Source organism: Manduca sexta, chromosome 12 (genome assembly GCF_014839805.1).
Source record: "Manduca sexta isolate Smith_Timp_Sample1 chromosome 12, JHU_Msex_v1.0, whole genome shotgun sequence".
In the NCBI taxonomy this organism is placed as follows: domain Eukaryota; kingdom Metazoa; phylum Arthropoda; class Insecta; order Lepidoptera; family Sphingidae; genus Manduca; species Manduca sexta.
In genome coordinates this window covers 7,930,710-8,038,938 of record NC_051126.1, presented here as the reverse complement: position 1 = coordinate 8,038,938, position 108,229 = coordinate 7,930,710, and the positions used below count along the sequence as shown (strand labels likewise).

At 34.2% G+C, this 108,229-nt stretch overlaps 4 protein-coding genes across 5 annotated transcripts; 2 read left to right on the top strand and 2 right to left on the bottom strand.

Annotated features, from left to right (window-relative positions):
* The first annotated feature begins 4,819 nt into the window (after positions 1–4,819).
* LOC115441519 lies at positions 4,820–8,886 on the top strand. The gene is made up of 4 exons (XM_037437922.1): positions 4,820–5,014; positions 7,559–8,196; positions 8,284–8,511; positions 8,750–8,886. The coding sequence occupies exons 1-4, from the start codon at positions 5,004–5,006 to the stop codon at positions 8,884–8,886; spliced, it is 1,014 nt and encodes a 337-aa protein (XP_037293819.1). The 5' UTR covers positions 4,820–5,003.
* A 25,923-nt stretch (positions 8,887–34,809) lies between these two features.
* On the top strand, positions 34,810–44,556 carry LOC115441527 (chorion peroxidase). Its single transcript, XM_030166347.2, has 11 exons — positions 34,810–35,086; positions 38,362–38,490; positions 38,790–39,129; positions 39,397–39,616; positions 39,825–40,002; positions 40,308–40,435; positions 40,571–40,753; positions 40,853–41,180; positions 41,303–41,434; positions 41,502–43,178; positions 43,373–44,556. The coding sequence occupies exons 2-11, from the start codon at positions 38,438–38,440 to the stop codon at positions 43,527–43,529; spliced, it is 3,396 nt and encodes a 1,131-aa protein (XP_030022207.2). The 5' UTR covers positions 34,810–35,086; positions 38,362–38,437; the 3' UTR covers positions 43,530–44,556.
* On the bottom strand, positions 43,917–45,881 carry LOC115441528 (inositol monophosphatase 1). The gene has a single exon (XM_030166348.2). The coding sequence runs from the start codon at positions 45,788–45,790 to the stop codon at positions 44,861–44,863; it is 930 nt and encodes a 309-aa protein (XP_030022208.2). The 5' UTR covers positions 45,791–45,881; the 3' UTR covers positions 43,917–44,860.
* Positions 45,882–50,062: 4,181 nt separating this feature from the next.
* Positions 50,063–71,523, bottom strand: LOC115441521 (myosin heavy chain, non-muscle). 2 transcript variants are annotated; one of them, XM_037437893.1, is made up of 27 exons: positions 71,268–71,523; positions 68,698–68,819; positions 67,382–67,405; positions 65,300–65,392; positions 64,781–65,210; positions 63,366–64,705; positions 62,917–63,087; positions 62,480–62,647; positions 61,871–62,017; positions 61,645–61,773; positions 61,092–61,446; positions 60,676–60,846; positions 59,891–60,053; positions 59,485–59,623; positions 59,127–59,258; positions 58,745–58,910; positions 58,400–58,503; positions 58,079–58,207; positions 57,595–57,843; positions 57,181–57,351; positions 56,654–56,908; positions 56,400–56,519; positions 56,053–56,202; positions 55,534–55,716; positions 55,048–55,211; positions 54,279–54,341; positions 50,063–53,034 (listed from the first exon to the last, which is right to left on the bottom strand). In XM_037437893.1, the coding sequence occupies exons 1-26, from the start codon at positions 71,506–71,508 to the stop codon at positions 54,302–54,304; spliced, it is 5,556 nt and encodes a 1,851-aa protein (XP_037293790.1). In that variant the 5' UTR covers positions 71,509–71,523; the 3' UTR covers positions 50,063–53,034; positions 54,279–54,301. The 2 variants fall into 2 exon arrangements, with proteins under 2 accessions (XP_037293790.1, XP_037293789.1); XM_037437892.1 differs by lacking the exon at positions 54,279–54,341.
* Positions 71,524–108,229: the final 36,706 nt, after the last annotated feature.

Sequence of the window (108,229 nt, the reverse complement as noted above, 5' to 3'; positions counted from 1 at the left end):
TAACCAGAGGGGGGCGGTCTGGAAATAAAATTTGTTCAATTAACAATTGATTGATTTTAGAATTTCTAAGACTAATAATGTTTTTTTTTTTCTATGACTGTCATTTAATACTAAAGTTAGCTGCGCACGTTATATGTATAAATAATATGTTTTAGAATTAAGTAGTAACAACCACAAAAACTTCAGTGTACCTCTTTCACGGACAGTGAAATATCTACAAACATAATATCTTATGTTTACGCAGATGTTAGACATTGAAATAAAACAATTTTTTCCAAGCAATAAAACTATTTTTCACTCTATTTACAAAACAACTTTTTCTTGACATCTAGAACAGACAAAGAAATTTAAAAATAAATTACAACGTAAATTGTACAACTGATAAACATCACAACACATGTAAAACGAAGTTTGTTTCGCGGCAGCACTTTCGCTAGAATCGTAATAGAAATACTAATGGGCAATTTGTATTATTTGCATTGCAATTTGTAAGTCTCTGGCAATAAATTTAAATTTAATGTGCTGAAGAGATATTTAAACATTTGATCTTGAAAATTGCCAAATTTTCAGTGCTTTATTCATTAAATTCATCTTGATTTTAAACATTATTAATGTAAATGCCATGCCATAATAAGAAATCAATCATTGAAAAATAACTATTTACGGATTGTATCGCGATTATTTATATTATTATTTTCTCCCGACATTATAGGTAGTTTAATATCAATGTCTGTTCGTGTAAACATGGAAATCAAGCACTCCAAAATCAGAACTTCAAATAACAATAAGAAATAATTTAAGCAAATATAATGCCTATTATGTACATTAACTAAAATGTCTTACGGAACACCACAGTAATGCTGACCCACTGCTATTTGCCGATGAAATAGACAAATCAGTGGCATAGGAGACTTTTCTATATTCCTAATTTAATAAAGATTTTTATAGGTTAATTCTGCTTAGTATGTAACGCTGGCCCCTCATAATAATAAAGGTCCAAGGCGTGTTGCATAAGTTGATGAGGATACGTGAGCCGAAGTCCGAGCGAATTGCAAACATGACCCTCACCATAGCACGTGATGACCTGACGGAATCAGGAGGTCAAATATATGGACATCAAAAAACAATCTGCATAATAAATAGGAGTCCTTGTTTTGTTACGTCCACCATCTAGTAATGATACCAAAAGGTGTAATTAAATGCCTCAAGAAAACCAAGATGTGTATATTTCTTTTAAATATACACGGAAAACATAACAGATTTAGATGATTTATTGCACACAGATAAATATTCTCCAACACGCTGGATTCATACCGCTTTAGACAGTCAGTCTGGATTACTTTAGGGAGGAATATGATCAGCAGTGGACTTCATATAATTTAATGATGATGTATTATTTTTATACTGTAATAGTAAGAAGTCGGACGTTTATTTTAAAAACAAAGATCTGTTATGAACCCAAGACAATGGGTATTTAGTAAATATTATGGTAAGCAGATATATGATATACAGTTAATTACTACTTGTAATTAATTAATAAAGATGATTAAAAGATGTTATACTGACACGAGTGTTAACTTCTAAATGAGTTAACTATTTAAACAAACAATGGAACACATAAATGCCCATTAAAGAATAAAACACATAAATAGCCACAAGAAAGGTTACGTTCTCCAACACTAGTTCCCGGCGCAAGATTATTACATCAATCCAACTTCCCGAAACTCACACTGCACCTAGCTTGAAACCACAACATTTATGAAAATGTGAAATGTGAAACATGCAATGAATATCAATAAATAAATAAAATAATAATTATGGAACATCGACTAGGTATCACATCAAAGATTCCTAATCGAAAACGATACATTTTTTTAACAAGCTATGAAAAAGTCGTCTGGTCATAACATACCCATTAATGATTAATTGCCCAGCTAGAGCGAAGACCCCAATTACAGGCACCTCCTGCAGATATCTAAAAAAACAAATCAAGTAGATATTACGTTGAATATTACAGCGGTAATTAAATTACTTCTGTCGCTCATTGGGTTTATAGGCTGAGTCATTTCACGTTCTACGAATAATGTATGCTAAGGTTTTTATATGTACTTAATTTAACGACTAAATTAGATGTAAATAATTCAATTAAAAGATGTTTTTAAAGAAGTTGTCGGTCATTGGATGAATCAGAAATATCTTCTTTTTGTTGATCAAAATAAAATGATAAGCTGGCCGTTTCTCGTCTCAAACATCAATGTCCACCAAAAATTGAATTTATATTAAAAATAAAAATAGTATAGCAAATTCACAATCAAATAAAAAGCGAGGCATTTTTTACACGCTAAAATCAGTATTTAAGTGATATTATTTCATTCAAAATGAAGCCTTACGAAATTCGCGTCACACCAAAAAATTACGCACATAACACAAGGATATAGACAGAGATGTCTGCAGACAGGGAAGGAGGTCGCAGATTTAAATCTATACTACTAGCACAAAATGGAATGACAATTCAAAGTTAATAAAATCTAACTTAAAGAGTAATAAATATAACGAAAACCATATCTATATTATTATATTTCTAGGTATCTATAAAGCATTACACAGTGATAATAAATCAATATAGATTAAACAAACACTACAAGCAGGCTTAAAAAAAACGGGAAATTTCGCCAAAATTGTAATATCCGAAATGTTATTCTTAAGATACTTTCTACCATCATTTCAAGTTTGATAACTCGGATTTATTCCATTGAAATGTTACATTTTTTAGGTCTTACCTTGCGTTTTTTAGAGGACGCAATTTTATTTTTTTGAAGTGTAGGGGTTGTGCTACATATTTCTGTACGTGGATGTATTTTATTCTGTTTTTAATTGTGAAGACGATTTCGAATGATTTTAGACACGATTTTAACTTGAGTGAAAACTACTTTTTTTTATTAGCATTTTGACTTTTAAAAGTCTTTAAAAAGCACAGCACAACTAAAAGATATAAGTTGAACGACAACTTCAACACAATATTATCAGCTATTCTTACAATAAGAGGTTAGAAATAATAATAATAATAGCAGGCAGATGTTTTTTTGTTTCCTAATGGTCCCTTGGGTATTTGGGTAACAATGAGAGTACAAAAAAAGTATTATGAACCTTATAAACACACGTTCTGATGACGTTGCAATGGACATTGCTTAACATTGAATTTCTTAACATTTTCGCTTATAACTTTTTTATTTATAGTTCTACGACAAAAGTTACTAGACCAAAGTTGTAGAGAATTTAATTTGCAACAAAAATGTTTATACATTTTTTGTCAGATAAATAGTTTAAGAGATACATCGTAAAAACCATTTCAACCCCTATTTTCAAGATGGCGGCCGTGGGACAAGGGTGGCGACCCCACAAACTTGGTTTTAGCTTTAGACTGACCCCCCTACACTTCAAAAAAATAAAATTGCGTCCTCTAAAAAACGCAACCCCAAATGTAACTTTTCAATGGACTAATTATGAATTATTGGAATTGCCCATATTAAGTTGACGACGGTAGCATTAATTCATTTATTTACGGGTCTGTTACCGGAAAAAGACAATGTTTATTCATCGAGTATCCATTTCCAAAATACGGATTTGTAATTAATAATTGATATGAATAACTAATAAATACCTTTCTTGAACGCATCACAACGTATATATATATGATCACAACTAATAAGTATAGTACACACTAATAAGTAAGTATACTTAAAAACACATTTTCAGATTGATTCCTTCGCACGAATAATATTGAAGGGATGCCCAACTTTCTAAAAAAATTGATAATTACACATAGGTTCCTCCGGCACTTTTATGAGCAATAATTGTATCTAACCTAAATCAGTCCATTCACGTTGGACATGATCAAAAGTACCGAACTACTTTTGGGTAGAGAGCAAATAAAAGACATCAAAACATATATGATACTTAATTGAGACAATGCAAATACATCTAAACTCTTAGTAAACGTACTTATTTCAGTGCATACATGTAAAGACAATTTCCCCAAGATGTCCGGCACGGTGATTACAGTTTTTTGTCGGTGATTTGGTAGCTGAGGTCTTTAACCGTGGGTGCCGCCGCACGACGTCCGGCAATTTAGGCTCGCGGCGCTTCTACATTCACACCGTAGCCAAATGTAATACACTGATGGTAAACTAGAACCAATTGTATTTAATTTTATAAAGAAATAGGCAAAGACAATTATGTAGCACATTTCCTGTAAGTAGTTAATTTAAACACACATAAGGGAAGTAATTACCCTTTAAACGCAACACGAAGTTATTTTTATAGATGTCAGTTATAAATGTAAGGCTTTTACATGAACTATTTTGTTTGTATAAAAATAAATTAATATATATTCACAATGCATATCTAAATATTGTCCAATTTATTTTGAGACATCCATTCTTACGACCCACATCTCGCGCTTACCAGGATGCTACTTTACAAATTCACAAGCACTGCAAGTAAAAAGTGATCGTAAATTATACAGACACTAAAAATAACTTCTCTTCAACAGAAACACAGGTCAATCCGATTACATACAAAAACAAACTATAAAAAACCGGACTTGATGTCCATAAAGCGGGAATAACGGGTCCGATAAATTCCGGATTAAATGCAAAAAAAGACCAAAAGCTTCGCAACGAGCACGGAGGACCAAAAAATCTTATTTCGCCACAAAACAAGCACGCAAACCAGAGATCATCGATCGAAGCGAGGTCTTATAACAGTACTTTAATCACGGCAGCCTCCCGGGTTATGTAACAGCTAGTCCTACCGCGCCTTCCATCATCACACCACGCGGATGGGTTACTTCCTGAACTAATACGCGACAAAAACCAATTGACATATTTTTTTAAATCCATAAACGCGTTTTATGATTTGAATTTCGAACGCTTTTTGCTGTGCCTGTTATTGGTTGGATTGACATTTGCCGTGAAATGTTTTGATTTACCGCCGTTTTTATAATGGAGATCAGGTTTGTGTGTTTTTTTTGCACCAAAATATGTTTTTTTTTGCATGTGGTTTTAAGTAGTTCCCATAAGCTTTTTTACTTGCATAGCAAAGGAGTACTATTCTAATTTGCATATAACTTTAATAAAAATATTCAATTAAGAAATAAAACTTGATTCAAGTTTCAAACTTAGCGTTCCGAACGCAGAAAACAATACCTTACATATAATTGTCCTTAAAAGTTATTTAGTACAAAGGAAAATAATGAATATAATGAAAAAAAAATTGTGATAATGGAAATCATACGGCAATGTAGCAAGTACTGAAGGGAATAACATAATTTAGTAATTAAGGGACGCAAAATAACTTTTAATTGGCCTTTATTTAAAGTTACCTACCGCATCAACTGCCATAACTAACTCAAAATAGAGAAATATAAATATTTTCCTTAAGCCAGGCAAAGTAAAATTATAATACTTTAAAATATTCAAAGAAGAAACTAACCTAACACTGTAGTTGTTCATTTGCACATTTTCAGGAGGAATACCATACATATTCCACGTAAACCTCATGTATCATCATTGTAATAAACCTTAACAAAAACGTTTTGACCATACCATGTACCTTAAAAGATGTGCACTCATCAAACAAGCCATGTGAATTCATTGTCAGTAGTCATTTGTACTTCCGGTGACACCGTGGTAGGATATGTTTTATATCTGACCGGATATCGACCACCGTACACAAAATGTTGAAAACCGCCATAGTGGCCCACGTAAGTGTGTCGCGTTCCGGGTTCGGTCTGTGTATATCCGGTTCGAACAGGCCGGCATAATTGTGTCGATTGTCGAGGGGTAATCATCTCTCGTCAGTCGATATTCTATTGGACCCCACTCCTCTTACCACCAGTGCAGTGGTCATTTTACTATGGCTGTATAAAAAAAAGTGCCAATCTTAACTGAATGGACGAACACCGGTTCCTCTTTTAGAAACATTATATCTTGTCTGCTGTATTTTTACTACGTAATGAATACAGAGTGGACAGGAAGCTGGATTTAAAGCTGTTATTCTTATTTTGAACTAGCTTTTGCTCGCGACTCCGCCAGCGTTAGAATGTTTTCCCGGGATAAAATTTCCGCTTTATATTTTTCGAGATTAAAAATAGCTTATAAGTTATAAGTAATAGTAGCATAGAAGAGTACTGTTGCTTCTTATACGTGAAAAGAAAACAAAATTTGTTTAATAGTTTCTGAGCTTCGCGCGTTCAAAGAACAAACAAACCTTGCAGCTTTATATATTAGTATTGATTAAGATAAATAAAAATAAACAAACCGGCTAATGATATCCGGTCGATGTTACCTGTACAGTATTTTATTAGAAATAAATTTTGCTTACGGCTTTGCAATCTTATAATTTCTGGTAATCACTTTAAGATTGATTTTAGTAAAATCATTTAACGAATACCTACACTCCATATAATATGCTGCTCCATATGCGGTTCATCGTTTATTGGTCCCTATAAGCTATTTTTACATCCTTTTCTCTTACGTAAGTGTTTAATCATAATGTGTCCGGAAATGTCATGTATTTATAGTTTTGACAGATGATAAAATTTAAAAAGATAGTAATGAGACGAAAGCTTCTTCTTATATAATTTTATATAAGTACTAACATGTCAGCTCATATAATATAAAAATTTTCGGTTTAATAAATCGGACACTAACATCACGATTACATAAAACATTTTGAGTATATTTCAGAAACTAAAAGCTGGAAACGACAAATGTTCTTGCTGATTCAGATTCTTAGAGTCCATGGCATTCTCCTATGGCGATATAAATTATAATAGTCTGGTTATGTAAAGGATTGTAAAAGAAGTGAAAAATATGTTTTAATAAGACGAAGTCCCCAACTTCTTAATTAAAGTCTTAGGTACTTGACTCATAAATTGCCCACAGCCTAATCTGGTAGTATCTAATTTTATGCAAAGATTCCATACATATTATTACCATCAGGTGCGTAAAATTTAATTTAACTGACAACTTCGCTGTTATATTTAAACCAAACTGTGACTAAAACCAAAGAAAAAGTTATATGTTTCTAAAAACATATTATTTTATGTAGGATATTGGCACTCCAGTGAGTAGCTGAAGATTGCCAAAACATCGCGCTAGTTGCGATAGAATACATCTTAAAATATCTTGGTAACGCAACAATTTATAGTATCACAAGGTTACGGGTTTTAGGTCAAAAAGATGTGTGAGAAATAAATTCTAGAAATTGTACAATATTATGTCGATGACACTATGCAAATGTGATAGTTACACAAACATTTATTAGTTAGATCTTAATGCTTTTTGCCAATCAACGCCCCAATTATATAAGTCTTATATTTGCAATATTTTTTAACATTCTAAATACAAATCTAGAACATGATTTATCATATATTAAAAACAACTGACTTTGTCAAGCAAAAAAATGTACTCAGCGCACGTTTTACAAGGAAATTATTTAAGAATTCCTTTTTATTTTAAGTTCGCAAAAAAGTAACGAGTCTTACTGTGCACAGGTACAAATACATTCTTGCCGTAACAACGCTGCTTTCAAGTTGCGTCAGTAACGAAAAAATAAATGCAGACACTGATCACTCTAAGGAAAAAGACAGATCTAATTGTCCATTCTCAAAAATAGTTGAAGACATCTTCAATATACACAACAAAAGTTCTGAGAATAAAGTTTATGCAGAAGATAAAGAAAGAGCAAAATTATTTCTCCATTCCATAGCCAATGTTACTAGTTTAAATGAAAGCAGAACTCAAGAAGAACTAGTAAATAGCATAATAGCTTCTATAAATCGAATAAAAAATGATATAAAAGAAGTAAGTAAAAATGAAACCAAACTAAATGAAGCCATTATAATTAATCCTCCAAATGATCAGAATCTGGGTAAAGATCTTTTGAATAATGGACCTAAAATTGTGAGCGGTGTCGAAGAAAGAGTAGACACGGTAAAAGAACATACTATAGCCAAGAAGACACATACAAAATTTGAACAAAAAACAACAACTGAAACAACGGTAACAGAAAAGATAAAATATATGGAAGTGCTTACAATAGAACCAAACAATACTCATGTAATGAATACGTCGTCAAACAATATAATAGAAGTTCTGAAACATCTTATGCCCATGTTCAACAATTCATTAAGTAAAAATTACACAACATAACAATCATAGAGAGAAATTATGAAAAAATCATTCATTCACGGCAACAAAAACGTGTCAACTATTGTAGTGACTTACTGTGATAAAGAAAACTTAACAAAACCAAACTTTGCTAATATAGAGAATGATGAGATACCACAGTATGATGAATACGAAGACGATGAAGATATCGGTGATGACAATGATTCAATGAATATGACTATTGGAGAAAAAAAAGATATTATGGAGGCAGCTGAATATGGCATGAGGAAAATGCACGAACTTTACAGCGTTCTGGAACCCAAGCTGTACTCTATGGGTGAGTGACATTTTATATTCAAGATTCGTTTGAATTCTCTTCAATAAACTATACCGTAACGCAAGAAATATCTTCTTAAAGATGAAGGAAAACTTCGTAAGGGGACCTTAAATACCTAAAAATTCTGAATAAAAAATGTCTGTGGTAGACCAACCCGCACTAGACTAGCGTAGTGAAAAATATATAATACAGAGCTGGGATTATTATATATTTTTAAAAATATTTTTTGATTTCACAGGCTTGTGGCTGGACGATACAAACCCAGCCCGGTACGTGGCAGCTTTCAACGCGCCTTCTGAGGACGCAGCCAAATTTTCCCGGTACGGCTACGCAACTCTACAAGCTGCTACCAGATTAAGACAACTTACAAGGTAAATACCATAACATTTAGTTATCTTCCTGTAAAAACATAAATAATATACCTAATATCATAAACATTTTCGTAAAATATACCTACACTTGTACCCCTGAAGGGGTAAAGTGAAAACCTATTATTCCGAATTACATCTATCTATTCTATCTATCTATATCTATACTTATAATAAATCTGTAGAGAGGTCAATTCTGTACATGAAATATATTTCCAACATAATAACTATCAGGGGGTGATTAGGGATCGATACTGATGCCAAAAATGCAATTAGTAAAATTTTTGTCTGTCTGTCTGTCTGTCTGTCTGTCTGTCTGTATAACCATTATAGAAACAAAAACTACTCGACGGATTTTAACGAAACTTGGTACAATTATTTGTCATACTCCTGTGCTGGTTATAGTATACTTTTCATCACGCTACAATTAATAGGAGCAGAGCAGTGAAGGGAAATGTTGGGAAAACGGGAGAAGTTACTCCATTTTTAGCTTCCGTCGCGTGTGCAACCTTAATGGTTAAAGCTACACAGAAATCATGTATGACGGAAATGTTCTCCTTAAAATTATGTAAAAAATATCCCACGACAGCATATTTCTATCTTTTATGGTTCACTCACAATAACACGTGTAACTCACGATAGCTTAGCAGTTCGAAGCTTTCTCATTATATTTGTCTACTCTTACGTTTATAACACTCTCAGTCATCCCTAATTAAAAAAGTTAACATTATTAAATATTCCATAAAAAGAATCATAGAAATCGGTATAGAAACACCAAAGTTATACATGAAATACGCTAATAATAAGCCATCATGCGTGAATACTGAATCATGCTATAAGGATTATTTTTGTATATATATAAGGTCGCGAACGCACAGGCAGGCGGCTTGCTTGGCACCTAGAGCCTAGCGAATCACCTAGCGAGTAGCTTCGTAAAACGAACATTCTCGAACGTTCGCGACCGGCTCCATTTTTGAAGTCCGAAATCCACGCGGGCGAAGCTGCGAGCGGAAGCTAGTTAGGAAATAAAAATGATACAACCATGCTGTAGACATAATATTATATACGGTAAACTTACAGAGACTTTCCCGCCCTCACACCCTCCACTACAAGTCTTGTAAGCCATAATCAGCAGTGGTACGCATTTTATGACACCGAGCGGTAAAGTTCAGTGAGTCTCAGGGAACTAATATGTCTTTATCCCGAAACGAAATTATTCAAATACAAAGATAAGAAGAAGATAGAAATATTAACAGCACACTTTCCTTTATGGCAAAGTGGAAGACTTACGGTAAACTTACAGCATGCATACTAGGTTGTCTTGACGTGAAACAACTTGCTTTCGTATGGTGAAAGAGATTTCCCAAACAAATTGCCAACGTTCTCTCTACGACCTTTCGTCCAAATCCCTATTCCTTTGCTTTCAGATGATTAATTAACCATCGACGCACCATAATTATTTAAGCATCATTTTAGAATGAACACTAAATGTATTAAATAAATAAACAGTAATAAACACCGTTTAAATAGAAGTATTTCCTTGTGTTAATATCGCGCGTGGTTCTAGAATGCATATTTTAATAACTCTTATAATATAACGTGGTATTGCTGTTACAGTGGCGAACGGTCGAAATTACGGATTCCTGCCCGTTTCTCTTTATGTAGAATTTAATTATCATTAGAATTATTTACAGACCGCATTCATGAACATTAGTACCTATATGTTGCGTCGGCTTGCTTTCGGAAAATTTCACCTTTCGCCACTGCTATGCTACTGGTTATAATTAGAGGAAGTTACATAGATTTAATAAACATTTCATTGGATGTAGTTATTTTTTTATGATTCCTAGAAAAGTTTTTACTTATAAACCCACATTATTATTAAGTTTAATTTAACCACGTCGTGCAAGAAACACACTTTCAATTTCAAAGTTCTGTTAGGAAAATGGCTTTACATATTGTGTAGGCAGCGCATAAAACTGATTTATTTACAACCGGTTTAGGTCTAAAAATAGATAGAGTCTACCTTCCACTTTCACTTGCGCTTTATGGTCATGTAATAGAGTTCTGGAGGTACTTATCTGGAGATTTCTGTATTTAAAGTCAAAGTTCATAGTTTCTACTTCTCAGTAATCTGTATATGATTGTCCATGATTATTAACATTATCTATTGAATTGTTTTTGGTGGCTTTTGTTATATTATAGAGATATTTATACTCATTCATGTCATAACAGTAGGCAGTAATTTTCTAAAAAGTTTGAGATATATGAAGCTGATTTATTCTGATAGTCGTCTAATATAGACAGAAGTATCGTGTAAGTTGTTATCTTTTGTACAAAATATGTATAATTTTTATAAGCAATTATTATCGATGTTAAACTAAAAATAGATATAACAAGCTCATCAAACCTGAGTTTTAAATGGAAAAAAAATTATTGAAACTATAATCTTTTTTAATACTCGCCGTCCAAATGTAGAGCGGTCTCTCATTTCAAAATATTCATCTGCGAAGTGCAAATTTATTTCCTATTGCATCACAGGTCATGGGAAGCTAACAGTCACTTGGTATATATTCGGCCTCGTTAAATCTATACCACTTTCAATATTTCATAATTTAATAGTCAAAACTTCACACGCATTTTTCCTTATATCTGATCATAAATCATATAGTAATAACTGCGTGTGTTGGTATTTATAGCATAGAGCCAAATTAAATGTCAGGGCATCTTCTTCAACTAATAAAATAATAAAATTAATGTATGAAAAGGACAGGGTCATAATTTCAATATAAAATGTTTATTCTTCTAGGTCCATGTAATTGCAGTGTGTAAGTCTGATATGACACCTGCTTAGTTCGATCGTCTCAAAAACTCAAAAGTCTGAATACTTTCATTGTAATGATTTCTTAAGTTTACGCGAATGTAAGACATTGAAATAAATGGACCCCTACGTGACCACGAAGGCTGCAAAGTTTTCAAATTATCGGGAGAAAATTATAAAATAAAAACCGCGATAGAATCCGAAAAAATAGTTTTATTCCAGTACTTTAATTGTACTCACTGATAACAATAACGACATACAATAATTGTTTTGTAATTTTATTAAAAGTAAACTTGCAAAAGGATCAATAGGTGCATACTTACCATTAAAATGCTTTTAAAATTACTTCATGCATAATGCAATGGATATTTCTTGCATCTTTATCCGGTTCGAGAGATTACGGCTGCACCATGATTAGAAAAATCACTAATTTCCTGCGAGCATAAGTAATGGGGCTTCATTAGATGTAATTTTTAAAACATGTTTCTAATATAATTATGCCCACATTTTCCAATAAAAACTTCACTTAAAATGTAATGTCGTTTATAATGAGCTAGCTGTTCATGATCTAAGCATTGTTGTTTAATAGGTATACTTTCATATGAGTGGGGTTTAGAAAAAAACTATTATTAATACATTATAAACTTTGACTTCGCGTCTTCATAACGAATTCGTATTGAATTCAGAGAGTTAGGAGCCTAAATTAAGTGCCTAAATGAGAGGTCTGTCAAGGTTCTTGGTTTTCAAAACGCTAATAAATAATATAGAATCACTTTATCTCGGACCTTGCTATTTTGAATATTCCTTTCTAGAGTTGAGCAAGTGTAACTACAAAATTGATGAGCTTGTAAAATAAATTGATATACTTAATATAACCACAGATAATATATTATATAAGTAGTAAGAAGTACAAGCTAGAAACAAATACTTTAAAGCCTACAATTCACAAATCACATAATAAACTAGTGAATGCAGGCATAAATTCCTTTTATATTAAATTATATGTAGGAGACGTGATGAAATGCCTCATCAAACATCACTACATAACCTTATTCTACTGAACAGTTATCCGGAGGTACAAGTGGAGGTAAGCGGTTCTTGTTATTACGTCTAATTGACAAACATCGTGATCAAAACAGGATCTTCTTGTGCCTACATAGTTATTAAGTTATCATTGAATCTGTCGGAAGGGGCACTAGGAATACTAAGCGAAGTTTATTTACAACAGTATTTTTTAGAACTCTTGCGTTTCCTTTAATGCAAATGATTTACAAATGTAGGTAATTTTTATAAAATAATTTAACCGAACGATATCACCGGTGTCTTCATTAATTTCGTTTTTACTTTTAAATTTTACTACTAACAATTACTTTAAAAAAAACAATATAATTTAAAACGATATACAAAAAACATTTATTAAAATTACGCCGACTAACCTAAAGCCTCTAGGAGGCCGTGGCCAGTAGCGGATCAGTATAAGATAGAGCTACATTTTTATAAATTGTACAAAACTGAACATGATTTCAAACGATAAGCAAAAATTATTCTGTTAAAATTATGCCGACTATGATCTAAAGCTTCTAGAAGACCGTGTCCAATAATGAAACAGTATAAGATAGAGCCACAGTTTTGTAAGTGCCAGCCCTGCACACCTGTGGTCACATTAACGCAGTCAACAGGTTAGGACGAGGATTCGCATCCTGCCACCAATCCCACGATTACTTCGCAATAATGTTTACCCATAATATTAATACATTCAAGTATATATTGAGACATCGTTGCAGGCGAAAGGGCTGTTATTAAAGTTATTTCTGATTTCGTTTTGTAAGCGTCAAAAATCTTATTGTTGGTCTTAAGCAATAACATGCCCTCGTTGAAGTATATTTATATTTTTTTAAAATAGATACATTTAATAAAATGTATGTAAAAAATACCTTATATCACAGTCACAAAAACTAATTAAAATGTAGCGGCATAAATTGACGAAATCATTCAAAGGAATCTAAACCGAATGACTCAAAGGTGACATAATATCCTGTAACACGGTACACACTTTCTTCATCACGACCACCGACATAACGAGAGAAGGATACGGATCTGAAAGTTTGCTGTTATCATTTCATTCTACATTTATGATAGTTACCTAAATGGAGAATAATTATAAGGTAATGTGACCGAAAAAAAATTCGGTTCCTTCCTCAAGGAACCTCAAATACACGGTTTTGGTCTTTTTGTGTAGTTATTAAAAAAAAAAACATACTACGATTTTTTATCAGTTATTATAATAATTTATAATATTTAGTGATATGGTGCAATGTAATCAAAAGTTTTTCATTATTATTCATGAAGAAATAAATTAGTTAGGCCTTCAAAGGGTCCGTTACAATTAAATATATTATTTCCATAAATGACACAAATCTTAAAAAACATTTTCAGCAGAAATTGACGACTTTTGCTTAACTATTATTGGTGAAAGGATATTCTCCAAGGACAGAGATGTAAATGCTTTCGAAGACCGAGCAAAGGCCTATAAAAACCGTAACATTAAAGCACCGCGCAGACTCATTAACAAGAACAAAATTAGCGGAGATGGTATTAATACATCCGCCATTCGCATGTCTATACACAATTGTAACGTTTTATGCTTTTAGTATATCAATATTCGTACCGTTAGGACAAATTGAAAACGGGTACATCGCATAACGGTTACAATTGATGGTTCATACTTAATAACCGTATGTAATATAGGTATCATTCTTTACGAATTAAACGTATAAGATAAAAACATGTTTGTATCCATGTAATTCTATTCGATATAAGAATACATTAGTACTTTACTCTTTGGTTTCGCATTTATTTTGAGCTTGACTTTATGTATTTGGTCGAGCTATATTATATTTGACGATTTACATTTACTAGGACATCATGAAATAAAGCAACAATCATTGAACTGAAATAATTTGTGAATTAAAAATAATACAAACTTGACTTAATTCATGGTGAACCGAAAAATAAAATGCATTTATGTGTGAGTTGTGAATATCTATGAATGGATGTTGGAAGATCTATAGAGAAGATACCTCATATTATATTAGACATAATACGTTGCAATAACACCAAGCATAATTTACGGTAACAGTTTACGAACTCGAAATGGTTCGAGAAATTGCAACCAACGCATCAACGGTTCAACAAACTTTTTCGTCCCATGATGTCACACAGAGGCTGTAAGTCTCAATACCGACCAGTTCCGACGTAGACTGTAGGTATATTTCGAATCGAAAAATTTAGAGCTTTTTTATGCATAATTTGAAATTCGAACTAAAAAGCCGTCTAATATAATTGTAACTGGTACAACCACTTCTAATCTAATACCTACAGCATTCTGCTGTTTATTATTGAACTTAAAACTCTATAACCTCGACACTTAGGTTTCCCATTGAAAACTAGCGCTGCAATTGTTTTGCAGCAACATAAAGCTGAATGAATAGCCAATTATGGCATTTAAATTACTTTAAGTAAAAAAAAAATATGTATGCGTAATGTGCCAAGAATAAAACTCTTTTCTTTCTTTCATTTTTATTTATATAAATCTCAACTTTCACTACCACTATTTCATTATTAACCCGATTAAAATCATTATAATGTCTCAACGCACGATACAAATTTGATCCAGAAGACGAAGGTTCCAAAAACTGAGCATTAACAGCCATGGAAATGTAACAACCACGACTCGACCGTGAAGTGGACCGAGTTACTGAGCCAATACGACCTACTTAACCATTCTGTAATACATTATTACCATGTTCTGTAACGTACCGCTTATTGCTTTTTTGTTAAATAGTTATGAAATTGAGAATAGGCCGGGGCCTATAATAATAATAATGTCAGCACTGTATTATATACCGTCACACTGCTGGACACGGAGCTCCTCTACTACTGAGATGGATTAGGTCTTAGTCCACAACGCTGGCCTAGTGAGGATTGGTAGACTTCACACACCCTCAAAATTCTTATAAAAAACTTCTCAAGTTCGCAGGTTTTCTCGCAATGTTTTCCTCCACTGTTAAAGCAAGCGATAAATCATAAATACACACATAATTTATAGAAAAGTCAGAGGTATGTGCTCTTGGGATTTGAACTCCAAACGTCTCGGCAGTCCGTTCCATACCCAACTAAGCTATCGCCGCTTATACGATGTGTCAGCGGCGAAATGTATGTATGTACATTGTAAACGACTAGGGAAAGTAGTGGGAAGCGTCTTCGTGGGTGAAATTGAACTGCTAATATATTCAAGTTTAATTTATACCAATAAGAGGGAACATAATAAAAAAAAAACAATAAATGAAACACGAAGTTTCTTGTTCTACCCCATTTTATTATCTCGAATTATAAGCTAAGAATTTTACTATATATTAAATACAATTAATTATATTGTTATACTAATTTGCTACTGTTGGTATGAGGATCTTATAAAATTATGCAAGTTATTAAACAAACACCAAGTGCCATCCATTTCTCACCTCTATTTGTATGGAGGGAAAAGCGTGTGAAAAATTACCGGCATCGCTTTCACATTGTTACGCAAAACGATTTTCACAATTATATTCCGTTCAAAAATATGACGAGACATTATATTTTTTCTTTTCTTTTTTATACAAATGGCGGGAGATATAAACATTGCGATGATATAATATATTTATAACCAGCGAAATTCATGCATATAAGAACTACAAATGTATAGTAAAGCTTTATTTCATAATGGCGGGTCGGTATCAAATTTATTTTAACTTCTATATAAATAATTATGACCTAATATCGTTTAATCATGCGTAATATGATGAGGACGGCGTAATCGATGCTTAAATAGATTTCTACTTACTTCACATGCTTCTAAATTGTGAACTATATTCATTTTCAATACAAAGGTGCCCTTTAATGCTACGCTATCTATTGAATTTCAATCCCAATGTGAATCCGTATTAAACGTGCAGTTGCGTATACGCAACTCAAAGGTTAAACAACATCGAGACCCTACAGCCATTAGGATGTGTGTCAGTTACTTTCATTTATAAGTACGACCTCGCACTCACGTCTCATCGTGAAGATCCTTGAGAATTGTATTGATTATAATTGATAAACTTCAACATTCTAAAGAAGCGTGTTAGGATCGCTCCGTTTTTCCGTCCCTTCCCTATATTTCTACTGCCATAGGAAATGAAGTGGAAATGTATTTTTCTAGAAACGTTTTATAGATTATAATTACATTTCCGCTTGCTCAAAATAATCCACAAAAACACTGCTTAACCTGTGGAATCGAAGATATATTTCGAATGTCTTTATGATATCTGAAGAATATATATGACAATATAAAAACTACCATACATAACCCATTGTAAAGGCCGTGATAGCGAACGCGAATCTACAAATTTTCATTGTCAATTACACAACACGACATTGAGCCATGAACGCGATACGTATTTTAACCAAAACAACAAACACGTGCTATATTACCATAGGAACAATGCGTTTGAACATAGCTGATACAAATATAGAGTCGACCCTGATGTAAAATGACCATATAAACTGATTCCTGACGGCTTCCTTTTCGTAATTTATGTAAAATTTAATTATCATTAGAACGATTTCCACACCCCATTTATGCATAATATTAGTAACTATAATATGTTGTGTAAAGACACAAGAAAGTCTTTAGGAAAATTTTACCCTTCGCCGCTGCGCCCTAGGCCCTAGGGCAAAGGTGAGCATGACAATATCGTGTCAATCAATCATCATCACAATTTTAATTTCATATGTTTGGAATTAAAACGAAATTTTAGAGCACCTTTAATTACATTTTAAAGTTAATAACTCTACATTCTAGTTGATGGCTTTTACAATTTTATTGCATTAAATAACATAAAACTTGTAGAAATCACAACCTTAAAAGCATAGAAAACGACATAAAAATATTTTAAAAAATAATGTGGATACGAAAGCTGTTCGACTCTCTAGAAAGCTCAATCGCCGCCATATCACGACCGGTTCGCAAAAACGTGTACAACCATATTATGAGAAATACTATGTGTTACTCGCGGTGCGGAACTAGCAATTAATGCTGCATTTGATACATTCATATACACTTTTTCTCATAAATTCCGATTTTATTGTCTTTATACATTTTTTTTCTGTAAGCCAAAAAATTAATTGTTTGAAAAATCTGCGCCCAAAGCGATTTAAATCCTATAACAATAGACATTAGTTTCAGAATGTCGAGTTATCTGCCTGAAATATCTCGTATTAACCAGAACACGTAGTTCTTAAATCACTTGACCACAGACATAGTCAAGACGATGGTACTCACTACGCATCTAGCTATATTAACCCGAACCTGATATACGTTAATTTATCGATATCATAACATTTAAAAAAAAAAACGGCGATAGCCCAGTTGATTGTGGAACGGACTGCCAAAACGAATGTCCGCAGGTTCGAACCCAAGGGCACACACCTCTGACTTTTCTAAATACTATGTATGTATTCTTTGTGAATTATCGCTTGCTTTTACGGTGAAGGAAAACATCGTGAGGAAACCTGCATACCTGAAAAATTCTCTATAGGAATTTCGAGGGTGTGTGAAGTCTACCAATCCGCACTAAGCTAGCGTGGTGGACTAAGGCCTAATCCCTCTCAGTAGTAGAGGAGGTCTGTGCCCACTAGTGGGACAGTATATAATACAGGGCTAATATTATTATTATGATTTATTTTTATAACATTCAATCTAATCATGATATTAATTTACCGTTGGGTAGAAGTATTTATAAAGTATCTATAATAAAAACTAAACAATTCAAAATAACAATGCGACTATGACTGGTTCAAAATCTATTTTAGCAATTGCGATTGATAATTTAAAAGGCTGACGTGACATAATCATCAGCGCAGATATTTATCATCTTTAAAAGGAGAAAAAAACTTAATAAAATAAAAATAATTCTTTTTGCAATACTTGACAAAAAATATATATAAAGAAATAATACAGTTAGTAAAAAAAATGTCTGAAATCTTTTTAATAATGTTAAATAGAGCATCTTAGAGAATTCCCCGATGAATTCAATACGAAGCAATCAACAAATCTTAACTGTTAACCGCAGTTAACAGTATCTTTGTAATTGAAGTATAATCTCTATTACGTAGAGTTTGGTCTTTATGTAATTGGAAGTGAAGTGAAGTTTAAATGTTGAAGTTTCAAAACATCAAACAATGACATTGTAAATTAGTAGTTACGCAACAAAGGATATTTTTTTGTTTGCTGAAAATAATGATTGACAAATAAATTTAATCGCACAACGTAGAATATACATAGTTACTTAGTTTAGATAGAGAAAACTATTTAATGCTTTCGTCAATTTGTGTAACACTGAATATTTGTACACAGGAATCGTAGAAATTAATCATCGTAGAAAATTCAACCACAATCTGAGACTAACTCACTTCCATGTACTAAAAGTATATTTTGTTAAACAATTATGTATCTGGTGCGAATAAAAAAAGATAATATGGTCGAATGCGCAGACATTAACGCAATCACACATTGGCGTGTAAAAAATGAATCAACTATTATATCGGTTGGAAACTCCACTAGTCTGCGACTAAGATGGCGTTGCTTGTTTTTGCGGAAAACGGAAGAGACATTGCGTGCACACTGCACAACTAGTTTGACTTCCACTATGAGTTATCACAACATAATTCGCAAATTATTTAAAGAGGAAATCATAACTACATAACACATTGAAGAGCTCGTAATGGTAATTATGTATTGAATGATTATAATATCAACACTACAAGTAATGAATTTTTGGTATTTATTTAGTATCTTAAAGCTATCTGCACTATCATAAACTGTAATGAGTGACATGTTAGAAAATAATATAATGGATACATAATAAAGATACGCACATTCCTATTCATACTGAAGGCCAATTACGTGTAAATCAGGTGTATTGAAACATAAATTAAAATATAGATGAGTCCGATCATTGAATCAAAACAGAATTGCACTTCCTAAACTTACTGAATTGAAAATCATTTTATGTCGTATTTTCAAATCATTATGCTCATAAATCTGACAATAGTCACTGCATTTAACAAAAATACAATGTCATCGTGAGAAACTAAAATAAAAAATGTCTGATAAAGATCTTTCCAGGTAACAACGGACATCGTCCGCTAAATCTCTCCACTTTACACATTTTCCCAGGACAAATGACTGTCATTACCAGGTGTGACCACGTCGTTTTATCCAACACGCACTATAGTATTGTCAGTAATTATTATAAGTGTTATACGGTAAATTTAGAATTGTCGGCCGCAAACTTCCATTATAAGTACATTGAAAGAAATAGGGTTCAGCCTTTGCAGAAAAAAATATTATTCTCACTCGTCTTTAAGTTAAAAACAACGATGTAAAAAAGTTCTTAGGAAACCAATTGTGTACTTGTCTAATACTAAATATGGCTTAGACCTTTATATTCTCAACAATAACAATCCAAATCCTTCCGAATATAATTCGTAGATCCTAGCTCAGAATCAGCAAAGTTCCATCTCATAACCAGCAACATGAGGGATAGTTATATTAACTTTATTTCATAGGAATAGAGCTCGATATTGTAACTATTATTTATCATTCTTTCATCGGTCATCAGTCATTTAACGCCAAATCTGAGTCTGTTGTGTATCGCCACGTATATGATAAGGAACACCATCCAAATTTTAATCAGGCCACCAAATTCATAGAACTACTGGTCAAGTGGTGCTACTTAGGGCCACCTCTACAAATACATTCTGTATTTTTCATGTCGCTTAACGCTAAAATATGCAAGATGGCTAAATTATTTATAAGCAAAGCTCTGCATATTTTCTGCTTTGCATGTACTGCACATTCTTCATTTCAATTCATTAGAAGTCGTATAATTCAGAGTAATTACACTCGCTATAATAGTTTTGGAACCTGAATATGTGCTTTTACGCTATACTGTTGCTAATAAAAATAAATAAATCTTATCACTTTTCAAGACCTACCGAGGTATCTACCAAATTCAAAACGTATTCACAGACAAACTACCTAAAATTTAGTTAATAACTAAATTCCTCGTTTTATTTAATATACCTGTATACTTAATATACTTGTATCATATACCTGGAATATTGTCTGTCAATTAAGTATAAATATATGTTATAATATCCATAACAGGTTGCATACATTGTCTATTACGAGGTGCAGCCGTGGCGGGCAAGTGCCTTTCGCTTTCAAGAGCAAGGTCCGACTTTCACCCGGCGCCGTCGATGCGTGCTCACTTTCGATTTTATATTAGTACTAGCTTTTGCTCGCGGCTCCGCCCGCGTTATAAAGTTTTTCAGGCTAAAGTTTTCCGTTATAAAAATAGTAGTTTCCCGGGAGCCTATGTTCTTCCCAGGGTCTCAAACTGTCTCCATACCAAATTTCATCTTAATACGTTAGGTAGTTTTTGAGTTTAACACGTTAAGGCAGACAGATGCAGCGGGGGACTTTTGTTATATTATTTAGAACTTTTAAGTGAAACAATCCCGTCATACATCATTGTTGCATAACTTTAACCGTTTACGCAGCGCAGGCAACGGAAGCTCTCAAAACTCATAATTTTCCCCGTTTTTGCAACATGTTTCATTACTGCTCCGCTCCTATTGGTTATAGCATGATGATATATAGCCTATAGCACTCCAGGAACAAAGGGCTATCCAACACAAAAAGATTTTTTCAGTTCAAACCGGTAGTTCCTGAGATTAGCCATTACTGCTCCGCTCCTATTGGTCATAGCGTGATGATATATAGCTTATAGCGGTCCACAAATAAAGGGCTATCCAACACAAAACGAATTTTTCAGTTGAAACCGGTAGTTCCTGAGATTAGCCATTACTGCTCCGCTCCTATTGGTCATAGCGTGATGATATATAACTTTGAGCACTCCACAAAGGACTATTCAACACAAAAATATTTTTTCAGTTCGAATCGGTAGTTCCTGAGATTAGCCATTACTGCTCCGCTCCTATTGAATATAGCGTGATGATATATAGCCTATAGCTCTCCACGAACAAAGAGCTATCCAACGCAAAAAGAATTTTTCAGTTTGAACCGGTAGTTCCTGAGATTAACCATTACTGCCCCGCTCCTATTGGGTATAGCGTGATGATATATAGCCTATAGCACTCCACGAATAAAGGGCTATCCAACGCAAAAGAATTTTTCAGTTTGGACCGGTAGTTCCTGAGATTAGCCATTACTGCCCCGCTCCTATTGGGTATAGCGTGATGATATATAGCCTATAGCACTCCACGAATAAAGGGCTATCCAACGCAAAAAGAATTTTTCAGTTTGGACCGGTAGTTCCTGAGATTAGCGCGTTCAAACAAACAAACAAACAAACAAACAAACTCTTCAGCTTTATATAATAGTATAGATTATCTCCCCACGTTCCGAAGACTGCAACCTTTATGATCACAGGGGCAATGTCCCCAAGGAAAAATAGTTTTATTTCAAAGTTTAACATTCGCGTAAACATAATAAAACAATATTAGATACTTATAATTTTACTAGCTTTTGCCCGCGGCTCCGCCCGCGTTATAAAGTTTTTCAGGCTAAAGTTTTCCGTTATAAAAGTAATAGTTTCCCGGGAGCCTAAGTTCTTCCCAGGGTCTCAAACTGTCTCCATACCAAATTTCATCTTAATATGTTGGGTAGATTTGAGTTTAACACGTTCAGGCAGACAGATGCAGCGGGGGACTTTGTTTTATAATATATTTTTTAGAACTTTTTAAGAGGAACGATCCCGTCATACATCATTGTTGCATAACTTTAACCGTTTACGCAGCGCAGGCAACGCAAGCTCTCAAAACTAATAATTTTCCCCGTATTTGCAACATGTTTCTTTACTGCTCCGCTCCTATTGGTCATAGCGTGATGATATATAGCCTATAGCACTCCACGAACAAAGGGCTATCCAACGCAAAAAGAATTTTTCAGTTTGGACCGGTAGTTCCTGAGATTAGCCATTACTGCTCCGCTCCTATTGGGTATAGCGTGATGATATATAGCCTATAGCACTCCACGAACAAAGGGCTATCCAATGCAAAAATAATTTTTCAGTTTGGACCGGTAGTTCTTGAGATTAGCCATTACTGCCCCGCTCCTATTGGGTATAGCGTGATGATATATAGCCTATAGCACTCCACGAACAAAGGGCTATCCAACGTAAAAAGAATTTTTCGGTTTGGACCGGTAGTTCCTGAGATTAGCGCGTTCAAACAAACAAACAAACAAACAAACAAACAAACAAACAAACTCTTCAGCTTTATATAATAGTATAGATATTCGTACGCAGTAGATTTCCTGATATATGCGGTCAATGAACTAAGAACTGACGGATTAGTATAAGGATGAAATTTGATTAGTTTGGGCAGTGAAAACAGTAGAGTAAGCTTGTGTTTCATTGTAAATGGAAATAGCTTTAATGTGTACGTGCAAATATTGTATAATAATTCACAAAGAACTTCTTCATAGTAATATACAACATCACTTCTGTTGACGCAAATTGGTAGGCAGAAGACAAACGAATATACTAGGTACTTTCACAAATATTTATTTTTATTCGAGTTAAACAAAAACACCCATACCTAAAACTTGTGATAGAACCTAAATACTCTCCGTTTTTAAATCTCACGTGTTCTACCACCAAAAAAGTTACAATATGAAATATAAGCCCGAAGATTTATTATATCTGCAAGAACTAAGATCATTATTATAGGTAAAGTGACCACACTACATACTAAAAACAATACAGTCCAGACGTAATATCGACCAAAAGTATTGTCTCCCTCGACGATTGCCAGAATTATGCCAACATTCGCCTACTTTCCTATAGCACATCACCATCTCATACAAGCGCTTGAGTAGCGTAACAAACAACATAAAAACAATGTTCACATAATGTTGTTTTATTAACGATGATTTACGGTACTCTCTCCATTGTGAACAAACTATTTCTATTGTTTGCATTTGAAAGCTGCCATTGAATTCTCGCCGACAAAAATTATATCTTTTTGTAGTATATGGGTATTCTTCAACGGAATCGATGGAATTGTCTTTCGAATATAAAGACGACTGCACGATGTTTAGTTTTATGTTTATTTTATATATACAAACTACATAAGGCAGTGAAGTGAGATTCTAAACTTCTGTTTGAACGTGTCATCTTAGAGTTTTTAATATAATCTTACTGCAGAACCCATTACAAAAGTTTACGACTTAGCCCATAATTTGTTTAATAAATTATTGAAGAAAGTAACAGGGTTGTCCCTATGTTTTAATAAGATCGAAATAAGGTTTATGAAAGGAAATCGACTATGTTCCAAGTGGACGGTTGTAAAGAAGTCGATTTCCTTTCACAGAAAATTTCTATCGTATTAATTTAGGTATAACAAAATACCAACCTGTTAAAACTGCTACTTCAATCATATTGCGTCCTTTTTATGAACCTTACCTAACCTATTCTGTTCCCCGCAGCAAAAAGTTAAATCGCTCTTTATTTCGCAATAACACAATACAATAACCTGAGAACGGAACCTGCCTCCAACAATAATCAATGCGGATACGAATTCGCCAACTTCATATATATCACGCAACTTACCGAATACCGATGTATTCTGAATTACCGTCCATTTACGACAAACTATTTCGTACAACTACTTTGATAGACATACTCATATTATCATGAAGACAGCCTTGAGCTCACCCTATTCCTTAAACATGGTATTAGTTAATGGATTTATTCTGTCATAGACCAACAATATTAAACCTTTTTTTTATCATATTCAAGTTATAATCTTTTGTCAAAATAAATTGACTTACTGTTACTATAGTTGCTATAAATCAGTTATATCAATTCCTTACTACTAAGAACAAAGGTTTCTTATAACTGCCTAATTTTCTCGGACATTTTAGCGAAATTAGTGACATTAAAAATATATCAACTGTTATTGGAGTTCCAGTATTTACTTATTAATTATAAATCCTTACAATTGTAAATTTCACACAGCCATCGAATCGCATTTGCCTACTTGACTGATCAAAACATATTTCAAAATATGGGAACCATATTACCATTCAATAAAATAGTTACCGATATCGTAAATATAAACGAATCTCTTGCAATTCAAAACTCGTTTTTGTTTTGTCATAGTTTTCTTCATCGCGGCAAATGTTCCGTACAAGTGTCAATTTTTGCGCGATTTAATTTTATGTAACGTGTGCTTTCGAAAACGCAGTCTAATGATGCATAGATGAGAACATTTTGCTGTTTTATAAAAAAAGAAATTGATATATGGAAGCGAACTCCGCATAAGGCTATGGTCATAGCAAGCACTGCAGTATACATTTTACCATAATAATTATTCTGTTGTTTAAAACTTTGACGGAAAATCAAAGTTAAAAGAATATATATTATTTATTAGGTTAACCGGAGAAATCTATACAATCTTGTTAATGATAAAATATTAATTCCACTTATCTTTGGTCTATTAACGAATTTTACACACCCTATGTGAGGTTCTGCATTTTTAACTGTAGGAACAGAATAATATCATTCAGTTATACAATCAGTATCAACAAAATTTAAAAGAACATTTCTCAATACTTTACTTCCAAAAATATCAACCCAAACTATCCAGGCGATATGACGTTACGAATAGAAATTTCACGAGCCGCAGTTACCTGACGTAATAATAACGTCAGTCATTAATCATAAACAATATCTGCGACTTGAGGCAATGACTGAGTCGCGGTTCCGTCACCTCTCTTACACAACTCTACGTGACGTTATTGTACGCATACGTTTGGGTTTTGTACGATTGTTTTTCACGGCTGTGGTATAGCGGGTGTTAAATATATATAATCTATATTATATTTGATGTAGCTGGTTTAATGGTGAAATTATTATAATGTCAAATAATCATAAAAAAAAAACTTATTGTAATACAAATATTACCTATTTACCCTATAGATTTTCTAATACTTCAATTAATAAAGGAAATTAAACTATTGCTATAGACATTGAAATTAAACTAATTTTCGGATTCTATCGCGGTATTGGTGTTTTATTTTTTCCCGACGTTTCGAAGACTTTACAGCCTTTAAGGTCACGCGTAAACATAAGAAATCATTATTGCTATAGATACACGTATTACTAGAAATTACTTTATAAATCCATCAATGTAATAACTGAATTCTAACAGGTGACATTAAATAATGGTGGATCCACCACAGCGAATGGTTTCATTAAAGACACACTACGTGTTGGTAGCACTGAAACTCTTATTATTTTAAACACGTGCTAAATTTCGGACTGGTTTATTAGCAAAACCACAATATTTTTCATAATTAAATACAATCATAAAGTAAATGTACAAGACACCGGTCTTGTTACTGGGGGCTAGGAATCTCTCCCGCTTTCTAATGTAACTCACCAGGACGGCTTTTCTTCGTGGTCGTTGTGAAAGCCAAACAAAGTTGTTTCCTCGTCCTAAGTGCGAGTAAACAAGACAGTTGAAAGTATACATTTTGTAACTTGGGAGATAGACAAAACAGCAGAATTTTAAGTCACCGCTTTTGCATAAAATAAAAATCATATAAATCCATTAGTATTATATTTAGAGAATCTCATCTATACTTATAATAATTATACAATAAATATCATGCCATTATGAATACAGTAAATTTGTGCCTTAAGAATAAATCCTAATAAGTAATATTTTTCACCCGTTGTGCCTCCGCAGCAATCCCGCAGGTCACAGTGAAAGCAATCATTACTGCTTACTAATTATAAGCGGTGACTTGCTGTTAGTTTAAGAAGAGGTTACGTGTGCAATCCGCTTTACACTTTCCAGTCGACACCTCAGGTCGTTAGCTTCTAATGTTACCTGTAGTAAACCCATATTAAAAGGTTACTTTTGTATATCAAACGGTTGAGAAAATGTTCAGTTTAATAGACGTGATATTTGGTGGTGCAATAGCTAAATATGCTTGATATACCTGCCACTAAGCAAATAATTAATAAATTTAAAAAAGGTAAGGAAAATAGACGTTTATAAAATAAAATAAAATAAAATAAAATAAAATAAAATAAAATAAATAAAATACTTTATTTATCACGTAGGCGAACAAAGTTGCACTTATGATACGTCGAAACAATGTATAAAAATAAAAATGATTATTTCTGAATAACAATTAAAATTACTTAAACAACCATGGACATTTTAAATTGGAGATAAAATTTATAATTTTTAAAAATTCTATACCCATTGCTCAAATAATTTGTAGACTATAATATTTTAGTAGTCCGTTACTTTATACCAATTATACTATGGAGCAACAGAAGACGCAATACACAGATGTGATCGTTCTAAATAATTGCACAGATTTTAAAATAAATACAATTGTATTGTGTAATTAAATGACATTTGATTAACAAATCTATTGTAATGATGTTTGAGAACATCTTTAAACTAACAGCACCTATTATGCAAAAATTTAGCTCCAGTAATTATAATGCCCAGCTATTACGTTGTGCAGTTGAATTATTTCGAAATTCAAACTCAGTAGCTGTTATTATATTGGTTCTCGCGAAGAAAGAATATAAAAATTGCAGTATTTGAAATTGTTCAAACAATCCTCGCTAAAGTCTTACAGTTTTAAAATTAAACAACTTTTTCCAATCCAAACAAAGCCGTTAACTTGAATTTGCAGCGGACAAAATTTCACAAATATTTTTCCATTCTTATTTTTCTTATAGTATTGTTTTGGTTTAGAAAGTAACAATTGCATATATAAGCAGATTGAGATGAGATGCCAGGCGCCGTTGAAGATCCAATTTAGAAAACTATATGCACGCTGTCTGCATTAAAAAGTAGTTTTAAAATAAGATGTAAAAGTACGAGAAAGTACTAATGTAAGAATTACGTACAAAAGTGCATACTCTCACTTGATTACTGTACTTAGCAAATTATGCGCGTCGATGCTAGACAGGGACGGACTTGATTTTCAACCGTGGGATAAGACCATCGGGTATTATAAATAATTTGTTTGTTGTAAGAACATTCCTCAAAGCTCTGAAACACAAATCAGCCTTTGCCTTATATAAAAAAAATGTAAATAAATCTAAAGTCGTCGTTACAATAGGTATAGCCTATATCTAGCTAGAATAAAAAATAATATATAGCGTGTATCAGACATACTAAATATTTCGGTTTATATTTTAAACAATGAATTGGACCTATTCCAATATACTGAGTACGTGTTCAAGCTTAGCTTTTCCCCTGACTTTCGCCAACTGAACCGATACTTATCTACTCTCTCATTCGAACAAACTCATTGACTAATATAGTCAGGCGTAGCGCTTAGCGACTATAATCTTGGAATAGTTACTACTATTAAGACGACGAAAGCTTTCCGCTCTGCAATATAAACCTAGTTCGTTTTCTTAGAAATTTATTTTTCTATCTAATATACTTCTGTTACGTATCTTATTATGGTAACAAACTGACTGACACTACTTTATCAAATTAAATTAGAACAATTGACATTTTAATGACAAGACGTTCGAAATATAAATTCATTATAGAAACAAAAATCAGTGTACTCTTTATTTTTTTTGTAAAGTAACGTCGATTGAATCTTTGTAAGTAATTAAATTGTATCTAAGATATTAATAAGTGAGAATGCTGTCTTATATAAAATCCATGAACAGTTTATGGTATGTGGCTTTCATACGAGGCTAGTTTCACCTCAGAAACCTGTTTACATGCCTCTCGAAATAAAATTACAAAAGAAAGTGTTAATTAAACTTTAATAAAATATAACTCTTCCAAACCGGAGTACCGATTATGCAAGAACATTAAAAGTTATGTATTAGTAATAAAAAAAACTCCTTTAGCCTGTTTGGGCTAAGTCGCCTTTCCAATATTGGAAGTGTGAAGTGACAGATATGAGAAAACATTAGACAGTTACTTGTGATGTCAACTAATCGCCATTTTCAATAAATTATCCCAATTGCTTTTTGATCTATATCAAAACTGGAACAATCAGAACAAAGTTTTTTACACCCTTCTAAAGAATAATTATTTTGATTGGTTCATTTTCGGGACCGGATTGAAAATTTATATTGGGATCATTCGGGAAAAACGGGTATAAATTATGGCATTAAGCTACTAAAGGATAGTAAATCATTATAATATATCGATGGCATTAAGAGCTTAAGCATCTCCTACCAATACTCTATACAAGTAAGGAAAGATCGTTTATGAGCTGCCGATAATTCTACTGCCCCATTCCCAAAATTGGATATCTTATAACAGTGCAAATGTCTCCAGAAGTGGTTAAGTAACTAAATACAATAAAGTAATATTTTGTCAATAAATTTACTAATGAAAAAATAATAATGGACAAAAATGTTAAAAACTATCGAAATAAACTTCTACAAATGTTACATAAGTCAAATAATGAACGTAACAGATTTTCCACGTCTCCGCTAAATAATATTGACTTTCACAAGCCGGCATTTTATCATATACTATCACTTTCTCTGTACGGAACTTTTTCGCAAAGCAGATTGCATGTAGATTTCGTCTACAATTATACTTTAGCTAACAATCATTACGACTTAAATAATAATCTATCACGAGCACCATTTTAAAGTTCTTACAAGTTCTTTTCCATTCCTACAGTACCTGAGTAATAATTAAATTTGAAATCAACCATTATACAGGTAAACACACTTATTTTTCATCTAATTACATGCCATCCTTATATAATATGTTAACAGACTGCTACGGTATAAATGTAAATTAAAAGTACGGTATGTAAATTAAAAGTTATTAAATATAACATTATCACGTATTGTTGTATAGGAACTTTGTACTATGTGTTACGGCTCAGTTTACCCATTTGCGAAAAAAGGCGTAAGTGTATGTGAAAATATCTTTCAAAAGACTAAATTACTACTATTACTTTAATAAACATCCGTGACATTACTGCCTTACTTGTCGCACATGATTCCAGAGAAGAACCAGGTCAAAATAATCAAAAGAACTGTGTAACTAACCGTTTATTTGTTGGCCAACAATCAATAACGTTTTACAGAAACCAACAGTTATATTATCTATGTAACGGCAAGAGTACGAACAAGGCCACGAGACATTTCAACTACTTCCGTGGTTGAGCAAACTAAATACCTCGCAGTCAACAATGACCGCTGATCTCGGTTATGACATCAAATCCCGTTGAGAACTAGGAGTGGAGTAGAGAATTAATCCGGGAGGTTCTGGAATCTGTAATTAAGGATTCGAGAGCTGATGTTAGGTAAGGTGTCCCAATACCCACAGAAAATTTTATGAGTTTGCCGGTGATGATGGAGGTAACCAAGCCGTAGTGTATTTAGGAATTAGTATTACTTATAACTTTGATCTAGTGGAACTAATTTGTAGTCTCACAACTCGTAGTAAGTTAAAATATTCTTACCTAGTGGTATTTTTCTCTTCGTTAATCACAACTTATATTATCATGTTACAATCATATTGCTTAGTTTTTTTTTAAGTATAATTTTTAAAACATTATGTGATTGCACTTGATTTATGTTTATTATTTATTTCCAAATAAATTTATAGATCAATTGATCGATTAGCCTCTCATTTTAATGAATATTATTGACAGACACAAAGAACCACGATTTGCCGTCTCTTTACGCACATTAGGAAACCGCCAAATTAGCACGATTTTTTTATAAACAACTAGCTTTTGCCCGCGGCTCCGCCCGCGTTATAAAGTTTTTCAGGCTAAAGTTTTCCGTTATAAAAGTAGTAGTTTCCCGGGAGCCTATGTTCTTCCCAGGGTCTCAAACTGTCTCCACATCAAATTTCATCTTAATACGTTGGGTAGTTTTTGAGTTTAACACGTTCGGCCAGACAGATGCAGCGGGGGACTTTGTTTTATGATATATTTTTTAGAACTTTTTAAGAGGAACAATCCCGTCATACATCATTGTTGCATAACTTTAACCGTTTACGCAGCGCAGGCAACGGAAGCTCTCAAAACTAATAATTTTTCTCTGTTTTTGCAACATGTTTCATTACTGCTCCGCTCCTATTAGTCATAGCGTGATGATATATAGCCTATAGCACTCCAGAAACAAAGGGCTATCCAACGCAAAAAGATTTTTTCAGTTTGGACCGGTAGTTCCTGAGATTAGCCATTACTGCTCCGCTCCTATTGGGTATAGCGTGATGATATATAGCCTATAGTACTCCAGGAATAAAGGGCTATCCAACGCAAAAAGAATTTTTCAGTTTGGACCGGTAGTTCCTGAGATGAGCCATTACTGCTCCGCTCCTATTGGGTATAGCGTGATGATATATAGCCTATAGCACTCCACGAACAAAGGGCTATCCAACACAAAAAGAATTTTTCAGTTTGGACCGGTATTTCCTGAGATGAGCCATTACTGCTCCGCTCCTATTGGGTATAGCGTGATGATATATAGCCTATAGCACTCCACGAACAAAGGGCTATCCAACGCAAAAAGAATTTTTCGATTTGGACCGGTAGTTCCTGAGATTAGCGCGTTCAAACAAACAAACAAACAAACAAACAAACAAACAAACAAACAAACAAACAAACTCTTCAGCTTTATATAATAGTATAGATATGTTACAGTAATTAGTAAAATTATTATTACATAGAAATAAAAAACTTGTAAAAATATTTCAAATATAATTTTATGCTTTAATACTACTAGTTTATTGTAATAGGCATGTGATGACTTTCGGGATGTAGCAACATGCGAAAAGTAGCTTCTGACTCGACCCGCATCCGAGGTCAAGAGACAAATTCAATTTAATCAAAGAATCGCTCTTTCCCAATTTTTATTATGTTAATGCAACTTCAATAATGTGGTAACAAAGATCTCTACGGACGAGTGAACTGTTGTAGGCTTGCGTCAACAAACAAGTACTTAGGTTGATGAAATAAAAAACTATGCAGTCCCATTAACTTCTCTTAATACATAAATACATACCATCACGCCTTTTCAGGGGTAGACAGAGATGTAACCCACGCATATCATGCTAGATACGTTAGGTTAGATGTAGGTAGGCAAGGTTTGCCAAATACAAGTCCAGACTTCGAGCTGATGTTGAGATCATCATTGGAGATCGACAACAGAGGCCTTAGCGTGGTAGCTATTCCAAAATACAACTTGCAACTATGCCAACGTTGCTTAAATAGATATTTAAAAAACTCACAAACTAGATATCTAAACACTCGTTGAGATGAGCTGATGCAACTAACCTCGGCCTAACGATCTTTGTAGACACAAATGTCACTTTAATCGCGTTTAAGTATAGCACAGCCTCATAGGTCAGTGATGAGCATTACCTTGCCAGTTGCACGGAGATTGTCGAATGCTGTCACACAGTTTCCCAATACACCTTGAACCTTAACTTCACGTTTAGTATGAGAATTGTATCCGGTTATTTAGCACTATTTATAAAACGTATAATCTTAACGTTACAAGTAATTGATATTAATAGATTTATTTATGTTAAACGACGTGACGATGAAGTACAAGTTTTAATCAATGTGAGCAAGGTATATACTCAAAGAACTGTTCTTTGAAAGCCTATATAAGAATAGAGATATTTAGCTTTAAGAAAAATTTAAAACAAAATTTTAAATTTTTACTTAATTGCGTGTTGTAAAAGACATCTTGTATCTATATATAATATATTTAATATTTATTATAATTTTTCAGTAACAATAAATAGTGATGTTTTCGACTAATAATCTAACAGTTTATTTGCTTGAACTTTAGTTAGAAGGTTAGTGAAAAATAAACGACTATAAATGTTCTAATTCATTGCTTACAAAGATTCGACGCGATGTTTTGTCATGCTATTCAGGTCAATTGTTTCGCTGATTTTAAAACTGCTTAATATTGAATTTATGTACAAAATATCGTAACAATATAACCTAGAAAACAAACACTAGTTTCACTCCTTCGGAATCTTCAGTCTAAAGGTTGCTGTCATTGTTCGAAATAGAAACAAAATTAATGATATAAGTACTAAGAAGGTACAGCTACTAGTGTTATTTTACCTGAGCTATGATTAATAATCCGAATAGCCTAATCAGATATTACCAAACATTTGGCGTTAATATTATTAAATGACACTAAATTATATTTACCTTTTTGCCATTTTCGTATTTAGAATATTGATTAGGTTAACGAGAATGTTTTTATAAGATTATTTACGTAAATATAAAAAAAACACGAATGTTCTTCATTAACACTAAATTACAATTCCATTATACAATAAACATGCCATATAAAATAATTAATTAAAATTAGGTATTCAAAATAATTACAGCGCCTTAAATGTGGACAATTTCAAAAACATAAATTTTCTGTGAACATCGAATCACTATATCTTCAAAATTCTCGATCCAAATCAAAATAATTATAGTATTAAAAAATATATCATTCATGTATGTGTCATAATTTCTTATTTATGACTGCACCGTCTGAAATGAGTCTTGGGTCATTAGACTATAAATACAGACGACACAAGTTGATTCAAATCACTACTGCTGCTGGAAAAATAATATTTGAGTTGAAACTTGTAAGCATTTCAGCAAAATGAGTAAATAAAAGATTATGTGTTAACATTAATTATCTTTTTGATGATCTCATATCAAGAACCGTAATGTAAGGAGTAAGGGAGAATAGCTTTAACACGCGAAAGTCATGAGAAATTCTGTTAATAAATCCCTCCAACTTTAAGAACACAGAGTAGGAAAATAAAACAAAATATACATTATTGTGAATTTATGCCTACAACAGATAAAGCAAATCCACTATAGATGCTTGTTTTCTTATTTATACGAAGTCCATTTGAGTAAGCTCTGCTTTTTTTGCCGCTTTCAATTCTTGTTCGATATGTCACTACTAAGCACCAATAATTTAATAGTTTTGTTCCGATTCAAAGGACAATAATGCATGTGCTATTATTGGGCATTGTCGAATGATGACCGAGCAGAGCCATGTAGTAGATAGCATTTATGTAAACGTCATCTCATCATTCAAATGCTGTTTTATATAATAGGTATATATAATAATATATAACCTAATTGGAAATGGAACGGACTGCCGAGACGAAGATTTGCAAGTTCAAAATGCTTAAATTCGCACACACCTCTGACTGTCATAAAAAGTGATGTGTGTATTATTTGTTCGTTACCGCTTGCTTTTACGATGAGGCAAATCGTGAGAATACCTGCATACCTCAGGAGTTCTCCATGAGAATTTCGAAGGCAGGTGAAGTCTGCCAAACTAAATTAGGCCAGTGTTATGGACTAAAGCCTAAAACCCTCTTTGTAGATGAGGCCTGTGACCAATAGTGGGACAAGTATATAATACAGGCCTGATATTATTATATTATATATTATAAATGTTTATATTAAAACATCTCAATTGATTACACATTCCGATTCCGTTTATTATTCTTAATTACAAACATTATTTACGATTAAACGTTAATAATTCGAAAATAATCATCATCAATCTTATTCCGATTATTATGGCCACTCAGTTTTGATTTGTGGTTTAATGTGAATGTCCCTTGTTGTTGCCGGTGATATGGAAGGTGCACTGCAAATTTCGATTGACAAAAGATGCTAGGCGATATTGTATATGAAGTCACTGGGATGTACTTCACTTTATGTTCCTTAGGTGTATCCCTTTTAGAATCATCGCATTCAAATAAAATAGGATAATGGCATGCATGATTAGGTCCGTCTTAAGTGTAGCAGACTCTACTACTCAAAGGAATATTTTTCTAATATTAAATTACTCGTTTCCAATACATATCATCAAAGACAGTTTCGCGTTCAGAAGCTTCGATGTTTGTCAACACATGCCATTTATGTTTTAATTACGAAACGATGCCGTCAAGTGGTGGTAGTATTTCAGCGCGCGCTTCTCTCCCACCGCAACAGTTCCGCGCGGACGCAATGGCGTTCCGACGCGCACTGCCACCAGTCAAATTCAAAGACGCGAACTAGTCATTCCACATTCAAAATATTTATTTTTCTTTTTTAAGACTGACACGAACACTGATATTTAACACTTTAACACTATAATGACAGACGTGTGACTATTATGACGGGTGACAAGTGAGTGACAAAATGACTGTGACTATGACTTAAGGATTGACTTGACTTTGACTGTTCGAGAGCCGGGACATGCAGGTTGGTAGTACTATTATACTATTCTATTTATTCAAAAATAAGATTGATAGTCAAATAACATGCAATTTTGTAGTCACGGGTTGCATCCTATATCGTTTAAATACACGTACTTGCCTAATTCTATCTATAACTGTATACCCCACTTAGAATATATATTGCATATATCACTTACGTATATTTGATGATAAAAAAAATATTTTTTTCTTGTTCAAAAAAAATATAAATTAATAATTACTCTACCTATTATATTATTTATTTTTATAAAAAAAATACAAAGTTAATACCTAATGTGCCATATCGAAGTGAATGGCTGAATAATATTTATATGAATGTAATTCTATTTAAATTGCATTAAGTAAATGATTACGAGAAAATGAAATGCATAAATGAAAGCGCAATTTCTCTTTTGAAAAAGATAGAGCACTCGCGTACTGCATCGGCAACAGATAGAATAATAATAGTACGCATAAATGCTAATATTACTCAATACGACACGAGTGTCTTAATATTTACGTATTTTATCTTCATTTGTCACCTCTAACATAGGCTACGCTAAGCTGTAAGCACTATCAAAATAGCATTAGCTAGTGGACTAGAAACGAATTTTTAATGATGTACATTGTAATCAATAGGAATAATACGTATATATTAATAACTAAGTATATATAATAATAATTCAATCAACAAACTCAACCATTAATTCATTTACATTAAGCCTGGTTAATTGTGTTACTTGAATGTTAAGCTACTTTATGCGTTTCGAATCCTTGTCACCGGTATGTATTTTATTAAGGATTTTCAGTCACACTCACCGAGCTACAGAATGTTTATTATCGTTGAAAACTCTTAACTTTACCATGAATAATGGAGTGGAACTTAAAACTGTTTACAAAACATCTCAATACAACTATTAACAAAATGTAAGACGAAGAAAAATTTTAGTATTTTTAAAGACAGTCCCTATTTTTTTTTCAAATCTAAGAAAGAATTTACTATAAAATAATAATAAATATAGTTGTTTTCTGATTGTGTAACTAACTTATACGGATTATTTTATATGTCTTATTTAAAGTATATTTTTATTATATTTTGTTGAAATATGAGATAGAAACGTTTGCATTATTAAGAAGCTACAGCCTCGTAACTCAGAAGTGATAATTTAAATTATCAGGATTAATTATACCATTGAACATAGGTTGTAACATAGATTAAATGTACTGTGTAGGTAGGTAGATAGGTATAGGTACGTAAATTGTAATTAAAATAAAACTGATTCTCCGCAAAGTCTTTGCGGATGACCAACACCTCAGTCCGCCACGTAACCACGAAGGCTGCGAAGTCTTTGAAACGTCGGGAGAAAATTATAATATAAAAAACGCGTTAAAATCCGAAAAATTCTTTTAAAGTTAAAGTTAAAGTTAGACATAGAAAATGTCTAACTTTCGCGTAAAGATAAGAAATCATTAGGTAAATTGTAACTTTCAAATTAGTCTCGGAATCCGAATAATCGCGTAATAATCATTAGTACTCAATACAACATGTACCTATTTGCTATTTATTGCGCATTAATGGCACTACGAAACAAATTATTTCAAACATTTCTGATAAACTTTTTATCATGTAAAATATAAGGTGATTTGTAAAAAATGCCAATCAACTTTGGAACTAATATAGAAAATTATTTTTTTACCTATAATTTATGTTTAACTGAATCCGTTAAATAATAGGTTCCAAGACTAAAGTTAAGAATCTTATTATGGATCTCTGATAATGTCGAAGGGGTGAGTTTGTTTTGCTTGCTCTATTTTCATAAATTATAATATCAGATAAAATTAAGATATTGTAGGATATTTTTTCTTATGTTATGCTCAGTCCTTCGAGTTAGTTTTGAATCTTGGGGCAAATATTTAATATTTCTATACACACCACGATATCTAAATATAAGTAAATCTCTCTTAATAGAAATATTTAATATGAATGTTGAGTGCATCCGATATTTATTTCTGTAACTTATCAGCTTAAATATATAAAGGCATAATACACCGCCAAATACTACCTACTTATTACCTATTATATTTTTCAATTGTTTTGATATTATCAATAGTAAGTTAAAACATGATTTTGTAAACTAAACTACATATTAACTTTTAACCGCAATTTCTATATAATATACATATTATGTACATAATATATTGGAAACCAATACATTATTTATGTAGGTATTCTCTTTTACTTTCACCAAACAAAGTTGTTTAAACAAAAATTATAAAACTCGTCGGGCTGGGCGATATGTCTTCATTCCAGTCTCGTATATTTATGTAACAGACACCACTTTCCCTTGAACTTTTATGTTTAAATATTTAAATGGATTCGTAAACCTTGAATATTTATTATATTTGCAGCAATAGTTTTAATATCATATATTACGCCGTGTGTTTTTTAAAATCTATAAAATTAATCATAATTTAAAGGCTTCAATTAACACAATTATTTATTTCATCCAATTTAGACCAGCCATTAATCATGCAAATACTCAAACAAGGCAATTTGCGAACTATAGCAATTATAAATAAATAATAATGTACGATGTACGTTCTAATCTAAGTCATTAAAATCCTTGACCCGATAATTTAAAATTTGATGCTACAAATTACTTAAAAATAGAATATTTTGAAAGGCTATATAAGTCCAATACAGAATTATGAACAGACTAATCAACAAGCATATTGAAATTGTTTGATTGTCAAAGTATAATCTTTATTTTCGATTACTTTTAATTAAATAATAAGGTAGAGTGATCGAAGAAACCTCGGTTTCTAACAAGGCCCATCATCCATAATTTTTTGTGTTGTAGTACTGAACGTATTGCGATTATTTGTTTATACTTTTATTATAATTATTTTTCTAGTTAGTGATAAGTTGTATTTTAATCAAATGTTTTCCTTTACATTTTACATGAAACGATTTAATGAAGATTTTAAAATTAAATGGTCCTTCAAAGGTTCCTTCACCTCACTGTATATATAACATTATCTATTTAAAATATATAAATAGATCAAGAGTCAAGAGAGAAGAAGAAGTTAGAAGTCAAGAGTATTAGACTATTGAATATACTGATATGAGTATATGAGTATTCCTATCGCGGCTTATTATTGTAATAATTATTAAAGTACATAGGAGCGCAAAAAGCACCATACTTTCTTTCTGAATAAATATTTGGTTTTAAACAGTCGCTTTTAACTTTAAGGAAAGTAACCGTTTTTACTTTTTTGCAGCGAAAATGGCGGCGTGGAAAGTCGAACAGAGGAGGCACAGTTTCCAGCGGCCAGTGCTCTAAGGCAGTCGCCTCTGATGCAGCACTGCCCCCTGCGCGGTGCTCCTAAATGTCCACCAGCGTCCAAAAGGTAAACATAGTATTAGTATAATATAATAGTGTTTTATAGTCATTACAATAATAAGTTTTTTTTGACTTCATTTTACGTGTTACATGCCTAAATATAATTAAATTTCTTAGACTATTTTCTCTATGAACTTTTTTCTCTACAATATGATCAGAACTAGTCAACTCTAAGACTAATTTAATTGGTAGAGACATGGAAAAAGCAATAGGTATTCCTAGCCGCTACTATCTACTGCTATACTATCGGATGACTTCATTATAATTTACTTTTATATAAAACAAAAACGACCTTATTATCTTCAGATACCGCACCCACGACGGCACTTGCAACAACCTTCACCGTCCACGATGGGGCTCAACTATGACCCCTGTTCAACGATTTATCCCTCCCTCATACTCAGACGACCTACAGGCTCCACGGCGATCAGTCACAGGCATGAGGCTCCCTTCAGCGCGGGAGATCAGCTCGCTAATCCACCAGAGCGAGAATGTTGAGAATCTAGGGATAACCCACTTGTTGATGCAGTGGGGCCAGTTCTTGGACCACGATGTTACATCATCTTCACAATCAAGGGGGTTCAATGGATCGGTGCCGCGATGTTGCAAAGATGGCGGACGTGATTTTATCCCAAGAGAATTTATGGTTAGTGTTTTCTTACTAGAACACTTGTTAACACAATTGTTCCGGCAATTCAATTCGTATCATTGATGCTTATAGCAATTAACTATAACATCGTTACGAAAAAGTAATAATAAATATTTAAAAATACCTACAATTATTGTAGTTACTAAATAAAAAGTTATTCTATAAAATTTAATTTCATTTCTATCGTTATCAAGATCAAGATAAAACTGTCATTAAATATTTTATTGACTGAAAGACATAATCAATTCTTTATTCCTTCCACAGCATCCAGAATGCTTTCCCATCCCAGTACCACCATCAGACCCGTTCTACGGACCTCGTGGTATCAGATGCCTGGACTTTATAAGATCTTCCCCGGCGCCTCGCGACGACTGCGCGCTCGGCTGGCGAGAGCAACTGAACCAAGTCTCTGCGTATATCGACGGTTCACCTTTGTATGGAAGTTCCGCGAGGCAATCCGACAATCTAAGACTTTTTAGAAATGGTTAGTAATTTCTGATTTCTGTCTTCCACCATATTGATTTCTGTTTATTTTTAAAGTTACTACGTCAAACGATCCCACTTTACATGACGACAATTTACATAGTCCAAAAGGAATAAAATCTTTAATTTTTAACTATCTCAGTAGTAACACCTACATAATATATTCCTTATAACATTTTCTATTATTCATTTGATGATTTGCTATGAAGGAATGCTCCAATACGGCCGGGTCCAGCAACGTCGTCCACTACTCCCGCCTGAGCGTAAAGACGAGCTGTGTCGCGGAGGGGCGGTCTCCACTGACTGCTTCAAGTCTGGAGACGCGAGGGTTAACGAACATCCTGGACTTGTTGCCGCACATATAGTTTGGTTACGACAACACAACAGGTGAATTTACAGTTATTATATTTAGGATCATTTAAAATAAAAAAGTAAGATTAAAGTATCTTATCAATGGTCTCTTTACAAGCTTACAGTAGATATTAATGTTTGAAGTATTTTTGTTTGTTTATCTCGACTTCTGACTAATGTTTGAAGCGCTTTTAAACCGATTTTGTCGTAACTTTTCTTGGAAGGTAGAGTCTTTTAAGAAACTAAATAAGGTACCTTAATTTATTTCTCCAAAAATAATTTTATTGCGGCCCGAATAGTGAGAAAAGAGTGTGATATCATTTGCAACGTATTATCAACAGAATGGCTCAAGAACTGGCTCATTTAAACCCACACTGGAGCGATGAAAAGATTTATCAAGAAACGCGAAAGATCGTCGGAGCTATGCTACAGCACATCACCTATAGAGAATTTTTACCAATCGTTTTAGGTAAGCCGTTACTTATGAAAAATATTTTTTCATGATTCTTCATAAAAAAACCTAAAATAAAAATCTCAACACAGCCTAGAATAAGCTAAATTTAATTATATTTTATAATAAATAACACTATCCCCTTTTTATCAGGTTCCGAAGTCATTCGTCTCTTCGACCTAGATCTTCTATCCAAAGGATACTTTAAAGAATACAATCCAAAAATCAACCCCAGTCCGGCTAGCTCATTTGGCTCTGCAGCTTTTCGATTCGGCCACAGCTTAGTTCAATCATCGATGGTTCGATTCGATAGCTTCCACAGGCCAATGACCAACAGTAAGTAATTTATAACACTACAACTTTTATATTTACTGATAAAAAAAATAACGGCTTTTTGGTAACTGACGTCCTTCTACTTTACTTTCTTAATTACAGATGTCTCCCTTCACGATGAGCTTACAAATCCATCAAATATCTGGAGCATAGGAGCAGTAGACAGACTTCTGTTAGGCATGGTGAACCAACCGATCCAACACCGCGATGAATTCATCACAGACGAACTCACGAACCACTTATTTCAAACTCCACAAATAGATTTTGGGATGGATTTGGCTGCAATTAACATTCAGAGAGGCAGAGATCATGGCGTACCGTCGTACACTACTTGGAGAGAGCCATGTGGATTGTCGGTTATTGAAGATTTTGAAGACCTTTTCAGAGTAATGCCTGAGCGAGCAGCTAAGAAATTGCAACTCATATATAGGTGATTGTACATAACTTAGCTCACTAAGCAATAGTAAAAATGAATTGCAATAGTAATAAATCTATCAAAATATCATTATAAAGAAACATAAACTAAAAGCAATGATGTAATTTATTTTACAGACATGTCGATGACATTGATTTATTCACGGGAGGGATGGCAGAAAGACCAGTAGTCGGTGGATTAGTGGGGCCAACATTTGCGTGCATCATAGCACAACAATTTTCCAATTTACGTAAAGGCGATCGGTTTTGGTTAGTATCATATGAAGAATATTGGACATAAAATTATAAAATAATAATTTAAATGCGTTTGTTTTAGGTATGAAAATGGCGGATTTGACTCGTCGTTCACTCCTGCACAATTACAGCAAATTCGAAGGATATCTTTCGCTCAAGTTCTTTGCCGCACTTTAGACACAATTGACACCATTCAACCTTTTGTTTTCTTGTCACCCGCAAATCCCGACAACAACAGAATATCTTGTCTGAACGGTTTACTTAACAATTTTGACCTATCTCCCTGGATAGAAATTGACTCTGACTCTAATAATATTAGAACTGCTGACGATGAGGATTCACCTACTACAAGCACTGAAAAACCAAAACGTACTAAACCAACCACGACGACAAAAAGACCGAACACCACCAAAAAACCTCACAAGGGTATTAATAAAGATGCTCAAATTATACGGGCACCTAGTAAAATTAACACGACTAAGACTTCTGACAAGACTTCAAAACAAAATACAACAAATGACGCTGACGATGACTTGACTAATGACAACACGACTTTATCTGAAAAACACGTGACAAATACTAACAAGACTGTACTAATTGATGATAAACTGGACTTTAAAAACAAAAGCCGACGTTACGATGACCCTGACATTATCAACCCGCGACAAAATAGACCGAATAAATATGACGACTATGAATATGACGACGATGACACACAAAGCGTTCAATCCGTAGTAATAAACAATGTACACCATAAAAGACCCTACAACAGACCAGTTATTACAGTTACTGAAAATACTAACAAATACACTTACTTGATCAATTATGTCCCAAGACCGACAGAATCATGGAGACAAACAACAAGAAAAACCCACGACAGAGATGTAGTTAAAGTGACTTATCAGACTTATGACGACACATATAGAAGACCTAACAAACCTTACTATTATAAAAAACGCGACAATAATGACAATGAGAATGACTACCAAAGTAGACCTACTACTGTCAAAGATATCCTCTATTATTCTGCGCGGTCTAATGACGCAACTGACAAAACTACAACAAATTCTAAAACTATTGACAAGTCTGACATTGCTTTTAGTTCTACAACAGACAGTAATTTGTACAAATTAGTGACATTTGGATACGTAGGAAGTTATAAAGGACAAAAAAATGACAAAACCAATGATAAAAAGACTACGAAAGAAGACACCCAACCTAAGATCACCGACTTAAATATTGACTCAACTGACCTTACACTAGACAAAACTGACATAAATAAAAAACGACATGAATCATTAAACAAAGACTTTACAACTGACGGTATCAAAACAGACAAATATGAAGACGGTAATAATATTAAACTATCGACTTTCTATCTATACGAAACGGCTACTAAACCGTACCCTTTACACAGACCAACAAGACGTAACGATGATGAAATTATACCTAATTACTCAAAAAACAACGTAAAATATTATTATGTTCGAAATGTTTTACATAAATATTCTGACAATAAAACTGTAGAAACCGCAAAATCCGACACTAACATGAAAACGGACATTAAAGTACCTGTACACAAACCAAAAGTTCCTAACATAAATATAGAAGAAAGGTCCTCAGTAAACAAATTAGCGGCTTTAGATGATGTTGAATCCAAATCGAAAAATACTAATAGGCAGCGCATCAAAACGAAAAAACCTGTTAGTTCAGCAAAAACACCTTCTGTGGCATTTCAAGTTATACCCAGCGAAAATAGGTAAGAAATTTTTCTTTTAATACGTAGTAAGGTCAGGGGGCCTTATTCTATCTTTGGGGGAATATCTGTCTCATTGCAACTACGGGCTTTCTAATCGATAGACAGCTTTGATGGCCGTATACGTAAATAGGGATTTTTTTGACTCTATATTATATTTGTCTTTTCCATCTTATCATATACACATCTTTTTTCAGTCCAACCCTTTGGGCGGTGTATGAAGAAAATGCAGATCTACCAGAGATATTACCACACAAGATGCCCATGGTTAAAACCGATCCACACGCATTAGAAGAAATACCTCGACCAATAAATTTGAATGGTTTTAGAAGACGCCGACCAGGGAAATCTTAAATTGTAAATCTTTCAAAATTGGATTCAAACTAACCTACATTTACAAACTAACAGTATTTTGTATATGCTCCATTTTGTGAATTGTTGGAAGCAAAAATCTCATTACAATGACAATATATTGATAACTGACAATTTTATTTTTTACTGATTTATAATGTTATATACATCAATTGATATTGATCATCATATTGATCATCATATTGATCTATCAATATGATGATCAATATCAATTGACGTATATAACATGTCTACATGGTATATAACTATGTCTACATAGTACAACAATAACATGCCACTAACCATGACATGACAGTTATTAGTAATATTAACCATTTGAAAAAAAATACATAATTTTCTGAGCTTATCAGTTGCAAATAAAAAATTATGTCATAATTTAAATAATCTTTAATAACATAAATGATCTCTGACACAACAATTTGCATAGTTAAAGTAATGTACCAAATTACATATGTGACTGATTTATAACAAATCTCCACAAAATTACATTTTAGTGGGTTAAAGACAATAACACTTAATAAGTATAATAATTAGTAAAGACAAATTACAAGTTTTATTTTTCTGACATAATGACTTGATTTTTGATAGACATAACTTATGACTGTTTTTTTAAGTATAATTAATTTAATATTTTAAATTACACATAATTTATTTATGTATGGTTACATAAGAAGTATTTACTAAAAGCTTAAATTTAGTTAACAATATCACTATAATAAATGTTGGATCATATTATTATGTATTAATTTATGATTTAATCAATATTAATATTATATCCCTCATAATGAAACAAACCACCGAAAATTAAAATATTGCACATTTCCTGTCAAAATTATAGTTTTAAGTACATAATAAAATAATAAATATGAGTACTTACATAAAAATCAAGATTTATTTTTAAAACCCAATAGGTATTTACAATATATATTGATTATAAGTATTGTTTATACTTTGTACTAGTTTTCTGTAATAATGTTTCAGATGATAATAAATATCTTTAAATTTTAAACAAGGACTTTTACTAAAATTTCATGCTATTTATTTTGAATATAAGGTACATATTTTTTATAGACTAACTCTTGCCACTTTAAAATATTAGAGATTGTCAGTGATAATGTAGATTTTTAATATAAAAAGTTTTCAGATTCATTTGTACCTATGGCAATAATTTATAACTATTCCACTGGCACATTAACTCAACACATTTTACAATAAATAATTACACAATAAAAATAAAATTTGCTAAAATATATAATGCAATGATATTTGACATTCACAAAACAAAAATATACTTAAATAAATTCAGCTAAGTTTTAATCCCTCTCAGGATAATACTGTGCTATAGTATTTGCAATCTCCTGTGCCAGTTCAGGTGTAGATGCGCAGAGAACTCTTCGTGCCAGTATGTCAAAGGGTCCACCAGCAGGATCAATAACAACTCCACCAGCTTCTCTAACAAGAATATCCCCAGCAGCAGTATCCCATGCATGGATTCCAAATTCAAAATTAGCATCTGCTCCTCCCTGTGCTACCATTGCCATATTCAATGCAGCAGAGCCCAATGATCTGACACCATGACCTTTGCTTATGATTCTTTTAAAATTCTCAAACACTACATGACTCTTCTCTTCATCACGGCTGGTGCCTGCTTCAAATGTTACTAAAGCATTATGGAGCTCTTTAACCTGAGACACACTGATTTGTCTGCCGTTTAAGAATGCCCCTTGACCTTTCTTTGCTGTAAACAATTGCTGTAGGATAGGATTATAGATGATTCCAAGAACGGACTCTTTGTTAATAGTAAGGCCAACAGAAATACAACTATGAGGAAAGCCATGAACAAAATTCATTGTGCCGTCAACTGGGTCTATAATCCATGTCGGGTCATCTGTTAGTTCGCACTTAGCGCCACTTGCTACGGATTCTTCTCCAATAAATTTGTGAGTTGGGAAATTCTTAGAGAGGCCTCCAATCAGTGTTTCTTCAACCTTCTTGTCTATTTCCGTCACAAAATCGATGTCACAAGACTTAACTTCAAAAACTTTGCAGCCATTTATATGCTCTATTATAAGGTTTCCACAGGTTTTAACTAATGAGACCGCAACCTCGAAGTATTCGTCAAGTTTATCGCTCATTGTAAATGAATAATAACGGAATAACGCAAGTGACGTCTTACTAGAGCAAATAATACTTTTTTGTCTAAATGATAGAATACGATAATACCGATGGCCGATATAAAACATACACCCTTTTCGCAGAAAAATGTCACCAAATCAGAAAATTACCAATAATGCAATTACTCAACTTGACATATGAATTTGACATTGACACTGACGAGTGGCGTCATTTTTTTTTAATTTGATTTAAGGCGAAGGCTCGAGTGACGTCATATCAATGTTTAATTTTTTAAGGGTCTTGGCTAGAGCTAAGAACCAATTGTTTGGAAAAGTGTTCCTCTAAAAGCGTCAAATTATAGTGACGCCACGATAGCATGTGGGTAAATTTTAAAAACGGTGCCAAAAGCTATTAGGGTAGGACATTGAAGGATACAAGAAAAATACTTCCGCTTTATTATAGTTGACATTAATATATTGCAATTACATCAACTGTACACCAGTCACCTATATTCAATTACATTCGCGTAAATATAAGAAATCATTATAGGTACTATATTAAATTTTTCAACTCAGCACACTTCTCTCCGTTTACAACTGCTAATTTCATGCCATACCCTCTCGGCACGCACGCGCTATTTATATTTCAAAATGTAAAAGTGTCAAAAACAAAAATACCGTTTCTAAATTTTTCGACTCCGAGTTTGATTATGTATTTGTTAAATTTTGTTGATACTTAATTTCGAAGAAAAAAATTAAAAACCGAAAAATGCTTGATGACGTCATATATACGGTTGAATGAAGTTGTTCCTTGGTCCACCCAATGACTAAATATAAAGAGGACAGGCCTCAAAAGTTAGCTATATGAATAAGTTATATTTATGTTAGGGAAATCGACGCAGAATTGACAATATATATGTCTATCTCTTTTACTCAAAGCTTATTTGGAACGCAACAAAAAAAGACAAAAATAAATAAATTGCTTTCTTCGAATATGGCACTATTTCGTTTACTTCAACACACTGGGACCGCCTTGCGGCAGAAACGCCATTTATTGCAGCCCAGTCAGCAAGTACATGTAGTGTCAGACGATGTAAACAAATCTTCATAAATATTGAATTTAAAGTAATATAATCATATTCTCAATTGTTCAGTGTGTTTATTAGTGTATTTGTTAAGTTTCGAAAATGACTCAGTGTTGTGTGAAAGGATGCAAATCGAATTCACGCAAGAAAGACCCCGAAATATCTTTTCATAGGTTAGTAACTGTTTTTTACCGAAAATTAGCAAATATCTTTGTATATTTACTTTTTGGATTTGTTTTATCAATTAAAAATAATATGTGGATCTGGTTTGTTAAGCTTTGGACCCTTTTAGGCGTGATTTATACACATTAAAATCATTATGTTTGTTTACACACGAGCTTAGGGATGGGTGGGTGGATTTGTTTAGAAATTATTGATATCGATATTTTAACAGACGCCCGTTTATCAGTTACGGTTTTTGTCTTTGAAAGAATGTTAGAGCACACATCAATATTGTATTATCCATTTAAAAACCAAGGCAAAATGAATTGAGAATATTGAGCGACGTGATTGGAATCCTACACCAAATACATATTTCTTTACATTTTGAGAAGATATGCATAAACCACACGTTTAATTAACGCGAGTAAAGATAACTGTTTTCCGACAATATTCCCGATAAGTAAAATAGTAATGATTATTATACTTCACCTAATAGTAATATTACTTTAATATATTGCTATGAATAAAATTAGAATTGTTACATAAAAGAATAGATAAACATAAAAGAAACAACATAAAGTTGGAAATGTAAGATATATTTTACAATTGGCGGTCTTATGTTTCGAGCAACCTTTGCATGCACGGAAATAGATACATAATCATATTGTTGTTATTGCAAATAATTATTATAATTGATTATCTTAACCACCATCTTTACGCTCATTGATTTTAGTTTGCTGAAACATGGTTATGTTTCTCGATCAAAGAGCATAATAATAAAATAAAATAAAACCAACCAAATAATTGCTGACTACGCTATCTTATTCCATTTATCATGTATTAAGTAAATATGTTAATCTGTAACTTAAATTTTTAGCAAGGAATAATGCAACATACAAATATAGATCAAACACAACTGGATGTTTGTCACAACGGGTACTGCTTTCTTTAACAATTGTTACTTATAAATCAGTTTCAGTTTGTTTGTTTATATTATGGTTTGTTATATTTATATTATGGTAGAACCTAACCCTTTTCGTATTTGATCTTTTTGGGCTTGTTTGTCTCTCTTTTAATTCTTCGATGTCGATACAAAATTTTCGGTACTAGCATATCACTATTGTAAGGGGCGGAGTCGGCGCCATTTTATGCATTAAATGTGCCGCATGTCACGTGACCATATTACCCATCCTCTATACTCTTTAATCATTGATTACAATAGGTCCGTCATAGCTGTCACTTTCAAAGAGAGAAACAAAAAAAAACTGTCACTTCACTTCTTTTTTACTGCAAAGCAAAGGTCATTACGTCTTGAGCTGTATATATGACGTCATTTGGTGCTTACGTCGTTTTAGAATAAAACAAAATTCAAAGTGAACATCATGAATGAAAATATCTGAGTTTTGAAAAAGAAAAAATATGGGTCTCATAATTTTAGGTCTACTTTCATAAAATATAAATATTTGAGTATATAGAAAAAATTTAATGTTGTCAATTGTGGTAGATTTTTGAATTGTAATTTACTGCTTACGTCTGAACAATTTTTCAACTTGTCCCCAAGTCCCCAATATAATGCTCTTTGCCTCTACCCTTTATAGATTTTTTTGTATTCTTTATTTTATAATCATTAGTAGGAACCGCACCTTGTCAAAAAAAATAATTTAGAAATATACCCTATGATAGCTTTCAAAGTAACATTTTTGAGGTTGGGTCATGTTAAAAATTGATGATTAATATCGATTATTATTACAATTATTATCGATGAATTATTCGCGTAGGCACAATCAGCCACAAAAGTAATTGAACAAATTCTACATCTCGAATTGCCGTTGAACATTTATTCTCTATCAATAATCGTGTTTTATTCACTAAAATAAACTTCGAAGGGTTTATTTTGTATAGATAAAGAAAAAATTATATTTCGATTGAAGTCAATGTGCACAAGTCAGTGGCGAAGCGTCCATACAAGCCGATTCCTACCGCGTTATCTTTTGTAAATTAATTAAAAACAATAAAAGAAAAACATAACAATATAACTAGAATAAAAATAGTATATTAAACAAGTCATCTTATAATTATTACATTAAATCAATACTTCAATGATATCCGTCGTTCATGTCAATTCGTTAAATCGTAACTCGCGCGCAGTGCTCGCGCCTTATAGTGTTCGAAGGGAACCCGGCCGCGCATAGCTTCCCTCGCGATATTGTTGTCTCTTTCACACGCAGCGCGGTGTCTTTGTCTAATTTTTTGGAAGTGACGTAAAACAACATGTGTGCGTGCGTGTCTGCGTACTTCAGGGTAACCCGAGAATTTGCGGCTTCATGTTGAGCCATTGGCGCGAATTATTTTTAATAATTTAGAATGTATAATTAGTGTATGTGCGTTATTAATTCTTGTTGGACTCTTTTAGGTACCTATGTTCAAAATTTGATTATTTTGTAAATTTAGAGACTAGACATAAGTAATTTTTATGTTAGAAGGAAATTAATAAGTATTATGATATTTTACTGATTTTAATTTATTGTGAACAGCGTATTATATTATGTTAACCGTGGAAAAAAATATTTTGTCGGATTCCCTTTTGAAAATTTTCACCGTTCGCCACTGGTATAAGTTGTATAATTTTGAATTAGTAGAGCTACTTGCGTGGTTGTCGGTATATTGTAAAAAATACACGTTTTTGTAAACATAATTTCAAAGCCAACTGTGACAGGGCTCATCCAAAATTTTACAAATAATAGGTAGGTAATTATAAAATTATCGGATGCTTTCCGACATTCTCAATCGATACCTTCGGACCAATACCGAAAACAAATTACCTAAATGTCAAAATAATATTACTTTATCTGTAAACATGCCAGATAAAGTTGAATTAGCTTTTGTTATTGGTCTATTCTCGCAACAGATTGGAATATAAAATTTGGACCGTTAAATACTTTTGATATAAAAATCGGCCTAAACAAGCAACCTAAATGTTGCAAAAATACGAAACCGCATATTTTATATTTCTTTTTCAAGAATTTAGGTACTTGTAGTACATTTGAATAGATGCAGTTCTATACTAAATATCCTTTACTAGGTGGATTTTCCATTGCCATGCGAACCTTAATAAAAAAATATTTAAAAGCAGAGACAAATAAAACAAAGTGCATAAAAATTATGAAAAATGTTTATTCTGCATTCGAACTGATAACTTGTTATAACCTATGGCCAATTTTACAATTATATCGATATTGTTAATAATTAAATAAAATATTCATGTAAAATATGTATGTGTACGGCTTAATGGTTTACTTATATTTAATTTTTATATTATTATTTAGAAAAGAAAACTATAATAATTAAAAAAGATGCGAGTCATGTAGACTTCGATAAATATCCATAAAAAATCTTGTAAACGTACAAAGATATCGTATTTTTTATCAATTCACGCGGTTATGCCTCCGTTTGCATGAGGTGAGCGTTCCGTTATACGTATAATCTGCAGTAAGAACAAACTAAGGCCACAATTTATTACTACGACTCTTAACGTCTAAAATAGCAGGCCATGTATGTATAGAGCGTACGGTCCACTTGGCTTCACGATCAATGCTATCCTGTTGTTTGTAAATAAATTTACATTGAATCACCGTCCGTGGTGTATTTACATACGCGCAGATGTTACATGTTTACAGAAATCGAAAGTAGAATATATTATAATTGAATTTTTTAAAACATGGTACAGATGTGACGTCCATGATGTTGGCACAGCGATCGTCGGCAAGAAAACATTTCTGACATCTAGTACATGCCGTAGGCAAGTAAATGCAGTGGAAGAAATAATTTAGTCATCTTTCAAATGTGTTTCTTTAAGGTAAAAACGTTAGTTTTGGAATGGATTTACTACATACAGTTTTCAATAAACAATCTCAATCTTTATGTTCACTCCGATCGCGAGAATAAACCAATCAATATAAGTCATTTGTAAGCATGTCAAAAAAAACTGTTCCGATTGGTCCATTTTTACGGTGGATTGATAAAGCGATTGGGATGGTTTATAGAAAACGCCGTTTAGTCGAACAGAATGTACAAGATTCAATTTAGCAACAACCACGCCGACACATCGCATCAACATAAGCTACAAGAAAGTGAAATTTTTACTTATCAACTATTATAAAAAATTTGTATGGCAACTAAGCATTCAGTGACATGCACTGATTGTATTTACATTATGTGTAAATCGCACACATGCAGCGCTGGCTCAGGGCATTAAGTACGATAGGAATTCAATATTGCAAGCCTACAAGGTAAAGGTTACCTCAGTTAGATTATAAATTACAGTTGTATTGCTCCTTTTCCCACACGACTCAAACGCACCTGAACGTGCCTAATCATGGTGCATCCATGAACATAACAGCGATTAGCAAAATTCAGAATGGGAGGGGGGGAAATACCGGGAATTTAAATATTGTCACAACAGTCTTTCTAACTCAGTCGCGTTATAAATGCAATAATTTCAACGGTTATGCGTATTTTTGACACATTTATTTTTAAATAATACTCTTTTAAAATTTCAATACAAATATCACCCAATGGAGTAAATAAACATTTCACGTCGACTATGTCTAGGTTGAACGTGAAATAAACTCGATTGTTAGGAATGTACCGTAATTAATACTGGATGATAAGGAAATGCTCCAATTCCATTAGCTTTGCAGAGATTCGACTGTTCGTTTAAATGCATTGTTCAAGAAAATTGAGCACCAGCGATTATTGTACCTTGTAAATGAAACATTATGACTTTGCGATGTTTAAAATTAAGTAATATTGTGCCACCTCATCCAAACTGCAGCAGTTGAACAAATTCATTCATTCGATTGGCACAATATATCAACTGTCGTGCAATCATAATATTTCAATTACGCACATGTAAAAGTTCTCCAAAAATTTAAAAACTAACATCAAATGATCGCTATGTAGATAATACAACAATTTAACGGGTGAAAAGGCGAAGCTGATGCATACTTAGCGTAAATTTTAACTCACAAATTGCTTAGTTTATATTACTGAATATATACGACTCGTTTTTACAAACATGGTACGAACGACGGCCAGTAAAATTGTGTACTACTGATCCTGTAAACAACAAACTGACGGACTGCGAATGACGACATCGGTGATGTCGCATGCAGTCACACACAGCTTTTTAATATTTCTCTTCTCTACAGCTCACAAACTGCATTTAGATCAAATTCGATACATTTTCTACATTACTAAAGGTGTCACATGTTGTAACTCGGTACTTGTCAATTAAGTACATAATATTAAAATATTAAATTACTTTCAAATTTTTAAAATCGATACAAAATCAGTACTACACAAACAAGCTATACATGTATAAGCGATGACTTAATCTTACTTAATTTTATAACATCATTTTTTTTGAAGAATATTTCAAGAATAACAAGTAATGTTTTATAAGAAAACGAAAAACATGCGAACGAGCGAGACGATAAAAAGTTCGAGAAGTAAATAGATGAAATACATTCTTAATGATGATAAAACAATAGGGCACTTCAGCTATAGATAAGCGACTACAGAGCGTACTCAGCGTTATTTCTACATTATAATATATACCGAGAATAAGGAATATTTTTGAGTGTTTTAATAATACGTATAAAAATATTTTTCTCGTTAGCGTAGAAACTATGGTTGCCAGGTAGCCGGGATTAGGTTAAATATTTATAAACGGTCTTCAAGGTTGTCCAAGATTTAACGCCCTACCTCGACAGAAGACTCATTGAACCAGTAAAGCGCGGGCGCAAGCGCAGCGAATTAAACTTACGCACGAATGAGCAATTACTACTCACACTCGTCACGAGTGTTTATAATTTGTTTGTACGCAACTCCCGGACCCGCGCTCTATCTGGTGAAGCTGTAAATCGTCTAACTGGCAACCGTAGCGACGCCGTGTCGTCGGCGTGAGGTCACGGTGGGGCGGTGGGGCGGCGCTATTCAACGCTGTTGGCGGTGTCGTTGACGTCGTCGAAGGACTCGTCGCCCGAGCCGCCGCCCTGCGCCAGCGACGTGCGCATCATGCGCGACGTTGACGACGCGCCAGACAGACCGATGCCGCCTTGTCGCCTGCACACAACACACCACATCAATACAATTAATTTATATTTCCTAAATAAACATATTACAAACATTAATGACAAATTGAGTAAGCCCGACATAAGTATTCCCGATACAATATTTACCCTGAAGAAGAAACAGAAAATAGATTTTATGAACTCTTTAAATCCCGAACATTTAACATAAAATCGTTTAGATTACAATTATTATAGTTGTTGTAGTAAATCGCATCTGATCTGGTAGTCAAAATCGACTTGTATTAAGTTCCTTACAATTTTAAGACAGGATCCAGGACTTATAGAAATATAAATAAACACATGTACAAAGTTCCCTTCATTCAACACACCCCAGCCCTCTTGACCATATTGTGATGAACCATTATTCATATTTTTTACTAGAGTGCAATCTTTTCAGTATATTTGCATCTTTTTCATCCTTACATTCATTAATTTTAAAGGAATAATGATTTCCTTTATCCATCAAGTAGTTAATATGATGAAGATACTATTAGATTGATTAAGAGCTTTGAATAACAACTATCAATATCACTTTATTAAAATAAGCCATGAATAAAAAATAAGAAAATATATAATGCATCATGAATTATAATAATTATGTGAAACTAAGTTATGATAGTAAATCTTCAAATAATATATTCACTATGGAAAAAAATGAAATGATTACAACATCACACTTGATGTTCACTATAAAATATGAAACCACAAATCGACAACACAGACGAAAACAATCCATCAAAAACTGCAATAACGTCACAATCAAAACAGTTTAGAATAATCGAATACTCTTTGTAAATTAATGAATGCAAAAGTAACTCGTACTATCCGTTATGTTTTCACGGTTAAATAATTAAACCGGTTTTGATAAAGTTCGATATAGAGAAAGCTTGAACAGAAATATGCTTTTGATTTCAATGTTACTTTATTATATATATATATATATATATATATATATATATATATATATATATTTATATATGAATCGGCAATGATGTTTATTATTAATAAAAAAGATCATAATGATGACATATTAAGCAGCGCGATGTTTCCAAATCCATTCGTACAAAAATACTTAGATGAAACATAATGCTAATGATAAAATTTAACTCTAGATTGTTTTCAGATCACAAGAACTCAATAATATTTTGTATTTGCATTTGTATTTATATCATTTCATCTAAGAATTTATCGACAGTTACCAGAACACGAAACACACTCGTCCTTAGTAAAATTTACCTCCTCGCCTGCACTTGCGTCTGTCACTCGCTCAATTCACTGATGTCGTCAGAGAACGACGGCCTAGTGGACATGCACCAATATTTATAAGCATTTTGTTGTTAGATCGCCCCTGTCTCCCAATATTGTGCGGATAAAAGTCGATAAAAAGTATCGATGATTACTGTGATTATGTGTGGTATTTTACATGACTAGTGCGCTTATGTCATATGAAACTGTGCGTATACGTAATATAATTTGTGCATAAGGACACTGAAAATTTTGTATAGTCATTATTTTACACTTCAAATACTATCAAAATGATTCGTAGAAACAATAAATAATCCACACAATCGACGGTAAAAGAAGCGTAAAAATTATACAAAAAGAAAATGAAATCTAAAAGAATTGGATATTTATAAATACTTGTAAACAAAATTATAGTTAAACCAAATATTTTCAACCCATACGATCGTGTGCTCAATGTAAACAGACTCTAATTCATGAATAGTGTCGAAATAAATTTGTACATTTAATATATCACTGCCATGATGTAGTTGTATTTCGTGGGCGGTACGACTTTCGCTTTAAAGTACCAGATTCGAATCTCGGATCGCGCAAACCGATAGTGAGTATTTCATCCTAATATTAGGGTAGAGTCTGGCCCAATATAGGGATAAGCTCGCCCTTTATCACATCATGGGACAAATAACACACGGCAAAAGTGTGTTTCCAATTTGCACCTCTGCCTGCCCCTTGGGGGATAAAGTCGTGATGTATTGTTACTGACCGCAGCTTGTTGCGCAGGTTGTTGCACTCGCGCGCGAGCGTCTCGTGCGTCTCGAGCAGGTCCTCGAGCTCGCGCTGCGCCTTGCGCTTGTTCACCTTCTCGCGCTGCACCTCCTCCTCAGCCTCGTCCAGCTGACGCTTCAGCGCCTTTACACGCACGTTCATCTGTACAATAATATTATAATCATTGTATTATGCCCATAAATCGATGTTATAATGGGTAAACATGCGTGCCATCTAACAAAGAATACAATATTTGTGATGGAGCGACGAAAGCAAATCTAAAGTTACGAAATTAGCTTGTCGATCTAGTTAAATCTAGAAACATTAATTCAAGCTGTGAGGCTGTTCAGTTGATTCCCCAGTTCACCAATTAGGGTGTTGCAAATTGCAATCCACATAAATACTTGTGTTTTACAATTATCCAATTTATCAAATGTTGATAGTCTCAACTTGTACACGGCAGTTTCTATAAATATCCACATACCTTTTCTATCTGCTCCTTGTACTGGTCGGCGTGGCGGCGCTCCTCGTCGAGCTGTAGCGCCAACTCCTTCATCTTTTTGTCGAGTTTGCGCGACGCCTTCTGCTGCGCCAGTCGTTCTCGCGACTCTGCCTCTAACTGCTCCTCTAAGTTGGCCACCTTCAGCTCCAGAGATGTGATCACGCTCTGAAATAGGATTGCATAAACTAATATTATAATTTGTGTTCCTGATATAGTATAAAGTTATCTGTGCAGTTATTTTTAATAAAATATCTACGTTTTCCGTATGGCGTTACCAACTTAGAAATAACATTGAGCTGGAATTTTCTACGAATCCTTTTTCTATACCGATTATAATAAAATGTTAAAACTATTAGGTAAAAACGAAATATTTGAAATCCGACTGCGAGGAAAATATCTATGACGTGAATATAAATTCCGGTTCAAGCCAAATATTAAGTAGGAGCTTACTACAAAACAAAACATTTGGAGATAATTGTACGATCCAACTGCTGCTCTTACCTTGGTCTTGGTGCGTGCCGCCGTCTCCAGTTCAGCGAGCTTGGCCTTCAGTTCCTTGTTCTGTCTCTCGAGCACAAGCTTGCCGCTCTCCAGCTTCTGCGTGGCGGATTTCTCGGTGCCCAACTCCATGGTGAGCTGGTCGATTTGGTTCTAAACATAGAAATTAAACAAATGGTTATGGATTGAATAAATTTTTAATATAAATAAAGGCCACAAAAAAGTAGAACAGGAGTAATCTCCCAATAGAAGAGAAGATCCGTGAACAGCATGGGGCAATATATTATAATAACACATCACTGGTAGTTTTCATTTTTCGCAATGTATGGGTACCAGGAATTATAACTCACCTGTGCCTTTCTAAGTCTATCGTTAAGTATTTCGTTGTTCGATTGTTCCTCGTCGAGGTCCTCTTCAAGAGCCGCTATCCTCGCCTCGAGACGTTTCTTTTCGTCAACCAGGAGCGTTCCCTACAATCAAGCGAACACAAATTTAGATTGCGGTACAGTAATTTAAATAGTAGGCAATTTGTGTTTGTGTTATTTCGTTCGTTGATTTCGCTTTGTGAGTTGTGTATGTGTGTGCGTAGTGCATGTGTGTTTACCTTGGATGCGGAGTTGTTGAGTTCGTCGAGCAGGTCGTCGCGCTCGGCCTCGGCCTGGCGGCGCGCGCGGTCGGCGGCGGCGAGCTCCTCGGCGTGCTGCAGCGCCTCGGCCTCGAGCGCCTTGACGCGCCGCTCGGCGTCGCGCGCACCCGCCGCAGCCTCTTCACGCCCGGCGCGCGCCTCCTCTGCCTCGCGCGCCGCCTCCTTCAACTGCTGTTGCAACTTCTTTACCTGCTTCGCCGCGTCTTCCTTCACCTAAAGCATAACATATATAACCATACAATAAATCATTACTATGCTTCTATTTTTTTTTAGGACAAAAAAGGAGAATATAAAAATCCTACCACTTATTTTACTAACACAACTATTTACCGTCAAAATATTTCACTCATCATATATTAGGTAAAAGTAAGCAAGTCCGTAATATCATATCATCAGCTACGACTTCCGTTATATACCAGAAAAAAATTAAGTAGGTACAGGTAAAAAAATCTTGTGTACCTAGAAATATAAATAGTATACTATACCTTGTTGGCGAGATGCAACGCCTGCTCAGAGTCCTTCAGGTCAGCCTCGAGCTTCTTCCTCTGCGCGAGCGCGGCGGCGCGCTGCTTGCGCTCCTCCTCCAGCTCCGACTCGAGGTCTCGCAGCTGCTTCACGATGCCGCGCCGTTTTTCCTCGCCTTGCTCCTCTTTAGCCTACAAAAATGTATTTGGACATGAAATACTTTTGCAAACTAAGAAACTTAAAAGAATATAATTTATTTTTCGTGTAAGGATAACACCTACCTGTAAGTTTTCTTATTTTATTACGAAATAATAAACAAATTTGTGGTCATTATAAAGCTAATGTTACCACGATAAAATATATGTTTTTTAACTAAGTAAACTATCATTTTACTACATACTGACATACTTATATTAAACTAAACACAAACTGACCTGCAAGTCCCGCTCGAACTGCGCGCGCATGGCCTGCATGTTGACCTCGAGCCGCAGCTTCGCGTCCTCGGTGAGCTGCAAGTCGTCCTCGATCTCCTCATTCTGCGCCTTCAGCTCGGCCAGCTGAGACTCCAACGCGCGCTTCGCTTTCTCTAGCTCGTGCACGTTTTTGTCCGCCGTGCCTTGCGTGTTGGCCAGCTCGTCCAACTCGGACTGCAGGAGACGCTTGCTGCGCTCCAGTTCTTCGATCTGTTGATATCCAAATATTTTAAATATATAGTCGTAGAATTTTACGTAAGTTTTGTTCCTTTAAAAACGTGTATCATGTTTTCTATATTATAGAAAATGGGCACGAGAAAATTAATATGTAGTTTTGAAATAGTTCGGCTACGAACATTACAGTTCCAAAAAAGAAATATAGATTTTTAAAATTAATATATATTTTATGAGACAAATAGTAATAGTAGTTGATTATTAGTGTTACCTTTTCAGCGGCATCGTCGAGTTCCCTGGTGAGCGAGAGCACGCGGGTCTCCTTCTCGCGCGCCTCCCGCTCGGCCTGATCGCGTTCGGCCGCGTATCGTTCCGCGACGGCTCTCTCTTCCGCAACCACCTGTACACACGAGTGACTTAAATATGATATTTAAATCTAATAAGAAATATGTATTGCAGAGTTGCAAATGCGTGATAATAATAATTAGGTATGTTGAGAACATTAGATGGCAATAAAACATTAAAGGTAAAAAACAGATGGATTGAAGGTAAACGATATAATCTTATACCTTATTTCTTAAATAATTCTCACCTTGTCGAAGCTCTTTTGTTTTTTCTCGAGCTCCATAACTTTGGCACGTTGCGCTTCCAGATCGATGTTCGTGTCCTCCAACTCCGCCTGCACTTTCTTTTTACCTATGATATTAAATTAAACGTTACTTAGGTCTTGATATGGTTAACCCAATAAAATACCCATAAATTAAAAATATTGTTGGAAGTATAGAAGAAAATTATAAATTTAAAATAAACTTATAATATTCTTGTAGGCCAACATTTCCATTCAACGGTAAGCCAGACCGGCCTTGGAACTTCAAATGTTACAAACTACAGTTTGCCATTTAATACCCATACTTATACCCTGCACAATAGAACTCACTCTTGTCGAGCTTGTCGTTCGCCTGCTGCAACTCGTCGATCTGTCGGTGCAGCGCCTCCACATCTTTGCTGAGTTTCTTCCGTTGTTCCTCCAGGGCGGCGGCATTTTCAGCCTCCTCTTCTGCCTTTTTCTTTGCGTCTATGACTTGTTGCGTGAGAGCAGCGACCTAGACAAAAATATACGTGTTAGTAATTTTGATCCTTCTAAAAAGTCTCTATGTTTAGAGCTTCAGTTATTATTATTGAAATTGCGAGTTTTAAAGTCCAAATTACTTTTGTAATTTTTTTCAATATGCAATATGATCGAGTCCAATGTTCACTGATGCACACTATTGATTCTGCAGCAATGTTTGGCTATGAAACATTTCAAATATCAACAGTACCTGTTTTTCGAGGTTCTTCTTGGCCTCCTCTTCCTCCTCGAGCTGGTCTCTCGCCTGTTCCAGTTCTTGTTCGATGTTTCGCAATTTCGTTTGAAGCGACAGCTTTTGTTTCGTCTCTTCCTCCAGTAAAGTCTGAAAGTAAAATAAATAGTAAGCATATCTCAGCAGTTCAAAGTCCTAAATTTTTTAGATTTTTTTTCTGAAACTTTTTTTTATTAATTCTTCAATTGCAATGTTATGATGTAAACCAATATCTTGTGTGTCACTTAGGGTCATTTAATGACACCAAGCCTTCGGAAGTTTCTAGGATATACTAGATTAGCGACTTTTATTGAGTGAATATAAATGTGTGTAGTACCTGTGCCTCGGCGAGCTGCGCGCCGATGGTGGCGGCCTGCTTGCCGGCGGCGGACGCCTTCAGCTCGGCCTGCTCCAGCTGCGCCGCCGCCTGCTCCGCCTCGCTCTGCAACCGCACGCACTTCTCCGCCACCTCAGATCTACAACATTTATTGGTTAGTACAAGGAATAACTTCGAAAGTAAGCTATGAATAATAGCAGTATTGCTAAACAAAGTTTGTTTTTTCAACTGTAGATGATCTTCTCCGCGATATTGTCTTCGTTCACGTTTCGTATTGCCTGGCATAGTTGTGTTAACTGGTAAGGGTAATCATTTCCTCAATCGATTTTGTAACTGGATGCCACTCCATTAACTAGTTCACATGGCGTGTGTATAAAGCCAAGTAGTTATAAGCAGTGTGGCGCACCTGGCCCTCTCGACCTCCTGCAGCTTGGCGGCGAGTTCGGCGAGCTGCGCCTCGGCCTGCTTGCGGCGACGCTCTCCGTCGGCGCGCGCGGCGCTGGCGGTCTTGAGTTCGGTGGCCAGGTCCGCGTTCTCAGCCTCCAAAGCTTGCTTGGCCTTCTCCAGAGCTGGACAATAATGTTATTTTAAGCTATAGTTTCACGAGTAGCAGTATTTTTATTGTAAAATCATTGTGTTCCTATTCTGAAGCATACATAATTACAGAATGTACATATTTACGAAAAATATATTTTTAAGATTACTATAATTCACTCCTAAATTCAATGGCATATTTTTATTCACTGGAATAGGCCAAAACATTTACCCATCATAGAAACATCGTTTTTCTTTTCCGGAGAGTGTCCGTTTTTACACATATGTTGCCAATAATCCCTTGCCGAGTTAAAGGAGTTGCCCTCTTCACGTGGAAATACCACACTCTCCACTTCAAAGTTATCGTCTTTTGACAAACCAAATTTAACATTTTTCTGCCTACGCTCTTTCATGCCCGCCATTGTATACACATAACAAACTATAAACAAGATTTCGCTTTGATTTAAATTGAGTAAAATAACACCACAAACGGTTTGTAGAATGGTTACCAAATTTTTGACGTTACTACGCGGAGGCGCGATTTTGAATTAAGAAAAATTTTGAAATTGTCAAAATTACTTCAGCCAGTGCCGTTTAATTTTTCATTTTAAGAGATCTTGAGTTTCATTATGTTTATAGAAAATTAACGCAACTCACCGGTTTTAGCCTTTTTGAGTTGTTCGTGCTGTTCGTTGAGCTGCTGCAGCTCCTGCGAGTGTTTGTGCCTTTGTTCAGCGAGCGTAGCCTCGTGCGACGCCGCCTCTTCCTCCAGGCTACGCTTCAATACCGCTACTTCTTGCTCGCGTTTCGATCTCAGTTCCTGTTGTGCTGTATAAATAATAAAAAAAAAATATCAAAAATTGTCTCGCATAATTTGTGCGGATCAAGATTCAAGAGAAAAGACGAACTTTTTGCTCGTTGTGTATAGTTGTATAAAAACGTATTAACGTAAAACACTACTTACTAAATAATTACTTCGATAGTTATTTTGCCATGTCACACCATGTTATTGTGCCAACAATTATTTGATACCAACAAAAATGCAAGAGCCAGTGTAACAAGAGATATTTTACCAGCAGTAGTGTCGAGCGAGTCCAGCAGCTCGCTCTTGAGTGCCTCGAGCTCCTCGTTGAGATCGCGGCGCAGCTTCTCCGCCTTGGTGCGAGCGGCGCGCTCGGCCTCGAGGTCGTCGTGCGCGTCGGCGAGCGCGGAGTGCGCCTCGCGCGCCGCCTTCTGCGCGATGGCTCTCTGCGCACTCTCCTCGTCAGCGCGCGCGAGCGCGGCGGCGAGCTCCTCCTCCCGCTTGCCGACTACAGACTGCAGCTCTTCCACTTGAGCGCGTCGCTCGGCGAGCTGGTCACGAGCGTCCTGTAACTCGCTTTCCAACTTGCGCTTGGCGCGGTCTGACTCTTGACGCATTTGGTGGTCCTGTGTGTGTGAAAATATGATTAACTTCTTATAGTACCTATCCAACTAATGAATATTAGCATTACCCTTATCTTTTATCTGTAATTAGTGTTTCAATATAAGGAATAACCATAATATCAAGAATGTTTTAAAATTATAATAGTTAACATTGCAAACTAATATTCCAAAGAAATAAAAAAAATATTCACAACACAGTACCTTAAGAAGTTTCTCTTCTAATTCGGCAATAGCAGATTCTTGTTTGGCCTTTAATTTGCTCAAGTGCTTGGCTTTCTCTTCCTCCTCTGCTAAGGCTTGAGACAAGTCGTTGGCCCTTTCTTCCAGAATCTAAAAAGCGAGAATTTAAATTGAGTACAAGCTCCAATGAACAAAAAATGAAATGATTAAATAATTTACGATTCATTTGTAATAATATAGTAAATACCTTCTTTTCTTTGACTAGTTTCTGGTTGGTGTCGTCACTAAGGGCCAAATCTTCTTCGAGCTTCTTAATTTTAGCGTCACATTGCACTCGCTCGAGCTGCAATTTCTGTCTAGCCGCCTCTTCTTCTTCCAGCTGTTCTTCCAAGTCCTGTGATAGTTAAAGACAATATTAAAAATTTGCAATTAACAACTAACAATCTTTCGATTCCCTTTATTAATAAAATGTTCCCAACAGTATTACAATTAGCACGCTAGCCGCAAGACCTAAGCCATAATTGCTTCATTTCGTTTTCTGTTACTTCGTATGTCGCGTAATTTTAAACTACCTTACGGAGGTTAGGAGATATCGAGGTCACACCGCAACCGCTCTGCCAGTGTGTATAACTAGTTTATATTTTAAACTAACTCTATTGCATTTCATTGTTTTATTTGTTAATTGAATGCGTTTTTCTGCTAAAAAGAAAGATAATAATATTTGGAAAACAAGTACATTTTTTTATTTTTATATGGCCAGATCAAAATATATAATATCAAATCACTAGTAACAACACCACCTATATCATTCTTACACAACTATTGAACAAGGATTTGAATAATAATATCCTCATACCTGGATATTAAGCTGCAGCCGCTTCTTTTCCTGCTGGAGCGCATTGCACCGTTCCTCCTCCTCTTCGATGCGACCCTCAAGGTCGTGCAGCAGTTCCTCCAGCTCCTGTTTGCGAGCGGCGGCGCGAGCGCGGCTCTCCTCAGCCTCCGCGCATAATTCTAGTTCAGCCTGTACAACATATACAAATGTAAGATATGTAGAAACATTATTATTTCATGTTAGGTCAACTACCATTTCAATAAAACGCATTACGCAAACGCAAACACGCAACGCAAGCATCAAATATTAATATATAAATATATGCGAAATATATTATGATCCAAGTACCATAGAAATGTATGCTTCGATGCAAGAATAGAACGCTTTCGAACTTTTGTGCTTCTCAACGTAGGAAGAAGGCAAACATTACATAAAAGTTATGACAAATTAATAATTACCTGTAACTGTTCAGCCAGCTGCGTCTTCTCAGCGCTCGCCTGTTGGAACTTCTGCTCGTACTCCTGGCACCGCTTCAACTGCGTCTCGAGACGGTCACGAATCTGCCTCAGTTCGTCTTCTTTTTGCGTCAACTTCTCTTCTTGCTTTGTCACTTCTAGCAGAGGTTTCACCTGTAGTTATTTAAATTAATTAATTACTGAAAAACCGCTAAGTTCGTGCATGTGTGATTTATAACTATATATATGAAGAATTGCATGTTTCTATAACAATCCATAACAATCAGAGTTTATTATGAAATTCTGAGTTAACTATTCGCAATAATGAAAGTACATTGTGTTTTCAATAGCAATATTATAAACATTGGACCATATGGCCCGGTGATAGCGATAGCTTTAAGGAAAACATCCTAATGAACAATAGCTCTTTATAAATACTACATAATCCTTACCTTGATGTACAATCTCCACCATTGCCAATTTCTCAATTTCAGGTAGGCAGCACAATTCCTCTGGATGATTCTGATGGCATTCAACTGCTGCAATCTCTTTTGGTAGTTCCTCCTGGCGAGGTAACCTCGGCAGAAGGCTTGGAAGTTCACTATCAAGTCAGTAATCTTGTAATCGCGTTCCTCTTCAAGATGAGCCAACACTCCGGCCCTGAAGAAGATTTTGGACTGTCCGACGCGGTACAGATTGTGGTCAAGTTCTAAAGCCTCGATCATCTGTTCGCACGCCTTCTTACCGTCCATGAAGCCCTTCGGAATGATGTTCGGTGTTAACAGTTCATACCGTTGCCTGAATTCTTGGAACGGTATTCTGTTAGGGAAACCTTGTCTGCAGATCCTGATACCCTCGAGTACACCATTGCAACGCAACTGATCCAGAACTAGAGGTGCCTCAATCTTGCCGGCTTTCTTCTCGTGGTTGGGAATAATACATCTGACGAAATTCGGGTTTGTGTTTCTCAACGTCGCCATGAGTTTCGTAAGCTGTTCCTTGTACAGCTGAGACACAGTTCTGAACATTCCCTTGCGTGTTCTTGCGCCGAATTGCGTGTCAGTCATCGCCTGTTGCGCCATGCCGACTATCTCGGCGTCCTTCCAGATGTGACAAACGAAACCGTCCTGGGAGTTTTGGAGAAGAGAAACCACGTTCTCGTTGAGTGGGTCCATGTTCTTCATAAGCCACTGTGCTGCAGAATAATCTACTTTGCCCGCATAATGGATTATAGCAAAGTCAGCAACACCACGGAAATCGGTCTTCATGAACTTCGGATGGACGGAGTGAGCCGACACTAGCTTTTCAACGAAAGTCTTATCGGTTGCTTTGGGGAACCAACATTCCTCATCCAAGAGAGCCATGATGCCCATAGGTTTATCGATAAGATCGATAGTTGGCTGCAGATCTAATCCAAAATCAATGAACTTCCATTCGATTCCTTCGCGTTGGTACTCTTCCTGTTCCAAGATGAACATAGTGTGATTGAAGAGTTGCTGCAGCTTCTCGTTCGTGTAGTTGATGCAGAGTTGCTCAAAAGAGTTCAAATCGAAAATTTCGAAACCAGCCATATCGAGGATGCCGATGAAGGACGCACCCTGCCTCTTAGTCCTGTCCAGGGATCTGTTGATTCTGTTGACCAGCCATCTGAATAAGCGCTCGTAACAAGCCTTACCGATGGCCTCCACTGAGAACTCAACCTGCTCTTTAGTTTGAGCCTTTGTTACGAAATCACGGCCTACTTTTATTCTTGGCTTGAGGAAAGCCTTTGTCATTTCCGTAACAGAAAGACCTGTAACAAAGTAAACATAAGGTAAGTGATACGTAAAAAGATAATTGCAATAAAACCCTAATCAAGCAAACGTACCAAGTAGATGTGCTATTTTCTGCGCCACGGTGTTGTCGGGCAGAGTAGCCTGATCCGAGTTTCTTTCCTGCTTGAACTGCATGGAGCCAAACAAAAGTACAGCCGAAACTATTCTGAATATCGAGTTGAAGTCTTCGGTATTCATGCCCATAATGTTCATGGATTTCATGGTGGCTTGAAATTCTGCGGCATCATCGATCCCGGGTACCGGCAACGCTGCATTTGACAAGAAGGGGTAACTCTTCGGGTCTTCTAGTATGTACTCGGCCTTCTGTTGCGCTGTTGCACCAGCCAGAAGCTGATAGAAAATGTGGAATGTCCTTTCGTCTTTTGCCTGTCTAATTGCTCTCGATTTCTCTAACAAATACGTTTCGATATTCGCACCGGCGATGTAGCCTGACGCGTCGAAGTTTATTCTGATGAATTTACCCTGAAAACGTGCATCTCGTTATGAAATATATACAAAATATAATATTATCAGAACAATTAAAATAGTGATTTAGATAATCGCATACTCACAAATCTAGAAGAATTGTCGTTTTTGACGGTCTTGGCGTTTCCAAATGCCTCTAGAATGGGATTAGCTTGCAGCAACTGCTGTTCAAGTTCTCCCTATAAAAACAAGTACCAATTAGTGGTTAAATCACTTTCACACTGAAAATTTACTCGAAGTATTATATATTTTTTATGAAGGTTTAGCAAATTATCATAAGCAGATAATGCTTGACTAGTAGCAACTGCATTTCATTATCCTGTGTGAATAACCAATGCAAGAGATACTACTAGCCAAAAGGACATTTATCAACAATGCGTAGCATGATGTATGTATGATGTTAAGAATAACACCGTCACTCCAAAGTAACAATGAACTGTAATTCATGAAAGTAAATCCGCAATAGTTTACAATATATTTTAACTGCTGTAACGACCACAAAACCCTTTTCCGCGTCATATCCAAGCACAGACATTTTAATTCCAAATTCAAAATAATTAATCATTCGTGATAATAAAATTGACCCGACAAAGTTAATATGAATAATATAAGATGCAATTAAATACGGTGCAGACTAAGCTTCAGATATTGTTCATTTACTAACATGAAAAATGATCACTATATTAGTTACCTCGAATGTAGGTCCATTTGTCTACAAGGTAGATAGCGGCGTGTAAATGAATTGTTAATGTTAATGAACATACATGTATGGCAAGCGTTAGTACATTTAGTAGACAATATCCTACAAATACAAGATACGAATGAAGGAATTGAATCGAAGTATATATATAACTTTAAGTATCTGTAGTATACCATCATCAATAAGTTACTTAGTTAAGAACATACATTCTGTAATCTCAATTAATGTAGGATAAATTGATGGACATGATTATATTTTCAAACCCGACAAAATAAGGACTAATAAATGTTGGACTTTGTATAAGGAACGTAAAGTCGGCGATTATGATAATTTTAATGCGGTTTCGTCAATATTTTCTGCATGTATCTATATCCTGTTTGCGAGATAGTTTGTATATACCGATACTGCAGTGATATACAATGACTGCCGAATGAACTTCGGTCAAGTGAACCTTCCTCGTACACCATATTGAGCCTCCCAAACACTTACGGAATAATAAGACGACGACAAACATCAAATAATTCATCAACACACTATGACTAAATAATTCTATTTAATTTAAGCGAGGAAAATAAGTGTATAGTGCGTGATTTAATATGAAATCGTGATAGTATGTTTAATTTAAAAGCGGATGATTCATGCGGAGAAATCTCAAAATGTAACACACACCAGTGTTCGGTTAAGTATATGTTATTATTGATAATGCTATCTTATCAGTTCAGTATAAATTATATTATGGATGTTTATATCACTTTTTTATATAGAACTGACATATTTTTAGCAAGAATTGCATACTTAGTTCTAAAATAAACAGATTACGAAAACGGAATAAAAAATGCCATAAAGATACGGTCATGATTAGATTTACATTAAAAATGACTATACAAATTAATTAAAAAGTAAAAAGGCCAATAACGACGATGCGCTCGGGTGAGTGATGTCATGCGTTATACATACCTGACAATACACAATTTTATTTGTAAGAAAGTATATACACACAAACCAGTTATAATAAGAAATATGAATACGCCATTTAAATAACATAAACCTCGTTAAAACACCCTTTCCATTATTGGTCATGCGAACATGCATCAAGCAAATTTCGTCAATAATGCCATGTAAGGACAAATTCAATTTTAAAGCGGTCATTATTCAATCTACCTACGGTAAATTATCCTTATAGAATACTGAAACTGAACGAATTTAATACACACACTTGACTGATTTAATGTACTGGTCATCAATATTATTGGTATAAAATTAACTTATTTTTAATATTCCTAATTTATTTTTTGTTCATTAACATAATAAACGCAAGGAAAATACTGAAAAATATTATGACGTTTTAAGATTTAAAGACATTTATAAAAAGGATATTTTACCACAAGCTATTTGAACGGACTCCTTTATGCATTACAAGTGATTAGCAATATCAGCCAATGGATTATTTTTTTTGTACTTGACTTACAATTATCAATTGTGGTGTCGGCCCCTGTTGTCACGATCACGGTGCGGAGGAAAAATAAAAAATATACATGAGTGTCGTAAAAGATAAATAGAGACAGAAAGCGTTTGTTGCCAGAGAAAATTTAATATTCAGAGTGCAAACAATCAAATATTAATAAGCATGTGATGTTATAATTAAGTCAAATGAGCATACGCAACTTCTAAAAGAGGAAATCATTTAAAAAGACAACAGCACTTAAGTTCATTAGCATGTTTCACAAAAACACGGCGGATTCATTTTTTACTCTGGCAACATACAAAATCCATTGTGCTGTACATAATAACATGGCACCTCCATTACATGCAGGTGTGCAAGTGTATATCATCTATAAATATTATCTAGCGTACAAACCATAAAGATCATTGAAAATGCTCTACAAATAACTGGAAAATAACAATTTACTTCATCACACAATTCCTCAAATACCATAAAAAATATTGAACACGAATTTACATTTATGATGTTCCTAAGTAATAAGAGAAAGAATTTTGAAAGATTTCAATATAAGAGTGCACATTTACTGTGTTATCTAAAAATGTATATAACACTGAAGTTAGACGTGATAGATAAACTTAAAATCTGGATTCAGTATATTTTAAGTAGATTTTAGCAATACACTTTTTTACGCATTAATACTTCCTTCAAAATGTAATATAATCTAGCAAATTACGTCAAATACTTTAACTTAATCACTCATATAAACTAGCCCCAATACATTTCAATTACATTCTTACCCGAGTTCGATAGTCGAACCAATAACCGTGTGAACGCTTTACGAGAAAAAGTCATATAAGAAAAAATATACACTTATTAAAAATTACAAGATATAAAAAATCGCCTAAGATATTCTGTTTATGCAAACATCTATAAGAAAGTCAAATTCTTTTATTTGTTTAGAGGCTTTGAGTCTTTTAGGAGACTATGCCAGCCCAATAATAAAAAACATACAAATTATAATTATTCTGAACTTAAATTGTACAAATAGCGTAATGTGAAATAATTATTGTGCTCGGCCGACATTACATTGCCGTGTAGGAGTCAGTAAAATTGTGAAAATAAAATCACGATCTAACACACTTTTTAATTCAAACTTGTAACCCAAACCGACTAAAATATATCCCACACCTTAAAGACTTTAAACCTATACTTCAGTCTTTCCACAAAATCAATGTCACTATCACTACCTACAACTTTATAATATCAGCTTTTTAAATAAAAGATGTGCAAATTTCGTCATTAATTTCATAAATATAAGATGAATCTATAATCTCACTTACCGCTCCAGATCCCTTAGGTTTCGATGCAGCAACGTATGCTAAGTACTGGATCACTTTCTTTGTGTTCTCCGTTTTTCCTGCGCCGGATTCACCAGTGCACAGAATCGACTGATCTTCGCGGTCTGAAACGCAGAAGAAAATGTATATAAATTAATGAAATGTAAGACAGTTGTCGGAAGAGATTACGAAGTAAAAGCAATAAAGTTATTAATAAATTTTGCGAGAAAATAAACCTAATTTGTTTACTACACGTTTTAAAATATTTATTATGTTCGGTCTCGTGACCGAAATGTTCTTGGATTTGTCGTGACATCACATTTCAATTGAGCTGATTAAAGCTTAGGATTTTTGTAGTGTAAAAAAAGGGAAATAGTATTAATTTATAAATGAATTTACTAATTAAGTTACTGCCAAAAATACAATATTTATTTTTAGTTGAAATATAGAACTATAACAAAGGAGACCAATATTACGCTTTTATAGAAAATCCTAGGCCTTATTCTTTCGTCATGGTCATTAAGCTAAAAAAGTACAAAGGGCCGACTTACTAAAACAACATCTTTATGCTACGCAGAGTCACCTAAAAATGTTCAATTACCATTGACCTTTGAACATTTAAGGTAAAGTCAAACGAGCCTAACAACATAAACATTTCCTTTAGGTGTGGGCGTTGACTTCAACATTACAACTTAGCTCATTATACAAGTTTCCTTATCAACAAATTGTTTAGTGATGTTACAGCTGTAATCCTACACAATAGAACTGTAATCCTCGTTTCATACTTATTCAAATCTTTAAAACTTTTGTCTTCATAAAATAAAATTCCGAAAAGGTGGGAGTTAGGATCGCGCACAAAGTTACAGACTACATAAGTTACTAACTTAAAAACTCTCTTATTTGTTATTAAAAGTACATATTTACGATTTTCATTTGTTTCTTTACATATGCTGTAAGACCTTGAATCCTGGGAAATGTCGTGATTTTAGGTTAATGGGACGTACCATGTAGGTTTTGATTACCTTTGGTAATTGCAAAATACGTGATTATACGGTCATATCTTTTGACTGCGTTAACTTACTAATTTTTTTCACAGCTGAAGGATAGCGTAGACCTGATTTGATATAAATTTCAACAATCCCTAAGAATGAGGGTTTTGATAGACAAACATACAGATGGACGATAGTGATCCTATAAAGGTTCCTTTTGAGGTACGCAACTATTTTCGATTATCTTTGCGAATTTTCAATAGTTACTTTTCCGAGTATCATTTTCTATTTCAAAATTTATTATTCTTGCCCAGAGTGCATATACATAATATTTGGATAACATCGTTTTTGGATTAGTTTTCCGTGTCAAAACTTCGTTTTATTTGGAAAATTGAATTGCCTGAGTTTGAATCCCATAGGGAGGGTTAAAGTTAACTCAATGACGACAGACGAGTAGCCAATGTGAAATCAAAATACTAAACCCAATTAAGCCTTATTTGTAAAATAAAAATACTGGTTATATCGACACCTCATTGGAATGGAATCAGAACAAAGTAACGAAGATAATCCAGTTATTTCCTCTATGAAATATAAAGTTCTACATATAACTAACAACACTACATAAGTAATAACAAGAAAGGCGTAAGTACAAAATACTCAAACGAAATGTTACATGTTGATCCAATATATTTCTTATTAATTGCACAAAGACGTCGACGTCGAAACCAGCTCGAGTATGGAGCGAACAGCACTAGAGGTAAAAGATAAGCGACCAGTTTAAAACCGGGTCGTTTGTCTAATTGTTCACTAATGGCCCAACGAACCGATACTACAATGACTTATTGCGTGACTTTGTAATTAGTACATTGCCTTTTGTTTTTTTCCGTCGTATATCTTTGGAACATTTTGAAGGTTATGATGGAGAAATTTTATTGGCCAGCGATTGATTAGTCAAGCGACTTCTTTTAAATACCAATAATTGGATTATTAATTCAAAATAAAAGTATTTAATTGGAAAAGTATTTTATATCTGGTGGCACAGTACTGTGTCATATTATAAAATTATTGACATGAAAGATCTCAATAAATACTCCGTTTTCAAACATTGCAATAATTAATTTATTAACCAGAATAATTAATTTGATGTTAATATTAAGAGAATTAAAACGCAGCACAATATACATTTTTGATGATAGCTATGACCACTATCTTTAATCTTGAAATTAATATGACATTGAACAAGAAGCACTGATTAACTGAGCCAATTGCCAACCTAACCTTACATATTAATAAGGAACAAATTACATCATCAATCTATTTTCATACAAATGAATATCTTGATAAACCTTCGTCCTTCAAAAGACAAGTCATAGATAAGTTGAAAACGTGCGATAAGATCTAAAAATTAAATGTCGATCACCCAGTTAAAGAATTCCTTAATGCTACTGCTAATTCACGGACTGAAATACGAAGATCGCACTAATAGAATGATCATTTAAGTTTTACATCTTTGTTTTTGATACCAAACATTGTATCAGTAGCCCATAAATATATAAATCAATGATAATTATTGTGAACACAAACCTTGCAGCATAGAACGATAAGCTGTGTCTGTGATGGCGAAAACGTGGGGTGGCACTTCGTGTCGTTTGATGCCCTTATACCTCTCCATGATCTTCTCCGTGTAGATGGGCAGCTTCTTGTACGGGTTGACCACCACGCAGAAGAGGCCGGAGTATGTCTGTGGGGAGCAGAAATGTTTTCTCATTATATTGTACTTTTTTTCTACAAATTGTAGCATACCAGTCAGGGGCAGGAGTTCCATAAAACCCGATTCCTGCCGGCTTCCCTTTCTAACTTATGTAAAGTAACAAGTACATATATGTTATGTCGGGTTCCCTTTCGAAAAATATCACCCTTCGCCACTATAGCCTACTAACACTATAAAGATTGTACGATGATTTTAAGATATCTAAAAAAATTCGGCGAAGTTCCAGTAATTAAGTGTAATTAGTCCTCTGGTTTCACCTTATAAAGATAATCGCATGTAATGCCATTAAACACGTACAATGTCACGATTAAGCGTCCAAAGAGCCAACTTAATAAGGACGGAATATAAAACATAAATACGAAGTACATCTGCAAATATGTCCATTTCAGATATCCAGACGAATCTGATTACATTAATAAAGCACAAAGTAAAATACATCGGCCATTACGAACCAAGCATGGAATTGTGCTATAAATCGTAAACTACGAATCTGACTCATTTATATCATGTAATAAAAGCAAATGTGTATAAAGTGGCTTTGTCTGGCTTAATATAACATAAAAATGTCTGTAGATCATCTTCAACTCTATAATACATAAAAGTTACTAAAACATGTTAAGAAGAATATATTTACTGAATGGTAATTATTAAGACGGAATAAATAAGATCGGACGTCGCGTCGTGTGAAAGGTTGTAACTAAATACAGGAGATATTCAATGGATAGAGAAGACAGTGAAACGGTTGACAAGCGTGAATATTACGAAGCATTCGTAGTCACAGTGTGGGTTATTTAAATCAATGAACATTGAAGTATTTTTTATGGTAGTTTTGAGAAATGATATTCGGTTTAAAACACGTTTAACATTTTTCACATTTTGTTATTCATGCTTGTGGACATTTTACGAGAAATAAAAATGAAATACTCCTATAGCTTTTAATACCGGGTTACTTGGCATTAGTCCGCCAACATAATATAGAACAGTGTATATTTTAAATACAAGAAATTCAATCCACGGAAAATACAATTAAGATGTGCAATCTGCACACAAACAACCAATTAAATGTAGAATTATAACAATTTACTAATTGGTTTGATTGTGAAATGATTTGTATAATTATTGATAGGATGCCAATGATACCAGAGAGGAACGTTCCTTGAACATTTCAATTATATCATGCGCCCATTTAAATAGTGACATTCAATTATTGTAATCATATTAGCCCTATAATGTTAACAAACTGAGAGCCATCCGACCTAACAATGTAGCGCTCGATGGGGCCGTCTAGACGCCTTCTATGAAAGGGGTATTAATATAGACTATGATATAAAATACAGTACCTATAGAAATTATTTAAATATACTTTGTATTTTTTTTCTTATTTTTAATATTTTGTTGTTTGATGTTTTTATAAAGGCAGGCTAGCGTAAACTCTAAAAACTTACTTATACATAATAATTCGAATGAATGTGCAAACGGCATTCACGCATGGCACGGCTCTCATTTTATTTTTTTAATATACCTTGTGAAGATCAATATTACTTGAGGGCGATTGTATTTAATATTTATTTGCAAGAATATAGAACCTTTTATGTAAAACAGTTTGCAGACGAAATGTACTTTGTAGTCGGCAAGTTGAAAAGCTGAAAAGGTGATGAAGATAACTTATCTCTGTGAACCACAAAAGGGCAACGTCGTGAATCAATTTATTATACTTATATAGGTAGTGACCCGTCATCTTGTGGATAACTGCGTAAAATGTTGTGTGATTAACTCTTAACCCCGAAAATTGTAAACAACCGTAATAAAATTGACGTGATGTATGCAATGTTCTATTCTATTATATTAATAGATAGTGTATCATATAGCTATTTTATAGAGTTTATTAACTCTTAGATAAGTCATCTATATACAAATTTAATAATACAAGAATATTCTGGCGCACAGCATTTACTTTAATGGATTAACTCCATTGAGGAGAATAAACAGACATAGGGCCTATTTCATAATGTTCAAGTAAATTTTATTTAACAGATAATATCTTATTAAATTCTTTGTGAATTTATCGTTCGCTTTTAACGGTGAAAGAAAACATCGTGAGGAAACCTGCACATCTGAGAAGTTCTCTATAGAAATTTCGATGGTGTGTGAAGTCTACTAATCCGCACTAGGCCAGCGTGGTGGACTAAGGCCTAATCCCTCTCAGTAGTAGAGGAGGCCCGTGCTCAGCAGTGGGCAAGTATATAATACAAGGCTGATATTATTTTTTTTATTTATTATTATTTTATCTTATTAAATAGCTAATGATGATAGTTAGCATTTGATTTCGGAGCATAGATTAAACTGTGACTTTTGTTTTTAGTCGGCCTATAAATTCATGTGACGAATACTATTTACTCAGAAATCGTGAAACAACTTCTCATCGAAAGTTTCTAGGAGGGGCATCATTCGGCACGGAACGGGATGGCTCGATGGGGTTTAGTCGGTATACACTACGTAATCAAGTTTTGTTGCCAGTACGTTACTCAGTTTAGTACCATCTTTTTAATCCAATAACCTGTATAAGTTGTTGAATTATTCGTCAACATCAAACGCTTTAACATATTGTGTTAATATTTATATTAGTGTGCTTGGACCATGCATGGAACTGATCGGCTTGTAGTCAACCCTATGGAATGCGTGGTAGACAGCGACTTCGCCTTTTTTGCGGTTTTGTTATCTGAATTCTAATCACGTACCATTTTCTTTAGTGATAAATTATTTTGGTTTATAATACTTAATAACCAACTATACTAGTAGCAAGTTGAGAATTATCTGAAATAATCATCTTCATATACCTATACATGACATAAGTATATTTGTAAAGTTAACACTGCATTATTAATTCACTTTAATCATTAAAACAATTAATTTATGTTACAAATTTTAAAAAAGCAATGGTTCAATAAAATATCTTTCATTCACGTCGGTCATTAAACCAGTTAGAGAAATGTCTCTAAATAATTAGATAAAGAAAGTTACAAAATAAAATAACAACAATAACATCAAGTTAACCTGTAAAATTTAATCCTATTTACATTCTTCGTCCAAAGACCGTCTTTCAACACCTTCCATACAAAAACAAATCATTCAAACGTCGGATTGCCGGTGTCAGGAGGGACGGACGTAATCACACGCCCATCGTTGCTAAGCCTAAGTAAAGTGTTGCAATGCTTAGCTGAATCGTTGTGAAACATACAAAAACTTCATCGGCACAGTTTCCTCACGATGCAAAACCGTATTTAGTCGCCTCAATCGATCGCCATACTTGGAGACTACTAATTTTGGTAACGCATTGAACAACCGTTTTAGAAGTCATTAGAAACCATTATCGAAAATAAAAATAAATGTATTCTGCATATACGTACGGTACATTCGCTAACATATTAGTAGTGATACCTTTTCGCTTTACGTCGTATTTATGCTTACATATTTAATATCATTTATAAGAAACTTAATTAAATTTCAGCGGGCGAAGTTGCGATCAAAAGCTAATTTTTTATATTGTATTCTTGGTACTAGCTGTAGTAATTAGGTGAAATTACTTTAAAGATGTTGATTATATTTGTATGTAATATAATTTTAGCCACTTTTTAAAAAAAAAACGTACATTCATACAGTCAAAATAATTATGCAGTAGGAAATAAATCCTAAGTGAGAACAATAAACGGTCACTGAACCGTACAAACGACGAAGTTGCCTGAATGAATAGTCAACATTTTCGGCTTACGAAATACACGGGGCACAAACCCGGCCAAATCATTCGGATCTCAGTCAATGCGTCATTAGCTGGCATGCAGAATGTTATCCGTACGCGTACAATGGACGCAGCGCACGGTGTAAAGCACACGCGTCAAGTCCGAAAGCTTATGAGTCACCGCTTAGCCATCCGTCCAGGTCACTTGTGGTATTTTATGAAAGCTTTAACGCCCCATCGGTAGCGAATGATTAGTTACAAAAGGAATTTTTAACATGACTCCGAGTGTTTTACGATTGGTGAGAGCATTTTATGGTTTGTATTTTACTCTTATGAAGAAGAAATTTTATTCCAAATATGTACAGTACAGTTACAATAATGTTTGTATAGAACATACGTCAGGTAAAATAGAGAAAAGGGTAAAAAAAAATCTAACGTCCCTAAATTATAGAAGAGATCTTTGCCTAATGTTAAAAAAGTAAATAGAAATGTAAATAATAATGTAGTATGAAAAATAATTCTACGTAAGAAGGTGCAGAAATAATATTTCTAACCAAAGACTAAAATTGTGTATTTGCAAGTTGGTCGGGTAGTAATTTTCCCAATAACAACAGAATTGATTTTGTCTTAAATCCAATTGGAATACACATTGAATCATAAAGGGAGAGCATTAATTAGATACCAACTTAAAATGACTCTCATACCAAAAGGCACGACCGGAACATGAAGGCTAGCAGCAAATAATGCTTAGAGTAGAGAGCATCCAATGTCGTAAGAAGAACCTAACTTATTGTGTTAAGGCACTTAAACGGTGTGAATAATGAAACTCGTTAATGGAAGACGACGCTTGATAGATTGATGGAACCGTTCTGGCGGACGTGAACTGTGCAGCTGTCATGATCGCTCTTCATTAAACTCCAGGACAAAACAACAACAATCACGTATCAATGTTTCACCAATAAAACATTTTTATTGATGTTCTTTTTAAATTATAAATTGTCATTACTTCCTATCAGAGCGAAATAACGCGACGGAAGAATCCCAAAACTACGACGTAATATCACTCTTAACAAGTACACCCTAACATTAGTTATCTTGTGTTTTTATGGGCTGAAAGTAGCGACTTCAACAAACAATAACCAAACTTCGATAACAATAACTCGATGTTACTTTTTGCTTAGTATCTTTATCAATGCTGTAGTACTATTGGCATTGCCAGAACAATGTTTGTATTTAATCTCTTTTTTTTTTAACAACACCTGCGCATACATGTGTGCAAATTAAGAAATGAAAACAACGCAAATCAAGTTCATGTAAAAGTGTATCTAATTAAAGACACATTAAAGTAATTATTATTCTAGTAATGATGTTTCCTGAAGAAGGCTACAAACAGAATACTCGTATATCCTTCGCATGCGAGTTGTGAGTCAGAACCACTACGGCAACGCATCTGTGCAAACGGCGAGCAAGGCCGCGCGAGGCCGCCTTTTAATCATTGCACTGCAAATAACATTCCACCAAATTAATTGCTAACGTCTGCTTCATAGGGTCCATATTCTTATGAATAAGTTCAAATAAAGTTATATAGTTCATGCCTTACATGGTATTATATTACAAATAAATAGAGTCGATCGGCTGATGGATGATTCAGTTTGGGCGAATGAGTTATAAAAATAAAAAGTTAAAAGCCTAGCAAGCCCGGAGCCCAGAGCAATGACGTCAGTTTGTCGTCTTAATAATACTGTAATTATAGTTAAAAATATTTTTTTCGTACCTATTGGCTAAAATAATGATAGTTACTAATATTACACTTACATATAAAATAATAAGAAGTGCGTCATAAAGGTTTAAAGCCTACACACATGTCAAGGAACTTTAATAACAATCATGACATCACGGCGGCCGGGCATGCAATCAATCAACATTTTGAAATGTATGTACCTATTCTGTTAAATTTTAATCTTAAAGTGTACCGCCGCAGTAATTAATATAAAAATTACTCTACATAATATCTTAAAAGTAATTCAACAAATTTGCAATATATTTAGCACAAAAATAATTACGAAATAAGGTAATGAATACAACAAGTTAACTCTTATCAACAGCTAACATAACCTCGAATACAAACGCCGCACCATATAGCCCCTATAGCGATGCCAATAAGGATAAAAATTATACATTTTTAAATAGAGAATGAGTCACATTGGACAAGAACGTTTACGGCGAAACATGCATTTACAACGTACGCACGCGTGACTCGTAAACACTGCCATATATGGGCATTGTAGTTTTGATTATGATCGACAGGCGCTGGTGGCAGAAAAACAGCAGAATAAGTAATATGAGTCACCCCACTGGCCTTTAAGGTTCTTTTCGTGATATAATTAATACAACTCCTAATCAAACACATAATCTTGAACATCATTATATAAATATGTTCAAATACAATTCTCTTAATTAGACCACAACGCACAGAACTTTTATAAATTTTAATTGCTTTAATCACTCAAATATTGGCCTCAATGTTGGTAATTTGCCGAATCTGCCTCTCATTTCATATTAGGTTCATCGCCCACTGCGGCACACAGGTTGTATGTGAACAGAAAAAATCGCAAAAAAATCTCTTTAAACCCGCTTGCCTTCTTAAAATTTGTCAAAAATACTTTAGGAGAAGATGTAAACCGTCCATTATATTTTTCAAAATCAACATTAATAAATAAATTTACAAACATACATTTGTTCACATATTAAACAAAAGAAGAAATAAGCCTGTTCAACATTTAGATAACCCGTAAACAGCAATTTTGGTATCAATTTAACCGAATGCAGAGTCGTGAATTAAGAGTATAACGAGCCTGCATAATATCCTTCAAGCAACTATCATGTTTTCTGGTCAAGGCAGCAAATAATTTCAACCTAAATACAAGCAACACGTCGTCCTTTAATATGAAATTTTACTTTACGCATGGTTTTCGAAACGTCGACTTTTTGTGTCACCTGATTAATTGAAATTGTTGAACAGATAAAAATAACTCCTGTCAAGTAAGTAACATTATTCAGATATATAGGATCAGTGTAATATGTACATGTAGTCATTTATTAAGAATCTTTAGAAGTGAAAATAATATGAAAAGCAATTAATAATACAAAAGTATATCATTATAAAATCATCAAGATCATGTAAATCAGTTTCTACGACGTTCGTAATCAGACTAACTAGGCACATAATAAATCACGTTGTTGTGTTTGCACCGCCAATTTCGAAGCGGTGCGTGGGCGTCTCCACTATTGTTGTAGACTACAGTCGGACCGTGTTCGATACCTCAAAGATAACATTGTGTTGCGATGCCAGTGTAGATCACAATTCCAACTAGATGAGGGAATATTTTAAAATATTGACGTCACTACAGTTGACTTATCAACACGATTAGTCTGGTAACCAAACTGTTTTTATTAAATTTTGATACCCTTTGGTTTTGGTATTGTGTCTCGATATCAGAAAAGTATTGTACATATCTTTTATTATTTTTTTTATATAGTTTTCCTAAAAATATAAAAATCGCTTGAGTTAAAAGATATTTAATAATATAAACGTGACAGAAGTACAAATCTCATTCAGACATCCAACCCAATTGTTGCTGCACGGGTATAAATAATGTATACGACATTTTTTAAATTTTTGTTTCGCCATAGCTTGCCTCGCGTCACTATCAAAAGATATATAGCTTCGTATCTTTGCGTCGTCGCATACTCGCACAAGCGTTCTTTTCAACAATTAGCGTTGATAAATTTCACCATTATCAGGAGCGTCGTCGCAGTGCGTGCGCGTGCGCCGGTCGTTCAACTGGCGCAGGATACAGGCTCGTTTCGCGTATCGCCGAGCATCCGTTGCGATAGTCATCCGAGTTTTGTTCTTTAGACATGCTTTATTTGCAGCCGTTCATGAATCAGCTCGATACCAGCGGGGAAAGTAAATTGAGACTTGTATTCAAATGGGCAATAAGAATAAAGGCAAGATATATTGCTGGTGAGAACATAAACGATGTTGACTCGTCAAATGATTTGTGCTAGACGTGATTTCTGACATGTTGTGAGTCATTTAGATACATTTTATTCCTCAGTAATATTTGAGTACGGAAAATCTCATAATCGTTATAGAGTGTAAGAACTATAAACATTATCATGTATCATGTACTCATTAGACATGGTCCTGGGCCTTAAATCTTTCATATCAATTTAAACAATTTAGACCATCTTATTTACTAAAGCCCTACAAGATCTCGCACTCTATCTTGTAGTTGTAGGGTAAATATGCACGCAATCGCAGCCCTTTAGAGAATCCAACCCTTGAACAAAACAGTTGTATTCTAATGGCTACCTATGACAAACTATAAAGTGACAGTTGTTTTTCCGTACCCTAAACACTGCTCGTGACTTAAAATATAAACATAGTAGCCAAAGCCTCAATAACCGATTTGTTACGCGCCCTTCCATACGGCGACGGAACTGTCTTTATAGCGGCAATAAAGATTAGATTAAGTCATCGATGATGTAAGCTACGCGGCAGTCCAATTGGCGATGACCTCAGTGATAGTCTTCTTCAGAACTTGGAGTAGCATCGGAGAAAGGTATTTATAGTTGGCCCATATTATCGGTTTAATAGTTTTTAGGTTTCATTATTTTTATCGTCTGGCACAATTTTAGTGCTTATTCTTTAGACCGAATCTTCTTTAATAGCGAAATGAGAAATTTGCGTAATAACCATTTAAAAATTTTATAAGTTTTATTTCCATATAGATACAACTTATAAATAACGATAACTAAGCAATCGCGATTATCTATTCGACCCACAATTTTTATAAAGTAGGAAACAGATAAAATTCATAACGTTTTTATCTACATATCTGTCAATATTCGAGTCAGTACATCGAAATTTATTTATTTATTTATTTAAACACTTTATTGTACATCAACACCGTAGGGAAAAATAAATATACAACAGAGATGATGAAACAACAGGAAGTACAAATGGCGGTCTTATCGCTATCGGCGATTTCTTCCAGACAACCTTTGGAGGGATTTAAAATAACTAGGAATGAAACGAGCGGGCGGTCATAATTTATGTAATAAAAAGGTTTGGAAAAACGATGTACTAAAGTATTAAAACATATAATATATCACATATATATAATATACATATTTATATATTTATATATACAAAAACTACGTATTATAATACATAAACTACATAAATATAAATAAAATAAATACTTATTATACAGTAATAACCTGTAAGAAAAAGGAGACAGAAAATTACAGTGACAAATAGTGTTGCTTAACGAGCCTTTTAAAAATGGGAAGAGTTTTGCCCTTCTTACCGACACAGGTAACTCATTCCACAAGCGTGCAGCCTGAACTGTAAATGATTTATCAAGGAAATTAGTTGCATGCTTGGGAATTTTCAATTTGAGGTTATCCGATGATCGTAAACATCGAGCGTGGGTGCTGCTCATGAAGTGAAATCGGTTTTTAAGATAAGAAGGAGAAGAGGGGAGAAATAAAACACAATATAACAGAGATAAAATCCGGGTATTCAAGCGGAGGCGTATGGGAAGCCACTTGAGTTTAGTCCGAAATTGTGATATATGATCAAATTTACGTAGGCCAAAAATGAAACGGATGCAGAAGTTCTGAAGACGCTCAAGTTTATCAAATTGGGCTTCGGAAAGATCGAGATAGCTGGCATCAGCATAATTAAGGAGTGATAAAAGAAGTGATTGCACAAGAGCAATTTTAGTGGGGATAGGAAGGAAATTACGTAAGCGACGATGCCGGGTCCTTACCCGGCAGCAGAAAATATCTTACGACTGATTTCCCGCAGTTGGGGTCCCCAGGACAGGTTTCTGTCTATAAGAATTCCCAAGTTCTTGACCATATCGCTATAGGGAATGGTACAACTATCAAATACGACCTGAGGAAGTCCACTGAAATCCACTTTGGATGACATCCTGCGGCTGCCAACAACAATGGCCTGGGTTTTCAGAGGATTTACCACAAGACCAAAATTTGAAGCCCATTCACCTATTCTGGCAAGGTCTTTATTAATAGTCACAATAGCTTCAGTCAAGCGTACTGCTGGGGCGGAGTAGTAAATTTGTAGGTCATCTGCGTAAAGATGGTAGGAAGAAGTAAGACAGTCCGTGATAGAGTTAATGAATAACGCGAAAAGTAGTGGAGATAAAACGCCTCCCTGAGGAACGCCGGCAGATATATCACACCAAGTTGAGCGAGTATCATCCAGGCGAATACGCTGCCGACGACCCAACAGGTAACTACGAAACCAGTCAATTACTGTCGGAGATATGTTAATAGAGCGTAACAAGCCAAGCAGGACTTCATAGTCAACAGTATTAAAAGCATTGCTAAAGTCAAGCAATACGAGAACAGTTAGTTTGCCATTCTCCATGGCAGCCCTGAAGTCGTCGGTAATATGCACCAGTGCAGTGGTGGTACTGTGACTAGGACGAAATCCAGATTGAAAAGGATTAAGTAGGCTGTTATTGGAAAGGAAAAGGCTAAGCTGGTGATGAATTAAACTTTCAAGGACTTTAGAAAGAAATGGAAGGATAGAAATAGGGCGATACTCAGAAAAAGAGACAGGATTACGACATTTAGGTAAAGGAATTACTTCGGTACATTTCCATAATGTGGGAAAGACACCGTTTGATATAGAGAAATTCAGAATATGAGTGAGAGTAGGAAGACATTCGTCAAGGATAGGGGTGATCATACTGCGGCTGACACAGTCATACCCAACTGCACTGGAGGTAATCGCTAATATGCTCTTTTTAACATCACGATCAGAGAATTGACTAAAGAAAAAATGAGGATAGTTAGGAGTTGGAAGTGTTGAAAGATGATTCAAAGTTTTAGTTTTAATAGCCCTATCAAAATTGGACGATGCGGTAAAATGAGAATTTAAAAGGTCAATATTTAAGTTATTATGATTAGTAGCATTAGGTTGCTTGCCAACTCAATTGATCTGAGAAATTTCCAAAGTTTTGCGGGATCGGCATTTTCTACGGAGCTATGGATATATCGGCGTTGTGCTTTCCTACACATCTTGTTGCAGTGGACACGTATGGCTACATAATTATCCCAATTGCGGGAAATCGGACGTCGCTTATATTTGGACTTAGCAACAGCTTTTTTGTGCATAAGACACTTAAGTTCATCGGTAAGCCAAGGCGCGGGGAGATGCTTCATTTTAATAGCACGGATTGGGGCGTGAACGTCGTACAGCTGTATGAGTTTTGCGTTAAAATGTAAAATTTTTTCATCAATGGATGTCGACTCAAAAACTGGAGCCCAATCAATAGACCTAGCATCCTCGCGAAGCTTATCTAGATTCAATCCACGGTAACAGCGCTGCATGACGGTTTTCCTTGTCGCTTTAGGTAAACGGATTGAAAAGGAGATATAGATCAGATCGTGATATGAAAAAGCATCAGCAGCACATTGGCCGTGCTTCACGACTAGATGCGGAGAAGAGACGAGGATGAGATCAAGTAGAGAAGGAGAAGAATTTGGAAAGTGGTGTGTAGCATCAAGGGGTAAAATGGAAAGGTTAATAGAACCTAATACGGAAAGCAGAGAGGAAGTGCGGTGATCATTTTAAGAAGACAGGTATTAAAGTCACCCATGATTATAGTGTGACTGTACGAAGGGATAAAGGTGTCAAGAATGGCTTCAAGGGACGAGAAGTAATCAATACGCAAAGAAGGACAGTAATAAACACCAAGGAAAATTTTAGTATGCTGGAGTTCAACTTCAAGGAACAAATGCTCACCAGCATCTGACGGAGGTGGTTGGGACGACATATGAACTATAGAGAAAGGAATAGTAGTACGTAAATATATGGCGACCCCACCACCCATGCCAACCAAACGGTCGTTCCTAATTAGTTGAAAACCAGGTAAAGAATAAGAAGCAGAAGACAGGCAGGGCTTAAGCCATGATTCAGAAACGAGAATGGCGTGAAGGTTACTACAGTCAAAGCTAGCCAGCATATCAGGGAAATGAGCCGGAATACTTTGAGCGTTTATGTGCACCACATTAAAATTTTTAGAAACATCGGAAAAATTTGTAGCTAATGTATCGCTGAGTGAGGGAACACTCAAGAAACTGTCACTATCACTACAGGCGGAAAGAAAATCATCAGTATCACTGTTAACATCATACATAATAAATATATATATATATATATATATAATAACAACTATATTAAAACAAAAACACAAAAAAATATATATATATCCAAAATAAGAGGTTGCAAAACTAATCTGATTCCACCTGCCGGTTGTCTTAAGTGTTAAAAGAAAGTTTATATTATGATTACATAGAAAAGGTAACATCACAAAATAGGAAGTGCTATTACCAGGTAAGAATTATTATAATAAAATTCGAAATTCCAGTCTGCTAATTCATTAAGCATTTCCATAACTTAAATATAATGGTCCGGGCTTCGGAAGGGGTACCAGACAGTTAACCTTGTTCGACGGCCGTTGCACCTGACTAAAGGGAACAAATTTGAGGGGCAGTTAAGAAAAGACAGCCACCTGCCGACGACACCGTCTGCTACTTGACTTTCAATAAACACGGAAGTATGTTTTTTCCCATTTAAAATTTCCAATCATTTCTTTTTTATTTTCAACTATATAATTGTGATCAAGTCTTTAACATAAAAGTCTTTTTGGTGAACAACATGCTCGTTAGTCAAAGTGATAATTTGTGGATTATTTCATACATAAGACATTTGTCATCCTTAGGAGTTCGGTCGGGCACATATCGAGGGCTTCATATCAAAGAGGCGTATTGAAAAAACTAATTGATTTTATATTAAATATAAGTTATCCCTAGAAAAATGCGTGTTCCAAACTTCAGGCTTATACAATCAAATAGTTTTGTTCTATTCGCATTTAGCCGCTCCTGTAATATTGTCTTTTTGCTCATACGCCCCTTTGTTATGAAGCTCTCGATATCGATACTGGAGCATATTTTTAGTCGTATGTTAAGCCTTGTACTATGCCCCTATTCATTAACCTATCTGTATGTTTAATTCAATGACTCTATTGAGACATAATTATCGAGCTTAGTCCAAAAATTCAATTAACCCCACCGTCCGTAAGTCTTTAAAATGTATTTTGTTGGTATTTAGATCTTCCCGTTAATATACACAACGGACAATCACGAAATAAATAGTACACATAACTTCCTTCAACATTAACCTATTTTCAGGTATCAGGTATAACCTATCCGAGAAACCTTAACCTTTTCACGAAAATATCTTACTTTCCCCGCAAATCTGTCGTGTTATAGAGCAATAACCAATGTCTAATACAATTAGATTCCCCGTCGGGCCGCGCGTCGGACGGCGTCGCGGTGTCGCGTGCCGATTTTCCGGTCTACCGGGGAACCGGTCCACACGCCCTTACCGCGCTAACTTGCACACACTGGTTTATCTCACTGTGCTAAATGATATCTCCCTTATCGAATATTTATTGCTTTCGAGATTTCACTCATAGTCTCATCAATGGTCATGGTATCAAATCCGATGCTGTCTCTCCTTTTGATTGCTATGAGTTCAGTAATATCTCTTCATTATGCCAAACTTTTACTTCAATTTTAATTAGGTCAAGGGAATATATCGGCGCTTATAATTTTATATGTTTAAAATACAAAAGACGTCGGAAAAGAACACCCTCATGGTATTAGCACTTCCGATGAATCACGTACACGAAAATTCTTATGGGCTTGTGTAGCAAGAAACTCTGACTCATTGGAAATACAACACTAAAGAAATCTCATAACAGCGTAATGTATACACTTTTACTTATTAATTTATTCAATATCCCGTATGAGGACATTTCTATTAAAATACATATGAGATCACAAGTACTTAGTTACGAACGATTTACAATGAATAAAATGAATTATGGATTGTTCCACAAATAGCTTGCAATAGAAATCTATTTTATGGCTAGACATCATAATACGTTCGCGACAGCACATCTTGATGATTATTCATAAATTATTATGTTACGTTCAGAATATGTTTTGATCAACATAATTATCGAGAAAATCTTGCTTCATGACTAATAACTTGGCTTATAGAGAAGACAATCCTCATTGTGATGTAATCTCAAGAGATGATTCCGAGGACATACAACCAATAGGCCTAATCTATATTAAAACATATAATAGAAATTTACCGAAGTTGGTGAAAGAGTTAAAATAAAAATGTTTTATTCCAAAAATATGAATATTAACAATATCATACGTTTAATTAATTACAAGTTGCAATTCAAAATATTTTTTTTAAAGCACTGTTTTGGAGAGCGTTATCTCAATAATACGGTTTTAATAATGTCCCTCTTGCTTAACAATCCTAATTTAAATTGAAATAAAAAAACAAATGCTGAGGGCATCGTGTTTTAATATAGCAATCAGTAGTTGGCAGTAGTATCCCATTAGCAATCAATACAGGAGCAATCAAGTGGGCGAACCAACGCTAATAAAACCGATATCGTGAAATCTATGATCCATTGTTAAACCATTTTGTGTGTTGATGGTTATTATGATGATACTGTGGTTTATAGGTATTTTATTGGACTACTACTTTTTTACTAGCTCTAAATTGTGACATCGGAAGTCATTATGTTTATCGGTTTCCCTTACAACACACAAAATGCTTACTTTCATTGTAATATTAGTTACATACTGAGGATAAAGTACAAGAAACAAAGACTTTTACATTAATATCCATGATATTAAATTGGTTCGAAATTCTTTATGAGACCAAGGCTACGATAAAAACATCCTTTCATATTAATCATTGACGTCGGGGACCTAGTTCACCTTTTTCGTTTCAAGTGTCGTATACTACATTCTTAATTAATTGAACACTAAATTAATGTAAGGGCCTGTTGCCTCGTACAGCATGTTTTAGTTTAAAACATCAATTACCGTATTAAACAGCGGATTTAAGTACAATTCTTTTTTACTTAGCCATACTTTATAACTCGACAAATACCATAACTTGTCGAGTTATAATTTATATAATTAGTATTAACTTAAAAAAATTGTTTTAATTAGAAGTCGACACTTATGAAACTGTTACCAAGCACCTATTAACTTCAAACTCAACAACTAGACAGGTAAAAAGTTTTATTGAAAATACCTACTAATATATTTATTACGCCACGGATATAAACATAATACACTGTAATAATATGTATACAATTATTTTGGTTAATAAAATAATTAAAAGGTCGATGAAAATACAAAACGTACATAAAATTTAACGTTATCACATGGAACAAGTATACAATAGCAATTTATTGTCGTCAATATAATGCTATCGTGTTGTAAGGATGTTCTAGAATTCACAATTACCATACATTTCCATGTGATAATACCAAGTATGCCAGAGAATAAACAACTTCTTGTACGTAACACACTTAATTTTTCAATTACCCACATGAAGTGCGTGCTTTGCAAAATTGATTATCTTGTATAATTGCCACGTCCTACCCATCTACCTCAACGCCTCCACTAGATGCCAATTGCATTCTTGCCTAATAAAATATTTAAATGTACGTTAAATCCATAATAATTTTGACGCAAGGTAGACGTATTCTTTGGTTATCGGTAATGGAACTTGCTATACAATTAATTCGCTATGTAAATTTCACTGTTAGAATAAGCGTTATCTTATTATATACCTTCGTGACAATGCCAAAACAATAAATTTTAGTCACCCCAATATATTGCAATCTTCATCGTATGCTGTGTCAATTAGCTCTTTCTTACACTTACTTTTATTTTTAGAATAATGAATTACTTCAACACATTCGTCAATGTATAAAGTTATTGTAGCACACAAGATGTGTACAAAAAGCCTTACTAATTTAACTAGAAACCAACATTCTTGCGAATTCTAACCGCTATGACGAAAGGCCCATGGTGCATCATTCTTGTCCACTTTGTATTCCTTTTTCGTTGAAAATTTGGACGTGCAGGTAGAGTGGTCGTGTTCTACTACATCTAAAATATTACGCAAACTTGCTTGTTGTTAGTAAAGTAATATGGTCAGAATCTATTCGTCAAAGGGTGACCGCACGCGCGGCTTGATCTCCTGTTACAAATAAATGCTCTACTGTATTACGAATAATTTGAAACTAGAGTTCGCGTGTTCCATTTGTAACTAGACGAATTTAGAAAATTTACACTTATTTGTAATAGTATTTTTTTACAGGACATAGTGACTATTTTCCACTGTATTATAAGTGCGTTTTAGTATTTATATTGTCCTCAGATAATGTAAACTTGACAATAATGGATCCGGAGGCCCCTGTGGCGACACCGAAAGTGTATCTACGCCCACGTAATCGAAAGTCAAATATTGTCCAATAGCTACTTCAAACAAGTCCAAACACCGTCCCCAAGTATGTTCAGAACATTATCAGTATAATAATACGTTAGTGATATCTGACAACAAAGGTGTTCACACAACTTGATGATTCACATATGAATTATCCGTATATCATTTGGGTCAACACCACACCACCTCGAGTTTGACTCATCACCGATTAGGTATGCGGTAGACTTTCGACGTTTCTCTTATTATAAACTTGCTTTTGCCCGCAACTCCACTCGCGTAAAAACCTTGATAACATTATTTGTTAACAAAAATTAAATTCGCTGAAATTCAAGTTACGAGGTTATTTATTATTTAAAATAATAAACACGGCACAAATGAGTAATATCGACCTACATCTTTACATAGTTTCCGTGAAAATTAATTGCGTAAATGTAGCCTAGATGCGGTTTTGCTATGCGTAAGCACATCTTCAATACTAATGAATGGAGTTATTTTAGGAAGTGTCAGACTGGCATTTATTACGGCTTTACATTATGTGACGAATATAAAATAGGCTTTACATCGATACCAGTAAAGTTTATTGAGACTATAAGAAGCCATCGTAATCCGTGATTGAATTTTCTGATATTATTATGTAGTAGATGATCAAGAATAAAACACATATAAAACTTAGCTTCAATGCGCACTGAATTTCGAAAATGCATACCAATTTTAGTTACATGATTATTGTTGTCGATTAATAATAGTCTTAATTTACATTCAAATTAATTCTACAGATTTGATAAATTACAAACGTCATCACTTTCAACAGCATAAAATATACATTGCTCGAATGAGGTGTCGTCTAGATAAATTCAATTTATGAGATGCGATTTCATCACGTTCGAAATGGAAATCCTATGCTAACAATATAATAGTGATTATGCTTCCGGAAGATCTGTATGAAACTTGATTTCTTAATGTAGAAACCGCTTTTACTCTATCCATTCCTTTTCATTGTCCTCAACTACGGCTTTAAATCACTCTTTAAGTAAAACACTCTTAAGCCTAGCACAAAAGAGCAAGTTCGATTTGTTTTTTGTAGGCAGGTACGTATTATTTTAAAAGGAATTAGACTGCGCAATCATTTATGTCGGACAAATACAGAAACTTCGTCAAATATAAAAGAGGTTCCAAATAATTACTATAAGAAACTTTTGGCTACGTACAAGGTACGTTGAACCAGAAAATGCAACCATGCATATTTGTTTATATTGCAAAGTGCGAACGGCCGCTGAATACCGCGAGGGCTGCCAGAAACAATTAACCACGTCAATTGATGAGATCACGGTAAACCCTTATAATGAACCAACAGAATTTCAATAGCCTATTGTTTGAAATAATTTTCAAAAAAAGAACGTGTTTTTAAAATCTCCTCTACTTGTGACCTATTTTACTGTCGGGCATTTAAATGTAGCTTGAACGTTATATTTTGGAGTATACTGTAACATTGTTATTTGTTATATAGATTTTTTATCATCAGGCATTGTAAGTGTATACGGGCGGTGCCACCTCACGTCAAGTCAAAGTCATTCAAAGACAAGTGCCCTGCTTGCTCGATTGACAGTATTTTGTTATAATAATCTATGCACATAATATAATTGTAGCGGACTGATGTCTATACATCATTGATATTAAAGAAAAACGAATGTAGAGTATCTTTATTAAAACAACAAAAGCCAAAACATTGTTAAAAAATTTGTCCGTTTTTGTGCACGCATCACGCAAAAGCTATTATACTCCATGGAATTGAATGCAGTTTTTACCGAATATTGCTAGAGTCTAACGTAAAATATAGGCTCTATTTTATCCCGTGAAAATATAAACTGGGACTTTTATACCGGAAAATATTTTTTAGGTAGGCGGAGCCACGAGAAAAAGCTAATAATATACAAGAAAAGAGTAATATTATGCTCCTATAAAGCGAGCATCGAATATAATGCTTTCACATTTATTTGAAACAACATTGAGGTTTGTGATCCAAAAATAAAAATCCAATATCACTTGTTGACACGTAAATACAGCATTCTAAATATAAAGTTATTTATATAATTATTTTTACATGAATTCACACAATTTACAAACCAAACCAGGTTCGAATTTTAAATAATCTACTAAACGAATGTAGCGGGTTCCGTTAAACACGACAACACACAGCGTGAAACCACACGCAACGAAACCCATTCTTTACAGCACTACGTTTGTTTGGTATAAAGACTATAAAATTCATAATGTATTCCTTTACCACTCATTGTAGCTAGTGTCTTTCTTCTAATGTTCACCATTGACTAGCAGCTTTAATTTGTCGTCGAGTCAATTTGATTTTATTACTCTTTTTTCCTCTCCATAAATATATATCCCTTATTATAAATCTATGTCCTTGATCCATGCTAACTTCTTGTAAGTATTGATCCGTACTCAGGCAGACAATATGTTCAACCGGATCAATACTGAAAACTAAAAATCCGCCATAAGCTATTTCTTGGCAGCCCTATATGATGACGCGACGCGCAGAACGGTTGTAACGTGTACTGCCATGTTTGTTAGTGTAAAGTCTAAACAAAACGTATAATTTACACGCGAACGATGAAATATGAAAAATAAATTTAACATATTATTAGATTTTGTTGCAAGAGATATTAGCTCGCAAAGAATTTCACGCTAAAATTTTTATAAACTCGTCGACGTATTAGTATTACGATGAATGAAGTGAAGATCAATGAACTTCATAAAGAGTGTAAATCTTGGACTCTGACTATATTGTGGTGATTCTGAATAACTTACCACTACAAAACAGAAATAAAGCAATTAGAGCTACCGATATAATATAATTCGTAGGGAGAATTTCCAATGCATATCTAACTAAGCTATGAACGAAACAGTCATATCCAATCAAACGGCAATAACCAAAAAAGATTACAAAAACAAAACATCAAAATTCAAAAATAACGAACATAAAATAATTTACCACGCCACATTTGCACATGTCGTCAAATATAGTATATGTTGACTTATAAAAACTGGTTGAATAACTGCTTACGACCGTTACAAATGAGTCACGCGCCACGACTTAATGCCAACTATTATAAAGTGTTCCGCGTTTTGCGGCTAATTTTAATAGAACCGATTTTGGATAAACAATTTTAAATAAAGGCGTAATGATGGCAACTATGGACGCTTTCACCGAGATAAGATCGCTTTCTATTCGCTCCTAATTAGACGAGCTTCGCCAACTTAGCCTTATAATTAAATGTTAAATCCTGCAAGTAAACATTTTGAAGAGCTCCTCAATGCAATCACATTCAAATCAGCTCTCACTTCAACATACGATATAATAATTATGAATAAATATGTCATACCATACATTGAACTATGACAGCTCTATAAATAGCATTTCCTCATATTGTTTAATAAGAACAACTTATAACAATAGGGTGCATAAGAAATTTCTCACATTTAAAAACGTAACGTGATAATTGATGCGGATACGTGCCAAAGAAAGTGAGATACGTTCCTTCTTTTTGTTAATGTTGCCGGATGTATTAGTTGTCGGTAAATAATAACCCTTCCTTAAAATCTCTTGTGAATCGCTCTAGTATACTATCAACTACATCCGCGTGGAATTTCATTTGCATTGTTCGGCCCATCCCCATAGATTTTCTTGTTTTTTACAATAAACATTACTAGAGTTTCAATTAAAAAAGCAGTGAAATTACTAATGACTACTCTTTTATTGAACTGAACTGTGAACAGTTACTACTAGTCAAAGGTTAAATTAATTGTAATAAAAATTTAACTCCGATTACTTAAAACCTGAAGATTTAATTAAATATCAAATACCAATTATGTGTATGAAAACAACAAGGTATATTTTAATAGCACGACACACCTATTCTTGTGATTTCCTGTTAATTAACTCGAACAAATACTGTGAATTTAACAGGAACACATTTTCCCTATTTTTAATACATTGAATTATTTAGCACAAGGAAGTAATACATATTTACGGATCTTTATTTAAAACTAAAAAGCTTATAAAAATGTAACGTTATAATTAAATGAATGCATATCATTACATGCTTTAAGGTAATTCTATAGATTCAAGTGAAGAGTTGCGACAAATCGTTGGCTCATCATGTTTCACCCTTTACTCATCTTTCGGATTTATTGAAAATTTTCACTGAAAATTTGATGTCATATACATTCATCATTCAATTTACACGTCAAATATAGCATACAACCTTGTAATAGTGTGCCAGCGCAGTAGCGGGTTAGGTGTGTTAATAATACAACAATGCAACGTAAGTACTTATGTCCCAAAAGGACATAATTACCACGCCACCTGTTGTACGAAAAGCGAAACAGTATGTAATACATCAACAATACAGGCTATTCTGATTTCCGAGTATATTAAAATTTTATGAATAATAATTCTGGGATTTGATTAGTCCTCAGCCCAGCAAACTGTTCTCAAAGGCGATTCGATGAATAACACGTGTCGCTCGATTCATATAATTATAAACTTACTGTGGTAGATTCGTATTCATCAATACACTAAGCATAATATTATTTCATTAGATGTAAAAATGGTGTATTTAAAAACCCATAAAATAAGTATCATGTACAGTATTGTTGTTATTTACACAGTGTGTACAAAAATATAATTGTGAAATGTTTTGAGCTATTCCTAAGGTTCATATAGACTCCTGTTTATTGACTGGATACTTGGGAGTAAACAATTTTGTGCATTATCTTCTCACAGTGTTTTGTTTTTATCCTGCTATTCTGACTCCAGATATATACTAGATGACATTCGCACTTATGTCGGCCGTTGAACCAAACCATCCAACCAGAACACTAGTTACTCTCAAGTCTCTCATTCAGAAACGTCACTTTACCTTATCCTCACCAACATGGGAGTTACTCCTTTTGTCGAATCATATGATTCGATAAAAATAAATAAGCATATACCTATTTAATTCAATCAAGTCTGCCTTTCAATATAAATTAGGTAATTTTATCACTTATAATACAATAACTAGAAACCGCTGATACAAGATTATAACTTTATAATAAACGACGTCAATAGTTTAAATAATATTGCCTAAACCAGTCGAGTATGTAGGTCCACGTCTATTTGTGTGCAATATGTTTGTGTTGAACAAATTAATTAATAATAACATGTCCGATTGTAGACGGCCCAATTAGAAGTGCACATTGTTATGTGTTCAATTAGTGTGTGATAAGAAATTAAACCATTTAATAGCCTTAACGAATATTATTTGTAGGCACACGTACATTATTAAATTTTTCGTCCACGACTTTGGTATACATATTGTCATAAGTATTTTACTTAATTATTATATTGACTGCCTCGATAGCGTAGTTGTAACTGTACAAGTACGACTACCGCGCTGAGGTCCTGGGTGCGAATCCCGGGTCGGGCCAAAATAAGTGTGACTGGGATTTTCCATCTTAAAAAATACTCAGTTGCAGCTCGGAGTCAGGAAGTTGGTGGTGTGATACCCCCGTGCCTCGGAAAGCACGTAAAGCCGTTGGTCCTGCGCTTAATCTCTCTCCGGTCATGTCGGATTGCCGTCTCACCAAACTGAGAATGAAGAAACAGAGAATGCACCTGTGTACTGCGCACACACTTGTGCAATAATATATCCTGCGTACCTAGCTGACCTCCGTTGATATTGGCCACCGTGGTCGAAATTCGGCTAAGAGGGATTCATAATTTTCGCAACAATTTAAAACTCAGACTTACAATTTGGGCAATACAAAATCCTTGTATAAATATTAAAATGTGTTATTAACATTTTTTTCTAATTTTGATCATTAACGCTCTTATTAAAGCCCTTTGGTTTGCCAGATAACTTAATTATATTTTCCCTTTTATCTTAAATTAAGAATGCTAAGGAAGCAAGCTTTCTGGTAATTATTTGATTCCCATTTTGTGTTGAAGTTTTAGTAAGTGATGTGCTAGTGTTTACTTGGATAGAGTACACATCAGTATACGACATCGATGAGGCTGTGAGGCCCACGCGGGTAAAATATATTGCGTACGAACTAGTATAAGTACTTAACGTTCTATTATTTTAATTTAATTTAGAAGCGCTTGCATAATAAGTTATAATTATTTTTGGGAATGTTATGAAATATATGGCGAAGAAAGGCTGTAGAACGATCCAAAATATTACGTGTTTATGTATTGATCCTGGGAAGAACAATATTTATGATAATAATATTGTGATAAAAAATTCTAGTTCAGTTCTATTACACCAGCACCTTACTCGCAACACTTGTAGACTGTGGGACACCTGGGTCAAGTGTAAATAATGTTTTTTTAAATATATTATTTGTCTCGAATCTACGTAGGGCCATTTTGCGTCATATAATAAGAACTGCTCTGTATTTACTTTTTTAATGTTATTCTATTTTGTACTTATTTCAGGGTAATCATTACTTTGGCCTGTAGCAGTTACAGATACAGCCTTTACTAGTTGGATTATTGGAAATGCACTATTGTTGTAACAGGTAAAACGACCAATACGTATCAAGCAACTTAGACAAATCATCGCTTTCTTGCAAGACTTAACATCACGCGCCCTTTCAACAATAACATAACACACAGAGCTTGAATACCATCCCGTGACATTACACAACGCCCATGTAATAAAAATTACAAATAAAATGCAAATAATTTCGTTGTCAAAATGTTAATCGTCAGATTTTTCGCACCGCACAACACATCCGGTAACGTAACTGCCATATTGTCATTCGGAAAACAATTCAACATTCGAAGAACGTGCTCGTTCGACGACCTTCGCCCGGAGAGGACACCGACGCTCGGGGGGGGGGAGCGGAGAGGGCCGCGCTGGAGCCTCTAGGGCTGTGGTGTTATCACTATAAAACTCATTTTATATATATCTTGCATGAATAGACTAAATTTTAACACACAGTGCACTTTCTATTTTAAGTAGAAAAGTGATAATCAATGGTTTACGTACAATGACTTTCTTACTTTAAAAGCTTTTCATCAGTATCATTAATTTCAGGTTGAAACGATGAAGTTGAAAGTACTAGTAAGTGTGCTTATAATACCTATATGTTAATGTAATTGGAAATAATTATCTTTGTTAAAATATCTTTGATGAAAATGCTGAACCCTTAGGAAAATACTAAACCTATTTTGTATATATACATATGAAACAAATAAGCGAAATGATATAAATTATGTATAAAATGAAACTTCGGCAACCGTGCAGTAGCAAGCATTACCAAATCTGAAACGCTATACGAAACTAATATGGTAAGTAGGTAAGGAATCGAATATTGCTTGTAGCTCTACATAATATAAATGAATCATTTGTCTTGGCTAAACATGATACCGAGTATCGTACGTGAGTCACGAAACCGTACCAAAATGGAGCCTCGCGGTTATTAAAAACACAAACTATTAGTGACTAAATTTATGCATAAAACTACTCTCAAATACAGTTAAATTTAAGGGAACGATAGAATGTGGGCTAACGAGATTCCATCAAGACCAAGTTCTATATTATTATGAAGATAGATCTGTATTATGAGTCGTCTTTGTGTGTGTCCATTTTTACAAAACTTCACATGTTCAAAGTACGTTTGTAAGTAGATCGTAAAGCTGTTATTGGCATCAATTTACCAAGTTTTTACCACAAATTTTTATAACCCACCACACAATTAACAATGATATTGACAAAATTATGAAATTTCCAAGGACCGATAAGAGATAATGGCCATTCATACACCTTACATCGTAAACATATCAAAATATTTGATACATGGGCGTAAACCCTACCGCGCCGCCGTAGACTGGATAAAAAAAAGTTGAAACGACCAGAGCCAAACGTTAAGCGGTGTCCTTGACGCACCTTGCTACATTTCCAGTTAGATTTTTATTCCTGCGTTAATGTTTAATCCTTATTATCAATATGTTTAGGTCTAAAATTGATAAACGTCTGCAAACGTGGTCCAGTTGTCTATGGTTATTAAAATTCAGAATGGGTGGGACTGTTCGCAGTAAAATATAGTAGATAACGTTCATCGCTATCAATAGATATCTAATTTATGAACAATTTTTTTTTTACTCGAGTCATAATAGGTATTCTAAAACAACAATCATATACAAACCAATTCAATGTCACTACTTTCTAGTAACCATGACGAAAATATATTTTCTAAGTGTTAATTAATATTCGAGTGAAATAAAGAGAAGTGAAATGCTTTCCGAGCGTGTCCGAGATAAGAAAATTATTATCACAAGATTACTGAAAATAAACAAAAAAGCGAAGTATAAGTAATTGTATTTTAAAAAAAAATATATTAGGCACAAACACGCCCATTGGATTTAGAAATACTATATTGATGACAATAATTACGATTACCTGCAACCCATCTGACTTGTTTGCTTTAATCATTATTATTAAATAGGCATGCATAAGAAACAAAAACTTTGCCTATACAATATGCCGTAGTGAAACCGTTAATTTACACACCAACAGCGTAAATGCTGATGCATCTCGTAATGAAATAACGTTACAAAGGGCGGAAAACATATTATACATAGATGTCTATATATCAGGAATACTTCAATAAAATACGAATAAATAACTTCGCGTCGGGTAAATAAAACCAAAAAGACATGCAGGGCTTTCTACTTACAAGAAGATTACACTGCTAGTCGATACATTACTTATGCTGAATTATAAACTTGGAAAGTACCAGAATATTGTTGGTGTTTTCAAAGCTATTATTCACAAATACAATCGGAAAAATATCAGTTCGCCTATTCTCTATTTTTCTGCTCGTTGTTCGTAATGCGCTACATCCAGTAATTCAGAATAACATAAGAAAACGTTCTTTCACCAACAATTTTTTCTATTTATCATCGTATCTTTAAATCATTACATCAATCCATTTCTGCAATGAGCACTCCAGACTTCTCTAGGCCCTTGAATAAAACTGTAAAAGATCTGCGAGCATGGCACCGAACTAGACTAACTCTTCTTACAACTTCGATCGTTCATAAAGATCCGGCACTTGAGCACGCCTCTAACACCTATCCTAAACCCTTCAACCTCTATGTGATCGTATCAAACAATAGCTTAAGTGCGAACTATTCCCATTTTCTACACGTTTACTTGACCGCGGTTGTCATAGACTTAATAATGAAACATTTTTGCATAACAGTTAATTATTCCCTATACTCATTAAAGTTGCCGAGACTGCGATATTGAGTTTTAGCTATTAAGGGCCGTGGAATGAACCTTGGACCGTCATGTCAGCAGCTCAAGTAGGTAATGTCGATGCATCTTATATGAATGCGGTTACACACGGTTACCGCCTGAACTTTATTATTGTTACTAAGTTGGCAATGACTCAGCCTTTCGTCACCATCGGGGCCATGTAGGACAATATGTAGAAAAGCTTCAAAATATTATCTCGTCTATGGATAAACGAATCGAAAATTATAGTCGAACATAATAATTAACACTTTCTTCCATATATAAGTAAACCAAAACAGCGTTAGTCAATAAAGAAATCCTATGAATTCTTTACACTATTCTTTGGGCTTAACTAATATTATAGATGATGTCATCCTTATACGTAATTATACAAAACCGAAAACGGTTATTATCAAATTCACTACTTCACTCTCACTAGTCATTTGCTTCATAAAACCTCGGTTAGGTATTATAAATTACATATAAAGTGGTAGACACTACTAATCAATTACAAGGCAGTGCGAGCAAATTAAGAAACGGCACGACGTGACATCGTAACTCAGCATCTTAATATGATTTAAATTGTCGACCATTTAATTTGCAATTGAGTAATCCCGAGGTGTACCGCTATATTATGATTATATTTAACTAAATTTATTTAATACTATTCGTAAGACCTTATGACAGTCGCTTAACAAGAGTAACTCAAGAAAGAACTAACTTATGAGAACAAGGTAGGAAAAAATAAGTGAACGATGAGTCACAGAGAGACTACGCCCAAACCTTGTTCACTTTTACGTTTTTACATTTTATAAAAAACTAATATCATACAACTGACGTATTAAGAAGAATAATATATTGAGAAAAGTTTCAAGTTCAAGTATAAAAATTATAAATGTAGTTTTTAAAAGTTATTTGTTTATTTACTAAATAAAAGAGATATGATACATGTTTCTTTAAGATATCAAAGGAAAATGCACGCTTCTATCACATTTTGACGTGGTCCACGTAAGTGAGACGCGTTCCGACATCAGCCTGTGTATATCCGGTTCCTACAGGCCGGCATAATCTTGTCGACTGCCGATATGTAATAATCTCTCGTCAGTCAACATTCTATTGGACCCCACTCCACTTGCCATCAGGTGCAGTAGCGACAATTTGTCGTACACGAAAAAGAAAACAATCATTCAAGCAAGTCTCAACTAAAAGTTTCAATGTATAACCAACCTGGTAACGCAGTCATGTTAAAGATGTGAATCACAAACTTACCTGGAAAAATCAAAAGAAAACAAAAATAAGTACAAAATCCAATACAAAAGGTAGAGTGGCAAATCCATCTGTGATTAATAAAATAGTTAACACTCTATAAAATGATTAAAGAAAAAATAAAATTAATATACATAAAGTGTTATTTACACAAAAACCCACGAACTCGTTAGTATATTGTATATGTACAATTACGAAATCAATCAAGAGAAACCAAACAGGATTAAGAACCAGGGGAAATGCCGTATTCAATAAGAAATAGAGAGTGTCTACTACTCATCAATAAAAATGTCAGGAAAATTGTCATCGTGCACCTTGCACAATAATGGGAACGAGATGAATACGTAACACGCCGGCGGCAATGCCGTGATGTCACCGCACAATCACTATAGACAATAGAAACCACATCAGGAAACGGCATAATCATGTAAGGTCGAATAATATTTAAAAACAATACTCGAAGGGCACATTTGTTGTTACTCAGTTGATGTCTATACGGGTTTTGTTGAATAGAAAATGCTACAACTGCCTTTTTACAGGATAGTTACTATTTTAAACCAGTTTTAACTGCACATCTATAAGTTTATGAACTTCTTTCAAATTATTTACGAAGAAATAATAAGGGCAAAAATAACTCGTTAAAAAATTATCATTTCCCATTAACATACAATACTAGGCCAAGTATACCCAACTATAGCAACCCAGTGGGAATGAGTATTTCGCGTAGCCCACTCTCTTTAATTATAGGGTGTGCCGCATGCTGCATGCAGGTGAGGTCGGAAGTAGCGCTGAAATATTGCAGACAGCATTGTACAAAATGTACACAAAAATGTCGACAAACTATTACACAAATGTATTGAGGGTGTGTTCCATGAAGGCTTGGCTTAGGCGTGTCATATTCACTACTTTACATGCAGTACTTAAAGTTACAAATTTATAACAAACATAATATTTTTACGATTGTACAATGTGCAAATGAAAATGATTTGTTGAATGCACTGTTTAAACTTCGAACAATTATCATTTTAACGCGTATAAATATGATAAGAAAGAAAAAAAACACGTAATCATTCAATTTTCTACGATATGATCATTACAAGAAACTGTTTTGGCCTCTACATACGACGTATATAGATTTATAAAACTCACATATTATCGCGAGTGCAACATTCCATTTACAAATAGATGAGTCATACATATTACATATACATAATATTATGTTAACACAGCAAGCATGCTAGATACTGGCTTCCATGACGTAGCGCCGAAATGATTAACGAGTAATTCTGAATAATCTTTTTATATATATTTATGTTTTTGCCAAACCGATAAAAGAAAGATTACAAATAACAGTGGTTATCATAATTTCCATGATAAAAATGGTGCCAATGTCTTACGCAAGAGCGTTATCACGATAGATCAAGATGACACCTCAATAGATAGATTTAAACCCCATACTATCAGTTTTACGCAATATAAATAATTACTTTATGCAGATGTTTTGAACCATCGTATATTTAACAACCAGATCTTGACAGAATGACCAAATCTTACAAGAGATTTTGCCTGATACTTTCAACCGGCGTGTAATGTAAAATAATAAATACTGAATTTGTTGCCTGGGAATGTTTTACACGTAAACCTGAGGAGTTTCATGAAGTAAATGTTAGAACACTTTTTAGGTCATATTCATCTGGAGGCCGAGAAAGGTAACAAGATCAACCGTTCCTTCAAAAAAATCGGTGAGCAATTCAACAACCGTAAGATTTTGAAATCGCTTTAGATTTAGCTAGCGTTTTAGGTATACTCTATCCAAGTTACATGTTAACCTGATGAAATATTTATTCATTAGACATACATTTTGTCAAAAAACTTACTCAACATTAGCATCCAACGACGGGGACAAGAAAACATGCTCGTTAACCGTTACGGGGTGATTACAGCACGCAGTAGTTACATCGCGCCCGGTCCTGCCTGACCAGATGGCATTAAAGCCGACCCACTTCTCGAAGGTCCGACCGGCCGGCCTGTCTCGTGCCATGTATGGCGCTGCAGGGTTACGCAAGCGTGCCGATTGTGCGAACTTATGGCATTGTTTAACTTCACCATCAAGGATTATTACAATTATATTTTACGTGAGTTGGCAACAACGTAAGGGACGCATAGGAAAATTATAGGGAGGATCACGTTGCAATCACTTATATCGTTACTGTGTATTCATGTCATATTATTGTGGTAGCTTCTGTGAATCTTAATCCTCTAATGAACACTTTGTATTGCTTACATTAGTGTCAATCTACATGTTATTACACTGTGGCGCTAAGTGTCGGAAAGTACCATAAAGCACGTAATCTTTTGTCATATTCTCTTAAAAAGCTACAATATACACGATTCCCGATGTATTTCTTTAGAACAGGACTCATGGGGATATTTGACTGGGTTATCATTAATTATGATTGATAACCATCATAGGAGTATGACAGTTTTATTAATTAATGCCATCTCTATGATTCCTCGCCTGATGTACTGTCGTGTGAGGCATAGTAAATAACAAGAATGATTGCCCTGGATTTGCATTTCCGGCTGGTCTAATGATTTCAGACAGACAATGAGAAAAATAAGAAGTTCTATGATACGGATTATACTAAATACAATAATAAAATATAATGCATTATAACTTTTGCAACGAATTTAAAATGTTCCTCTGACACTCTTCTTCAAATAATCATGAATAACATCCTAACCCCAAAGACAAGGACAAATCAAAATCCCTACGTAAATTCTACGAATACATCGGCACATTTAATTTAAACGCATCAGACGGTCGAGAACAAGATTTTTAGCAAGTATCAATATCGTGCACGAGAAAAAAAAACGTTCGAGGCTGAATGCGAAGTTGATTGCAACCCAAAGCCGTTTACAGTTAATCAATGCATCGCCATCTGCAAAATACGCGGTTTCCCAACGTCGATACAAAACGGCATATGGCGACTAAACCATCGCCATGTATGGGCGGACATATGGACGGTGCGACCGGGCCTGACATGTTACGCGACGAATTTAGAGCTACGCGAATTCACAACAACTTTTACATTATATGACAACTTGAAATATGATTGTCGCGGCCCGCGACGGGTTGCGTTTTTTATGGCGCTTTACCCGTAAAGGGTAACAATGAATAGAGTTATAATTAATGAGCATTTCAAGGTAGTTTCCTTGGATATTTGGAACAAAGTCGTATACAGGCTGTATCGGAATTCAGTTTTAAGCTAAGTCCCGAGTTAGATTATCGGATATACTAACGATAAACATGTGTATTTTGTGTTCCGCAGTACTGTAAAAAAAATCAAGACCTATTTAAAATTTCGAATTGTTAAATCATTTTCCGACTTTCAAGATCTACCTGTATTTCAACTTCGGCAGATAGTTTATTTATAAACATGCCGTAGTTATTATTTTAACATTTACATACGGTGCTAGTTTAAAGGGTATCTATATTTTAAAGGACCACCGTCTTATTTTATTTTCCGTCCCATTTGCTGCTAAAACACGAAACCTGCAGAAACTAATGTTTGATTCCTATTAACCATTGATTATTATTTATAACAATCTAAGATTTTATAAACAAATATATATTTTATCAGTAATCATAATGTCAACAGAATAAGGTATCAAAACCCTAAATTACTTCGCACGCAATGCCTGATCAATAACATTGCATTTAAATGTTTAGTTCAAATGGTCTTTCCCCATTGACATTTACTAATAAGCTATTCTTATGCAAACCAAGCGTTTAATTAATTCATCGCCAAAAGAACATAACTTGACAAATACATCGTCTATTGCGAAGCTCAGTGCACAAACGGTGGAACTGTGTCAAGCAACAAAAGACTCTCACTTATCTAAAATAGGATAGATAAACGCTTGTATCCTTAGATAAAGCTTTAAGACAGATCTGTATTTGGAAATAGGTAATAATTGAGATAACATATTAGACCCCATAAAATATTTACAATTAGTTGTACATATATTTCCCTATTTAGTATCATAATATTTTCTACAATGTTAAAGACAATTAGAATACAAAATAACTTATCTACCGCTACGAATTAGAAATCGCTTTAAATGAACTAAGATCTATTTCAAAACTCTATTTCTATTCTATTTCTATTATGCTCTATCTATTTCTAACTATTATGTATGACTATGTAAAACTTTTTTTAATATATATATATATATATATATATATATATATATATATATATATATATATATATATATATATATATATATAGAAGACACTTTGTTTTTATATACTATAAGTCAATTACATTTTTATCATTTACATGATAGCGTCCACATTTCTTAATATTGTTTTAATGTATTTTTGATGAATTTAATTACCTATCGTAGTCATTAATTCCTTAAGCTATGACGCAAAGAGATACAGCCAAATAAGACGCACTAGTTAGTACATAAAACGATAAAGCTTTAAACGTATTTGTCCATTTTAAACATACGTTTACATCGTCAGGAGCAGTTATCTTTCGTATTTGTCAATTGAGACTTGTTATAATTAATTATAAGTTCACTGATTGCAATCCTGTGTAGCAGCTTGCGGGTCATGACTCCGCTGTGCATATGCTTTGTCCGAAGACAAACCTCCCGCGTTGACGCATCATTTGCATCATGCTAAGGACATTCACTATAATGAAACTGTTATTCGTGTCACGACATTATTAAATGAATTACAATTGCGATAGTGTTGTATGACATATACTTACTGATTATATTTTTACAACTGTCCTTTGTGAATATTTAGTTAACGTGTAACGTACTCATCTGCACATGTCAAATACGTTAAGTTTTTAATAAATTATATTTAGGTTTCAAAGTACGGTAATAATTTAATCTAAATTCCTATGTATAAACTACCTGACTGAATGCTCCATTTGTTAAAGTAAAAATGCTGTAGATGAATGCATTTGTTAAAGGAAATCCATACGTTCAGTAATAAAAAAACTTCGTAACTCTTTCAAACGTAGATCAATTTAATCCCCTCAATAGACAAGAGATATGACTGATGAACAATAATATTTAAACATTAAATAGAACTTCTAAAACTTTACTATGCATTGAGTATAGTGATCGGTTTTGAAAAGTCAATAAACCGCCATGTGAATAATTAAAAATATCAATGCAAAATTCATAAGGGATGTCGGTATGATAAAAAATATTACAAAGTCAAAATATTTGATAACTTAACCTTGTAGTACGTTAGACGTCAGGCAGTGAATAATAGCCCCGAGAATTATGGGTTTTGCGGCAAAAGACAAAGAAAATAAAGTAGAATTATTCATTGAGTAGATGGAATATCTATTAAAGGTTTAGGCGCCACCCTTCCCTGCCGTCTAGAATTTTATGCGTTTTCGTCTAGACGCTCTGTACATAATTACCTCGTAGATCATATGAAAGGCATCAACGATTGATGGAAAAAGAAAACATACAAATGCGACCTAATTAAACAGAGGCAACAACGTAATCACAAGGTACGTAATTCCGAGTACGAAAGCAATGATTGAAGCTAATTAATTATTAATTGATATTTGTAATAGTTTTTTTTTATTAATTTTCTAATTAGTGCCTATATGTTAACTGTCAATACATTTATGGTGATTATATTCATAATTAAAACAAATGATTACTAAGAACATGATGTACACAAGAATTTGATTCTGGTCTGCTATACAATAATTTAACATGTATGGAATAGCATTATTAGGAGAATTAATGAATAAGAAAACGCTGCTTGTACTAATTAACCTACAACATATTAATATTTTGAAAGTTAAAATTTTTGATTGTTTGTTTGAAACATGTATTCATAAACCATTCCCTGGATAAAGAATCTGGGGAATTTGAAGTACTTTTTAGTCGTAGAGTCCACTATAGAACCTGAACTCCGAGGGCGAATTTTCACACGGGCGGGGAAGAAAACTATATTTAAAATATTTTTTTAAGAAATATTTTTAATAGTGTAGTCTGTTTCGTTATGAAGAATATAAAGTTATGAAGAATATAAAATTATGTAGAATATTAGCAAAGTTAAAACATTTATTTAATTGATTTAAAAACATTTAAATAAATATAATTATTTCACAAGAAATACCGTACAAACCTGGCATCTAGAAATATTTAATCGCACTAGCACGGCTCTGAGCCAGCGTTTCATTCAGTCAATTATTTATAATAATTTTATAAGCAACCACGTGCACTGGATCGATGGTGGTTTGTTTCGTGGAAGGTCGAACACTATAATAGCAACATCAATCTGTCACGTACGTGATGAAACACTATTGCTTTTACTACGACTTTACCAATTTGTTTTTAGAACGATTTTCAAACATAAAACGATAGATTTGTTAAAGGTATGAGATTACTAAAGATAGTCTTATTAATATTATAAAAGCGAAAGTTCGTGGAAATGTTAGGGTGTTTGTATGTTTATTACGAGTAAACTCAGAAACAATGTCACAGATTTGGATAAAATTTGTCACGCGTAGACCAAGCACTGGATTAACACATAGGCTACATTTTACTTTTGTGCCGTCAATTTGCTTTCATGGGAAATACCTAATATATACTAATATAGTATAATTTCTTAAATATATGGATTTGGCATCGTACCGTAGTTTAGGGTCTTTTGTAGCGGGAAAGGCTTTTCATGCGGCCGAAGTCGCGAGCAACACCTAGTAATAAATATGGTAAGTATTTGATTGGTTTGGATGATTTATAAGAAATCATTACATCTATCCCCGTAGTATACTTATAAATTTTAAGTAATAAAAATAACAGTTATTGTGTCAAGCATTGAAAATGAACAGAACTTTCTATTCGCACTGAACATTAATTTACAATTAAGTTAATTTATTATAAGATAAAGTGGAAAATCCCCATTAAATACCCGCTTTAGCACTTAATATTAATTTCTGTTACAGAATTAACTCTATTGACATATCTATAGTTACACGTTAGAATCATCGACATTGGCAAGATAGAACGCCGCCTCGATGAAGGAATAGAGAAAATAAACAATAAGTCATACATCCAAATATAACGTTCGGACGTCTTGAACGTCGTGGAATTAAAAAAGAAACGTTACATCATCGAACGATCTCAAAATAATACCGGGTGGACTATTGCAAATACATAAATTACGGCCGACAGTAAGGCCAACGTCTAATTCAATCTGGCAATAACGTTAAACGAAGGAAATTGTTAAACTAATTTCAGTGATTATAATTGACCAATACAGATAGCAATCATAAGAAGAGATTTGTTAACAAAATAATAGTTCATCTAACAATCACATAAGTTTTCGAACTCACACTACAGTGAAATCTTATAACGAGTGTTTTTCGGTACGAGGATTCGATATGACATCAAACTCGGAGAACATTTTGTGAATCCCATAAATATGATTTAAAAACGACATTGAATATTTGGCAAATATACATATTCATTCTATCTTTATATTGGTACAAGAAAGTGTAAAAGTATTGCGCTTTTAATATCGTTACCTGCTTTAAATTATTACATGTGAAGGTCGTATAGTGTGAGTTGTTCATACTCAAATATTTTTTTTTATCATCACCATGATGACGTAAGTGTAATTATTATGACTGTCGAATATATTCTCTGACCATTCTATATAAATATCTCAACCAGTTACGTCAATTTAGCGATTCATTCACAACTATTACATTCACGAGAGACGGAATATGTTAACCCATGTGAATCGATAACATTTTTCTTATTATATGCCAGAGAAGAAAACATCGCATAAGCCTATGCAGATAAATAACTGCAATGCAGATACTGACTGTACGAAAGAGATTTAGGCATTTTGTTTTCAAAGCTTCTTTACTCTCAATGTTCGAGTTTTCTATTGGCTAGACAAGATGTGGAAGATCGGCCGCCAACCTATCTACGTATAGTTCAAACTTACTTCCCTGATCGCATTTACCTTTAACAATGGCTTTTATTTGTGAAGAGTTCTACTAGCCTTTTCAGTTAAATGTTTTAGTTTTTAATCTGTTTCTAAAGACGGTCCAAGTATTTTTCTAAAACATTATTTAAAGCAAGTGATTGTAAAGAAAGATCGATTCCTAATTTGGAATGGACTATTTTGCAAGTAACACTTAACATACAACAATTCTCTTTGTCACGCATTAAATTGCTTATACTCGTCTGTATAGCGAAAACCGTATACATTTAAAATCTAATTTCCTGGAGTCAAAGATTTTTGGACAAACCATTGTACGTCCAGGGGCTAAGTCTCACGAAGTGACGTGATGGGACTAGTTCTTGATTCGTAAATCAGAATGTTGGACTGATGAAATAATAATTTGCACATGTTTGAATGTCGCGTGCCTCTGAATACACGTTGCGTACACTGGGTACAGACATTAATGTCTCATACGACATGCCGACTGCCGAGTAGTTTAATGGTGTATGACTGCGACTCAAGAGCTAATTACATCTTTGTTAATCATTATTGTTAGTCCATTGAAATGTTACATTTTTTAGGCCTTACCTTGCGTTTTTTCAATTTTATTTTTGAAGTGTAGGGGGTCAGTCTAAAGCTAAAACCAAGTTTGTGGGGTCGCCACCCTTGTCCCACGGCCGCCATCTTGGGTTGAAATGGTTTTTACGATGTATCTCTTAAACTATTTATCTGACAAAAAAAATTATATACATTTTTTGTTGCAAATTAAATTCTCTGCAACTTTGGTCTAGTAACTTTTGTCGTAGAACTATAAATAAAAAAGTTATAAGCGAAAATGTTAAGAAATTCAATGTTAAGCAATGTCCATTGCAACGTCATCAGAACGTGTGTTTATAAGGTTCATAATACCTACAACACAAACCCGCGGTTGTCGGCTTGTACGCGAATTACGTGGATCCTGAATCGCTTTGGGACAGATGAAGCAATTGCTTAACATTTTTGCTTATAACTTTTTTATTTATAGTTCTACGACAAAAAGTTACTAGACCAAAGTTGTAGAGAATTTAATTTGCAACAAAAAATGTATATAATTTTTGTCAGATAAATAGTTTAAGAGATACATCGTAAAACCATTTCAACAAGATGGCGGCGTGGACAAGTGACACAAACTTGGTTAGCACACTGACCCCTACACTTCTATAAAATTGCGTCCTCTAAAAACGCAACCCCAAATGTAACTTTTCAATGGACTATGTGTAAATGTTTATCATCAGGTTTTATTGTATAAAATATTTTAAGAGAAAAACGATTAGGCAAGTGATGTCATACATAATACATTTTTTTTACTTCTTTCTTACGCACAACATTCATCACCATAAAACTACCGCCATTCAAACACATCAATATTAGGTTACAGCACATTAAACGAGCCATCGCGGCCAAGACAAATGTTCTTTGTCGTTTCACACGTCATCAAGTCAAGATTTGGGCAACCGCAATGTGAAATGTAATTTGTGTAATCATTAGACAACGTGACGTTTACTTTTATGTAGTTTTAATGTAAATATTAATCAAGCAATACATTAAGCCATTCCAATACCAATTTAACATGTATACGTATTTCTAATATACGTTATAGTTTATACTGTAACGGTGCTCATTCTGAAAGTTTCATTACCCCGTCCTTCACCCCTCTGGATGCGACCCCAAGCGAGGCATTGCGAGGGGGCAGGGGCTGTGTCGAAAGCTCATCGAGACTATTGCAAGTGCACCGGCTTGCCGAGTATTGAATTACACGGTTAAACAATTGCACGCATATCGATAGCTCACTCGGACAATGATCCGCAACTCAACTATGAACTCGACACTTTTACGAAAGAAATATAACATTGTTAAAGCCTAGGTGTACACTGTTTTAAATTTTCATTAATATTACGCAACTTATGATTCCGGTTCAGTAATTTATCAAGAATTATACAAATTGGTGTATGAAAACTTCAAAAACATAGTACCGCAAA

Excerpts from the sequence above, each read along its gene's own strand:
- LOC115441519 (XM_037437922.1), top strand. Across the intron at positions 8,197-8,283 it reads CATGTTCAACAATTCATTAA|TGACTTACTGTGATAAAGAA; the intron begins GTAAAAATTACA and ends CAACTATTGTAG. Across the intron at positions 8,512-8,749 it reads ACCCAAGCTGTACTCTATGG|GCTTGTGGCTGGACGATACA; the intron begins GTGAGTGACATT and ends TTGATTTCACAG.
- LOC115441527 (XM_030166347.2), top strand. The coding sequence starts at position 38,438 with ATGCAGCACTGCCCCCTGCGCGGTGCTCCTAAATGTCCACCAGCGTCC. Across the intron at positions 38,491-38,789 it reads TGTCCACCAGCGTCCAAAAG|ATACCGCACCCACGACGGCA; the intron begins GTAAACATAGTA and ends TATTATCTTCAG. Across the intron at positions 39,617-39,824 it reads TCTAAGACTTTTTAGAAATG|GAATGCTCCAATACGGCCGG; the intron begins GTTAGTAATTTC and ends TTTGCTATGAAG.
- LOC115441528 (XM_030166348.2), bottom strand. The coding sequence starts at position 45,790 with ATGTTTTATATCGGCCATCGGTATTATCGTATTCTATCATTTAGACAA.
- LOC115441521 (XM_037437892.1), bottom strand. The coding sequence starts at position 71,508 with ATGGAACTCCTGCCCCTGACTGGTATGCTACAATTTGTAGAAAAAAAG. Across the intron at positions 58,504-58,744 it reads GAACGACAAGCTCGACAAGA|GTAAAAAGAAAGTGCAGGCG; the intron begins GTGAGTTCTATT and ends TTAATATCATAG. Across the intron at positions 53,035-55,047 it reads AACCTGCGCAACAAGCTGCG|GCGACAAGGCGGCATCGGTC; the intron begins GTCAGTAACAAT and ends TGTTGTGTGCAG.